Raw genomic sequence first — 144179 nt, forward strand, 5'->3', positions numbered from 1 at the left:
TTTTCGTGTTAAAACTGTTAGGTCCGTGTTTGTGTTGCAATTACTTAGTACGTTTTCTTTATTTTTTTCACTTCAGCTGGCACTTAAGTCTTCAATCTGCCTCAAGAATGATTTAAGATATGAAGAGGTAGGGGAAGTGACGGCGAAGGTGGTAGGGATGAGAATGGCGCCCGTACGCATGCATCGCACGGCCACCCTCGAGAGTTGATCCTACAATAAAATAAAATAAAAAGAGGAGTAACCTTGGATGTCAATCATCACCCCAAAAGCGGGTAGTAGACATCACGTAGTATATGTGTACCAAATTTCAGGTCTTCTAAATTGGCCCTAGTGTGTGCTTGGTGTGTTTGTGTGTGTCCTGCGGTGGGCTGACACAATGCCCAGGATTGGTTCCTGCCCTGTGCCCTGTGTTGGCTGGAATTGGCTCCAGCAGACCCCCGTGACCCTATGTTTGGATTCAGTGGGTGGAAAATGGATGGATGGATGGATAGTTCAGGTCAACGGGGAAATGAAGCTGCTTTGGTAATGGCATTATACAAAGTCTGTATTCTGCTCAGTTTCTATTTAATAAAACCTACCTAAGTAAATCTGATACTACGTTATTTTATTAAGTCTGCACCTACTAGTTTTTCCATCTATGATTAATGAAGATATATCTGTCGAGGAGATATTCTTGGAATAGTTTTATGTAATGAACTGCGCAAAACTTGGTTTGTAAATGGTTGTGCATAGCTGGAGATGCTTGTATTAAATGTTAAAACAGAATCTGACAAAATCATAAAACCCATTTATACACTGGACTATTTCAATTGTTTGTAACTGAATTTGGAAGTTTTTCATTTGACATAGCAATAAATTATTATTTTAATATCTACACAAATATGGAAACTGACACCATTAGTAGATGCTTTGCATACCTGTAATACCTGGTAGGATATTGTTGGATTTTTAAATATCGTACTCAATATCACAATCATTTATTGGACGTATGTGATAACTGAGATCAGATTCAAAGTTTAAGTATTACTCTACTCAATAGAATTTTTTCTGATCACTATTTCATTTTTCCAGCCTTTGCCAGTATCATCATAGAACAAATCATGAACACGGGGACATCTTGATGTTTTTGGATATTGTGACAGACATGAACTTAATTTTGGGAAACAATCTATCCCAGTTGACATATAATTATAACACACCTTGGATATTGGTATCCCCATTATTAACAAACTATTAGAGCACAAAGAAAGCTCACATTGACTTAAAGAGATCAGTTTGCATCCTGTCAATGTATCAATGTACTGTATTCTGCAAAACAGATAGGATTTGAAATAAGGGCCAGGAGAAGAAATGAAGGCAAATTCATAACCAGACATTTTGTTTATGCTTTGCATCTTACCCCATCATAACCTATCGTCTATGGGAGAAGAGTGAAAGCTTTACATTTGTCAAAAAATTTCGATCTCCGGTTTTAGACAGATCTCGACATTTTAGGGTCTCCTGACAGAGAGAATGGGTTTGTGTCTGTGTGTTACAATTTCCTGAGGACGGTCTTGAGCTAAAACAGCTTGACGGAGAAACACCAAACTCGAATCTTGAGCCTGTTATGAACTAATGATTAGTTTTTGAGCCAAATCGTGCAAGAGAAAGAGTCACTCTAGAGGAATCCTCAAATACCGTAATTCTGCAATTAATTAAAAATTCTTCTTGTCGATTGTTATCATAATGACCTATTTAAGATCAGAAAGATCAGCATCAGAGCGGTAAATAATTACTATAAGTTTATAGAATAGTTCAGGTAACTTGGTTCCTAGGCTGCAGAGCCTACTGACGCTCACATCCAATTGTTTTTGTTCAACTTGCAAAAAAAGTAAATTGTAGTTGAAATTCAAAGCCAATGATTCTTTTTATATCAGGGAATCCAAAACAAAATACACAAGCATTTCCCACAGTGTTTTCCCAATTGTCAGATAACTCTGAATATGTAAGACTTACTTTTTAAACCACTGTGACGCTGACATAACATGTCGTACATATCCAGTTAAACAACAACATTTATTTATATAGCACATTTTCATACAAAAAGTGCTTTACAAAATGAAGAATAGAAAACTAGAAGAAAATAAGTCAACATTAATTAACATAGAATAAGTAAGGTCCGATGGCCAGGGTGGACAGAATAAACAAAAAAAAAAACTCCAGACGGCTGGAGAAAAAAATAAAATCTGCAGGGGTTTCCAGACCAAGAGACCGCCCAGTCCCCTCTGGGCAATCTACCTAACATAAATGAAACAGTCCTCTTTGTATTTAGGATTCTCATGGAAGGACTTGATGATGATGATGGTCACGTAGACTTCTGTCTTTCAGTCCATCAATGTTGGAGCATCATGATGCTTTGAAAAAGAAACAGAAGAGAGAGTTGGGGTCAGTACAGATTTTAGAGCCACCATGAATAGTTATTATGATGAATTGAACATACAGAGTATCAGTATTAAGTTAAAGTGAAGTTATAAAAAGGCCATATTAAAGTAATGTGTTTTCAGCAGTGTTTTAAAGTGCTCTACTGTATCAGCCTGGTGAATTCCTATTGGCAGGCTATTCCAGATTTTAGGTGCATAACAGCAGAAGGCCACCCGCCTCACCACTTCTTTTAAGTTTAGCTTTTGGAATTCTAAGGAGACACTCATTTGAAGATCTAAGGTTACGATTTGGAATATAAGGTGTCAGACATTCCGATATATACGATGGAGCGAGATTATTTAAGGCTTTATAAACCATAAGCAGAATTTTAAAGTCAATCCTGAATGACACAGGTAACCAGTGTAGTGACATCAAAACTGGAGAGATGTGTTTGGATTTTCTTTTCCTAGTTAGGATTCTAGCAGCTGTATTCTGCACTCGTTGCAAATGATTTATGTCTTTTTTGGGTAGTCCTGAGAGGAGTGCGTTACAGTAATCTAGTCGACTGAAAAGAAAAGCGTGAAATTAATTTCTCAGCATCTTTCAATGATATAAGAGGTCTAACTTTTGCTATGTTTCTTAAGTGAAAAAATGCTGTCCTAGTGGTCTGATGAATATGCGATTTAAAATTCAGATTACAGTAAACAGTTAAGTTTTTTACTTCCGTCTTAACTTTTAATCCTAATGCATCAAGTTTATTTCTGATAACCTCATTGAATCCATTATTGCCAATTACTAAAATTTCAGTTTTCTCTTTATTTAGTTTGAGAAAATTACTATTCATCCATTCAGAAATACCAGTAAGACATTGTGTTAGTGAATCGAGAGAGTCGGTGTCATCAGGTGCTATTGATAAGTACAGTTGTGTGTCATCAGCATAGCTGTGGTAGCTCACGTTGTGCCCTGAGATAATCTGACCTAACGGAAGCATGTAGATCGAAAAGAGCAGCGGACCCAGGATAGAGCCTTGTGGAACACCATATAGAATATCATGTGTCTTTGAGATGTGATTACCAGAACTCACAAAGAATTTTCTCCCTGCCAGGTAGGATTCAAACCAATTTAAGACACTGCCAGAGAGGCCCACACATTGACTAAGGCGATTTCTAAGAATATTATGATCAATGGTGTCAAATGCGGCACTCAGATCTAGGAGGATGAGAACAGATAAATGGCCTCTGTCTGCATTTACCCGCAAGTCATTTACTACTTTAACGAGTGCAGTTAAACTTGTTAGTAATGTGGTGGAAACCATACCACAAAATTTTGGCAGCCACAAAAACAACAAGGGTGTTGGAAAAAAATGTTTCACTATCTGAAAATAAAGCCAAAACAAATAAGTATTGCACGTATCATGGATTCAGTAGCCTAGAAATCCGTAATTGGCACAAATTCCAATGCAAGATTTTTTTTAGTAACAGTAAAAAAAATGAATTTTAATGCAATCACAAGAAAATTAGGTCATCTGAACAGTAAGCACAGACATAGTTTAAAGGTTTTAAAATGTCTTTTCTGGCCTACTCTGACTACAATTCCAAAGTATTACATCAAAACAAAAATCACTTTTGTGTTTTGTAGCTAATTTGACAAATGGGGAGTCTAAATAAAATTTCTACAAACATTAGCAGCATAGATTTTACATATGTATTCTGTTATAAAACTGATAAAATAAATAAAGAGCACAGACTTTATATTTATCTTGAAAATATTATATTGTGGTGTCAGACCCTATTCGTGTACACATTACCTTTTCTGACTTTAGAAATGAACATGAAATTATAACTTTAATATCTGCAATGAAACCTACCATCTTTCCCTTGGACGCAATCCCAAAAAAATACTAGTATAAAGGTCTATCATTGTTGTGGCTGCTCTCATTCTTAACATTATAAACAGGTCATTATTGACTGGCACAGTTCCTAATGCAGTGAAAGTACATTACTGTCAGACCATTATTAAATAAATCAGAGCTAGACCTAAATATGCAGTGCTCAATTGTAACTCTATTTCAAATTTGTCTTTTTTTTTTTTTTTAAAGTACTTAAAATAGTTATTAATGTTGTGACAGATAGGGGGCGCTATCGCTCCCTTGAACCCCTGTCCATGATTCCAGACACCAGGTAAAAGTCCAAATGATGACTTTATTAAATCGCCACAGTGCACAAAGCACCCTCTCCTCCTCAATACTCATAAAAAATCACAATTAACACAATAATCCAATCCTCCGACTCCCAGACGCATTGCCACCCTTCCACCCAGCTCAGCTTGCCGTCTGGGAGCTCCCACAATCCTTTTATATTCCCTGACCCGGAAGTGTTCCCAATCCCCAGTCCATGTGATCTTGTATCACTTCCGCGTCAGGTAAAAAGTCCGTTTCTTCACCCCGGAAGCACGTCATTCCCCTTGTCCACGTGACTTGGACGTACTTCCGGGGCGTAGGGTAAATAACCGTTGTTCCCCCTTGCAGCGTCTCCTAGTGACCCCCATGGCATCCAGCAGGGCTGCATATAAAAACTGCAATGTCCATGATGCCCTGCTGGTCTTCGGAGAACCTCCATACTGCAGAGAGGGCTCCACCTGGCGGCTTGGGGGTATTGGCCGAGATAAACAGCCGGCCATACACCACAATGTGCAACTTCAGTCTCACCTTACTCGTTACAATGAGACGTTTCTGTCTGGCTTCCTCATCTGTTGCCTCACAGAAACGGCTTTATTCCATGTGGTCAATGACAGTTTATTGCATTCTGATAAAGGAAACATTACAGTTTTAAGCACAATCTTTGACATCACAGACCTCTCTATTAATTTTAGATAGACGTGACAATCACGCTGGCATCTCCGGCACTATCCCTCAATGGTTCAGTTCATAATTATCTAGTCGATTGTGGTTCTGTCATTCGGTGCTGAAGTCAGATATGGTTTCCCTGAGGGATCAGTACTTGGACTGGTACAAAGCCTCCTTTACAGTATATGCTACCTCTGGGAGATATCGATAGAAAACATACCACTCATTTCACTTGTGTGAAGTTGATACCTAGCCATGTTTTTCCTTCAAATGATGTTTCTGCCATTGTGTTAGTTATTTAATTAATTAAGGTATTAGGATAAGTGAGGCGGCACGGTGGCGCAGTGGTAGCGCTGCTGCCTCGCAGTTAGGAGATCCGGGTTCGCTTCCTGGGTCCTCCCTGCGGGGAGTTTGCATGTTCTCCCCGTGTCTGCATGGGTTTCCTCCCACAATCCAAAGACATGCAGGTTAGGTGGATTGGCGATTCTAAATTGGCCCTAGTGTGTGCTTGGTGTGTATGTGTGTCCTGCGGTGGGTTGGCACCCTGCCCAGGATTGGTTCCTGCCTTGTGCCCTTTGTTGGCTGGGATTGGCTCCAGCAGACCCCCGTGACCCTGTATTCGGATTCAGCGGCTTAGAAAATGGATGGATAAGTGATGGCTGCTTTTTTTAAAATACAGCAAAAAAACAATAATAGCATTAGGAATGTTGCTTTAGATAGCAACAAGATAATAATATGAGGGATGTTCAAAAAGTTTCCACACTTTTTTAAAACTCTGTTCATTAAGAATTTCAAAAACAAGCTACATCACTTTTCTACATAGTCCCTTCATTTGCGATGCAATTTTCCCAGCACAGTACTAACTTTTTAATGCCCAATTGCTACTCCTCTCCACTCCGCTTTCCAATGAAAATATAAAGTGCGGAAACTTTTTGAATGTCCCTCGTAATACTAATACTAATAATAATATATTTTATTTATATAGCACCTTTCAAAGGTGATACCCTTGAACTAATAATAATAATAATAATAATTCTTTAGATTTATATAGCGTTTTCTCACTAGTCCAAGCTCTTTTACCTTAGTGAGTGGGGAGCCTCTTCAGCCATCACTAATGATCTTGTCACCTTTCAACTCAGTAAACCTAAACATTATGTTTTACTAAATTAGAGCACAATTTAGACATTCTCTTTGCCACCAGTCTTTTACCACACACTTCTTAAAACCTGTTTTTTGCCTTTTAAGATGATGCTAGGCGTTTTTTCCTGTAGCTGTGTCTTTTATAGGTTTCCAAATTCGAGCAGCTACTGAGTTGGCAAGGTGGGATCCAGAATGAGTCACAACGTGTAACAAAAGAACTTTCTCTGTCCAATAAAGTTCATTTTAAAAAGGGTTAAAATTTAGTTTTGTTATGTCTGACTGATTGTATGGAATTTTACAGTACTTGCTTTAAATACATTCAATAAAAGTAAAAACAATAAATAAATAAAAAGGTTTACTGTAGTGAAAATTTAAAAAAGAACAAATCACAGAAATTCAGAAAAAGGTTATAACACAGGCAGAATAAAAAGCAAAAATCAAAAGCATGTTTCTTCTCTCTTTTATTACAATCTGGCTTTGTCCTGTTAAGCTGCAGTTAGTTATTTTCTATACTTAAAAGTTGTTATTTTTCAATGGCAAACTTAAATAGGCTCCACTGTAGTACATCAGTACGTTTTTATTATATTCAGTACCTTCTGTACGTCTAGTTCAGTTTGAAACTGTTTGCCCTCCATGCCTTACAAACTGCAAGGCAGATCATAAACTGAACTCACTGGTAGTCACCATGATAAGAAATAATTAGAATATTCCATTTATAATTGAGCTTGTAGGTGTTATAATAGAACCTCCCATTGACTATGAATTAATACATAGTGTAAGCCACTAGGGGGCGTACCGCCACCCTAACCCCCGACACAGACAGACAGGACACAGGTTCACTCAACACTCGTGTTCTTTTACAGTTTGTGCACACATTCCCAACACCACAATACACCAATATACAGTTCATCCGCCTACACTCTTCCTCAGGCTTTGTCTACTCCTTCCTTCCAACTCTGGCCCCTCCATGAAGTGAGGTGACTCCTCTTATTGAGGTCCTGGGAGTGTTCCAGGTGGCTCGTCAGTATTACCTGGAATCACTTCCAGGTGCGCTGGAGGTCCTCTACAGGGCTCTGCAGGTCCCCCTGGCAGCCCCCATGGAACCCAACAGGGTTTCATCAAACTCCAGTTCCCGGTACGCTTTGTGGGAATCTGTGGTGCCACAGCCACTCAGAAGGGCTGTCCTCTTGTGAGGTATTACTTCATCAATGCCCTCTCACCTGGTCCTGCCACTCTGCTGGTGTCCCAGCCAGGTAGTGGCAGTGGCCGCCCATCGCAATAGGCAAACATTTTAACATAACTAAGGACATACTTTTATTGCTTAACATAACCTAACTAACAAATGGCTCTTATAATTCTGTTTTCCTACTTTTATAACAATTTGGGTATTTTTACGCTTGTTTTGAAGGTTTTTTTTTTTGACCACTGAAAATAATTCTATTGTTGTAAATTCTCTATTCCTCTTGAATTTAACTATAAAAGACTTTTTTAGACTGTTTCATCTGCCATTCTGTAAACTCGTGATTGCGGCTGTTTTGTTTTCCCATTGTTAGGGCCAGTGCACCGGTTGTTAGGGGTGTGTCCTCTGAGGCTGTGACTGAAAGAAAGGTCACCCGTCAAAATGTCATCTGAGCCGCAGGGTCAAAACCCAAATCTCTTATTGCTTTTGCTTACTTTTCCATTTTTGATTCCTAATTTTATTGACTTTAGCTTTTGTTTTGTTTTTTTTTTTTCCACACATTTTTATCTCATGTTTTGATGCTCTGTTATTATTATATGTTCTCCCCGTGTCTGCGTGGGTTTCCTCCTGGTACTCCGGTTTCCTTCCACAGTCCAAAGACATGCAGGTTAGGTGCATTGCCGATCCTAAATTGTCCCTAGTGTGTGCTTGGTGAGGGTGTGTGTGTGTGTGTGTGTGTGTGCGTGACCCTGTAGTTAGGATATAGAATGACTGACTGACTGACTGACCGCTCGTTATTATTGATCTCTCGGTTTTGTCCCTTTTTCTGGCTTTGTTCTTCTTTTGGCCCACTCTCAAGCCTTGCCTGTTCACAGACATAAGGTGTTTATTAACTATGCAGAACACAGAGAAGTTAATTCCTGCATTTATGTCTAGCAGAATTGGTGACCACAGTGCATTATCCATAGGCTGTTCAAACATTTCTATTGATAGCCATCAATTAATTTCAAAATGCTACTATGAGGATTATCGCTGGAAGTAAAAACTAATACCCTATAACTCCTGTTCAGCAGTTTTTATACTGGCTTCCAGTTACATTTAGACCTGATTTCAAAACTTTTATTCATTAATAAGTTTTAAATATCCTTGGTCTATTTTCTTACCTATTCATTCGTACCAAAGTTTATGTTAAAATTTCAAATTTTCAAAGTCTAGCATTAATAAAAAAAACAGTAGGGGTGGTCAAACTTTAAGCTGCTGGGCCCCATAGCTATAGAATGATCTGCCTACTTGTGTAAATGATACCCCAGTGGTCTCTGCATTTCATTTCAGTTCAGGCTGAAGAGCTGTGATTTGAGTCTGGGATACCTTGAGTAGAGCCGTTGATCAGCTGCTCATATTGCATTTCTGTTTGTTAAGGATTTGCACAAAAAAAAAAAACAAGCATGGCAATCTTTATGACGTGTTACTTACCCTTCTTTATTCTACTTTCCTTCTTAGTATCTTGCTGTGTCACTTGCTGTTTCTTCTGTTAATAGGAAATGACACCAGAGTTATTGGGAGCCTTAAAACGAAAGGATTTTGTTATCTTATCAGACTGCCTAATGTTAAAATAGCCTGGAGTGTGGGTAGCAGGCTGGCATTGAGTAGGTCATCAGAACTGTGACTTTGTCCAATTTTTTACTGTGACTTTGTTAAACCCCTTCTGGCATTTCTTCACACTTTCTGAGAAAAGTTGGGTGACATGCCACCCGTGCTCCTTAAATCATTGAATGGTTTTGCAGAAGCTTTCTAAGGCTGCATGGTCCTTGCTTTCCAGGGCCTGATAAAGTTCTTTCCACAAGTGGACTTTACTTAATCTTAGGAGCTGATACCTTTTTACACAGGGTCATTGTACATTGGAAGGCTTTATTTGTAATATAAAGATTAAAATCTGGTGCAATGTCGTCACTTATGACTGTTACATAGGACTTGGAAAAATATTTTCTCTTTTAAATGCTTGGTAAATACACATTAAAATGAATAAAATGTGAAAGAAACAGCGAATAGTAATTTACTGAGCTGTAATAAGCAACATCTCAAGATCTTTTCAAGCAGCCATCAAATTCCACTTTGACCTTGTGAATGTTTTTCAGTCTCTTTTGACATTTTCCATATAGTGTCAAAGACTGCAATGAGTAAAGCAATCCAGTCCCTACATAGTGCCAGACGCGTGACTGTGTAAGGCCTTGTATTTGGTAACGAGTTCTCCAAGCCTGTACACGGCAAAGAGTGACATTTAATAAAAACTGTATTCAATGCTGCACGTTAATCTTTCCATTTTGTCATTTTACATCTGCAGAGAAGTCCATTTTCAGGTTTTTCCCCATTTCCAGAATACTTGCTAAGGCATGACTAGTTTCTATGCCAATTCACATAGCATTTTAATTTCTGTTTTTTGTTTTTTTGTTATTTGCTCCTGGTGAAGGAAGAATAAGTTGGAGCATATCTGACATGTAATGCATTTTTGCAATATGTTCAAAGCCAGTAGGCCAGGGGAGTGTGAACTTGTGCCGCTTTGCTGATATGCAACTATTTATGGGGTACACACAGAGGGGTTATTTTAATGTTTCTACATTGTGAGTCCCGCTAGATGAAGTGACTCCCAGCTATAGATGAGTGGGAACAAACAGAGGAACTAACATTGTGAATTATAGCACTGCATTGTATGGCATGCCACACACATTCATCTATTTGTACTCACCAGTATATCCTTGGGTATACACATAAAACAACACACCTAAAACAGTGTGGAGTGTAGATGGGTGCAAAATTTACACAGACACAGAAAGCTGAGGGTTATGTTGCGAGGAACCTTATCAGATCTGGGTGAAGTTAAGAGTGGTGTTCAGCAGGGGTCAGTGCTAAGCTGCTGCTATTTTTGATATATAGAAATGATTTGGATAGCAATATACAGTAAGAAACAAGCTGGTTAAGTTTGCTGATGAAACAATACTAAGTGGATTGGCAGATAATTCAGAATCCGTTGAATCATCACAGAGGGACTTGGACAGCACACAGGCATGGACAAATTTGTAGAAGATTAAATTTAATGTCAGTAAATGTAAATTATTACATGTAGGTTTGAATATACAACGGGGGGTCTGAAAATCAAAAGTATACCTTATAGCAATATTTCCCAACCTTGGTCCTGGGGGTCCACTGTGGTTGCAGGTTTTTGTTCCATCCAGCTTCTGTTTTTAATTGGACTCCTGGGCTAATTAATTGATGTGTTATTTCCCAAGTTCTGTGTTTTGGGAACAATATAGAAATTAGAAAACTAAGTTTGGTAAAAAATATATATATATATATATATACTGTATAGTGAAAGATGGCCCGGACACAGACAGACGGACATCGTTTCTTCACCCAACACACTTTTATTTACACTACTTATATTTACAGTTTAGTTCAGTACACTTCCCAGTGCCTCCAGCACCGATCCCCCAATGTCCAGGCCTCACAGTCCAGATGCCTTTCTGGCCGCCTCCAGTCCTCTCTCCAGCTCCGTCCTTCTTCCACCCGACTTCCGCTACTGAATGAAGGGAGGCGCCCTTATATAGGAACCCGGATGGGCTCCAGCTGCTTCCCGGCATTCCTCCGCAGACACGCCCCTGTGTGGCGGTAGTACCGGCTGCACACCGGAAGCCATCCGGGTGTCCCCTGTCTTCTTTCCCCCAGCAATTCCTGGTGTGGCGGAAGTGCTGGGCTCCAGGGTTGTTCAGGCACCGAGGTGCCACCTGGCGGTGGCCACGGGCCCCTACAGGGTTGGGCTTCCAAGCCCTCTACCCGTGGCCCCCAATACAACCAGGGCGGTCGCCCCCTCGTGGTCTGGAGGAGGTACAAGCCCTCCTCCGGTCCTCCTGGGTGTCCCGGCTGGCTCCACCCCCAGCCGAATGCCACAATATATATATATATTGTGGGGTACAGTCTGGACACAGACAGGTAGACATGCTGGTTTCACCACACACATGTTTATTTGCACTCTTATTTACAGTAAAGTGCACAAACCCAGTGCCTCAGCACCAATCACCCCTTTAAGTCCTGGCCGCACAATGCCTTTTCAGTCTTCAGACTGCCTCCACTCCTCTCCTCCGAGCTCCGTCCACTTCCACCCGACTCTCACCATCGAATGGAGGGAGGCGGCCCCTTTTGTACACCCCCGGATGGGCACCAGGTGCTTCCTGAGGAGCCTCCGCCGACACACCCTGTGTGGCGGAAGTCTTAGCTGTGTTGCCGGAAGCCCTCCGGGTGTCCCTGATCCTATTTCCCCCAGCACTTCCTGGTGTGGCGGAAGTGATGAGGTCCAGGGCTCCAAAGGCATTGGGGCGTCCCCTGGCGGTGGCCATGGGCCCCTACAGGGTTGGGCTTCCAAGCCCTCTACACGTGGCCCCCAACACAATCAGGACAGTCGCCCCCTCGTGGTCTGGAGGAGGCACAAGCCCTCCTCTGGTCCTCCTGGACGTCCCGGCTGGGTACCACCCCCAGCCGCGTGCCACTATATATATATATATATATTGTGATGTATGGCCCATACCTCCACGCCGCCAGGTGGAGCCCTTCCTGCAGTATGGAGGTGCCCTGAAGATCAGCAGGGCATCATGGACATTGGAGTCTGTATGCACAGCCCTGCTGGATACCATGGGAGCCGCTAGGAGACGCTGCAGGGAGGAACAATGTTTATTTGCCTTACGCCCCGGAAGTACGTCCGAGTCACATGGACAAGGGGAATGTTCCTTCTGATCTCCTCAGACAACTCTCTCCTCTTCTTTCTCTGGTCCATGGCCAGTGTGGGACACACGATGATACCAAACAGCAGAGTGATGATGTTTCTCCATTTAAATTGGCTTAATGACTAATTGCATAATCGGAGACATGTGTGATACAAATTAAAGAAAAAAAGCTAGATTGAGAAATCACTCGAGTCCAATTATTTATCATCTTTGTAGAGTAAGCAACACTTGATCTCTTTCACACTTGCTTTGCTTTACTTGATGACTTATCAATGGCATGCAGGTACACAGGGGACAATGACTATTCAGTTAGCCACGTTTCAGGAAGGCAGTCAGCATGTCTTCATTGAGCTTAAGGCTACCAAAAAATCTGTCCACATCTGTGTGATGGGTACAGGAGCAAATCCTTCTAAATACTTGAAACAGTTCACTAAGATGTTTTCTAGGGTCTACAGGATAAAGAGAATGAACAAACCAAAAACATCACATGTTTGTTCGTGTTTTCATCAGTTTAAAAATAACTTTTAAATGGGTTAAGGAGTGCTGCATAGTTATGCGCAGTAATGGTCTAAAATGACACTACCTTATGAAGTAACATTTCACAAATGAGGTCCTTTAGGCTATTAAGTGCATGAGGAGGAGCAGTTACAGTACATGCAATTTACCACTCCTATGGACGTCTAAGTGCGGCACAGGAGCAAAACAGGTGTGGTATTAATTGTCAGGCGTGTTTAAAGAATACCAAAAAGGTAGCCATCCTACAGAATCAACTACGTTCTGCTGTCATTCAGGACACATTATGCATCTACATAAGATGGACTGGAAACTACATTTCTGGAAGTGCAATTTTATTTTGCTGCCTATTGTAATACTACTTTTTTATTTTCAAGGTACGTCTTTTTATATAATATAACAATTCCTTAGCTTATCAATACAAATTTGAAAATATTTACTAGAGTAAATATTTATAATGTGAATGTGAAGTAAAAAGATATCAGCTATACAGTTATTGTATTGCATGTAACTGACAATTTCATGCTTGAGAAAGTCAGGGTATGTTATAACAGCTGAAGCACAGCGTCAAGGAGTGGGTGGCATTGGTCAGGCAATAGTGGGTCCAATGGGTCCATCACACCACACCACTATTGTACTGGACAATGCAAAAAAAAAAAATATACAGTATATATACAGTATAGTACACATATATTTATCAGGCGTAAGATAATTATTATTGGACAATATTTTTATGTTTTAGAAGTTAAAACAATGTGTTTCCTAAAATGAATGAATATAACATTAAAGTGAACATGTGGATGTATTAGAATATATTATTGCTTTTATAATATGCCATATAATATAATATAATATAATAATAATAACTAATAAAAATCTGAATTATAATCATTATAAATAATATTTTTTTATAATATGCCACATGTTGGTTTTTATAATATGACACATGGAAAAAATAAAAGTGACCATCTTTAATATGCCATTTATTGACTGTGACTTAATTCTTTTCAAATGTAAGTACAATGATTTTTTTTATTGATGAGGAGAAACTGAAGAAATTAAAATATTCCATAGACAGCAAGGTAGTACCAATAACTTTAGCTTGTCTTGATCACCATGAAATTTGGGGCTTATCTTTAGCATTGATTAATTTTTTAGTATTTCCACGCTTCGCTGTGCTGCAGTGACTAAGGTAATGGAGTTTAACCCGAGGGTATTTGTTCAGTATCTGTGTCTGCCTCCCTATGTGACCCTAAACCAGCCTGTCGATCAGTTAAGTAAAATGGATGTGAGCAAGTGTACTGCATCTTGCAATAATCATAGAGGTACTGTAAAATTCAGGAGGTTCCTTAATATGCAGGCCATTAGAAAAAGTTAGTTTATTAATCTACGTATATCAGTGATAGATGAAGCTGGGATAGACTCTGGCTTTTTGCAGCCTTGTGGTTGGTAGAAAACATGTGGGTCGATAGACAAGTATGTAATGCTTTATTATAAGTCTGCGCAATTATTGTATTTTAGTTAACTAAAAACTGGGCAGTAAGGATCATAACTAAATCTTTGCAGTATAAGCAATACAGTATAACTTGAGCTCTTCAGTCACTTTATTGACTTTTAGTTACACTTAAGAGTTTATTAAAAAATGTATTGTTAGACATCTACTCTCTATATATAAAATCCTAAACCTAAAAGTGCAACGATTTTGTACAACGATTTTATGTCACGTTTTTTAAAAGCAGATTTTTTTGTCTATAGGAATGTCAGTTAAAATGAATGGATCATTTATTTAGTCTCTTATAAATACTCATTGAAATTAGTGGACCTCAGTTTAACAGGAATACTCCAATCGGTAAAAGAGTAAATATTTTATTCTCATTTCATAATTTTTACTCCGTCAAATAATAATTAGTTTTTCTTTTACATATTTATAGAATTTCATGATTTTGACTCCAATAAACAATAATTTTTCTTTTGTACATTTACAGATTTTACTAATATTCTGGCCCCCCTAGTAAAGCATATCATTTAAATGACCTGATTCCCAACACAGGACAAAGAGACTCACACAGGACCAAAGTAGTTTTGCTAGCGTCTTTGGAGTATAGCAAGAAACTAAAGTTTGTGAAATTACTTGCATGATCTTCTTAGAACTTGTGGATCCCACACAGTAGATACCCCAGCCAGGAATAAAATATGGGGCAGAAATGACGTGAAGCAGCAATGCTTTTCACTCCATCAAAATCCTGTGTTTATTAGAATTTGAAGGCAATTTAAATGTTGCCTTTAACCTGCATTTGCTCCGTCCTGGATATGACGTTAATCTGCACCCAGCCCTGCATGTAGACCATCCAACCTGTAGGGAACAATCTGGGGGCTCCAGCCACCATAAAAACCTCCCATTGTTCCATTCCATCTGAAGTAGTGTGGTGCTGAGGTGTCACCCATTGCATGGCTGCACTTGGGTCCTATTAGGGGATCCTGAGTTGGTTTGTCATGTAGTGAGTGCAGCAATGCGCCGTATCAGTGTGTCCTCCTAACCTTCCTGAAAGCTCTAGAATCCTCAGTCTGAATTCTGTCCTGGAATCTGTGTAGAGTAGGGATGATCTCTGGCTAAATGATACACCGTTTTTTTTTTTACACTGTATCACAAAGATGTGACAATCTTAATTTGCTGTATGTGTGTGTGTGTTTTCTTGCCCAGGATTTGTAACTACTGAGTTACGGAATAAAGCCAGGGACATTGTGAGTCTGTAATGGAAAATTTAGGTGCAGAAAATACAGGGATTGTGTTTTCTTCAGGTTTAGATTTGAACGTTGTGTCATCCAGTCTATAATTAAAATACATACACATTTAGTTTATAATATAATTGATTTAGCTGATGGCATTTAGACATCAAAATTAACTCGGTGAGTACATGGAGAGGAATGTGCAGACAGCCTTGTGCTTTAGTCTCCAACATCTTAGCCACTAGGCCAGGCTGGTGGCACAGTGTTCTGTTTTGACAAAGCCTTTTCAAGATGAACACAATTAAAGGGCACTTTTGGTCCACTCCATCTGAACTAGTGTGGTGCTGAGGTATCGCCCATTGCATGGCTGCACTCGGGTCCTAATCTGGGATCCTAAGTTGGTTTTTCGTGTGGTGGGTGCGACAATGCACTGTGTCAGTGCGTGTTCCTAACCTAACCTTACTCAAAGAATACAGCAGGAGGAATTCAGTATTTCTCCGGGTAAAGCACTCTCAAGGTTAAAAGGACATGACCAGGATTAAGTACGGAATGAGGCAGTGGTGGGGACTGAACAGACAACTTTGTGCTTCATACTTCAATTCCTTAGCTTGTTGGCCACTGGGCATGTAAGCTGCTCAGTTAAATCACACACAGAATATCTGAGCTGTCATATATGCATTCCCTTATGACTGTGAATCTTTGTGTCTAACTTCAGGCTTCTTAATGCTAGCAACAATCATAAATTATGCAAAGTGACGTAAATCCACATCAGATGTAACATTTGCTCTCAGTTGCGCTAGTGGGGGAGTGTTCATCCAGCAAGCACTCTCATCAGCACGACATTCTCTACCTCAATAAGAGGATTATCAAAATTGCTTGAGCGGTTAATGATTCATCACTCGATTAAAAATTATTCAGACTAACTTAATGCTATAATTTGAGAGACGAAGGCTGGGCGGTTTTGGCTGATTTCTAATTTGAGTGTAGATGTTTTATTATGCTGGGTGCTTTCATCTCAAAGGAAAATTACAGGTAGTTTGATTTAGGAAGATTGTCATCCCTAGTAACATTTCTGTCAATGAAGGTTGTTTCATTTGTGTTGTGGAACAGCCCTGGTTGTAATTCAGCCCACAATAAAGCAGGGATCTTGGAGGGCCGCAGTGGTTGCAGGTTTTCATTCTAACACTTTTCTTCATTAGTAACCAGTTTTTGCTGCTAATTAGCGTCTTTTGAATTAATTTTAATTGACTTGTTCTTGAAGACTCCAACCCCTTAATTGTTTCTTTTTTCCTTCATTAGCAGTCAAACAATAATGAGATACAAAACATGACCAGCAAAGTGTAACCATCACACAATATCTGAAAGTAAAAAGGCTGGAGGTCTCAGGAATGTGGATTTGCTCAGGTCCCTAACACATTTTACCAGTGCTCTTAGAAAAGTAAAGAAAAAAATTAACAATTTTAAAAATGTCTCCTATTGCACAATGAAAGCAGCAACAAGCCATGGAATTAAAGAATGGGTTTAGTTAACAACAAGACTCGGTGCCTAATTAAGCAACTGGTTGGAGTGAAAATGATTGGAGTTTGAGGCCCTGACTTAGTTGGTCTTCTGTTGGCTCACTCACTTCACATTTCACTTCTGTTTGGGTGCCATTTAAGGAGAGAAATGAAGCAATTCAGAGGAATGAAGAAGAAATTCAGGGTAACAAATCTCAAAAAACAAGTGAATTAAAATGAAAGGAAAAGGAGATAATTAGCAGGAAAACCTGGTCACCAGTTAAGAAAATGATTAGAATGAAAACCTGCAGCCACTGCAGCCCTCCAGGAATGGAGTTTGAGGTCCCTGCTATAAAGCAAACAGAGGACAGAAAGACAAAAACTCTGATATAACCAGGAGAATGTTTCTCGCCCTGTTTGATACTCAGTGACAACTAAAAGACAAAGTGATGGAATCAATTAGGAATTCTAAAATGCTAGAATGTGGTATGTCCGTGATGCCGGACCAAGTTCTGGCTTCCTGCAATTCTGAAATGGAAATACATACATAACATTTTCAAACCTGCTTTATCTAACTCAGTGTGGGAAGCAAAATGGAAATAGTAGGCCAGAAAGTGAACAGGTACATGTCACATTGTACTTAACCGATAAAGCTGAATAAATGGTGTGAGACTATTCAGTGAATTTCAGAGTAGCACTGACATACTTTTAGCCATTCAGTCCTATAAATGGTGTATGATTGTGAGGATGGTTTTAGCAGGATAACGTATGCTTTTAAAAATAATAACTTCTTTCCACCCATCCCCTACCTTTATAACACACTGGTGAGGCCTCATCTGGAGTCCTGTGTGCAGTTTGGGTCTCCAGGCTACAAAAAGGACATAGCAGCACTAGAGAAGGTCCAGAGAAGAGCAACAGGGCTGATTCAGGGGTACAGGAGATGAGTTGTGAGGAAAGATTGAAAGAGCGGAGCCTTTACAGTTTAAGAAAAGAAGATGAAGAGGAGACCTGACTGAAGTGTTTAAAATTAGGAGGGGAATTAGTCCAGTGGATCAAGACTGTGATTTTAAAACTAGACATTAAGCCCGTTACAATAATGGGCGCTAGAACAGTAGTGCATAAACATTATTAGGGACAGTCTGTATTAAATGGCAAGGGACCTTGACCTCATTCTGTTTGTTGTCTTAATTTTTTTGTTAAAAATATTTTTGCAAGAAGCCTAAAGTAAAATAATATTAAAAATAAAATAGAAACGTCTATGACAACGCGTAAGTATAATTAATATTGCATTAGTGTAAAACTTTATAATCTGTAATACACAAGATCTGAAGAAGATATTTAGGAAAATGTTTTTATTTTTTTACCTCAGGAAATTTTTCAATAAAATTTCATTATAGATAACATTTTTTGTAAACACTCTTGTTCAGGACCATCTACAACGTTGACAACAACATCTGTAAAACTTCTAACTCTTTATAATGCAACATATAACTGACTGTGGCTGAATACTGGTTCTGGCAAGTAAATGGCAACTTTTTCTAAGGTTTGCCCTTGAGCTTTATTAATTGTTATGGCAAAGGCTAATGTAACTGGAAATTGTCGCCTTCTTATGGTAAAGGGTAAATTAGTAGAGGATAGAGCCAAATCAATACGGAGAATATTCTGATGCTCATTTTCTTTTTTACAATCGATCTATTTGCTTGTATTTTTCTTTTGTTGATGTTTATTTGCTGAGCCGACCGTTCTTCCAGGAGATGTTGCTTATATACGATTTGATTGTCTGTGTCTTTTGTCCTACTTAACGCGTCCTTTTTTTTGGGTGGCATGTTGTTAGTATATAGTTAGTTAGTAAACATGCACGGGGCAGTATGCGTGGCGTCTCCCCAGCAACGGATTTTATGTGCGTGGCCGCGACTACCCAATCAGCACTCTCCCCAGCAATGCTGTCCTTTATTTGCCTATCATGCGCGGCTACGCCATTCACTGTGTGCCCAGCTTCCATTGTGTGTGCGTTCACGATGCCGGTCGTACGGGTCGCACCGAGCCTCACGCATGCGTACTTCACCAAAAGACACACACACACGGACACCTGGACGCACACAGGGGTTTTATTAAAGAGGATGATGAGTTCATCAAGAGCACGGGGACACAGTTGGAAACTTGTTAAGGGTAAATTTCGCACAAACATTAGGAAATTTGTCTTTACACAAAGAACGATAGGCACTTGGAATAAACTACCAAGTAGTGTGGTAGACAGTAAGACTTTAAGGACTTTCAAAACTCGACTTGATGTTTTTTTTGAAGAAATAAGTGGATAGGACTGGCAAGCTTTGTTGGGCTGAATGGCCTGTTCTCGTCTAGAGTGTTCTAATGTTCTAATGAACACTTAATAAGAGGAATAAATAACTGAAAAACACGCAATCCAAATCAAAGTTCTCCTCAAGCCTGCTATTTCTCATAAAAATTTGACGAGAGAGAAGCTATCTTTATTCCCTTAATGAGAAAGATAGGATAATTCTGCCTCTGTGACAATGTGTCTTTATCCAGGCAATATAATTTGGAGTGTATCAAATCAAAGCTATGGCAATAGCACTGATCTGCAACATGACTAACCAGTTTTGCAGTTGTGTATCTGGTGACGCAGCACCAAGGATGCCATATCTGACCGTGATGGTTAGTGACGTGCAGTTTTGTCAGAATGCATTTAGCACATAGTCGTTTAGTGATCATTATATTTTTACTTAGCAGTTTTCTCAAACTGTATTTTGGTGTTCTAAATAACAGATAGTGTTACGTTGTTCAAACACCTCAGCCTATTCTGAGAATCAAGATTTAGGTAGAATAAGGGTAGCATAACGCATATAAAACAAATGTTTGAAATGTGTTTAATTTAAGCAACTCTGACTCTGGGGATAAACGCAGCAAAGGGGAGAAAAACGTTGCATTGATAATTAGTTTTGCAATAGTTGCACCTTAATTTTAAAAAAACAAGAAATGCCATTATAAATTCAAAATTAGATCAATAAAGCTTCCTTTCAAAACATCATAAGTCAGGGGGTTCTCAAACTCGGTCCTGGGGACATTCAGAAAAGTACAGCAGCATGATTTTTACATGTATAAGACATTTAGGAATATTTCCATTTTTACTATAGATTTAAATGCGTGATTCTCTTTTGTCGCTTTCATTATATTTTGCCCTTTCTCTGTGCAGTTTGCTGTCTTCTTTGTATCTTAATGATGACAATTAAAAACGATCAGAGTAGAAACCCTGGCAAACAACACTGAATCGTGAAAGGCTTTCACGACTGGAGCGTCAGACCCACTAATTAGAAAATAATGGATTAATTAAACAAGCAGAACATCCAGAAAAATACAATGAAAATCAAGATGAAAATATACATTATTCCCATATAACTGCTTTTTTTAACCAAAATTAGTTTTCTAATTTCTATACTGTTCCCAAAACACAGAACTTGGTATATAACAGTTCACTTAATTATCCCAGGAGTCCAATTAAAAACAGAAGCTGCTCGGAACAAAAACCTGCAGCCACAGGGGCTCCCCAGGACTGAGCTTGGGAAGCACTGCACTGGAGTAACCTCATCATCACTTTCTTTCTGCATATCCTGGTGATAGTCAGAGTAGCAACATGCCAGCTATGGTATGTGTGTATTCCAAATAGTGAAAAGGTGTTAGGTGTCAAAACTGACCCGCAAACCAGGCTAGAGCCTTCCCTAGACTATCTAGAATAGGCCTCACCCCAGACAGCCTGACCCCAATACCTTACCCTGGCTTCAGCCTACACAGGGATTTTTCACTTCAAAAGTTCATAATATACTTTAATATCCCAAAACATATCAAAAATGCCCTTCAAGCTAGAATAACCACAAAAAACCTTTGGATTGGAAAGCTAAATCCTTTCAAATAAACATATTTGAAAATCGCAAAAAGAGCACAAAAAGGAAAAACAGGAACAGAAATGATTTGCTTAAAACGTCAATCCAAAGTAAGCAAGTTCATTCTGCAATTCAATAAGTGAGTAATACAGGCTCAAATATATAGGGTGAGGGTGGTCCTTCAGCCCTGACATCAGAGTGGTCCTGCCTCTTGGAGTTTGACCCTCAAAGCACAAGAAACATAGGAAATTAACACAAAATACTAAGAAATTAAAACAAATAATCAGGGCAATATTAACAAAATGTATGTAATTGACGAAAACACATAAAAATGCATCAGAAATATATAAAAAAAAACAAAATATATGAAAATAAACATATGTTAGGCTGAAATAAAGCAGTGCTAAAATGGAATGGCCAGTTCTCCCTATTCCCAGACCATCATGGGGAATACCCAGACATTTTCAGAACAATTCAGAGCTATAATCCAGCTAACATGTTCTGTGTCTTCCCCTTGGACTTGTCCCAGTTGGGTATATATCCTTCATGAGAGGCGTCCAACGGGCATCCCAACTCCATGCTCAAACCACCTCAATTGTCTTTCTCGATCAAGTGACGCAGCTGTTCTACCCCCGGGCTCTCCCCATATTACCGCTCTTCACTGTTACCAAGGGTGAGCCCGGCAACTTTGTACAGGAATCTCATTTTGCCGACTTGCACATGCCATCTCATTTGTTGAGCTTCTCAGCAATGCAAGACTTTGGGTAATCTTTTATGATTGGACACATGTCAAATAGAAAATACATTTTCTGTAATAAATTCTTCACTTTACCTGTTTAGTGACGTCAAATTCTGTTTTGCCCTAGACACTTCCTTGTAGCCCTCTAATTTAGTGCTTTAGCCAGTTCGACTACTTATTTGGAATTGCTCTTGAAATGCTTTCTGAAAGTTTTTGGTCTTTATTGCAAGGGAAAATACTTCAGGCCTGTTAATGATTCTGTCTAATTAGTTTTCTGACTGCAGTTTTAGAATGATGAGCAAGTTCAGAGGTTATCCCTTACAGCTTTGGGAGAAAGGCAGGGTTAGCCTTTAGACCTGACAGTGGCCTGCCATAGGGCGCACTTGTAATCATCCCTCAGTCATAAAAAGGCCATTTTAGAGTTACCAGTTCACCTAACCTGCGCACCTTTGGGAGGTGACAAAGAAAAATGAAGTATCATGAGACAAGTTCTAAGCACTCATGAAAATGCGGAAACTCTGCATAATTATTAACTATTAATAATCGCTGCATGCAATACATGTGCTTGTTGAAATATTCTATTTTCTGATGATTGGTTGTAACACTCCCTGATCAATCTTGAATATGTTAAAGCATCACAACAAAAGAGTAATGAAAAGAAAAACAACATCCATCCATCCGTCATCCAACCCGCTATATCCAAACTACAGGGTCGCGGGGGTCTGCTGGAGCCAATCCCAGCCAACACAGGGTGCAAGGCAGGAAATAAACCCCGGGGCAGGGCGCCAGCCCACTGCAGAAGAAAAAGAACACATCTACCTAATTATGTAAAAAGCGTTACGCTGTCATCAACTCCTTAAACTTATATTCAGTACCTGTTCCACTCTTACACTTCAATACTTGATATCTGAAATTCACAATTTGCTGTGATAGTCGAATAAATTCTAGAAACATCCCTTTAGATGTTGCCACCAGGATCAGCGCTGGCTTCTGTAGTATTTTTGCTAAGATTAAGTGGGCATAAATTATGGGTGGACAGATAGATATGCTAATTCCTAATTAGAGAGACATGCTGACTTGCTGATTCACCTTATGGGAGTCTTAATTATGTAAGTTCAGACAGATTACTGAAACCTCATTACATGAGACGCAAAGGGATACTCATCAACAAATACGGGAAAGAAAGAAAAATAAGAACAAGCAGAGATCCACATAACATCCCAGAGGTGCAATAAAAATCAAAAGAAAAAATGTGACTTTTGAAGGTTCACCGCCATTCAGTCGCTTTAATTTGTTTATAATCAAGGTTCACCGATGCTTTGCTCATTTTTTGTCCCACTGCCACATTACCTCATGTTCATTTGAAATATTTCTTATCAGTTTTAACTTTACATTGTGTTTCCAGAAGGCACCCTGCCCAAAAGAAGAAATAATGTTCTTTTATTTACCAAATCTGTCTTGCAACCATTCATCATTGGGCGTACATATAATGAATGGAAGGGCTGTCTTGACACTTGTTACAGTAGGCGATGAGGCCCACTTTACTGAATGTTCTCAAACTGAGCTCCATATCTAGATTAAATCTCCAATTAGGTTTCACTTACTGAAAAACTGTATGTTGCGAGTTTAAAGCAGGGGAATGAAATATGACAGCATGGCACATCCTGCCAGGTTCTGCCATGTTTTGTCGTATGTGTTAATAAACATTCAAACCACATGCAGAATAGCATTTTGTATTTTTGTATTATTTCATGCATTTCTTTAGTGAATTGTACAGAGATAGGAATTAACCCATTGTGGTCACCATATGAGAGAATAGTGTATGGAGGGAAAAGAAGGAAGAAGTGACTGAGAAGTGAGCAGTTTGTCCCCCAATGCGAGAGGGGGCAGTGCCTCTCTGATAAGGATCCAGCTTGGACTCCCAAAGGTTTGCTTGGGACTTGCAGTGTAGAAGGGAAACCCTATAGGGGTGTCTGGGAGCTACAGGGGGGACACCCTTAGGACTGGATATCCCAATTATGGGGAACTCCTGTATGATCCGGAAGTGTTTCCTTTAGGCAATGTCATAGCACCAGAAGAACTCCCGGCTCCAGCTTAAAAGAGGGCACCTCAGCTACTTCACGTTCAGAATCGGGAGGTGGTGGAAGAGATTCACAGTGGTTGCAGTGGAAGGAGATAGAAATGCTTGTTCTTTCAATTATATTGTGTTGGACTGCCTTTTACTGTGTTAAGGTACAATTATGGAATAACCGTTGTTTTACTTTGCTGTTGAAAATTGTGTTTGGCTGAGTTATGTCTCGTGGCTGGGGCTCTGTGCCACCACCTACAGTCCACTATATATGTGTATATATTGTTGTGGATGGTATCCATGCACTGGTAGACGTATAAGGATGGGTTCCAGTCCCTTACCTGGCCAAGAGGCCATGGCAGTGAGGGAGCACAAATAAGGGTAACGTTCTCCCTGCCCATCCCCATCCTTCTATATAAAAGCGGGTGGGATTGTTCTTCCGTCCCATGAGTGCTACGCAGGCGCGGAGTTTCACACATGCCCCGTCCATTTTGCAATGCACGATGGGATTTGTAGTTTCATTTTTCCAGGTAACAGATGATTTTCTACTCCAGACTGTGCGAGATCTTCTTCTTCTTTCTTACTACAGTATATAAAAGCGGTCGGGATTGTCCTTCCGTCCCGTGAGTGGAAAGCGTAGCGGTATTCCGCTTATCACAGACTTACTACTTGCAGCTTGCGGTACGAAGCGACATGATGTGAGCAGAGTTCTGGTGTTCCCATCGTTCCCTTGCTTTTGTGTGCGATGAGCTGGAAAAATAGACAAAATTATGTCTCTGGAAATAATTAATGTTGATGGAGTACAAATGCCTCACCGCGTAGTAAATATCAGGGGGGTTCAAAAGGGCGACCTCAATATAGAAAAAAAGTTTAAATTTCATCACAAAAATAATAGAAACTACGAGTATTAAAGTAATACCGCTCAAATGCAATATAACCAAATTAATGAGTTTGTATAAAATATCAAATTGATCTACATATTGAATTGCCTTAAGAAGTGGTCAACTTAAAAGTCGGTCGCCTTAAAAGGCGGGTCAGCCTAGTATACTGATAAAGAATGCCAAAATACAGGTGGGCACATCGGTTTCTCAGCAGGGATGGACCGAAGAACCTTACCCAGCTGGGAGGCCAGTGTGATACATGGACAAGGGGAGACAACCTATCAGGACTGCATGCTCCCCCGATATTCTAGATGGCAGCGTCACTGGGCTGGGAATCCCACATAGATACCCACAGGGCATGCTGGGATCTGTAGTGCTGTGGGGCAGCTCGGTTGGGTCCACCAGGGGGAGTGTTCAGGTTTAGTCATCCTGACTCCAGGAATAAAGAAGCCAGTTGACCTCATCTTGGGAGTTGTAGTCTGGTATGGAAGATAGTCAAAGCTTGCCTGGGAGAAGTGGAGGAAAAGCAAGAAAGACTTAGAGAAAGAAAAGAATTGGATTTGTGATCGTGTTTATTAAAGAAACCTTTTGTAGCATAATTTGTTATAATAAACCTTGCATTTGCTCCTGGGGTTTCTGTTAGTGTGGTTGTGCTGTATACAGTATATAAAATCCTAAACGATTTTGTGCAACAATTTTACAGTATGTGATGTTTTTATGTCATGTTTATTGTCACGCTTTAAATCTGGCTTATTTTAAAACCTACATATATATGTTTAGTATCATTCTTTTCAGAATTTATTGAAATATATTGTGATGTTTGTTAGATTTTCAGATTCTTATTCCATTTTTAAATTATAAACTAAGAAATATCAAGAACTCTCATCCCGTGAGACGAGACTTAACCAAGAGTGCCAAGAGATTTAACGACACCCAGGGCCGGAAATAAAAGACAAAGAGTAAGACAGCTGCTGTACAGGCTTTTAAATGTTCGAAGCACCATGCGAGATGCAGATCATGCGGCATGGCAACAGCAGCAAGCTAGCAGCTGATCGAGCAAAGAGGAAATAAATAAAAAAAACTGTATTCGTTTCCCATTGTATCACCGTTTAAGAGGGGATTTCGGAGGAGTGACCGCATCTCCTTGGGGTACGTTCAGCCTCTTCACAACACGAACCAGGTCGGGTTGCCCCCAGAATATATATATTCTGCCATTTCCAGCCCTGTGAAGAGATCTTGTGAAATAAGCTGAGCAAGTGAGGATATTGTCATGTGCAGTTGAAGAGGACAAGGCACAAAATAGGCCAAAAGTTAAATTAGCTCCTCTGATAATTGTTGGAAAGGCCAGACATTGCTATTTTGACTTTCCAAAGTCTGTTTTATTGTTTCATTTTGCTTCTTTTATGATCACTCCTTTTTGTCAGCATTATGCTTCCTTCTGCTTATTAGTAGCTTGGTGATTTAAGCAGGTACCAATTGTTATATGTTCTTATTTTCTGTAAACACAACCAAATTCCACAGGGTGATGAACAACAAGAACACTTTATTTTACAAAACTGAACCAACCGCAAACGCTATTATCCTTCTCACACACGTGTCTCTCTTTCGCTTCTTCCACATACACTGCTCTGAACTCCACACCCCCTTATTTATATTACACATGCGCACACAACCATGCCCTTTACCATATAACAACATTTACAAATGACGATGTATACATAACACTAACGCCAGCATTTGTCAGGCCCATTAAGCTTGCCCATAACACCTCCATTCCAACTTTCACTTGTGAAAAGATCAGACTCGATACACTTAAAAAGGTTTGGGGCAGGCACCTGTATCCCTGGCCACAATTGGTTTTGTATGTAAGACAGTAGAGTCTTTGAGGGAGTCCAAACAAGAACTGATGATTAGTGGTTAAGAACGGAAGTGAAGTAAGGGAACCAGAAGTGATCTCCTTCTGACATCAAAACCAGAAGTGACATCCTTCTAGGTGCCAGAGCCGGAAGCGGCGTTCTTCTAGGTGTCGGAACTGGAAGTAATGTCTTTAGGGATGAGTCAGACAGGTTTTCCCGTATTTTGTCTGTAGAGGTAATGGAAGAAGGTTTAGTGAACCTCCTCACCCCCTGGCCTGGCGTGGAATTACCCTCACTTGGTCCATACAGCTTCCTTCTACTCACATACTCTAGACTGGCCTTGTGGCCTGGTGGGTGTTTGGCATATTTTCCTTCTCTGGAGTCTGCCCATCATTGCTAAGAAAGATGAGTCAGTAACACACTCTTGTGCTTCTAGTTTGTTCACATAATTTACTTCAAATTAATACTGAAAGTCCTTAGGTAATACTGGATAGCACACAATGACACTCGATGGCTGGTAGGAGGCTTTGGAGAGGGTAAGGCTGAGTCTAAGTCATAACTTTTACCACCACATACCACTCCCCAGTGTATTGACGGAGAATCAAATGAAGTATAGTAATTTGGAAACATGCTGTGGTATGAAATTAATTAATAAAAACACATTTGTCCAGCAGATACAACTTTATAGACCACCATGAATGTCAACTGCATCCTGGCTTCTTGCACTACATGCTAACATCTTCAGTGTTGTATGTCTGCAAATTCATCAGCTCATGATTGCAAGGAACAGAAAAAGAAAATAAAAAACGGTAGCTGCTGCTTTGTGAGCAGTTATGACTGTTTTATCTGAATGAGAACATGAGTGTGGAGCCAAGACTTATGGCAGTGAGATGTGGACAGTTTTGATGCAAAATATGTTTAGCTGCCCTCTGTTTCTCACAATCTTTAGCCTTATTACTCTGTTTCTGAGTTAAGAGACTTACTATGCTCTTGTTCATGTGCTGTTCCTTTACAGATTTAGGTGAAAAATCATTGATTGCCACATCCCTTTTATGACAGAACTTTACTCTTCTAGACTGAAGGCACAGCAGTTAAACTTTCATGCCCCGCACATTCTCTGTTCTTTCTCCTTCCAACTATTGAAAATAAAAACATAAGAAAATTGACAAACAAGAGGAAACCATTCATCAGACTGTCAAGCTCAGTTTTTTAGCTAATACTGTAGCTAAGCTGTTTCAATATTTCACCCAAAGTCCTTTTAAAGATTGTCAAGGTTTCGTCTTCAGGAATATACCTCGGTAATTTTCTCTTGAATCCCACAACTCTTTGACTAAGAAATGTTTGCTGGCTTCAGTCGTAAATGCATTTGCCTTTAATTTCCACCGGTGTTCTCACATACGTGATTTGTCATTTAGTGGAAAGAATTTTGCTGGATCTACTTGATTGATGCATACAGTATAAAAACTTTGAAGATCTGCATTAGATCTCCACACAGTTCCTCTGCATGAGAATAAACAGGTTTAATTCCATGAGCCTAGCTGGGTATAATGTGTCCTTAAGTTCTGGGGTGCACTTGGTTGCCCTCCTCTGCACGACTAGATGTGCTGCTCTGTCTTTCCTGTGGCGTTGTGACCAGAACTGCCCTCACTACTCCAGATGCAGTCTCACTAGTGCATGAGAAAGTCTGAGCATAACATCCCTTGATTTACACTCACCTAAAGGATTATTAGGAACACCATACTAATACGGTGTTTGACCCCCTTTCGCCTTCAGAACTGCCTTAATTATACGTGGCATTGATTCAACAAGGTGCTGAAAGCATTCTTTAGAAATGTTGGCCCATATTGATAGGATAGCATCTTGCAGTTGATGGAGATTTGTGGGATGCACATCCAGGGCACGAAGCTCCCGTTCCACCACATCCCAAAGATGCTCTATTGGGTTGAGATCTGGTGACTGTGGGGGCCATTTTAGTACAGTGAACTCATTGTCATGTTCAAGAAACCAATTTGAAATGATTCAAGCTTTGTGACATGGTGCATTATCCTGCTGGAAGTAGCCATCAGAGGATGGGTACATGGTGGTCATGAAGGGAATGGACATGGTCAGAAACAATGCTCAGGTAGCCCGTAGCATTTAAACGATGCCCAATTGGCACTAAGGGGCCTAAAGTGTGCCAAGAAAACATCCCCCACACCATTACACCACCACCACCAGCCTGCACAGTGGTAACAAGGCATGATGGATCCATGTTCTCATTCTGTCTACGCCAAATTCTGACTCTACCATTTGAATGTCTAAACAGAAATCGAGACTCATCAGACCAGGCAACATCTTCAACTGTCCAATTTTGGTGAGCTTGTGCAAATTGTAGCCTCTTTTTCCTATTTGTAGTGGAGATGAGTGGTACCCGGTGGGGTCTTCTGCTGTTGTAGCCCATCCGCCTCAAGGTTGTGCGTGTTGTGGCTTCACAAATGCTTTGCTGCATACCTCGGTTGTAACGAGTGGTTATTTCAGTCAAAGTTGCTCTTCTATCAGCTTGAATCAGTCGGCCCATTCTCCTCTGACCTCTAGCATCAACAAGGCATTTTCGCCCACAGGACTGCCGCATACTGGATGTTTTTCTCTTTTCACACCATTCTTTGTAAACCCTAGAAATGGTTGTGCGTGAAAATCCCAGTAACTGAGCAGATTGTGAAATACTCAGACCGCCCGTCTGGCACCAACAACCATGCCACGCTCAAAATTGCTTATATCACCTTTCTTTCCCATTCTGACATTCAGTTTGGAGTTCAGGAGATTGTCTTGACCAGGACCACACCCCTAAATGCATTGAAGCAACTGCCATGTGATTGGTTGAGTAGATAATTGCATTAATGAGTAATTGAACAGGTGTTCCTAATAATCCTTTAGGTGAGTGTATATTCAACAGCAATATAACCTAAAATTTTTTCAATGGCTTCTGTATATTGCTTTAATGGTCTATCATCATAAACCCCCTAAGTCCTTTTCAGAGGTTGCTTTCTGTAGGACAGTGTCTCCCCATCTTGAAAGACTTAGGTGTATTAAGACAATGCCTCCAGATTTCATATCAGTGTGTATCCTCCGACTGTAAAATACATGAACATAACTCCTTGTAAGTTGTTTTACGAGGGGGAGTCAAGCTAACATTAGAAAATGGGATTTATCAGAAAATGGGACGAACGTTCACATAACTGATCATGTCATTTCTCAGTGTAGTCTCCACCTTTCTCAATGCACTTGTGCCACCTGACTAGAAGTGCCTGGAATCCAACAAAATAAAGGGTTTTGTCTCGTCCCAGCAACCACTTGTGCACTGCTTTCTTCACATCCTCATCATCTGCCTTGAATCAATGACCACCCAGATGTTTTTTTAGCGGTCCAAAAAGGTGGAGCTCACATGGTGCCAAATCTGGTGAGTAAGGAGGATGTGGCAATACCTCAAACTTCAGTTTCTCCAGAAGAGCCTTGGTGTTCTTAGCCATGTGTGGGCGGGTGGGCATCATCTTGCAGCAAAAGGACACCTTGAGACAGCAGTCCCCGCCACACATTGGTCTCCAGCAAGTCACAGTAACCTGCACTAGTGACTGTAGTACCCCTTGGCACGTAGTGTTCGACTCGGGAGGACAAATGGTGAAGAGGTCAAGACAAAACCTTTTATTCTGCTGGCATCCAGGCAGGTGGCGCAAGCCATTGAGAAGGGTGGAGACTACATTGAGAAATGACAGCATCAGTTTTATGAAGGTTCGTTCGATTTTCCGATAAATCCCTTTTTCTAACGTTAGTTTGACTCCCCCTTGTACGTTCTTTGTTAAATGAGTTGCTTGTGTACTGTTGGGGAACGATGATTACTTTTATCCTTACGTTGCATATTTTACTGTAAGAGCTTTGACAGGTCATTTTATGCAACTGGCATCTTTATGGACATCAGATTATAAACCGCAAACTAAACTGCCAACAGCAATAAAAATGAATTAATAATACACCATCATATTATGTATCTGGATCGTCCCATGCCACAATCTCAAGGCACTACAATGTTTTACTTTGACGTTTTTCTCCATTTTTAATTCTCATAGTTACCTTCATGATGTGTTTATGTTAGAACATGTTTGTATATCCATCCAATAAACGTCATTGTGGAACTTTACCCACAGGCTCAGTATAGAAAATGACTCCATCTTTAGATGGGATACAGCAGACACAGGCAGAAAGAAAGACTTACAAGTTATAAGTACTCATCACTACTCTTTTCCTTTTTAGTTGCAGAATGTAACGAAGGCATGAATGAAATATCATTGAAGAAACAAGATTTGCCAGATATGGAGTTGATTGGTAAGTTTATTTGGAAGTGAACGTACCTGGAATGGCTGTCTGCAACAGCATGCGTCATCACCTTCTGAAGCATGAGCTATGCATGTTGCTCTACTGGCTTTTCATAAACTTAATTAGCATCACATTTTTTGATAATTTGTTAGAACATTTTTGGCATAATGTACTTTTCTGTAATAATACTCATGTCATAAAAGATTTAGGGAAGGGGCACGTCAATGAGTATCTACTAAAAAATGTGCAAAAGTTAATTTCATGTTGAAAAACAAATAAGGAATTAGAGATTGTTGAGCCATCATCAGAGTTGTGCCTTGAGTAGAGTATGTCTAAGGGAGATGTTGAGGGTCTCTCATCTGTAGAATTGTTGTATATGGAGAGGTCCATTAACTCTCTTATATATGTCCAGTTTATCTTGTTTCTGGATTCTCTGTTTCTATGCTAGAAGCCCACTATTTCTGAAGAGGTCCTTAGAATCTCCACTAGAGGTCCTCTACTTCTACCAGAGGGGTCTTCAGTATGTTCTCTAGTATTCTTCTATAACTTTTACAGTCATGTGTTTCTGTGAAGCTACTTTTTATTCTTCTAGAGGTTTCCTATATTTTGAGCAAACCTCTTTATCTTTTTGAAGTTTTCCATATTTCATCCAGAAGTCGTTTACATCTGTAGTGTTTTTTGGAATCTCCACTAGATATAACTCCAGAACTCTTTTGTATCTCATCTTTTGATTTTCTTCCTATGATGCTCTATGTGTCTTTTGTACTTCTGTAGCTCATCTAGAATCTTTTATATCTCCTATAAAGGAAGTTCTTTGTTTAATGTTAACCTCTTAAATGGTTTTCAAAATCCCCTCTAAAGTTCTACTGATTGGTGCCAAAGGTTCTCTGCAGCACTTTATTCTGGGTACACATCTGATGAAGGCTGAGCAACAGAAATATTGTGTTTTTAGTATGTCATGTCATTTTGGTACAAGTGAAAGCTGCAGTTTTCTCCTCCTTTGGCACACAATGGTGTCTTTTAAATGGACTGTTGTTCCATTGATTTTTATTTTGTGTATTACTTTTCACAGTAGAGCACAACCAAAAAAGAAAATAAAAAATTCAATCCAAAATGATGGCTGACTCACATTGAATAAAAGCTATGTAAAGATGACAAATCCGCCTTTATGTCTATTGGCATTTTCTGTTGTGTTTCGTCCAACACTTCACTGTCTCCCCACGAGGAGTCCGAGACCCTTGATCTTTGGCTCTGTCATATCTTTGACTTAAGGGAGATTTATTTTAAAGAAAATAAAATGGCAGACCATTCTATCATCTCTTGTTAACAATAATCAGGGTTCTCTGAACCTAGTGTTATATTTACCGGAGAGGTATAATAATTCCCAGGTTTGCCCTATTACTTGAACACTTTTTTGTTCTAATCCCCTGTATGTATTCCCCCATTTTTGGATTCTGGTCCCTACAGGCTATTATGCCAACAAACAATTCCACTCAAACTGTCTGCTATGCTGATCTTGAGGGCTTTGTCCTTGCATTTGGATGAGGAATGCATAAAGACAAAGTGATTGGATGGCTTCAGCTGTGAGCGAGGAAGTGATTCATAGGCTTGGCGTTCTGCTTTTTGTTTTTATTATTTTAAGATACACCTTAGCTTATAAATAGTTTAATTATATCAGGCAATTATATTCATGAAGCAAATTTCAGCCAGCCAATGATTTTGGCTTGTGCAACTGTTTATTTGACAATTTCTTTTCACAAAATGTCTGGCTTTATGAGCAGCCTGTAAGAACTGAATGCAGGTCCTTGGAAGTGTTAGGCAGCAACATTAAAACTGTACAAGCACTCCAACCATCCATCCATTATCCAACCCACTATATAACGGGGGTTTGCTGGAGCCAATACTAGCCAACACAGGGCACAAGGCAAGGCAGGAAATAAACCCCGGGCAGGGTGCCAGCCCACCACAGGGCACACACACACACACACACTAGGGACAATTTAGGATCGCCATTGCACCTAACCTGCATGTCTTTGGACTGTGGGAGGAAACCCAGGCAGACATGGGGAGAACATGCAAACTCCATGCAGGGAGAACCAGGGAAGCAAACCCGGGTCTCCTAACTGCGAGGCAGTAGCGCTACCCACTGCGTCACCGTGCCGCCCTACACTCCAACCATCAGTCTGTTATTCAATCAATTTTTTTAGGGTTTCAGTGTTTGATATATTTGTAAATCTGAGACCTGTTGTATCATTCAGTCAGCATAAATAAAGAAATTTACTAACAATTCCAGTAAGCCTCTCATGGGTCCTGCACCATGGAGACTCTCTTCTACTTAACCAGGCACTTCTGCTCTGTTTTTTGTGTTGCATTTTCCTCATTTTCTGACACCCATTGCATGCCCATCCTACCTGGTCACCGTCTGGATTGCTTTTCGCAAGATTTCTTCTGTTTTTTTTCCCTGCCAGATTTTTTTGGAAGTTTTTTCTTCTCTTCTAAGAGGGTCAAGGCTGTCTGGGGGACTGTTAAAAAAGAGGGCTTGTTAAAAAGCCCATTGAGGCATGCCTACAATTTCAGGGTATACAAGAAATAAATTGTTGTTGGTGTTATTTGAGCTGGCATAAGCTGGACACACAGTGCTCGCCCACCCAACAACCCTCACCCCCCGCGGGTGGGTTTCACACTAGCCACTTCGTGTCTCTGCTGCTCACATTGTGAAGGGGGGGCTGAACGCATGCTAAGGACGAATCAGCTGCTGGCTTGCTGCTAGCTGCTAGCTGTTACCGAGCTGCATGTTCTGCATGTTGTGCTGCGTGATGATCATTTAAAAGCCTGTACAGTAGCTGTTCTTTTGTCTTACTTTCTGTCCCTTAGAAATTCTTTGTAAGTAGGGCTGATCAAGTCTCGACCCATGATTTTTTTATACAATAGATATATCTATTGTGGTGGATGGCTAGGGACCTTACCCAGCCGGGACACCTAGAAGGACCAGGAGAGAGACAATACTTACCCTGGGCCACAAGAGGGCAGCTGCCCTGGCTCTCATGGGGAGCCACGGGATCATAGCTTAGAAGCTTGACCCTGTTGGGACCCATCGCTACCATCCAGGGGTTCCCGCAGGATTATAAAGCCTTGGATTGAGTGTCCGGGTGTAGCGAAAGTGCTGCTGGAAGAGATTCCAGGTACACCCGGAGTGCTTCCAGGTGCCAATGCGGCCGGAAGATCATCACAAAGCACGTAGAGCACATCTGGGGTATTATAAGGGGAGCCGGAGTCAGGTGGAAGAGGATGGAGTTTGTGTGTGGAGGAGTGAGGGTGGTAGAAGGAGCAGAAAAGAGAAAGAAGGGGCTGAGTATTTGCCTGATTTGAGCATTGTGAGGTGCTGTACATTGCAGAAAATTATTAAACGTGTGTGTTTTTGGACATTTGGCGTCTGTCTTTCTTGTCTGCCTGTGTACGGGGGCTGAATTACCACTATATATATATATATATATATATAGTGACAGATTAGGGTTTTCTTGACCCCTTGAACCCTCAGACCACTCGTCAGACACCAGGTAAAAGTCCAAATACTTGATTTATTAGGACAATAAAGTGCACAAAGCACCCTCTCCTCCACAATACTCATAAACCAATACAATACTCAATAATAATACAATCCTCCACTCCCAGACGCTTTGCTCTCCTACCACCCAGCTTAGCTCAACGCTCTGGTGTTTCATTGTCCTTTTTATAGTCCATGACCCGGAAGTGCTCCTTGACCTGCAGTCCATGTGACTTCCTAGCACTTCCGGGTCAAATCAAAACTCTTCTTTCTTTGTCGGGCTGTAGGAAAAGCCAATGTCTCTGTGTCTCCCTGCAGCGTCCCATGGTGGCCCAGACATTATCCAGCAGGGCTGAGCACTACAACTCCAAAGTCCTTGATGCCCTGCTGTAATTCGGGGCATCTCCACATTGCAGGGAGGGCTCCATCTGGAGGCTTGGGGGACTTGGCCGGGATAAACTGCCGGGCATAGTCCACAATATATATATATATATATATATATATACATATATATACATATACTATATATATATACATATACTATATATATATATATATTTTTTTTTTCTTCTTAATGACTTAGCTCATTGCAGTCCTGTGAAAATGTAATAGATCAAGCAGAAAATTAGATAATGGAAATTTAACATTGATGAAGCCTGAGATCATTGATCCTGCCATAATGATATAAAATATTGCAAACTCATTAAATCTGCAGGGCCAAATAAAGTAACAAAGGAAACTGATGATCATGAAATGCACTACACCCTGCCAGGCCTTTTTGTGGGGCGGCTGATACTTCCACTCACCCTAAAAAGAACTGCACACAACACTCTCCATATCACTCTGTATTTTGCTCACTGGTGACTCTTCATTGAAAGGTGCAGCCTTTAATCCTCATCTTTAGGTTACAATTCATGAAAGGACTTCACTGTACTCCTGGGCCCTCACCTTAGTGTTGACAGACCATCTTAGAGCTCCCTCAGGTGACCAAAAGGGTCACTGCACCCTTTGTCTTTCTTGATGACCAGTGCCATTTGTTGATTTTGAGCTCCATGCTCTCATTTACCATAACCAGGCTTGTAATCTTTCTCCTTCCCTACATGATGAACTCTTTTCAGTGCCACTTTTTACCACTTATGCTCATGGTGTTCACTTACCAAGTGTCTGTACAAAAAGAAAGAAAAACTCAGTCCTGTATGGGGAATTATTTGTATTTTATGTGCCTAAAACAAGAAAAGTGTGTTGTGTGTGCTTCTGATAATCAATAGTCACCCATTACAATGAAATTGAACTCAGAGTTTCCCCTCTGTTAAGATTTGTAAGAGACAAATTATGTCGAAAAAGTATTACTTTTAATAAGGTAATACCATGTGAAGGAAAGTGCAGATAAGAAAGAGGCAAGGACATGACCAGGAAGTAATACCATAACAAATTGAAGGGATGAATGGCCAAAACAAAATTATTAAGACACAAATGTACTCCTAAGCCAGAAATCCAGTATTTCCTTTTTTAGAGTTTAGCCAAACCTACTGGATACTAAATACTGCACACCACTGTCCTGTCCAGAACCAGAACAATGAGAAAAGATTAAATTCTCTGGACCAGGAAATGAAAAACCAAAAGAAACCAAACATCAAAACAAGAACAGGAATCAAACTGAAAATTAGTAGGGTAAAGTCAGAAATTTGAAACGACAGAAGTAAAAACAAATGTATGAAGCAAAGGTTTGTTTAGAGTTAGAGGTTATCCAAGTCATGGATGACGAATGTAGTGTTGTGCTGGTCATTAATATGTCAGATTGGTGATATCAAATGTTACTGGAATTCAGGAAATGCATCCTAATACAGACCCTATGAAGTGGCAGTGCCCATAAAATAAACACAATGAATAGTGGAATGATAACAGAATAATAATTATCAAAATAAACTGTTTCCTAGATGAAGAAAAAATAACTAAAGCCAACTAGAAATGTTGTACAAGACATTTAACTAATATTCCCACTTCCCCTAAAATCATTAAAACACCAAGAAAATACATTTCTAAGTTATGAATTCACAACCACTACCATCTTCAATAGATGGAGTGTGATGACAAAAAGGTGACACATAACTTGGCATAGGACTAGTAACGGATAACACAACAATAAAACAATATGGCTGCAGCCACTAAATCTAGGCAACCAAAAAAACCATGGATCCTAAGATGACATCAGCATCATAACAGTAAAAAATAAACAATAGAAAAAGGCAAAAACTAAAATTCTAGAAATAGAAGGAAAAAAATGAAGAGAAACCACAATGCAGATTAATGACACCGTCTAGGAATGGATTCTATTTTGCGCCAATTACTATTAAGGCCTTTAATGAGCTCTTTGGCACAGCCATCAGTTGTGTGTCTGTCTGTGGAGAGAGTGTTGACCTCGTCGAGAGGTTTACTTAACTCTGCAACGACATTCATGTCTCTGCTGACTCTTCCTATGAAGTCAGTAGACGGATTGGGAGAGCATGGGGGTCATGAGGTTGCTGGAAAGGGATGTGTATGCAAAAGGATGAAGGTCCAAGTCTTTAGAGTCCTGGTGTTTTCTGGTTTGCTATATGGTTGCGAGACATGGACGCTATCCAGTGACCTGAGATGAAGACTGGACTCCTTTGGTACTGTGTCTCATTGGAGAATCCTTGGGTACCGCTGGTTTGACTTTGTTTCGAATGAATGGTTGCTCATGGGGTCCCAATTGAGGCACATTACCTGCATTGTGAGGGAGTGTCAGTTACGGCATTACGGCCATGTTGTGCAATTCCCCGAGGGTGATCTGGCTTGCAGGATCCTCATTGTTGAGGACCTGAGTGACTGGACCAGGCCAAGGAGACACCCACATAACACCTGGCTGGGACTGGACCGAGTATCTGCTTGGGGGGTTTCCAACCAGGATCCCGAGCTGTTTTGTCGTGTGGTGGGTACAGCAGTGCGCTTTACCAGTGCATACTCCCCAACCTGACCTGACCTGACTATCAAGATGAGCTATCCTGTATTGAATAAGTAAATTCAGACAATGAACTTAGGAGTGGATAATGTATGCTATCTTCTGTAGCTGGTTTACATTTACATATTTGGCTGACGCTTTTATCCAAGGCAACATACATATGAGATATACAACTTGTTAGCAGCAGGATTTGAAGTCATTGGGGTCTCAAAGTCCAAAGCCTTAACCACTGTGCCATACTGCCAGCAAACTATTGCATAATAATAGTTGGCTGTGTCTAATTAAATGTCTATACTATGACAAACAACTCTCATTTTTGACTCTTTTTAAAGAATTTGCTGTTCTGTCTAAGGTTGGACAGTACCTTGTAAGCATCACTGCCGGAGTTTTCTGTGATTCCCAACTGGATTATCAGGTTAACAGAACAGATCTATGGATAACTCAAAGTGCAGGTTTATATGGAGCTTTTGAAGAACTGTGCTGAACGAAAGAGAAACATCAAGATAATTTAGAAAGGGAAAGTTTACAGTTTCTTTCATGACTGTGTTGCATATAGATTTGTTATCTGAATGTACACCCAAAATATGTCTTTTATAATCTTATTTTTTAAAAGATAAACAATAAAGAAACCTTGTGAAGCACAAGCCATCTTCAGACATGTTATGGGGTTCTGTAGGTATAAAATGTGTAACTTCACAAAACAGACTCCCTTTCATCTCACCCTTGTTTTCCTCCTCTCTAACAAAGATTTTAAAGTGAAAAGTAATTGTGAACTAACTACTGTAGGATTAACCTTCATTCACAACTCCACCTTCTATTCACCTGTTTTATGATAGAGATCAATAATGGGCTTGTCTTAAATGACTGCTCTCTTCCTTTTACCCTCCCAAATGAAATATGTGCAGCATGCATTGTAATGAAATTTACATTGTCACCCACGTGTTGTTTAAGGTCTCTTATTCTTTAACATGATGAAGGGAGTTGGAGCTAATTCCAAAAACCAGGTGATAAATAGTATGAATCACCGGTAAGGGTGAATTATTCCATCATGAGATGAAACCCTTCACATGCTGAAATACCCAGACTACACCAGTTGACAGATATCAAAAACCTTAATAGTCTCATCTTTGGAATGCGGGAGCAAACTGGGGGTCACTGGTGAAAGAAAAAAAAAACAACATATGGGGAATGGCAGTGCACTCACAGCGTAGATCAAACCATCTTTGGAATTAAACAAACATAAATCCATTTACTGAGCCTAGTTAATCTGAGGCTCACATTCCACTTGTTTGATCGTGTTATTATGAAATGCACCAATTAACCTCTTAGGTTCTTTTCTTAATAAGGAATAAGTAGAAACGTCAAAACCAGTTATACAACTGTTCTCTGTAACCTCTTACCTGTCTAAGGGTCATTGCCTTACTCCACATATCTCGCCCTAGGGTCCTCTAATGACAGTCTGATTGCTGGCTAGTTTCACCACCATTAGAGGACTTTCACAAAGACATCTCCTTGTACCCTTAAGGAACTGCAGTCAGACAAGCAATGAACAATCTAACTTCTCGGATATGCTAATAGCAATTAGGCAAAGACATCGATTTAAGCTTTCACTTAAGAATCATCGATTTGCAACAAAACCAATAGCAGCAAATATAAGCAATACAAAGAATTATAAAATCTTTGTGGGTTAATGCAGTCTTCATTTAGAGCCAGATACCATTTTTCCAAAGTCTTCTATAATTTAGGTGCTAAATATACTGAGAGATATTCTTTTTGAATAAAGTCTAATTAAAGACAACCACACTCTTATCCCCTTCTTGTCCAAAATGAGTTACTGGTTTATTTCTTTTTATCTTGTTAACAGAGCTTGCAGTTTTCTCAAAGTACACACAATATTATTAAATCATTATCACAAAGTCAAGGTTACTTTCCCAAGGGAATCAAAAGCTGCACTTTCACAAAGTATTTTAAATCCTGCTTTTGCCTTTCAGCTTTCCCAGTACACACTGCACTCAGCTTGACATATGTTTCAGGTCTATTATTTTAAAATCGGTCAATTGAAAAGGGGAATGTATCTCCTATACATCAATTAACCTTTCCTTCCTTAAATGTGTTGTCCCCTGCTTGCTTCCTCAGAATTATTACAAATTTGTACATTCTGTCCTGCCTCAAACATGGCACTGTCTCATTGTCTCCAATTTGTAAGTTTCTTTTTTTGAGGCCAAATTTTTTTGAGGCAAGAGGGCCTTTTGAACCAGAAGAAAAGGGCTTTTAAAGGCGGTGATCAGCATGAGCTCAAGCGCGTGCAGAAGGAACTCCGAGTCCAGTTCAGGGCGGCGAAGGAGCAGTACAGCAGAAAGCTGGAGCAGAAGTTTCAGAATAACAGCATGAAGGAAGTGTGGGATGGGATGAAGATCATCACTGGCTGCAGCTCGAAGTGGGGTGCCTCCATCGAGAGAGACGTGGAGAGAGCAAACCTGATGAACAACTTCTTTAAGAGGTTTGACCACCCTAACCCACTCTCACCTCGGAGAACTCACCCTCCACCCATCCTTCTGCTGATACCAACATAGGAGAGACATCCCCACCCACAATTACAGCAGCCCAGGTGAGCAGAGGGCTGAGGAGACTTTGTGCCAGCAAAGCAGTGGCTCCAGATGGAGTATTGCCACGACTGCTGAAGGCCTGTGCATTGGAGCTGGGGAGTCCTCTACTGCGCATCTTCAACCTGAGTTTGGAACAGAGGAGAGTCCCGAGGCTTTGGAAAACATCTTGTATCACCCCAGTCCCTAAGGTATCAAGTCCTGGTGAGCTGAATGACTTCAGGCCTGCCACTCTACTGTAATGTCACATGTGATGAATATCATGGAGCGGCTGCTGCTTCAACACCTGAGGCCACAGGTCTGCCACGCCCTCAACCCTCTGCAGTTCCCATACTAGGAGAAGGTGGGAGCAGAGGATGCCATCATCTATATGCTACACCGATCCCTCTCCCACTTGGACAGAGGCAGTGGTGCTGTGAGAATTATGTTTCTGGACTTCTCTAGCACCTTCAACACCATCCAACCTCTGCTCCTTAGGGACAAGCTGACAGAGATTGGAGTAGATTCATACCTGGTGGCATGGATCGTGGACTATCTTACAGACAAACCTCAGTATGTGCGTCTCAGGAACTGCAGGTCTGACATTGTGGTCAGCAACACAGGGTGCTGCAGTGGACTGTACTTTCTCCAGTCCTGTTCAGCTTATATACATCGGAGTTCCAATACAACTCGGAGTCCTGCCACATGCAAAAGTTCACTGACGACACTGCTATCGTGGGCTGCATCAGGAGTGGACAGGAGAAGGAGTATAGGAACCTAATCAAGGACTTTGTTAAATGGTGTGACTCAAACCACCTACACCTGAACACCTGCAAAACCAAGGAGCTGGTGGTAGATTTCAGGAGGACCAAGCCCTTCATGGACCCCGTGATCATCAGAGGTGACTGGGTGTAGAGAGTGCAGACCTATAAATACCTGGGAGTGCAGCTGGATGATAAATTGGACTGGACTGCCAATACTGATGCTCTGTGCAAGAAAGGGCAGAGCCGACTATACTTCCTTAGGAGACTGGCGTCCTTCAACATCTGCAATAAGATGCTGCAGATGTTGTATCAAACGGTTGTGCTGAGCGCCCTCTTCTACGTTGTGGTGTGCTGGGGAGGCAGCATAAAGAAGAGGGACACCTCACGCCTGGACAAACTGGTAAGGAAGGCAGGCTCTATTGTAGGCATGGAGCTGGACAGTTTGACATCCGTGGCAGAGCAACAGGCTCTGAGCAGACTCCTGTCAGTCATGGAGAATCCACTGCATCCACTGAACAGGATCACCTCCAGACAGAGGAGCAGCTTCAGTGACTGACTTATGTCACTGTCCTCCTCCATTAACATACTGAGGAGATCATTCCTCCGCCACACTATGTGACTCTTCAGTTCCACCTGGGGGGGGTAAACGTTAACACTACACAAGATTATAGATTGTTGTACCTGCCTCACACTCTCCACCTTGCAATTGTTAATTAATTAATATTGTTTTTATCAGTATGCTGCTGCTGGAGTATGTGAATTCCCCCTTGGGGATTAATAAAGTATCTATCTATCTATCTATCTATCTATCTATCTATCTATCTATCTATCTATCTATCTATCTATCTATCTATCTATCTATCTATCTATCTATCTATCTATCTATCTATCTATCTATCTATCTATCTATCTATCTATCTATCTATCTATCAGATGTCACAGTGTTTATGCTCTTATTTCCTGAATTGCACAACTCCAGCTCTGTCATGTGCCTGCGTAAAGCCACTGTGAAGTAATAGGAGTTGAAAGGGTGCAGGCTGTCACCTCTTAAATTAAAACACTTTTGCCTTCAGAGAAAATATTTCTGTTTGACCCAGCCTATATGGTTAAATATTTTCAGCAACACAGTCTTTTTATCCTATAGCAATAGATGGTTTTATAAGTCATACTTCTTAATGAGGAGTGGCTCTGAGAACTGCACAGAGCCCAAAAAATCAGTCAAAATGCAAATTTAACACTTGCCTAAAGGCAAAGATTGAGGGACAGCAAGAAAATATAATCTGACTCAGGGCTGAAGAAGGATAATCCACTGGGGGTCAATAGATCTGACAGAACTGAACTAGATGACGACTAAGCTATTCCCTGACCATCTCAATTATATACACGCTTGTTCAGAATTGTGGTAACAATGGGTGAAGGCCCATCTTTCCGGTTTGTTGTTAGCTATAGCTAAGACTACTTACTTATCTAAAATATGAAATGGAGAAACCATCAGACATGATAACCAAACCTCATGCAATGAACTAGATGGAACTGCAATGCAAAATAATGCACTAAGCAACGTAATGCTAGCAACCATGTGGCTTGGACTGGTTACGTGACTAAGAGTGAAATATTAGTTTTCATGTCTTAAGTTGCCTTCTTGGAAATAAAGCATTTGTCCCCCACATTGAAGAGCTAAGATGACAGCTCCATGCTTTTTTGCTTTTTTACTTTCTCGTATACAAAGTATAGGTAAAGTATTGTAATCATTCAAAGATTCGATGTCAAGATTTTGATGAATCTCAATGTTTTACGATTCCCTGACTTTCTCGTATACGAAGCTTAGGGAAAGTATCGGACGCATCCAAAAATTCCATTTCAAGATTTTGATGAATCTTGACTTTTTAAACCTCCCAGAGTTTTTGGAATTATTGCTGTGTGTCTCTGGTGTGTGTGTAAACATGTTAACTTGACGCTTTCACTTAGGTCAACCAAATTTTGCACACAACTATTGGGTAGATTTCTATCAACTTTTAGGCTTTTTCTGCTTAGCAGAAGTGGTACTTTACCTTTTATTCATGCAGCTGCAGAGTCTGATTTATTCAACTTTACTTTTATAACAATTGTTCAATATATTATTAATTTGATTTGATTTGATGGTTCTTTAATGTGCATATTTTAAAAATATAATCATTTTCTTGCGGTGTACTCCTCAAATATCCATCCCCATATCTGAGTAATAAGAAAGTCGAGGGGAGACCACTCCTGATTTGTTACCTTTTGAACAGACTGAGGTAGGTGACTGGCTACTATGTGATTGCTGGTGAACATTACTTCTTGACCTGGCTCAAGGAGTGGGTCCTAGTGTCACCATTCCAGGGTAAAATGATCTTTTTTTTACATGAACTGTGGTGGGAGTTATTTATGGACAACTGTTTGTACTATACAGTATTTATTGATGGATGTTTTTGTTGCCCTTGCCCTTAGACCAATTTTTCAAGATTATCTCTTACTGGAGATAGCACAGTTCTGGGAATCCCTGAATGGGCAGAAGCCCTTTCACCATTCCAAAATTATATGTTTTAGAAGATAAAATATGTTCACTGAATTCATTAATGTAACATGTTATGGTTTGGCTGTCAATTATTTTGGGGACTTGTAATGGTTGTCACTCCTGGTAGAGCAAATCAACAGAATGAAGCAGCTACCATCCTTGGGTAATTAAGGTAATTATTAAGCGAGGGGAAGATGCTTTTGAATTACTGTAAGATTTATAAAAGGATTATTAAATGTAGATATTCCCTCAGGTTAACTAACTTCTTTCTCTGTCTTTAACATTTTCTGGCATTTTACATGAATTCACCTGTTTTAAATCCCCCACATTAGTCTGGGCTCCATTCCTTTCTTCAAAGTTCTGAAATGTCTATGATCATTCCGGTTATGCCAGTTATTTATGATACTTTTTCTTTTCTTTTCTGTTTGCAAAGATCGAGATTGTAATTGCTCATTAAATGAGATTTATGACATGGAACTTGCAAATGAAATCCACCAACTAGGTCAAGGCATGACTCCGCCAGATGAAGGTATGTTTGGCTAGTTATTTAAATAGAAGAAGAATTAAACATAAAAGACTGAAAGAAGTCAATCAAACATTCAGGTGAATCAAATGACAAGCACTCAAATCTCATCCAGCAACTTTGCCCAAGTAAAATATCAAGCAGTAGGTAACGAGGACATGCACAATGCTTTAGGCTTTCTGAATCTAATGACTTTAAAGTAATCATATTCTAATAGTTAGTAAAATGATGAGGGGACAATCGATAGTATGAAATGGAGGCCTCATTTATTTATAGTTATCTAACATAACATACTCAAGTCCTTTGTTGAAAAAGTAATCACTCTCTTTATATTTAGATGATGACTTCATCATCTTTAGCTGCAATGACTACCTGACAATGACAGTCAATGAGACTTTTCAGCCTGCTTTAGGGAATTTTGTTTAGCAAGCAATGGTTTTTCACCTGCTTCTATCATACAGTATATATGTCAATTTCACAGATTATGAGCTATGAAACCTGAATACTGTCCACCTGAGAAAGTTTTGCAGATCTCTGGATGCTGTCATTGAACTCTCTGTGATTATTTGCCTATGAGTTGTTATGGATGGGATGTTCACCTTTGTGAAAATTTACTGGCATTCCAAACCAACCCCATTTTAGGACACAAATCAAGATAACTTGGGCTCACTTGAATCTTCCTTAGCTACTGGCTCAACTGAGGAATCTGTTTCACTGTGAGCTTTGAGTACCTTTCTGATGCAGCTATACACACACCAATATTTGTATCTTTATCTGTTGTAAAATAGGACACAAAGCATACTCTAACATCTTCTGTATGAATCCTCCTACATTCAGTTTAACAACAGATAATGCAAGGATATCACATCACGTCAGATATTAACCTGAGTGTTTTGATCTTTTACAGTAACACTCCAATTTTTTATCAACTTTACTGTCACCAGCCAGGTGTACAATCAAAGTCTTCCATCCACAAGGAATACCATCCTTAAAAATATTACTTCTATGGTAAGTCAGAGTGCCATGATTTTGCATAGAATAGTAATCATAGTAATCTTAAGCTACATAAGAGAAGTAAACACACTCCTCCATTTCATCTCCTGTAATGTTGCCTCTAGGTTTCCCAGGCCTTTATGACCAGCAGCATCTCTGAGACATTTTTAGGTTGTCCATATGGCAAATTGAGGTAACAATCTTGTCTAAAAATAAAGTTAACGGGAGTGCTGCTCCTTTAGTACATGACAATGAGCGTCGCACTCCTTGTGTAGGTGCATGTTTGACATCCTCAACAGCAGATTCTCTGTTGTGGCACCCTGACAAATGATTTGTCTTCTTCTCTATTTCAGCCCTGACCAGGGAAAGATAGACGTATACATAATCTGTGACTTCAGTAATAATACGCTGACATTGCTAGTCAACAGAGTGACCGTCTACAGGGTGCTGAAGCAGGTCACCAGCAATGTCACCTCCTTGGGACCCTACAGTATAGCCAGAGACAGCCTTTATGTCAATGGTGATTATCTGTCTTGGCTGGGATACAAATATTGCAGCCCGTATTAAACTGTAAAATGCATTTTGGCCATAAATATCCATGAGGTCAGATAGGACATCTGAAGTTTTTTGTTTTGTTTCTTTCAGGTTACCATGAGTTAGAGACTTCACCTGAAATACGTAAGTAATCAATCGGTGAAATGATTGGGGAATAGATCTGTATCTCAGTGTTTTTCTAGATTTATTTTAAAAGTCTTTCACGTGCTACATATAGTGTGTATTTGGCTCAGTAGGAACACAGAAACAACATCCATCCATCCATTTTCCGACCCGCTGAATCCGAACACAGGGTCACGGTGGTCTGCTGGAGCCAATCCCAGCCAACACAGGGCACAAGGCAGGAACCAATCCTGGGCAGGGCGCCAGCTCACCGCAGCAGAAACAAGATGTGTATCCTATACAGGCTTGATCAATTAAGTCCTATTATGTCAAATTCCTTTAATTGTGGTACAAGTCTTCTTTCGGCTGCTCCCGTTAGGGGTTGCCACAGCGGATCATCTTCTTCAATATCTTTCTGTCCTCTGCATCTTGTTAATGAATGTCCAAAAAGCTTTACTTGTTGGGAAAAAGACTGCTGGTCAGCTATGGCAGATTTTCCCATTTGGTGGCTCATGAGGAGATGATGACTATGTCTTCAGATTGGACGTGAAGTCATTATGTTTCCACAAAGTGAACCACCAACAACACTATGTGTAGAGGTGAACTGATACCAGCTACCCATGTAAGATGGCAGAAACCTTCTTCACAGGCTAGTCAGTCTTCCTTTTTGTAAATTAACTGTTTATCATCTTCATGTTATATCACTCAAATGACAAACTAAAAAGGAAACTAGAAAGACCCATTAGCAAACTCAGATCTCTGAATACAGAATATGAAGAACAATCCAATGTTTTCATATATTTAACCTTTCCCACCCAAGTTACCCTTAATGGTGCGCTCGTTCTCCATATTCTCAATGTTCCATGAATAAGAATAAAAGCAGCACTTTAAGAGTGATAATAATACACACAAATAAAGGAAACAAAGTAACAGTTTTAATTGAAAAGGAATGTAATCTCTCTGATCTGTTTTCCAGACAGAGAGCTTTAGTTGGTGTAGTTAAGTATCCTGGCCATAGAGAGCTCCAGACACATCCGCTGACAGAACAAGAACTGTCAGAGCTCATATATTCTCTTCATGAACTTAAATACTTCCATCACGTCTGGCTTAATCATCCTTGATGAGACACATCTATTTTCTACAGAGGTTCTTTGCAGTTCAGCCTTTAGTACACATCTCGGCTGTATCACTGTTTAAAATTGGCGTAGTTTCATCCTCGTAGTGTGGTAAACACAACATTTCCAGTATGGTCTCAGAATCGTATTGAACAACCTCATCATCACCTGCTTTGGTTCAGAGATATAATCCGGTGTCCTTTAAACCTATTAGCAGGCCTTCTGACAGAGCCCATGTGCATGCAGAGATCAGTTCACTGCTACTCTACCTACAGTAGCTTCTGTACTGGGCCTGTTATAGGCTGTGTCCATTTCACTTCTGAACCAAATGCAACCTTCACAATGCCAACAGACTGAAGTGGCAGATACAGAAACGCGCCTGTCGCTTCTTTTCTATCCACATATTTCATCCGCATCTGAAGAGAGGTCTCATAAGCGTCATAAAAATTGAATTAGCGAGGATCCAATGCTGACTTTTGAAGAAAATCACTATAGACGTTTGTCCTCTTTCAATGACTCCATACTTTGTGAATGTCAGACAAGTGCTGATCCATTCATTATTTTTTCCCTTTAAAATCATGTGCAAAGATTTTATCAGCAACAAGGAGATGATAAAGCAACTCTGATCTTAAAAATCCCTTACAGGCACAATTGGCAACCCTAAAAAAGGCCCTACATTGAACTCGGAAAAGCCTGCTTCACTGATCTGACCCTACACTAACAGCGTGGGCACTGCTGACATTAACGCTAATATTGATGCCAACAGTCAAATAAAAAAACAAAAAAACAAGCACAAAACAAACATGTCCACATGCAAAACCAGAACACACAGGCAAAAACTGATAGACATGGAAAAAAATAAGCCAAAACAACGTCAAACAACTGAGTCTATCAATTCAAAAGGAGGTCTGTTCAGGTTATTTTATTAATTTTGTAAAAATTCTTGTTATTATATTAGTTTGGCACTATTTTTGTGATGGAAATGTAGCACTGTTTAGTGATGTTTTTACTTATAGACACTGCTAGTTTGTTGTTTGTGGTAATGACAACCATTGCCTATGTGGCCAGACATCACCACTTATTTCCAGAATAAAATGTTAGTGTCCAGCTCCTGGTGTTCAAACCCTTGGGTATGTGATTAAATGAAACAAACCTTTGCAAGTGTTAGTGATAGTTAGGGAATGCTTCTTTATTAGGGGTTAGGGATTCTTCTTATTGTTTTTGAGCATGATTTTGATAAATGCTTTGATATTTGGAGCTTTCTGTCCCCTTTTTTGTTTCAGGCCACTTGCCTGCTTTTGAAATATTTTGTCTTTCTCCTTAAAAGACTCTCAACATCTCGTGGTTCATTCCTCTTCTAGAAAATGGTCCTTTGGACCAGTTCATTTTCATCTTGTCCGTTATATAGTAGTCCAAAAGAGCTGTCCGTACTAGCATTGGTCTAGGCCTCCTGTTACAGCAGGAAGATGACCACTGGGTTGTCACACGTCCATAATTGAAAAACAATAAAATATCACTGAGATGACGTAAATGACAGTTCCAACCCAGAAGAAATGTCACTAGAGTCCACAGTAGTCTATTTTTATTAATGACACACACAAAGGTGGATAATTAACACTATGACATGGCGTGTATGCAGCTTGTGCAAGATGTCACCAGCAGGGGGCGTTGGCTCACTGGGATTGTGTCCTTGATTGAAATGCAAGACATAATTGAACCTATAAATACACCTCTTTAGTAACCATGGGGGAAATAATCAGACGAGAGAAATTTGGTACAAAAAGAGATACGTATACTGTATTTAACTGAACTGAAGGGATGAGCTCATCTTTGATTATTTATATCACTAAGTAGTATTTATAATATTTCAAAAACTCAACAAATCACCTTTTCATTGTATTTTTTACATCAATTTACAGCAAGTAAAAGAAAAATTGTGTGATGTCCTTGGCAACTAAAGAATCTAGAGTATCACTGGAGTCAAGAGGTGACTTGTTGTTTAATTTATTACAGAAATGTTGCCTTTCACCATCAACTTTACCCTAAACAACCTGCAGTTTAATCAACGTCTTTCATCTACAGTCGATCCTATTAACCAGGATATCACATCTCTGGTAAGTTAGAAGATAAGAAGAAGGAGATGTAAATGTTTTTAAAAGAGCGGCGATTGTTAACAACCCACAACATCTGAAACAGTGAGATGATAAAAAGAAATCAGAAACCAGACACTGTGTAAAATATGAGATGATCCTTTTGGGTGTCTAAAAGTTTTGGGATCAAGCTAAACAAATAGTGTTTCGATTAGTTTAGATTAGTATAGAATAGATAAACTTTATTAATCCCATGGGAAAAATCAGATGCATACAGCAGCGGAAACATAAAAAACAAGGACACAGACTCACAGGACAGATAATACAGCCAATCAATCAATCAATCAATGAGTAAATTAATAAATAAAAATCTGTGCTTTGGGTGGCCGAGACTTGAATTCTCAGAAGGCACCAGAGAAGCACTAGAAGACTGGGAGGTGTGATGGTCAGTAGTGTCGCAGAGCTGTCTTCAGTAAAGTGCACAGTATGTCTGTGTAGGGATTTTAAAATCCACAGATTGTGAAAATAACATTTATTCTGACAAGACATTTTGAGAAAGCAAAAAATGTATAGTAAGCTGCAATGCCATCTTGCTTTCTATATGGACATCACCATTTTGTGAGTCTCGTTGCCAAGATTTGCCTCCCAGATTAGTTTAGATTAGTAGAGAATAGATAAACTTTATTAATCCCATGGGGAAATTCAGATGCATACAGCAGCGGAAACATAAAAAACAAGGATACAGACTCACAGGACAGAAAATACAGCCAAAAAATCAATCAATAAGTAAATGAATGAGTAAATTAATAAATAAAAATAAATGTGAGTACATTGGTAAATGCATTGAATTTTCTGATAGCAGTGGGCAGGAAAGACCCCTAGAGGTGCTTCTTAGTACACCTGTGGCTAAAAGGACACCAAGAGAGCGCCTCCTGGATTGAATTTTCCAAGATGGCATCCCATTCTAAAGGCTAGAAAAATTAACAATAAATTCAGAACAGTGACCAAAAGGCTCACCTTTCTACACTGTAAAAGACTTTTACAAAATGACTTGCAGAAGTTTTGTTTCCAGTGCATTTTCTCAGGTTTAGGGACTGACAACGATAGACTCATTTGTCTCTTTAAGAGTGTCAGTGCTTCATTTAAAGAGGAACTCAATTTTCTCAGCTTATTTCATTTTTCATAGTATGTTCTGACATCTGATTGCTTATTCTTAAATTTAGGTTTCTCAGGCACTCCTGACTGGCAGTTACGCTCCAGGATTCTCCAAATGTCAGCCTGCGTCCCTCAGGTAAGAATATTGTCTGTCTAAAGAAATGAATATAAATTTGTCTAATGAAGCGAAATAATTTAGATCAATATGGCTAAGTGTAAAATAAATAACTAATTGGTTTCTTGTATTAAAAAAATAAACAACATCTTTAGAATCAGGATATCTCTGGTGCTACCCTGATAAGCGATTCGTCTTTGTTTTCTATCTCAGTTCTGACCCAGCAGGGACAGCCGTGTACCTTACCTGTAACTTCGTGAATATGACATCAACACCACCCATTAACAGAGTGAAGATCTACAGGGAGCTAAAGCAAAATACCAACAGTGGCTCCTCCTTAGGATCTTACGTCATGGCCAAGGACAGCCTCTATGTCAATGGTGATTACCAGTCCTGTTTAGACTGTCACTGTTATATCTCTGGTAGACAAACATAGATTACTGTTTGGGTATGAGTTCTCCATTACTATAAGGTATCTGAAGGTTGATATTCTTTTTATTTCAGGGTATCGTGAGCTAGAAACTCCTCTCCCCCCTCGTAAGTAAGACACTCAGCAGTGAGTGGATTTCTCATCCTTGTGTAATTCTCTTAGTTGTATATTTCAAGTTGTCATGTTACAGTGAAATCACCCATAGCCTAAAATAACAGAATACAACACATTTTACTGATTCTTCTAGGGATGTATAAACTTAGAAAGCCTTAACTGACGAGAATGTCCTAGAAGTCAAGAGCTGACCTGTTTGTTTGATTTGTTACAGCAATGCTCAGCTTCTTCATCAACTTTACACTCACCAACCTGATGTTTAATCAGAGTCTTTCCTCTGAAAGCAGCCCTATCAACCTCGAGCTGGTGTCCCTGGTAAGTGAGCGGGTGAGCTCCTCGAGTCTGATTATGGTGTTGTGTGTGACTGGGTATGCCAGGTGGTATTGAACAGATTACGTGCTTTGGGTGGCCGAGACTTGAATTCTCAGAAGGCACCAGAGAGGCACCAGAAGACTGAGAGGTGTGATGGTCAGCAGTTTCGCTGAGCTGTCTTCAGTAAAGTGTACAGTATGTCTGTGTAGCGATATTTAAATCCAAACATTGTGAAAATAGCATTTATTCTTAAAAGACATTTTGAGAAAGTAAAAAATGTATAGTCATGGGCGGCAATGCCATCTTGCTGTCTATATTACATCACCATTTTGTGAGTCTCGTTGCCAAGATTTGCTACCCAGTTGCTGTGAGCATTGTCTTGGAGGTCATGATTTCTGGCATTGCTAATGCAATGGGTTTGAATGTTAGTACTGGCCATGTTGTCATTGGAGTTTGCAAATAATCTCACCATTAGTGTGCAATTCTCATGGCGAATATTAACATACTGGCTTTTGAACTCTACTGTTATTTTTCATACCTTGATTTTTGGTCAGCGATTTAAAGTTAACCACCGATAGCCTTGACATTAGTTCTGATTTTCGTTTGTTTCCTGACTATGTTTCATCTCCTGATCCGTATCTTTAAAAAGCCTGTCTTGCTTTTAGTCACTATCAACTTTATCCTTAACAACCAGCAGTTTAATAAAAGTCTCTCCCGTACAGTCAATCCTATTTACCAGAATATCACATCTCTAGTTAGTTAGAAGATAAGAAGAAGGAGATATTAGTGTTTGTAAGAGAGCAGCGATTGTTAATAACACAAAACATCTGAAACAGTGAAATGATAATCAGCAATCGGAAACCAAACAGTGTGTAAAATATGAGAAGATCTGCCCGAGATGTTCCTTATTGGTGTCTAAAACTTTTGGGATCCTTCTAAACAAATGGCATTTCAATTAGATTAGATTAGATTAAATTAGATTAGATTAGATTAGATTAGATTTGATTAGATTAGATTTGATTAGCATAGAATAGTTAAACTTTATTAATCCCATGAGGAAATTCAGATGCAAACAGCAGCAGAAACATAAAAAACAAGGATACAGACTCACAGGGCAGAAAATATAGCCAATAAATTAACCAATAAGTAAACGAATGAGTAAATTAATAAATAAAAGTAAGCTTAAATAGCACATTATGTACTGTGCATCCGGAAAGTATTCAAAGTGCATCACTTTTTCCACATTTTGTTATGTTACAGTCTTATTCCAAAATTGATTAAATTCATTTTTTTCCTCAGAATTCTATACACAACACCCCATAATGACAACGTGAAAAAAGTTTACTTGAGGTTTTTGCAAATTTATTAAAAATAAAACAATTGAGAAAGCACATGTACATAAGTATTCACAGCCTTTGCCATGAAGCTCATCCTGTTTCCCCTGATCATCCTTGAGATGTTTCTGCAGCTTAATTGGAGTCCACCTGTGGTAAATTCAGTTGATCAGACATGATTTGGAAAGGCACACACCTGTCTATAGAAGGTCCCACAGTTGACAGTTCATGTCAGAGCACAAACCAAGCATGAAGTCAAAGGAATTGTCTGTAGCCTTCTGAGAAAGGATTGTCTCGAGGCACAAATCTGGGGAAGGCTTCAGAAAAATTTCTGCTGCTTTGAAGGTCCCATTGAGCACAGTGGCCTCCATCATCCGTAAGTGGAAGAAGTTTGAAACCACCAGGACTCTTCCTAGAGCTAGCTGGCCATCTAAATTGAGCAACTGGGGGAAAAGGGCCATAGTCAGGGAGGAGACCAAAAACCCAATGGTCACTCTGTCAGAGCTCCAGAGGTACTCTGTGGAGAGAGGAGAACCTTCCAGAAGGACAACCATCTCTGCAGCAATCCACCAATCAGGCCTGTATGGTAGAGTGGCCAGATGGAAGCCACTCCTTAGTAAAAGGCACATGGCAGTCCGCCTGGAGTTTGCCAAAAGGCACCTGAAGGACTCTCAGACCATGAGAAACAAAATTCTCTGGTCTGATGAAACAAAGATTGAACTCTTTGGTGTGAATGCCAGGCGTCACGTTTGGATGAAACAAGGCACCGCTCATCACCAGGCCAATACCATCCCTTCAGTGAAGCATGGTGGTGGCAGCATCATGCTGTGGGGATGTTTTTCAGCGGCAGGAACTGGGAGACTAGGCAGGATGAAGGGAAAGATGACTGCAGCAATGTATAGAGACATCCTGGATGAAAACCTGCTCCAGAGTGCTCTTGACCTCAGACTGGGGCGGCGGTTCATCTTTCAGGATGACAACAACCCTAAGCACACAGCCAAGATATCAAAGGATTGGCTTCAGGACAACTCTGTGAATGTCCTTGAGTGGCCCAGACTTGAATCCGATTGAACATCTCTGGAGAGATCTAAAATGGCTGTGTACCGACGCTTCCCATCCAGCCTGATGGAGCTTGAGAGGTGCTGCAAAGAGGAATGGGGGGCGAAACTGGCCAAGGATAGGCGTGCCAAGCTTGTGGCATCACATTCAAAAAGACTTGAGGCTGTAAATGCTGCCAAAGGTGCATCGACAAAGTATTGAGCAAAGGCTGTGAATACTTATGTACATGTGATTTCTCAGATTTTTATTTTTAATAAATTTGCAAAAACCTCAAGTAAACTTTTTTCACGTTGTCATTATGGGGTGTTGTGTGTAGAATTCTAGGGAAAAAAGTGAATTTAATCCATTTTGGAATAAGGCTGTAACATAACAAAATGTGGAAAAAGTGATATGCTGTGAATACTTTCCGGATGCACTGTAGATTCATTGATTTGCTTGATAGTAGTTGGCAGGAAAAACCCCTAGAGGTGCTTCTTAGTACACCTGTGGCTAAAAGGACACAAAAAGAGCGCCTCCTGGAGGGGATTTTTCATGTTGGCATCCCATTCTAAAGGCTAGAATTAATTAATAATAAATTCAGAACAGTGACCAAAAGGCTTGCCTTTATATACTGTAAAAGACTTTTACAAAATGACTTGCAGAAGTTTTGTTTCCAGGGCATTTTCTCAGGTTTAGGGACTGACAACGATAGACTCATTTGTCTCTTTAAGAGTGTCAGTGCTTCATTTAAAGAGGAACTCAATTTTCTCAGCTTATTTCATTTTTCATAGTATGTTCTGACATCTGATTGCTTATTCTTAAATTTAGGTTTCTCAGGCACTCCTGACTAGCAGTTACGCTCCAGGATTCTCCAAATGTCAGCCTGCGTCCCTCAGGTAAGAATATTGTCTGTCTAAAGAAATGAATATAAATTTGTCTAATGAAGCGAAATAATTTAGATCAATATGGCTAAGTGTAAAATAAATAACTAATTGGTTTCTTGTATTAAAAAAATAAACAACATCTTTAGAATCAGGATATCTCTGGTGCTACCCTGATATGCAATTTGTCTTTGTTTTCTATCTCAGTTCTGACCCAGCAGGGACAGCCGTCTACCTTACCTGTAACTTCGTGAATATGACATCAACATCACCCATTAACAGAGTGACGATCTACAGGGAGCTAAAGCAAAATACCAACAATGGCTCCTCCTTAGGATCTTACGTCATGGCCAAGGACAGCCTCTATGTCAATGGTGATTACCAGTCCTGTCTGGACTGTCACTGTTATATCTCTGGCAGACAAACAAAGATTACTGTTTGGGTATGAGATGTCTATTAATATAAGGTATCTGAAGGTTGATATTCTTTTTATTTCAGGGTATCGTGAGCTAGAAACTCCTCTCCCCCCTCGTAAGTAAGACACTCAGCAATGAGTGGATTTCTCATCCTTGTGTAATTCTCTTAGTTGTATATTTCAAGTTATGTTACACTGAAATCACCCATAGCCTAAAATAACAGAATACAACACATTTCACTGATTCTTCTAGGAATGTATAAACTTAGAAAGCCTTAACTGACGAGAATGTCCTAGAAGTCAAGAGCTGACCTGTTTGTTTGATTTGTTACAGCAATGCTCAACTTCTTCATCAACTTTACACTCACCAACCTGATGTTTAATCAGAGTCTTTCCTCTGAAAGCAGCCCTATCAACCTCGAGCTGGGGTCCTTGGTAAGTGAGCGGGTGAGCTCCTCGAGTCTGATTATGGTGTTGTGTGTGACTGGGTATGCCAGGTGGTATTGAACAGTTTACGTGCTTTGGGTGGCCGAGACTTGAATTCTCAGAAGGCACCAGAGAGGCACCAGAAGACTAGGAGGTGTGATGGTCAGCAGTTTCGCTGAGCTGTCTTCATTAAAGTGTACAGTATGTCTGTGTAGCGATATTTAAATCTAAACATTGTAAAAATAGCATTTATTCTTAAAAGACATTTTGAGAAAGTAAAAAATGTATAGTCATGGACGCCAATGCCATCTTGCTGTCTATATTACATCACCATTTTGTGAGTTTCATGGCCAAGATTTGCCTCCCAGATGCCGTGAGCATTGTCTTGGAGGTAATGATTTCTGGCATTGCTAATGCAATGGGTTTGAATGTTAGTACTGGCCATGTTGTCATTGAAGTTTGCAAATAATCTCACCATTAGTGTGCAATTCTCATGGTGAACATTAACATACTGGCTTTTGAACTCTACTGTTATTTTTCATACCTTGATTTTTGGTCAGCGATTTAAAGTTAACCACCGATAGCCTTGACTTTAGTTCTGATTTTCGTTTGTTTCCTGACTATGTTTCATCTCCTGATCCGTATCTTTAAAAAGCCTGTCTTGCTTTTAGTCACTATCAACTTTATCCTTAACAACCAGCAGTTTAATAAAAGTCTCTCCCGTACAGTCAATCCTATTTACCAGAATATCACATCTCTAGTTAGTTAGAAGATAAGAAGAAGGAGATATTAGTGTTTGTAAGAGAGCAGCGATTGTTAATAACACAAAACATCTGAAATAGTGAAATGATAATCAGCAATCGGAAACCAAACAGTGTGTAAAATATGAGAAGATCTGCCCGAGATGTTCCTTTTTGGTGTCTAAAACTTTTGGGATCCTTCTAAACAAATGGCATTTCAATTAGTTTAGATTAGATTAGATTAGATTCGATTAGATTAGATTTGATTAGCATAGAATAGTTAAACTTTATTAATCCCATGAGGAAATTCAGATGCAAACAGCAGCAGAAACATAAAAAACAAGGATACAGACTCACAGGGCAGAAAATACAGCCAATAAATTAACCAATAAGTAAATGAATGAGTAAATTAATAAATAAAAATAAGCTTAAATAGCACATTAGGTACAGTGCATCCGGAAAGTATTCACAGTGCAGCACTTTTTCCACATTTTGTTATGTTACAGCCTTATTCCAAAATGGATGAAATTCATTTTTTTCCTCAGAATTCTACACACAACACCCCATAATGACAATGTTAAAAAAGTTTACTTGAGATTTTTGCAAATTTATTAAAAATAAAACAATTGAGAAAGCACACGCACATAAGTATTCACAGCCTTAGCCATGAAGCTCATCCTGTTTCCCCTGATCATCCTTGAGATGTTTCTGCAGCTTAATTGGAGTCCACCTGTGGTAAATTCAGTTGATCAGACATGATTTGGAAAGGCACACACCTGTCTATAGAAGGTCCCACAGTTGACAGTTCATGTCAGAGCACAAACCAAGCATGAAGTCAAAGGAATTGTCTGTAGCCTTCTGAGAAAGGATTGTCTCGAGGCACAAATCTGGGGAAGGCTACAGAAAAATTTCTGCTGCTTTGAAGGTCCCATTGAGCACAGTGGCCTCCATCATCCGTAAGTGGAAGAAGTTTGAAACCACCAGGACTCTTCCTAGAGCTAGCTGGCCATCTAAATTGAGCAACTGGGGGAAAAGGGCCATAGTCAGGGAGGAGACCAAAAACCCAATGGTCACTCTGTCAGAGCTCCAGAGGTACTCTGTGGAGAGAGGAGAACCTTCCAGAAGGACAACCATCTCTGCAGCAATCCACCAATCAGGCCTGTATGGTAGAGTGGCCAGATGGAAGCCACTCCTTAGTAAAAGGCACATGGCAGTCCGCCTGGAGTTTGCCAAAAGGCACCTGAAGGACTCTCAGACCATGAGAAACAAAATTCTCTGGTCTGATGAAACAAAGATTGAACTCTTTGGTGTGAATGCCAGGCGTCACGTTTGGATGAAACAAGGCACCGCTCATCACCAGGCCAATACCATCCCTTCAGTGAAGCATGGTGGTGGCAGCATCATGCTGTGGGGATGTTTTTCAGCGGCAGGAACTGGGAGACTAGTCAGGATGAAGGGAAAGATGACTGCAGCAATGTATAGAGACATCCTGGATGAAAACCTGCTCCAGAGTGCTCTTGACCTCAGACTGGGGCGGCGGTTCATCTTTCAGGATGACAACAATCCTAAGCACACAGCCAAGATATCAAAGGATTGGCTTCAGGACAACTCTGTGAATGTCCTTGAGTGGCCCAGCCAGAGCCCAGACTTGAATCCGATTGAACATCTCTGGAGAGATCTAAAATGGCTGTGTACCGACGCTTCCCATCCAGCCTGATGGAGCTTGAGAGGTGCTGCAAAGAGGAATGGGGGGCGAAACTGGCCAAGGATAGGTGTGCCAAGCTTGTGGCATCATATTCAAAAAGACTTGAGGCTGTAATTGCTGCCAAAGGTGCATCGACAAAGTTTTGAGCAAAGGCTGTGAATACTTATGTACATGTGATTTCTCAGTTTTTTTTATTTTTAATAAATTTGCAAAAACCTCAAGTAAACTTTTTTCACGTTGTCATTATGGGGTGTTGTGTGTAGAATTCTAAGGAAAAAAGTGAATTTAATCAATTTTGGAATAAGGCTGTAACATAAAATGTGGAAAAAGTGATATGCTGTGAATGCTTTCCGGATGCACTGTAGATTCATTGATTTGCTTGATAGTAGTTGGCAGGAAAGACCCCTAGAGGTGCTTCTTAGTACACCTGTGGCTAAAAGGACACAAAGAGAGCGTCTCCTGGAGGGGATTTTTCATGTTGGCATCTCATTCTAAAGGCTAGAATTAATTAATAATAAATTCAGAACAGTGACCAAAAGGCTTGCCTTTATATACTGTAAAAGACACTTTCAAAATGACTTGCAGAAGTTTTGTTTCCAGGGCATTTTCTCAGGTTTAGGGACTGACATGATAGACTAATTTGTCTCTTTAAGAGTGTCATTGCTTTATTTAAAGAGAAACTCAATTTTCTCAGATTATTTTATTATTCAAAGTATGTTCTGACATCTGATTGCTTATTCTTAAATTTAGGTTTCTCAGGCACTCCTGACTGGCAGTTACGCTCCAGCATTCTCCAAATGTCAGCCTGCGTCCCTCAGGTAAGAATATTGTCTAATGAAGCGTAATAATTTAGATCAATATGGCTAAGTGTAAAATAAATAACTAATAGTTTCTTGTATTAAAAAAATAAACAACATCTTTAGAATCAGGATATCTCTGGTGCTACCCTGATATGCGATTCGTCTTTGTTTTCTATCTCAGTTCTGACCCGGCAGGGACAGCCGTCTACCTTACCTGTAACTTCGTGAATATGACATCAACACCACCCATTAACAGAGTGACGATCTACAGGGAGCTAAAGCAAAATACCAACAGTGGCTCCTCCTTAGGATCTTACGTCATGGCCAAGGACAGCCTCTATGTCAATGGTGATTACCAGTCCTGTCTGGACTGTCACTGTTATGTCTCTGGTAGATAAACACAGATTACTGTTTGGGTATGAGATGTCTATTAATATAAGGTATCTGAAGGTTGATATTCTTTTTATTTCAGGGTATCGTGAGCTAGAAACTCCTCTCCCCCCTCGTAAGTAAGACACTCAGCAATGAGTGGATTTCTCATCCTTGTGTAATTCTCTTAGTTGTATATTTCAAGTTATGTTACACTGAAATCACCCATAGCCTAAAATAACAGAATACAACACATTTCACTGATTCTTCTAGGAATGTATAAACTTAGAAAGCCTTAACTGACGAGAATGTCCTAGAAGTCAAGAGCTGACCTGTTTGTTTGATTTGTTACAGCAATGCTCAACTTCTTCATCAACTTTACACTCACCAACCTGAGATTTAATCAGAGTCTTTCATCTGAAAGCAGCCCTATCAACCACGAGCTGGTGTCCTTGGTAAGTGAGCGGGTGGGCTCCGCGAGTTTGATTATGGTGTTGTGTGTGACTGGGTATGCCAGGTGGTATTAAACAGATTACGTGCTTTGGGTGGCCGAGACTTGAATTCTCAGAAGGCATCAGAGAGGCACCAGAAGACTGGGAGGTGTGATGGTCAGCAGTTTCGCTGAGCTGTCTTCATTAAAGTGTACAGTATGTCTGTGTAGGGATATTAAAATCCAAACATTGTGAAAATAACATTTATTCTTAAAAGACATTTTGAGAAAGTAAAAAATGTATAGTCATGGGCGGCAATGCCATCTTGCTGTCTATATTACATCACCATTTTGTGAGTCTCGTTGCCAAAATTTGCTACCCAGTTGCTGTGAGCATTGTCTCGGAAGTCATGATTTCTGGCATTGCTAATGCAATGGGTTTGAATGTTAGTACTGGCCATGTTGTCATTGGAGTTTGCAAATAATCTCTCCATTAGTGTGCAATTCTCATCGCGAATATTAACATATTGGCTTTAGAAATCTACTGTTGTTTTTTTACCTTGATTTTTGGTCAGTGATTTAAAGTTAACCACCGATAGCCTTGACTTTAGTTCTGATTTTCGTTTGTTTCCTGGCTATGTTTCATCTCCTGATCCTTATGTTTAAAAAGCCTGTCTTGCTCTGAGTCACCATCAGCTTTACCCTTAACAACCTGCAGTTTAATAAAAGTCTCTCCCGTACAGTCAATCCTATTTACCAGAATATCACATCTCTAGTTAGTTAGAAGATAAGAAGAAGGAGATATTAGTGTTTGTAAGAGAGCAGCGATTGTTAATAACACAAAACATCTGAAACAGTGAAATGATAATCAGCAATCAGAAACCAAACACTGTGTAAGATATGAGAAGATCTGCCCGAGATGTTCCTTTTTGTTGTCTAAAACTTTTGGTATCCCTCTAAAGAAATGATCTTTTAGATTAGATTAGATTAGATTTGATTAGATTAGATTAGTAGAGAATAGATACATTTTATTAATCCCATGAGGAAATTCAGATGCATACAGTAGTGGAAACATAAATACAAGGATACAGACCAACAGGACAGAAAATACAGCCAATAAATCAATAATAATTAAATGAATGAGTAAATTAATAAATAAGAATAAGCTTAAGGAGCAAATTAGGTAGATGCATTGAATTTTCTGATAGCAGTGGGCAGGAAAGACCCCTAGAGGTGCTTCTTAGTACACCTGTGGCTAAAAGGGCTCCAACAGAGCGCCTCCTGGAGGGGATTTTTCATGATGGCATCCCATTCTAAAGGCTAGAATTAATTAATAATAAATTCAGAACAGTGACCAAAAGGCTTGCCTTTATATACTGTAAAAGACACTTTCAAAATGACTTGCAGAAGTTTTGTTTCCAGGGCATTTTCTCATTTTTAGGGACTGACAACGATAGACTAATTTGTCTCTTTAAGAGTGTCAGTGCTTTATTTAAAGAGAAACTCAATTTTCTAAGTTTATTTCATTTTTCAAAGTATATTCCGACATCTGATTACTTATTCTTAAATTTAGGTTTCTCAGGCACTCCTGACTGGCAGTTACGCTCCAGCATTCTCCAAATGTCAGCCTGCGTCCCTCAGGTAAGAATATTGTCTACCTAAAGAAATGAATATAAATTTGTCTAATGAAGTGTAATTATTTAGATCAATATGGCTAAGTGTAAAATAAATAACTAATTGGTTTCTTGTATTAAAAAAATAAACAACATCTTTAGAATCAGGATATCTCTGGTGCTACCCTGATATGCGATTCGTCTTTGTTTTCTATCTCAGTTCTGACCCGGCAGGGACAGCCGTGTACCTTACCTGTAACTTCGTGAATATGACATCAACACCACCCATTAACAGAGTGACGATCTACAGGGAGCTAAAGCAAAATACCAACAGTGGCTCCTCCTTAGGATCTTACGTCATGGCCAAGGACAGCCTCTATGTCAATGGTGATTACCAGTCCTGTTTAGACTGTCACTGTTATATCTCTGGTAGACAAACATAGATTTCTGTTTGGGTATGAGATGTCTATTAATATAAGGTATCTGAAGGTTGATATTCTTTTTATTTCAGGGTATCGTGAGCTAGAAACTCCTCTCCCCCCTCGTAAGTAAGACACTCAGCAATGAGTGGATTTCTCATCCTTGTGTAATTCTCTTAGTTGTATATTTCAAGTTATGTTACAGTGAAATCACCCATAGCCTAAAATAACAGAATACAACACATTTTACTGATTCTTCTAGGAATGTATAAACTTAGACAGCCTTAACTGACGAGAATGTCCTAGAAGTCAAGTGCTGACCTGTTTGTTTGATTTGTTACAGCAATGCTCAACTTCTTCATCAACTTTACACTCACCAACCTGATGTTTAATCAGAGTCTTTCCTCTGAAAGCAGCCCTATCAACCACGAGCTGGGGTCCCTGGTAAGTGAGCGGGTGAGCTCCTCGAGTCTGATTATGGTGTTGTGTGTGACTGGGTATGCCAGGTGGTATTAAACAGTTTACGTGCTTTGGGTGGCCGAGACTTGAATTCTCAGAAGGCATCAGAGAGGCACCAGAAGACTGAGAGGTGTGATGGTCAGCAGTTTCGTTGAGCTGTCTTCAGTAAACTGCCCAGAATGTCTGTGTAGGGATTTTAAAACACAAAGATTGTGAAAATAGCATTTATTCTTACAAGACATTTTGAGAAAGTTAAAAAATTTATAGTAAGCTGCAATGCCATCTTGCTTTATATATGGACATCACCATTTTGTGAGTCTCGTTGCCAAGATTTGCTACCCAGTTTCTGTGAGCATTGTCTCGGAAGTCATGATATCTGATGTTGCTAATGCAATGGGTTTGAAGGTCAGCACTGGCCATGTTTTCAGTCAAATTTGCAGATAATCTCACTGTAAGTGTGCAGTTCTCATTGCGAATATTAACATACTGGGTTTTGAACTCTACTGTTATTTTTCATACCTTGATTTTTGGTCAGCAATTTAAAGTTAACCACCGATAGCCTTGACTTTAGTTCTGATTTTCGTTTGTTTCCTGACTATGTTTCATCTCCTGATCCGTATCTTTTTAAAAGCCTGTCTTGCTTTCAGTCACCATCAACTTTATTCTTAACAACCAGCAGTTTAATAAATGTCTCTCCCGTACAGTCAATCCTATTTACCAGAATATCACATCTCTAGTTAGTTAGAAGATAAGAAGAAGGAGATATTAGTGTTTGTAAGAGAGCAGCGATTGTTAATAACACAAAACATCTGAAACAGTGAAATGATAATCAGCAATCAGAAACCAAACAGTGTGTAAAATATGAGAAGATCTGCCTGAGATGTTCTTTATTGGTGTCTAAAACTTTTGGGATCCTTCTAAACAAATGGCATTTCAATTAGATTAGATTAGATTTGATTAGCATAGAATAGTTAAACTTTATTAATCCCAAGAGGAAATTCAGATGCAAACAGCAGCAGAAACATAAAAAACAAGGATACAGACTCACAGGGCAGAAAATACAGCCAATAAATTAACCAATAAGTAAATAAATGAGTAAATTAATAAATACAAATAAGCTTAAATAGCACATTAGGTATAATGCATCCGGAAAATATTCAAAGTGCATCACTTTTTCCACATTTTGTTATGTTACAGTCTTATTCCAAAATGGATTAAATTCATTTTTTTCCTCAGAATTCTACACACAACACCCCATAATGACAATCTGAAAAAAGTTTACTTGAGATTTTTGCAAATTTATTAAAAATAAAACAATTGAGAAAGCACATGTACATAAGTATTCACAGCCTTTGCCATGAAGCTCATCCTGTTTCCCCTGATCATCCTTGAGATGTTTCTGCAGCTTCATTGGAGTCCACCTGTGGTAAATTCAGTCGACTGGACATGATTTGGAAAGGCACACACCTGTCTATATAAGGGCCCACAGTTGACATTTTATGTCATAGCACAAACCAAGCATGAAGTCAAAGGAATTGTTTGTAGCCTTCTGAGAAAGGATTGTCTCGAGGCACAAATCTGGGGAAGGTTACAGAAATATTTCAGCTGCTTTGAAGGTCCCAATGAGCACAGTGGCCTCCATCATCTGTAAATGGAAGAAGTTTGAAACCACCAGGACTCTTCCTAGAGCTAGCTGGCCATCTAAACTGAGCAATTGGGGGAGAACGGCCATAGTCAGGGAGGTGACCAAAAACCCGATGGTCACTCTGTCAGAGCTCCAGAGGTACTCTGTGGAGAGAGGAGAACCTTCCAGAAGGACAACCATCTCTGCAGCAATCCACCAATAAGGCCTGTATGGTAGAGAGGCCAGACGGAAGCCACTCCTTAGTAAATGGCACATGGCAGCCCGCCTGGAGTTTGCCAAAAGGCACCTGAAGGACTCTCAGACCATGAGAAACAAAATTCTCTGGTCTGATGAGACAAAGATTGAACTCTTTGGTGTGAATGCCAGGTGTCACGCTTGGAGGAAACCAGGCACCGCTCATCACGAGGCCAATACCATCCCTTCAGTGAAGCATGGTGGTGGCAGCATCATGCTGTGGGGATGTTTTTCAGCGGAAGGAAATGGGAGACTAGTCAGGATAAAGGGAAAGATGACTGCAGCAATGTACAGAGACATCCTGGATGAAAACCTGCTCCAGAGCGCTCTTGACCTCAGGCTGGGGCGACGGTTCATCTTTCAGGACGACAACGACCCTAAGCACACAGCCAAGATATCAAAGGAGTGGCTTCAGGACAACTCTGTGAATGTCCTTGAGTGGCCCAGACTTGAATCCGATTGAACATCTCTGGAGAGATCTTAAATGGCTGTGTACCGACGCTTCCCATCCAACCTGATGGAGCTTGAGAGGTGCTGCAAAGAGGAATGGGCGAAACTGGCCAAGGATAGGTGTGCCAAGCTTGTGGCATCACATTCAAAAAGACTTGAGGCTGTAATTGCTGCCAAAGGTGCATCGACAAAGTATTGAGCAAAGGCTGTGAATACTTATGTACATGGGATTTCTCCGTTTTTTTTAATTTTTAATAAATTTGAAAAAAACCTCACGTAATCTTTTTTAATGTTGTCATTATGGGGTGTTGTGTGTAGAATTCTAAGGAAAAAAATTAATTTAATCCATTTTGGAATAAGGCTGTAACGTAACAAAATGTGGAAAAAGTGCTGCACTGTGAATACTTTCCGGATGCACTGTAGATTCATTGATTTGCTTGATAGTAGTTGGTAGGAAAGATCCCTAGAGGTGCTTCTTAGTACACCTGTGGCTAAAAGGACACCAAGAGAGCGCCTCCTGGAGGGGATTTTTCATGTTGGCATCTCATTCTAAAGGCTAGAATTAATTAATAATAAATTCAGAACAGTGACCAAAAGGCTTGCCTTTATATACTGTAAAAGACACTTTCAAAATGACTTGCAGAAGTTTTGTTTCCAGTGCATTTTCTCAGGTTTAGGGACTGACAACGATAGACTAATTTGTCTCTTTAAGAGTGTCAGTGCTTCATTTAAAGAGAAACTCAATTTTCTCAGCTTATTTCATTTTTCATAGTATGTTCTGACATCTGATTGCTTATTCTTAAATTTAGGTTTCTCAGGCACTCCTGACTGGCAGTTACGCTCCAGCATTCTCCAAATGTCAGCCTGCGTCCCTCAGGTAAGAATATTGTCTGTCTAAAGAAATGAATATAAATTTGTCTAATGAGTGTAATAATTTAGATCAATATGGCTAAGTGTAAAATAAATAACTAATTGGTTTCTTGTATTAAAAAAATAAACAACATCTTTAGAATCAGGATATCTCTGGTGCTACCCTGATATGCGATTCGTCTTTGTTTTCTATCTCAGTTCTGACCCGGCAGGGACAGCCGTGTACCTTACCTGTAACTTCGTGAATATGACATCAACACCACCCATTAACAGAGTGACGATCTACAGGGAGCTAAAGCAAAATACCAACAGTGGCTCCTCCTTAGGATCTTACGTCATGGCCAAGGACAGCCTCTATGTCAATGGTGATTACCAGTCCTGTTTAGACTGTCACTGTTATATCTCTGGTAGACAAACATAGATTACTGTTTGGGTATGAGATGTCTATTAATATAAGGTATCTGAAGGTTGATATTCATTTTATTTCAGGGTATCGTGAGCTAGAAACTCCTCTCCCCCCTCGTAAGTAAGACACTCAGCAGTGAGTGGATTTCTCATCCTTGTGTAATTCTCTTAGTTGTATATTTCAAGTTATGTTACAGTGAAATCACCAATAGCCTAAAATAACAGAATACAACACATTTTACTGATTCTTCTAGGAATGTATAAACTTAGAAAGCCTTAACTGACGAGAATGTCCTAGAAGTCAAGAGCTGACCTGTTTGTTTGATTTGTTACAGCAATGCTCAGCTTCTTCATCAACTTTACACTCACCAACCTGATATTTAATCAGAGTCTTTCCTCTGAAAGCAACCCTATCAACCACGAGCTGGGGTCCTTGGTAAGTGAGCGGGTGAGCTCCTCGAGTCTGATTATGGTGTTGTGTGTGACTGGGTATGCCAGGTGGTATTAAATAGTTTATGTGCTTTGGGTGGCCGAGACTTGAATTCTCAGAAGGCACCAGAAGACTGGGAGGTGTGATGGTCAGCAGTTTTGCTGAGCTGTCTTCAGTAAAGTGTACAGTATTTCTGTGTAGCGATATTTAAATCCAAACATTGTGAAAATAACATTTATTCTTAAAAGACATTTTGAGAAAGTAAAAAATGTATAGTCATGGGCTGCAATGCCATCTTGCTGTCTATATTACATCACCATTTTGTGAGTCTCATGGCCAAGATTTGCTACCCAGTTGCTGTGAGCATTGTCTTGGAGGTCATGATTTCTGGCATTGCTAATGCAATGGGTTTGAATGTTAGTACTGGCCATGTTGTCATTGGAGTTTGCAAATAATCTCACCATTAGTGTGCAGTTCTCATCGCGAATATTAACATACTGGCTTTAGAACTCTACTGTTGTTTTTTTACCTTGATTTTTGGTCAGTGATTTAAAGTTAACCACCGATAGCCTTAAGTTTAGTTCTGATTTTCATTTGTTTCCTGACTATGTTTCATCTCCTGATCCGTATCTTTAAAAAGCCTGTCTTGCTCTGAGTCACCATCAGCTTTACCCTTTACCACCTGCAGTTTAATAAAAGTCTCTCCCGTACAGTCAATCGTATTTACCAGAATATCACATCTCTAGTTAGAAGATAAGAAGAAGGAGATATTAGTGTTTGTAAGAGAGCAGCGATTGTTAATAACACAAAACATCTGAAACAGTGAAATGATAATCAGCAATCGGAAACCAAACAGTGTGTAAAATATGAGAAGATCTGCCCGAGATGTTCCTTTTTGTTGTCTAAAACTTTTGGGATCCTTCTAAACAAATGGCATTTCGATTAGATTAGATTAGATTAAATTAGATTAGATTAGATTAGATTAGATTTGATTAAATTAGATTAGATTAGCATAGAATAGTTAAACTTTATTAATCCCATGAGGAAATTCAGATGTATACAGTAGAGGAAACATAAACAACAAGGATACAGACTCGCAGGACAGAAAATACAGCCAATAAATCATCAATAAATAAATTAATGAGTAAATTAATAAACAAAAATAAGCTTAAGGAGCACATTGGGTAGATGCATTGAATTTTCTGATAGCAGTGGGTGGGAAAGACCCCAAGAGGTGCTTCTTAACATACCTGTGGCTAAAAGGACACCAAGAGAGCGGCTCCTGGAGGGGATTTTTCATGTTGGCATCCCATTCTAAATGCTAGAAAAATGAATAATAAATTCAGAACAGTGACCAAAAGGCTTGCCTTTATATACTGTAAAAGACACTTTTACAAAATGACTTGCAGAAGTTTTGTTTCCAGGGCATTTTCTCAGGTTTAGGGACTGACAACAGTAGACTAATTTGTCTCTTTAAGAGTGTCAGTGCTTCATTTAAAGAGGAACTCAATTTTCTCAGCTTATTTCATTTTTCATAGTATGTTCTGACATCTGATTGCTTATTCTTAAATTTAGGTTTCTCAGGCACTCCTGACAGGCAGTTACGCTCCAGCATTCTCCAAATGTCAGCCTGCGTCCCTCAGGTAAGAATATTGTCTGTCTGAAGAAAGGAAATTAAATTTGTCTAATGAAGCGTAATAATTTAGATCAATATGGCTAAGTGTAAAATAAATAACTAATTGGTTTCTTGTATTAAAAAAATAAACAACATCTTTAGAATCAGGATATCTCTGGTGCTACCCTGATATGCGATTCGTCTTTGTTTTCTATCTCAGTTCTGACCCGGCAGGGACAGCCGTGTACCTTACCTGTAACTTCGTGAATATGACATCAACATCACCCATTAACAGAGTGACGATCTACAGGGAGCTAAAGCAAAATACCAACAGTGGCTCCTCCTTAGGATCTTACGTCATGGCCAAGGACAGCCTCTATGTCAATGGTGATTACCAGTCCTGTCTGGACTGTCAATGTTATGTCTCTGGTAGACAAACATAGATTTCTGTTTGGGTATGAGATGTCTATTCATATAAGGTATCTGAAGGTTGATATTCATTTTATTTCAGGGTATCGTGAGCTAGAAACTCCTCTACCCCCTCGTAAGTAAGACACTCAGCAGTGAGTGGATTTCTCATCCTTGTGTAATTCTCTTAGTTGTATATTTCAAGTTATGTTACAGTGAAATCACCCATAGCCTAAAATAACAGAATACAACACATTTTACTGATTCTTCTAGGAATGTATAAACTTAGACAGCCTTAACTGACGAGAATGTCCTAGAAGTCAAGAGCTGACCTGTTTGTTTGATTTGTTACAGCAATGCTCAACTTCTTCATCAACTTTACACTCACCAACCTGAGATTTAATCAGAGTCTTTCCTCTGAAAGCAGCCCTATCAACCACGAGCTGGTGTCCCTGGTAAGTGAGCGGGTGAGCTCCTCGAGTCTGATTATGGTGTTGTGTGTGACTGGGTATGCCAGGTGGTATTAAACAGTTTACGTGCTTTGGGTCGCTGAGACTTGAATTCTCAGAAGGCATCAGAGAGGCACCAGAAGACTGAGAGGTGTGATGGTCAGCAGTTTCGTTGAGCTGTCTTCAGTAAAGTGCCCAGAATGTCTGTGTAGCGATATATAAATCCAAACATTGTGAAAATAACATTTATTCTTAAAAGACAGTTTGAGAAAGTAAAAAATGTATAGTAAGCTGCAATGCCATCTTACTTTATATATGGACATCACCATTTTGTGACTCTCGTTGCCAAGATTTGCCCCTCAGTTGCCGGGAGCATTGTCTCGGAGGTCATGATATCTGATGTTGCTAATGCAATGGGTTTGAAGGTCAGCACTGGCCATGTTTTCAGTCGAGTTTGCAGATAATCTCACCATTAGTGTGCAATTCTCATGGTGAACATTAACATACTGGGTTTAGAACTCTACTGTTATTTTTCATGCCTTAATTTTTAGTCAGCAATTTGAAGTTAACCACCGATAGCCTTGACTTTAGTTCTGATTTTCATTTGTTTCCTGACTATGTTTCATCTCCTGATCCTTATGTTTAAAAAGCCTGTCTTGCTTTGAGTCACCATCAGCTTTACCCTTAACAACCTGCAGTTTAATAAAAGTCTCTCCCGTACAGTCAAACCTATTAACCAGAATATCACATCTCTGGTAAGTTAGAAGATAAGAAGAAGGAGATATAAGTATTTGTAAGAGAGCAGCGATTGTTAATAACACAAAACATCTGAAACAGTGAAATGATAATCAGCAATCAGAAACCAGACACTGTGTAAAATATGAGATCTGCCCGAGATGTTCCTTTTTGGTGTCTAAAACTTTTGGGATCCTTCTAAACAAATGGCATTTCAATTAGATTAGATTAGATTAGCATAGAATAGTTAAACTTTATTAATCCCATGAGGAAATTCAGATGCAAACAGCAGTGGAAACATAAAAAACAAGGATACAGACTCACAGGGCAGAAAATACAACCAAAAAATGAATCAATAAGTAAATGAATGAGTAAATTAATAAATAACAATAATCTTAAGGAGCAAATTAGGTAGATGCATTGAAGTTTCTGATAGCAGTGGGCAGGAAAGACCCCTAGAGGTGCTTCTTAGTACACCTGTGGCTAAAAGGACACAAAGAGAGTGCCTCCTGGAGGGGATTTTTCATGTTGGCATCCAATTCTAAAGGCTAGAAATTTTAATAATAAATTCAGAACATTACCAAAAGGCTTGCCTTTATATACTGTAAAAGACACTTTCAAAATGACTTGCAGAAGTTTTGTTTCCAGGGCATTTTCTCAGGTTTAGGGACTGACAACCATAGACTAATTTGTCTCTTTAAGAGTGTCAGTGCTTCATTTAAAGAGAAACTCATTTTTCTCAGATTATGCCATTATTCAAAGTATGTTCTGACATCTGATTACTTATTCTTAAATTTAGGTTTGTCAGGCACTCCTGACTGGCAGTTACGCTCCAGCATTCTCCAAATGTCAGCCTGCGTCCCTCAGGTAAGAATATTGTCTGTCTAAAGAAATGAATATAAATTTGTCTAATGAGTGTAATAATTTAGATCAATATGGCTAAGTGTAAAATAAATAACTAATTGGTTTCTTGTATTAAAAAAATAAACAACATCTTTAGAATCAGGATATCTCTGGTGCTACCCTGATATGCGATTCGTCTTTGTTTTCTATCTCAGTTCTGACCCGGCAGGGACAGCCGTGTACCTTACCTGTAACTTCGTGAATATGACATCAACACCACCCATTAACAGAGTGACGATCTACAGGGAGCTAAAGCAAAATACCAACAGTGGCTCCTCCTTAGGATCTTACGTCATGGCCAAGGACAGCCTCTATGTCAATGGTGATTACCAGTCCTGTCTGGACTGTCAATGTTATGTCTCTGGTAGACAAACATAGATTTCTGTTTGGGTATGAGATGTCTATTAATATAAGGTATCTGAAGGTTGATATTCTTTTTATTTCAGGGTATCGTGAACTAGAAACTCCTCTCCCCCCTCGTAAGTAAGACACTCAGCAATGAGTGAATTTCTCATCCTTGTGTAATTCTCTTAGTTGTATATTTCAAGTTATGTTACAGTGAAATCACCAATAGCCTAAAATAACAGAATACAACACATTTTACTGATTCTTCTAGGAATGTATAAACTTAGAAAGCCTTAACTGACGAGAATGTCCTAGAAGTCAAGTGCTGACCTGTTTGTTTGATTTGTTACAGCAATGCTCAACTTCTTCATCAACTTTACACTCACCAACCTGATGTTTAATCAGAGTCTTTCCTCTGAAAGCAACCCTATCAACCACGAGGTGGTGTCCCTGGTAAGTGAGCGGGTGAGCTCCACGAGTCTGATTATGGTGTTGTGTGAGACTGGGTATGCCAGGTGGTATTAAACAGTTTACGTGCTTTGGGTGGCCGAGACTTGAATTCTCAGAAGGCATCAGAGAGGCACCAGAAGACTAGGAGGTGTTATGGTCAGCGGTTTTGCTGAGGTGTCGTCTTTAAAGTGTACAGTATGTCTGTGTAGGGATATTAAAATCCAAACATTGTGAAAATAACATTTATTCTTAAAAGACATTTTGAGAAAGTAAAAAATGTATAGTAAGCTGCAATGCCATCTTGCTTTCTATATGGACATCACCATTTTGTGAGGCTCATTGCCAAGATTTGCCTCCCAGTTGCCAGGAGCATTGTCTCAGAGGTAATGATATCTGATGTTGCTAATGCAATGGGTTTGAAGGTCAGCACTGGCCATGTTTTTAGTCGAGTTTGCAGATAATCTCTCCGTTAGTGTGCTATTCTCATGGCGAATATTAAGTTCCTGACTTTAGAACTCTACTGTTAATTTTCATACCTTGATTTTTGGTCAGTGATTTAACGTTGTTCACCGAAAGCCTTGACTTTGGTTCTGATTTTCATTTGTTCCCTGACTGTTTCATGTTTTGTTCCTTATCTTTAAAAACCTTTGCTGTCTTGTTCTGAGTCATTGCAGAAGCTGGACAATCCAGTTTCTTCATGCTGGTTGGTTCTGATAGAAACATGCAATATGTAGCAGTTTGGACCTCATTTCTCTGAAAAGAGAGCATGCAACTGGTGCAAACTGTTTTGTGGTCCTTGGTCTTTTAAATCTTGCCTAGAATGTTGTTTATGTACTACGTAAGCCGGCATGATAGTCATTGCCCATATGCCATAAATATGTTACTCGATTGGTACCAGACTTGATATTATTTTAGAAGAATTAAATGGATTGGACTGGTGAGCTTTGTTGGGCTGCATGGCCTGTTCTCATCCAGATTGTTCTAATGTTGTAATATTGAGGCGACCTGCAAAGATACCATCAATGAATCAGATGATGTGGAAAACATGATATCAGAATTCAAAGTATTTTGTACTTAGACGAATGGATATGAGCCTCTGAGCAAGACAGGTGTCACATTCATATTTAAATAATTCACGTACACTTAAATATACTTTCACAGTTTGAATATTCAGGATTGATTTGAATAAATTAAATGCCTGTAATCAAGGTTGTTTAACTGCTATTACATTATATTAAAGGATTTTTCAGATCGCTGTCTCAAGTTCACATATCACTTCTAGGACCAGCCTGCTCACATTTATGGTCAGATAGGTACTACTGTCATCATTTCAAATTTGAGACAACTATGTGGACCCCCAATTTACTTTATCTCCACTCTTCCTTTCAACAAAGTGAGTCAACTGGCCCATGTCAGTATAATTTTTGAAGTTTAAAGTACAGGGAATGCAGACATTTAAGTCTGATAAATACTTAATATAGAGGTGAATTTCAGATACTGTGTACATGCGGACTAATATATTAAAAAGGTGGGACAGTTTTTGCAACTTTGGATCTTATTTTACAGTAGCTGTCCCCCGTGGCTCCCCATGCCTTGTAGTGAAACAGGACAGTGAGGAGAGCCAGGCTCCCCACTTCTGACATCATGCTTCTGTCTTGGATTAGCGTGAATATATCGCTCCGGCAAGCGAACTATGATACTTAGTGTAATGAGAGAAGTCGCAAAATCAACCGGAATATTCAAGCAAATTATAGAAAAGCTAGCTAAGCAGATGTAAGATACGCCTTGAGGCTGGCGCGTGAGTGAGGAGGGCCTCGCCACCCTCCCCTTAGCCCGCTGTGTGTCTCTCCAATTCGTGCAAATAAATCAGTACCACAAGCAAACTGTGATATTTAGCACATTGAGACAAGTTACAAAATCAGCTGGAATGTTCAAGCAAATTCAATCCGTGAAGTAGTTCTGTCGTGAAAAACGGACAGACATACAGACAGACAGACGTTGCATTTCATATATTTAGAGATGTTGCGCTCTTGAATGGAAGGAAGTTTGCACAAAAGAAACCCAAGTGATCAGACTTATCACAGAGACTCTTTAAACCCATGTTCTGTTACTTAGAATTTGTTCTTTGTGTTGCCAAAATTGAGACCATTTAATGTCACCACCAGTTTCTGTCTTTTATATAAATCAGGGAACCTCGAGTCTTCAGAAAATTGACCAATTAAATGTAATGAACGTAGTGTAATGATCTTTGAGTGGTTCATCGTAAGAACAAGAACAGGCCACGCAGCTCAAGAAGAGGGCCAATCTTACTCACCTGGAATATTAACTGCTTTAGCAGATGTCATTTCCCAAAACAGCTTTAGAAATGAAACACAGAACAAAGAAATCGAACTGAATAGCATTTAAGTACAAAATTAGTAACAGAAATGGACCTGCATATAAAAGTGTAACAAAAGAAGCTTAGCACTACACATTGATCTGGATAAAAACTAACAGTCTAAGAAAGCCACAAGTGGTTGATGGTTTTTATGGTCAGCATCAGTGACATCCAGAAGGAGAACTAAGTGACAGAAGTCTGCAGCAGTCCCAAATACTTTGTGAAGTAGCCTCGATTATGTGTAACGACCACGCGGAGCCGTTTTCCACAAGCCAGCTCTGTCTGCTTTATTTAAAATGTCCGTGTCAAACAGTCAACTGCCAAAAGGACTCACTGTCTGTTTATATAGTGTCTGCCACAAGGTGCCAGCGCAGTCCCTTAACAAGCCTGTTTTGCCACATTTATCTGAGAGCTTCATTTTTCATCATTTTTGAAATGTGTTTTCAAATTGCGCAAACTTAAATCATTAAAAGTGTGTGTGCTGTGTTTGCCTCTGTCCTAAACAGCCACAGTCTGCGCCTTTGTGATCTGCAAAGAAATTAAATAAATACACTCATTGTGAGGTAAAATAAGTGAGAAGTCAAGTAAAATGACACCTTTTATTGGCTAACTAAAAAGATTACAATATGCAAACTTTCAAGGCAACTCAGGCCCCTTCTTCAGGCGAGATGTAATACAGAAACTGGAGTTCCCTGTTTTTATATAGACATTAGGACAGATACAACATTGGAAAACCTTCAAGTCTTAGATGTAAAAAATAATAGACCTCTTTAAAAATCTAACTGGGTGCATTGAATCACATTCTTTTTTTTTAATTCTTAAATAACAGGCATTTTAATGATACCGTGTTTCCCCGAAAATAAGACCTACTCCGAAAATAAGCCCTAGTATGATTTTCAGGCTGCTCTGTAATATAAACCCTACCCCAAAAATAGGCCCTTGTCAAGATCGTCAGCTGAAAAGTAAGGCGCCTAAGGCCAGGTTTATACTTCAAGCGATGTGCTGCGTGTGCCCGAAACGTCCATTAAATTCCAAGGACACCTTGCCACAATATCTCTAAAAAAGGGTGTTTAATGATTACATCCATCACTTTGGGGACCACCCATTCCAGCAGCTGCGGCGCAAGACAGAAACAAAATCTCTGGATGGGCATCAGCTCATCACAAGGTGTACACAAGCACACACACATACACTGGCGTCATCGTAGTTTGGCTCTGAGGCTAAGGATCAGTGCTGGTATCCTGAAGGTTGCCGGTTCGAGTCACTGTCAAAAGAGATCCTACTCTGCTGGGCCCTTGAGCAAGACCCTTAACCTGTAATTGCTCCAGGGGCGCTGTACAATGGCTGACCCTGCACTCTAACCCCACGGAGTATGAGAAAACTAACAAATACCTAATACAAGAAATTGCATAAGTCGAAATAAAGAAAAAAAAAAATATCCCCAAACCTTCATGTCTTTGGATGGAAAACTGAGCCCACTGTGGAAACCCATCAGGAAAAACATGAAAACTCCAGGCAGGGATCACAAGGGACGCGGCTCCCTGCGAGACAGCAGCACTAACGCTCTGCCACCGTGCCACCCCATATGTGTAACTTTTAGCAATGTTTATTATTTAAACAACGTTAACGATTTATCTATAAAATGTAACAAACATATTTTTAATGTATTTCATCATGAAAGTGATATCAAGTATAAATCTAAGAATTCTAAATGTGCAGAGAGCTGGAATATCAGAACTGTAACGTGTTCTGTGTGGCCATTGCTGTTTGCTGCTGCTGTCAGGTCAGGAGAAAGCCCCAGAAGCAGGTAACGATTAACAACTGGGTCGGTTTTAAGATGACGTTTACGACGGTCTGCTTTAAGGATAAAGTAAACTACGAGGTTAAAGTGGACATTTCGAGACTAAAGCCGAAATATCCACTTTAATCACAAAATACACGTTTTCACCGTGTCCTTACGGCACAGAAAATGGTATGTGAGACTTTTAGAATGTATCGTGTCATTATGATTATATATGCGGCGCTTGAATAGAAAAGCACCACAAATTCATTTGTATGTCGGGATTTTGCTTCATCACATCAAACCGTTCATCAAACATTAACATCGATCCTGGAGGATCCTAAAAGTGGCTTGGAATTCAGGTTTCGAACGTGGAGAGTTATGACGATATTCCAGAAGAAGATGACATGACTGTATTTAGATAAATGTATATTGTTGTACATGAATAAATATAAGATATCCCCTGAAAATAAGCCCTAGTGCATCTTTTGGAGCACAAATTAATATAAGACCCGGTCTTATTTTCGGGGAAACACGGTATTGATAAACATGATGTGTCCTTTTTGCTTTTTAAAGCTAGTGCTGTTATCTTAATAATGTATAGAAGTTTAATTAACAAGACATTAATGGCTCCACTGCAGGTTGCATTTCCTTCATATGTGAACATAAACAGTCCTGGAAATTTTAACCTACATTCAAACATTTTTAAAACAAGTAAATGTTTTAACATTAAATATATAAATCTCAATTATGACCACAGGTCACATCCCGAGTGAGCAATATACGCCTTCGACTGCTATCAGTTTGCTTCAATTTCTCTTATATAATTAGAAATAAATAAATATTTAAGCTTAGCACAACCTTATTATGTTTTCCTTCTTCTACTTTGAATATTATTCTTATTGTTATTTGTGGTGAAGCTTTAATTTTAGTATCAGAAAACTACAAAGTATCATCGCCATTCTGAGGAAACTATAAAATGTCATCCTGAGTACAACTTTGTGGATCGGGGTGCCATAAAATCGTGACATGACATGAACTCTAATTCCTAGTGTGTGTTGGATGTTTCATAATTGCTTCTCATGTCCTTCTCTCAGGTAGGACAAATTCTTACCCTAGTGAGACTTTGAGGGCGCCTGATAAATACGAGTGCTCGGCCATTTGGTGAATGGGGGTCTCATTTTGAGTTTCAGGGCGATGTCTTTTTAGATTTTTGATGTTGTTTTTGAATCTATGGGTTCAAATTTCATAATAACATCAGCCTTCATTAACCATAAGAAGATATTTTTCTCGTGACACACATTACTTCATCTTTTATTATCTTTAATTAACCCTAAGAATACATTTTCTGCTGACCAACCCTGCACATGTAATAAGTAAACAAGCCTCATGTCCCTTCATAAACTTTATACATTCTTTAACCAGAAACACCTACGGTTTGCTTTGTTAATACGTCATTTATTATTAACATTTTCTCTTTTATTGCCCTAAAGCCAAAAACACCCTTCTGCTTTTATTTTTAGTTAGCATGTTTTAATTTCAAGCTTATAGGCGTGCATACATAGCAGATAGCATATAAGTCACCTTTACGTCTTCTCAATGACAATGATAAAGTGCCAACAAAATGCACGCCCAAGCACAAAGCATTATGAAAATATATATTTAAAAGAATTTGTTATTCTCTCTCTCACATACACAATTAATACTCACTATCTGTGGTTTTGTTCTTGCTGATTCAATTATCCACAATTATAAAAGTGTAATCCATGGCCGTACATGGCAGAAAAAAAAAATGTTGAGAAACCTATTGCACAACAGAGAGTAATTAAACTGAGCAACAACAGGTCTGTGATACCCTTAGATGTTCGGCGCCGCGCACACACGTTACACTGATTGGATCAGCGTCTGACTACCTAACACCGAGAGGCACTGGTAAGCCATTAAACCCCATTCATGATGGGGACTTGGGCTTGCAAGTGTTCCTCATGACCGAAGAATTCCCAGTAAGTGTGGGTCATGAGCTCACACTGATTAAGACCCTGCCCTTTGTACGCACCACCCACCACTACTATTGATTAGATGGTTTAGTGTGGTCCTTGGATCAGCCCTGTTACAGTCGCTCACTGCCTGTGGTGGATCACCTAGAAGATAACTTGATTTGACTATAGAGTCAGTAAAAGTCGTAAAAAAGGGTTCCATCGAAGAACCCGAGAAAGTATCATTACTTGTGTATATTTTTAATATAATCAACATTTATTACAATATTTGCTGTTAGTATTGGATGGGAAGTGCCTCTGAATCTACTGGTGTAAGTGCCAATAGTCCTGTTCTGTTTTCCAAAGGGGACAAATGACCTTTCAGGATGGCTCAGCTCTGTTTGCCTTTCTAAGGTAGTGAGGTTTGTACTGTATATGATCTGAACAGAACACAGATGGGTATTAGAAACAGTCTGAACCACCATCATCACCCTATGCATGGATTTTGAGCCAAGTAGGTGCTTTACCAGAATGTCATACAGTTTGAGACAATGGACTTTACTTTGCAACTATAGAAGTTAGCTAGAAATAATGGAGAAATCTGCCATTTTCTCAAATGCCTGTAAAAACAGAGGTGCTGGTGAGCCTTCTTAACAATACCCAAAATATGTTATACCCACTTCGGTTGATTAATAACAGTCAGTTCAAGAAATTAAAAACTTCTCACCTTCTTGGGAACATCCTCTCCAATGTACACTGAAGTGGGGTTTGCCTTCTACTTTCTAAAATCTATGACCAGCTCCTTGGTTTATCTGGCACACCACTTTGTCCGAAGGTAAGGACACTAAAAATTAATATTAAATATTAAAACATCATTAAACAGTCCAATATGGATGGATAGATAGATAGATAGATAGATAGATAGATAGAAGGCACTATATAATAGATGATAGATAGATAGATAGATAGATAGATAGATAGATAGATAGATAGATAGATAGATAGATAGATGGCACTATAGAATAGATAGATAGATGTGAAAGGCACTATATGATAGATATAGATAGCTAGCTAGATAGAAGGCACTCTATAAAAGATAAAGATAGATAGATAGATAGATAGAAGGCACTATATAATAGATAGATAGATAGCTAGATAGACAGATAGATAGATCTTTATTTTTCCTCATGGGAAATATGCCTTTTATAGACACGTAATAAACAAATAACTATTATTATATTATAAAAACCATCAAACCCCTCCCAAAATTCCACTGGAATGACTCAAAACAAAGAAAACATCCGACTTGTCAGTAAGACCGGCCGTGAGGCACTGTAAGAGAGCAGTCACAGTGTCAAGTACATTCTTTCTGTCTTGCCCTTCCTTGTGCTAATTGTGGGGTTAGTTAGCATGCCTTTTTTAAATAATTACTGCTCTTCTTGGTATTGTTCTTAGTCTGAGTAAGCTATGAAAACGGCTCCATCTAGTGGTCATGCTTGGTAATGTTTTTAAATCTGTTCCAACATTGCAGAATCCATCTGCATTTATCACAAAGTATAACACAGCTAAAAAAATTGTTTTCTGAGCTTTATGTTTCCACTCTTTTTCAATGCATATTTGTGAAATTGTGCTGTCATTTTATTTCCACTTTGGACTGGAACACCGACATATTCTTTCTGGGTTTTGAATTACCATCATTTCACTTGTGGGTTTCAAAAGTCACTCCTTTAAACTGAGACATTAATTTAACTATAAAATGTGTACACTAATTACACCAGTTTGATACACTAGTTTTATATGATTCTCTCTGTCAAAAAATGTTTTGTTTTTGTGACATGAATGCACTAGAGTGGGCTGCCTGAAGGCAGGAAATGTGGCACAGGTACATGCATTGTATTTAAAGAAGGAGTTGTGCTGGTTTCTGTGTTGAATGACGTATCAGAAACACAAGAGGCAGGGGCACCGTTATAAAAAAGAGAAAGAGGACAAGATCTGGTAGAAAATACGATGTTAGAGAACAGATGACCCAGCAGGTGCAAGGAATTCTTGTGTTTAACTACAGAGAGAGTGAGATAATGAAGGACTGGCAGGAGTTCAGAAGATCTCTTGGCAGATAGAGGATGGCACTTGGTGCCAGCTCAGAAGTAGGACCATGCTGCCTTTTTACAAGTGGGGTCTGAAAGGAATGACTCAAGGCCAGTCTTTATTGCCGAGCCAATTAGCACCCAATCCCAGAGTAGAAAGAGCACAGCCTTGATCAGGGGTGCAGTGATTTTAAGATTACCAGGCTGGCACAAGAATTTGGAGGCTCGCTCCAGACATCACAGGTGGATTAAATCTCCATTAGCCCCTGGTATCCATGAGCTTTAGAGTATGGCAGTGAGTTGGAGTAAAGTCAGCTTGTGAGGGAGAGACAGAAAAAGAGGGAAAGGAGAAAACAGAGGAGATAAAGGATGGGAGTTATTTATGGTAATGAAGCCTCAGATAAGTTGGAGAACCCCGACTGTGCAGGAGTTCAACACCTGTAGAAGTTAGCACAGAGAACTGCTGACTTCTATTCATATTCCTTCTACTCTTCTGCTTTGTGTGCAATAAATATACCAATTTTGATAGAAATCTCCTTGTATTTTTGTATTGGAGGAGGATTCCTGCCCTCCAATCAGAGAACCTTTGTTAGTAGTTTAATTTATAAAGCACATTTGGTTCTTGACCGAAAGGTTTCTCAGTTACACTTCCAACATCCTCCTAGGGTGTTTCACTACCCCATTTTTTGATATTATGTTCTGTACTGTTGTTATTGTGCTGATCGTTTTTTTGATTGCACAATGTGCTTATTGTGTTAAAGATGAACAAACTACAAGTAATGGAGGTGATCAGAAGACGAAACGACATAAAACAAAAATAGAACTGATACTGAGGATCTGTCCTGTCTTTTTTGTAAACCGAAAATCAAAGTTGAAGCCAGAAAAGGGTTCTGTGACGCTAATGCTAAAATTCTATCAGCCACACGCAGAGATTTCTTTTGACACTTTCACAAAAGCAGATAACCAGGGAGGGTACAATGCCAACCTCTGCTCCCGTGATGGTGACAAGGTCAACGTGTAACATCGTAACAGTTAATGCTCAAAATGGCACAAAGATGGTGCCGGGATAAGACACAAAAAATACTAAACCATCTGGAAACAATGCCAAATCCAAGAATGAGTTTCAAAACCTATATGCAGATATACAGTTGAAGGAAGTCAGAAGTTTACGTACACTTATGGTGAATTCTTTAAATCTCACTTTATAAGCTCTCCATAGATTTTACACTAACAATTGGCATATTGTTTCTGGCATCTTCATAATTTCTTCCAAAAGTGTTCACAGACCTCAACGTCTTTCACGCTTCCTTGACTAGTTCACAGTTCCACTGGGTCACAGATCTCCATACACTTTGATCAAATTTGGCAGCATTGCCTTTAAATTGTTTTACTTGAGCCAAACATTTTGGGTCGCCTTCCACAAGTTTCTTACAATAAGTTGCTGGAATTTTGGCCCATTCCTCCAGAGAGAACTGGTTTTAACTGGGACAGGCCTGCCAAATGTATACTTTGTTAGTATAAAATCTGTGGAGGGGGAGGGGGAATACCCAGCTCTAAGAGATAATAATTAATTTAAAACAAACATAAATCATAACAGTGTGGAATAGATTAACTGTAAAGCTTCTTGTCAGAATGTAACATCTTTGAGGCAGTAAATACAATAGAGATCGATGAAATTATGCAGACAAAAAGTAAGGTGGATACCAGATGTTACTCTAAAAGTCTGGTTAGGCCACAAGGGCCAATGATGAAAGCAGGATGAAACTATATTGTTAAAAAAACTTTTTACATAACAATTTAATATCTAGTGCAGAAGAAAAATAAATAGCACCTTATGGACACTAAACAGGGTCAAAGGACCAAAGCACAGAGATATCCTTAATCATATCTCTGCTCAAAGTACTCTGGACCTCAGACTGGGTTAGCGTCACGTAGATTCATATTTTTATAAGTGTAAATTGTTATTTAATAACAAAACAGCTTTCTATCAACAAATTTTGTAAACTCACCAAAGTTTGAGGAATGCTCTCTTTGAGATCCCTTGTGACTGAATGAAAACAAACCAAGCATGCCAATGAAATGTTGGGGTGCTAACTAAGCAACTCTGTTTAATCAGAAACAGAAAACAACAAAAGAAAACTAGTGCCCTTGGCACTCGGGGGGTTAATGGCGTCAGTAGCCCAAGATTTTGACACTTCAGTTGGAGCTCACTCTCTGTAGAGATCCAGGTCCAAAGTGACAGCCTCTACCCGGGGACGGCCCACTTTTATGGTGTCTGGGGCTAAAGGGGGTGGAGCCTTTGTTGGTTGTTGTGGGAGGGGCTTGCTGCCATTCTTTAACGTCTTCCCAGAACGGTGATGTAGAGAGAAGAAACCGTTAGTGCCGGTGCCCCAGTCATCCCAAGGTGGTATTGGGTATTTTGACACAACCTACCTGGAAAGCGGTCTCTTTTTGAACTGCCTTCCCCGTTTCTTCCATTTTTTTCTCTATTGGGAGTCATTCCTTGTCTTCTTAGAGAGTCAAGGCTGGGGGGCTGTCAAGAGGCAGGGTCTGTTAAAGCCCATTACGGCACTCCTTGTGTGATTTTGGGCTATACAAAAATAAATTGTATTGTATTGTATTGTATGTTTTTGTAGCCTGGACGGTGGTTCCCTGTGGAGCATGTGTGACACCCTGCTTGACGTTATTATGGATGCAGTAAATGAATACAAATTGACAAGCTGAGTTGCTGGGCTGAATTATGTGTCCTCTTCGGAACTTTTTCATGTGTTTTTTTTAATATGAGATATTTTCATCTCTAGGTGTCGCATGCTTTTCTCTCAGGAAGTATAAGTTCGAAATTCTCTGGGTGTCAACCTGCCTCCTTCAGGTAAGAATTTTGTCCTCAAGTAAAGTTAATAAAATTTTCAAATACAAAAGAAAATCTTTGAGTAATGTCATAGGTATCAAATTCTTCCAAGTACATTCCTTATTCATTCTAATTCTTTCTTCTTCATCTTAGTTCTGACCCTAGAGGAACAGCAGTGTATCTTATGTGCAGCTTTAGGAACGACACCTCAATGCCACCTATTGACAGAGTGACCGTCTATAGAGAGCTGAAGCAAAGTGCCAATAACTACACCTCCTTGGGGCCTTACTCCATGGCAAGTGGCAGCCTCTATGTCAACGGTGATTACCAATCTGCCTTGGGGGCAAATATCACATCTCTGATGGAAATACATGTAAAGGGTACCAAAGATTTACTGGTGAAAAACGACAAGGTGCTATATTGTTCTTTCTGTTTTTTCAGGATACCATGTGGCAGAAACATCGCCAGACTCACGTAAGTAATGTGCACTTCTATACCCACGAGTGGGTTTGTCCTCTGTGACAGATAGGAGCACTGTCACTCCCTTGAACCCTTGTCCAAGATGCCAGACACCAGATAAAAGTCCAAACGTAGACTTTATTTATACACAATAGTGCACAAAGCACCCTCCTCTCCACTATACCCATCAAACAATACACAATAATTACTAATAAACTCTCCACCACTCCCAGATGTGTTAGCATCCTTCCACCCAGTTCAGCTTGCCGTCTGGGAGCTGTCACAGTCCTTTTGTAGTCCCTGACCCGGAAGTGTTCCAATCCCCAGTCCATGTGATTCCTTATCACTTCCAGGTCAGATAAAAAGTCCTTTTCTTCATCCGGGAAGTACGTCACTTCTGCTGTCGCTTTGTTGATGACGCACTTCCGGGTTATAGGGCACATATAACTCTCTGGGCCTCCTTTACTATGAAGGAACCTTGTAGACAGGCCAGGATAAAAACCATTGAAAGTTACAAGAGCATTAATTAAGAGTAGTTTAAGAAGATTTTGAAATACGAAAAAGCTGTTCATCAAAATTGTGCCAAAGACAGTCATCACCCTTTTTTAATATCCTGTTTAGGTTATCAAGATGCTACCCTGGCGCCTTCTCCAACCAACACATATACAGTCAACTTCACCATTACAAATGTGGCATTTGTAGATGCCCTGTTAAATCCTCAGGCCGAAGAGTATAAGTACTTGACTTCCTCACTCGAGATCCTGGTATGTATCTGCAATCATACTTAAATTCATGAGTGTAAATATGGATAATTCAAAAATTGCTTTAGTTAAAGTGATTTTTTTTGAATTTGTGAAATTTGCATTTGAGCATTGCCACCTCGCCACATTCGGAACCCATCTAAAACTCTCAATGGAGTCCCTCCAATTGGTGTCTGCATGTACTCCTCATCTTCAGATACTCTGATGAAATTCAGTTAAACTTATTTTTGGGTCTAAGTGGGCACAGTATGAGCGCATGTGGGCAGGATGAATAACTTCCATTAACAGACATGCATGACCTTTTGAAATAATTTAATTTGTGACACAACCTGCACTTAGCTGTTGCTTTGCCTTTCCAGGTAGCCAAAAAAAAAAACCTAATTGCCACTTTCAGATAAACTATGGCAGTGTGTCTCCATCCTGGCGCTGGTGTATCTCTGTGACGACAGGCCTTCAATTTTGAGCTTTTTGCTTAATTTGATATCTACAGTAGCTGGAAAGTTAGAAGGTAGAAATCAAATGCAGTGTTCAGCTTCATTTTTTCTCCGTTGTTACGTTTATTGAATTTTCTTGGGCATTAAGACCTCATGCCATTGTCATTGCTGTTAACATTTTGCAAGCAAACAGCATTGCTGCCACACAATCCCAAGAAAACCAGAATGGTCACTGATTGTGTAGATTGACCCTTTCTTCAGTGGCCTATGGCTATTCTAAATTGTCTATCACTTTGTTAGATTCTGATCCACTGTGGATGAGTGAGTGTCCCACAAACCTAAAATTGGATTAAGGGGCAATGAAATGATTTGGCTATCAGATTGCCTTCTATTGGAATTAATGAGTTCATTCAATTAACAGATTAATACAAAATCGAGGAAGCCAGGAGATATAGCTCAATTTTGATAAACAGTATAATATTATTATTATTATTATTATTATCAAGTTTTCAAAGTACACAATGTATTCACAGACACGTAGTATGCTGAGAATGCCATAACCACTCGGATTCATTATTCCACACCAATGGAATCCACCCTCCTGTATTCAAGGGTGGAATTATGGGTACATCACAAGTCAGTCCTCTTCTAACAAGTTATGACTGCATGGGGGGCATTACTCAGGAAACCAAGGCAGGAGTCCAGAACATAACGTGTTAGCCTCAATTTCAGGCAATGCACATGTTGCATTTGTGCCTTTAGCATTCAAACATTTAGCTTCGTCCTTAATTGATAAAAAGGATACATAAAATAAGATTTACAGGTGGAAACACAGTGATGGAGTATTTCCTAGGCCTTTCTCATAATGAAGAGCTGAATATGGACTAATTGGAGACGTGCAACCTCAAACAAAAATACTAAATGTTTTTCACAGAGACAATTGAATGAAACGAGCAAAATCAAAGATTCAAATTCTTTTTCGCTGCAGAGCTAGCTACTGACATGAATCTTTGTTATATTGAGTAAAAACGTTTTTACTAGTTTCAGTTCTATTCATCACCTACTGTATCTAAAAGAGGGCATCAGAGGACCAGACACACTCTGGCCGTCCTAAGCATGTAGTGGAATTTAATGCCATCAAGAAAGGATTTTCAAACTGACTGAGACAACTGCTTTCTGTGAGTACATTGCCAAATGAAGTGGAATCAAGACACACAGTTATGTGAAAAGTATGTGCACCCCATGGAAACTGCTAACTTTTTCAACATATATGAACTGGGAAACAATAGATCTTCATGTAAATCATGCCTACAGATAAAGGTGATATACGTAAATAAAAGCATGAAGAAAATGAGCATTTTCAATCATTTATTCAACAAAAATATCAATAGAAGTTGTGGCCACCCAGGGGCACACCAGCCGTCCAAACCTGACACAGACGGACTCTAGGCACAATACCAGTACACTGCACAAATGCACCAATAAACAATGTCCTTTCTTTCCTTCTTTCTCTTCCTCATTGCACCTCCACTCCTTCTCTGGCAAGCTTCATCTGTCTCTCCCTCCCGGCCCTTTTTATGCTGCACCTGGGAGCCCATCAGTGTTATTTGGAAGTACTCTCAGGTGTGGTGGAAACCCAAAGTAGGGCTCTGCAACTCCCCCTGGTGGCTATCACAGAGCCCAACAGGGCTGTGCCAAACTACAGCTCCTGTGGAGCCCTGTGGGAATCTGACGGTTCGCTGCAACGCAGGGGGGCTGCAATCTGGTGTAGGCAGCGTCCTGTGCACATCTGTTCCCCTGGTCGTTCCAGTATATTGACTGCCTGGCGGGGAAAGGGTCATGGCCGTCTGTAACAATGTAATAGGCTTCTGGGGAAAAAGAAAGTCCACCTTTGGCCTCAGAAGTTGGCATTGTTCCCTTTAGAAGAAGTTTTGCATAACTGCCCACCAGTCTCTGACATTGACTCAGTGAACATTTTGACCGGTCATCCATGCAAAATTCCTTTAGTTTCAAGATGTCTGTGGGTTTTCTGGCATATTTAAAATCCCTCCACAACATTTCAATGGGATTCAAATCAGGCCTTTGACTAGGCCATCAAAGGCGCAATAGACATATCAGCGCTGACAAACTCGTGACGGACAAATGAGCGCCAGCAAACTCGCTAACTGGTTTTCGACAAATGCGAGCCGGCAAAATCGCCATGACAAAATCGCGAGAGAGGCCAAGAGAGTGGGACGCGTACGTGCGCATTATGTACACATTATGTGCTAGGTTATAACTGTATTCAAAGATGCTAATTGCACTGAGTTTCGTTCCTCCGGAAGATGTTGGGTCCGCTTTCGATGAACTGAGCGAGAGTAGACCCGACAATCTCCAGAATGTTTATGATTACTGGGAGGACAATTACGTTGGTCGATTGAGACGTAATCGACGAGCCAACCCGTTGTTTCCTATATCACCATGTGGAACATGCGAGAACGTGTTGCTGATGGCATGCCGCGAACAAATAACTCAGTCGAGGGCTGGCATAACGCGTCGTATACAAAGCGGAATTACCAGCAGTCAGGCAGCCAGCAAGTCTAAATACGCTCAACTATCAAGACGTCTTGCTGCAATTCTTCCTACATATGCAGGGCGTGATCTTAAGGACTATCTGAGTGCCGTGTCTCATAATATTGACTTCTAAAATAAACATTATTATATATGCTTTAAACTAGTAATTCATATTTAATGAAACTTTTGAGATTTTGTTGGTGCAATTTTGACGCCGTGTTTTAATGGGCGCTATTTTGTCGGCGCTCATATGTCTATCAAGCAAATCACTGGCCATCCATATCCCTGCATTTCTGCATTCTGAGCCATTCCTTGGCAGATTTGCTGGTGTGCTTCAGATTACTATCGTGCTGGAAGGTCCATTTCCGAATCAACATTTACTTTCGGACAGATGGCCTCAAATTCACCTCAAGCATACTTCAATATGACACAAAATTCATAACTAACTGAGTGACTGAAAGCTTCTCAGGCCCTGAGGTAGCACAGCAACCCCAAACCAGAACATTTCTGCACATGCTTCACCGTTGGTATGAGGTTCTTCTCCTGAAATGCTGTCTTTGACTTGCACCAAACCTGTCTGTTCTACTTTTGATTCATTTGTCCAGAGCACTTTGTCCTAGGAAGTCTAATCTTTGGCTAGATGTTCAAGTGCAAACTGTAGCCTTGCTCAGGTGTTCTTTTAGAACGCCATTTTTTTTTCCCTGGCACACCTTGCAGAAAGAATCTTTCTGATTATAGATGCTACCAGCCTTTGCAGGAGTTACAGTACCTGCAGATCCCACAATGAGTTTCTGGGGTTCTTGGAGAATTCTTTCAGTATCAAATGGTCAGCTCTTTGACTGGATTTGATTGACCGGCCAATAAATCTGCATTTTTGTTACTGTATATACTCACGTATAAGTCTGGTCTTGAAACCTGAAAAATCAATCATAAAGACCCCAAAAAATTGATCATAAAATATGACCCCGACTTATACGCCTGTTCAAAAATACAACACTTATTATTTTCTTGCCTCCTCCAATCTTGCACCAGTTTCTCAGACAAATCGAATTTTGTTGCAGCAGTGCCGTTACCAATTTCTTTTTCCACTTCAACGATGTTTAATTTAAAACCAGCTTCATATTTTCTTCTGATCAACCGCTCCATCATAGATAAGGGATGCTATTACGTTAATGGTGTATAAGGGTGTGTGATACAAAAAACACAAATCAGTTCAAACATCACTTTGGAGTAGTTTGGGTATTCCCGTGTGGTCATGTAGGCACAATACATAGTAAAAAAAAGTCTGTGTGCTCCGTGGTTACTCTCCCAGGTGGGCTTTAGCATATCATAATCTCTTGGATCAATAGCGTGAGTTTTCCGCATTCGACTTATATGACTAAAATTATAAAATACGGGAAATTATACAGTAAAATCAAGCCCGTGGGAGAACTTAAACTCGAGTATATACGGTAATTGAGATTGTGAGAACGACTACACTGTCAGTCTGATGTGTCATTTGTTCAAGTTTATCAACCTTGCTATGTAAATAAAATGTATTATTATTATTAATATCATCATCATCATCATCATCTTTAGGCACAGTTTGCATGAAGATATACTGTTTGCTTCAAAAAGGTTTAAAAACTCAACAATTTTCAATGGGTGTACTTACTTTTTCACATGACTGCAATTGTGCAACTCTTGAACTGAGCTAAATATTCCTTCAACTCAAACGTCTAATGAGATCTTTGATCAAACACTTGTCTGGATTTCTGGATTTCCTCTCATAATCTCCAACCATCATGAAACTGAATGGAAATTTCAAACTACCTGGTTATAATTAATGATTGGTATGTACATTAATATGCCCAGTAGAGAATTGACTAACCAGTTGGGTTTGGCTCTACATCTGTCTTTGCTGTAACCCTCTACTGGGACCAGAAGCTCAGAAAATAGCTAAGGGATGTTATGACTGGGAGTCCCAAAACACATTAGTCCCAAAAGCACTTCCAGGAGGGGGAAATCCTGTCAAAAACCCCAGGTAAGTACAAAATGGGGCCAGGTAGAATCTTCAAAAAATGAAAGATTTATTATTCCAAAAATGTGTTTAAGTACATAAAGCTCAGTAAAGCACAGAAGGCAAAAAGGAGTTGCAAGCAAGGGTAATCAAAGTGAACAAGTCCTAACACACACTTTGAGCCTGGGAAAGGTGCTATATAAATAAATGCAAATAAAATATATTATTATTATTATTAATATACAAACCAAAGGCGAAGTCCAAAAACAGAGCAAATGGCCAAAATCCAAATCAAAATGACAAAAGCAGAGCAAAAAGCACACCTAACACTCAGCAGCTCCCTAGCACCTTTATAACGAACCACCAAGAACAGTGGAAGACCCTCTGGTTTTATAGGGCAGAAGGCGGTTCCTGGTGGTGATTGGCAGGTGGCCCCACCTCTTTGCGAACCACCCAAAAAACACATGGAACATGGCACAGGTACAGAAAACAAAGAAGACAATTAACAAATGCAACATTAACATACCTCAACGGCAGAAAACAAGACTTTGAACCCAATCAACATATAACAAGGGAGAAAAGAGATTTGATGGGAGAGCCCTCCAAGAGTGTGGTTACTCTGGTTTTCTGTAATCCCCCAGTGGGTCAATTGTCTTAAATTAATGTATTGAGTAAAATTCATAAAAGCATGTGCATAAAAATGATGAAAAGAAATCCTTGATGCAGCGGGGAGACAGATTAATTCACTATTTTTTTTGTTTCCTTTTTTTGTTTCAGACAGGGCAAATCTTCAACAGCAGTCAGTTACAAAATAACTATGAGGGTTGTCATATTGTGCTATACAGGTATGAAAAGCTGATGTTTACTTCTGGTCTCAAGATCAAAATGCAGAGAACACGTCACTTTTACTTGCTCTACATATAACACATCTAACACCATCCTGTAGACTCCCATGAAAGTTAAACGGAAAGAAGCCATCAGGCCTATCCTAACTAACTCAAGCAAACGCAGTGGGAACAAAGGCTCTGTAAGCTGTTGTGGAACTTGCATAAAAATCTTGATTTTCTTTAATCTGATTTAAAAAATGGGTGACTGCTGCCTTGGCCTCACTAAATCTAACTAAATCCACGCCAGTTCATTTTAATGGCCTGTTCCACTTTGCCACCCATCAATAAATATATTAATAAATAAAGTTATTGGATCTGGTCCCACAATCTGGTTAGCAAAAACCTTCTGTAACCATTCCTAATATTTATCAGGTTCTTCCTTTTGACTTTTGCATGCCCCCTTTTATCTTGTATCAGTCAATCTTACCTTCCTTAGTGGTTACATTTTTTCTCAAAAAATGAAAAATGACATTTTTATTAAAGAAAGTATAATAATGATGATGATGAATAATAATATGAACAATATAGTGCACCTGTGTCTGAAGCCAGATTCATTTCGTCATCACTGCTGATGAGAGGTGTTTCTTACAATACGCCATTATGAGGCTAGAAGAAGTCACGTGTACACCTTTGCCAGGGTAACGCTCAGGTCTGACGCTTACGCAAGAAACGCCTATACAGTTGCCTGAGTAATGCTCGACACTGGCACTTTTACAGCCCGAGTAATCCTTGGGTTTTACACGAGACGCATCTATACCACTACCCGAGTGAAACTCGGGACTAACGCTTTTAGCACTGTTTTTACAGCCCAAGTAATCCTCGAGTCTTACACTAAGGAGTTTAATCAGTTCAGTTTTTCTTCAACTTGTCCGATGATTCAATAAACCCTTCATTAGTAAATAACTCCCACAATTCTGAATGTGTTGGCCATTCCTCTAATTCCACACACCTCATTTAGGTGTCTGCCTATAACTTACTTCTGTTTCCTCTGACAATGCAGTTATATTGTTTCTTTATTATCTCCCGGAGGTCCGAAGGACTCCATGGGCTGTGCACTGCAATCACCATGTTCTCATCAGCATTAGCCACTCTCCCAATAGGAAATTCCTAGCCTCACCTCCAAATGACCGGCCCTTTGCCCTTTCCGAATGCCTAAGTGCTCTTTCTCTCCCCCTTCTGAATCTTGATCTTCCATCGTGGAAGTAAGTAACTTGACTATCTGCAACTGAATTATAGAAGGCTGTGCTGGAGCATGGATGGCAGTAACAGTCTGCTGACTTTGATTACAAGGAAGAGGTGCTAGACAAGGTGCTCATTCATCATCCTCCTGGTTACATTTTGAATTGCAATTGAATGTTGGGATTGCAGGAGCATTAGAGATTTGAGGGTAAAGGGACTGCCACAGAATTTGTACTGGGGAGCTACCTTCCCTGCTTGTGCTCCCGTTCCCATGTATTTTCTTTCATCCTTTCTATGTCTTTCTTTCGATTTTCCAATTTACTAGCCCGAAATGATTTTTCATGTCTGTCATCCAGTTCACATTTCTAAGTATTATATGCTCTTTTTTTAGTCCAATCCTTTTTATCTTTGGATAGTATATCTTGATACAGGAGAAAGTAGGGTGAAATGACACCTTTTATTGGCTAACTAAATAGATTACAAATGCAAGCGCTCAAGGCAGCTAAAGACCCTTCATCAGGCAAGGTCTCCTGATGAAGGGGTCTTAGCTGCCTCGAAAGTTTGCATTTGTAATCTATTTAGTTAGCCAATAAAAGGTGTCATTTCACCCTACTTTCTACTGTATCAATCTATGGCTAACACGGTACAACACTCTAATGATAGTATGTCTTGTAATTTAGTTCATCTGTCCCAATTAAAACTACCATTGGACACCTTATCAATCCTGCTGTCTTTTTGTGCCATTTCTTCTTAAATTTATCACCTTCCGGCCCATATTTATTAGCTATCTGTTCAAAATGACTAAGCTTACCAGTATGTAATACCCATTTTGACCTCCACTTTGTTCTTTGACCCATTGTCACTTATCTAAAGCTAATTTAATTACGAGAACCACTCCTCAATTTATCAAGGCCCCTGCTTGATTTTGTTGTTAATACTAGTATATGTGTAGGTGAACCACTCCTTACACCCTCAAGGACCCACCTTGAACCAAATACATATGCACAAAAACAGAAAAACTTCCAGTCCTCCTGCCAGTTTGGTTTCAGAACTTTTTGACAGTGTCCTACAAACAGAACTGAGCTCGGCCTGTGAGACTAGGCGTATTTGAAAAATCATGCTTACCTTATGGAGTGCTGACAATGCAGTCCCAGATCCAATGCTGCTGGAAAGAATCATCAGAGAAGTCTGTTCCCAATTCCGCCCATAAACTGTGGAAGAGAAATGAGTCACATTTATCAATTATCAAGTAGGAGGTCTTTATTACAATACATAATAAATCTTATCCTTCACAGGAGTTGAATCCATCCCTGCTCTGTAATAAAGACCTGCTGTTTGATAATTGATTATTTTGGTTCATTTTTCTTCCATGCTACATTTCAAAATTCTACCCATAAATGATATGTTCCTTCCATTATGTTAATTGTATCCCGCTTTGTAATTGTGTAATGTATTTGCACTCTGATGATTATAGCTGCTTTTAACACTTGTATTTTGTGTTAGTAGTGTGATGTAGTCTACTATCTAATCGTATGCTTTAGCTGTGCTTGACTTGTATACAATAGTAATCAATAATCAATGAGGCAGACTACTGACTAAAATGAAAACAGGTGAAGAACAGTTAGGTGACCTAGGGGAACACTGCAGCCCAGGGTACAGAGGAATGCAATGTCCGGCCTTCTCATGGTGTTTGCTAGTTTTTTAAAGTTAACTGGAACAGTGAAACTTGCTTCTCTGTGTCATTTTACCCACGTGATGCTATGCTTCAGGACTGAACAATACTTTAAAGATCTGAACCAAACATTATGAAAACTACACTGTGTTTCAGTCAAAGTCATGTCATTTTATTTTCCAGCCCACTTAATCCAGACCAGGCTCGTGGATGAAGGGTTGAAGGATCCTAACCAGCATAGGGCGAAGGTCAAGAACAAACCCTGGACAGGGCGCCAGTCCATTTCAGGGCACACACACACACACACACACGACAAAGAAACACTAGGGCCAACTTAATGCCTCCAATTTACCTAACCTGCATCTCTCTTTGGACAGAAGAAAGAAACCCACACAGACACAGGTAGACCATACAAACTTCAAGCAAGGATGACCAGAAGGATGTGAACCCAGGTCTTGCTTACTGCGAGGCAGCAGCACCACCACTGCACCACCTCACCACCCTCTATTCCAATGTCCACTTCTTCATTCTTAGACACATCGTAGTACTGTTTTGCTTAGAACTGAAGAACAATGAACACATTTATGATGATGATCATGATGATGATGATGGTGATACTTTGTTTGTCCCCAAGGGGAAATTAAAAATTGTCCTCATTTCAGGAATCATCTAACGGTGCAAAAGGCAGTTATTATAAATGCTTTTTTTTAATTCAGTCTTCTGTTCTCTAATCCGTATGCATTTTTTATGTCATTCTGCTCTTTCCCACAGTCCTACAGAATATCCGGATGAAACAAAAGTAAATATGGTATGTGACTTCAGGATTAGCACTTCAAGGGAACTTACACAGAAGGTTCTTGCATTTAAAATTTTCAGGGAAGCCACAAACAACATCACTACTCTGGGTCCCTACACCCTCGATCACAATAGCCTGTATGTTGATGGTAAGTATGCTCTACCACATGACCTTCTAAGGAAAGTTACCTACTAATGAACTTGTACTGAAAGCTCGTCCAGCACCTTCTCACAGAACTGCTTAGCTTTGTGGGGCTGAATGGCCTGTTCTCATCAAAGTTTTTCTATTGTTTGTCACAAACTTGATCACGAGCCATCCATGTATGTAGGGCAGCCACCCGTGTATTTTCCTGGCTGCAAAACTGCAAACAAAAAGATAACACTGGTGTGCACAAATCAGAGTCCAAGACAGAACTGAGGGAGTAGGGGAAAGGTGGAGGCTTTTAAAGGTCAGGATAGGAAGTGACATCAAAGGGGCCGGGATCGGAAGGGTCTTCAACCATAGCCTCGAGCCCAGACATGACATCAAGGGGGCCGGAACCGGAAAGGTCTTCATCTATAGCAGTGTGTCCCAAACTCGGTCATAGGGACCCTCTGTGGCTGCATGTTTTTGTTCCAACCAGCTTCTGTTTTTAAGTGGACTCCTCGGCTAATTAAGTGAACTGTTATTTTCCAGGTTCAGTGTTTTGGGAACAATATAGTGAAAGGTCAAGCAAAATTACACCCTTTAGTGGCTAACTAAAAAGATTACAAAATGCAAGCTTTCAAGGCAACTCAGGCCTCTTCTTCAGTCAAGATGTAAGAAAGAATATAGAAATTAGAAAACTAAGTTTGTTAAAAAAATACATATATATATATATATATATACACAGTGGAACCTCGGTTTGCGAGCATAATTCGTTCCGGAAACGTGCTTGCAATCCAAAGCACTCGTATATCAAAGCGAATTTCCCCATAAGAAATAATGGAAACTCAGATGATTCGTTCCACAACCCAAAACTATTCATATAAAAACGATTAATACAAAATATAAAATAAAAATACATAAAGCAAATTAACCTGCACTTTACCTTTAAAAAGAATCATGGCTGGTGTGAGTGAGTTTCTAAACTCTTGTGGGATTCCACCCAAGGGACGACACGCGGAAGAGCATCCCAAAGCAATCGCAGTCTCCCAGCGCTGTAGCAGCTCACCGTATAAGCGCATCCAAAAAAATCACAGACATGCTATAAGCGCCTGCCGTCAATGGGTGATACAAGGAACATTATAAACATCCCGCTACAATAAATAACCGCTCTTGTGCTGTTTTAAGCTGAATAAAGCTGGTGTTGTTAAAGTACTGAGACTCAGCTTCGTGTTTTGGGGCGCAAGATGGGGACTCACACTGCACAGCGCACACACACACAGTCACAATGCTGTAGTAAACAGTATACGCTCATACGGATGTTGACTATATGAGTGAGGCACACAGACTCAGACAGAGAATAGGAGACGATTGCCCTCAAGAGAAGAGAGAGAGAGAGACGCGTGCGCATGAGAAAGAAGAACCATCAGCTCAGTTGTGATCACATGACGCTCAGCAGACAAAGTGTATCCATACTGCTCGTATTGCAAGACATCGTTCGTTTATCAAGTCAAAATTTATTAAAAAATTTTGCTCATCTTGCAAAACACTCGTAAACCAAGTTACTCATAAACCGAGGTTCCACTGTATATATATATACTAGCAAAATACCCGCGCTTCGCAGCGGAGAAGTAGTGTGTTAAAAAAGTTATGAAAATGAAAAGCAAACATTTTAAAAATAACGTAAGATGATTGTTAATGTAATTGTTTTGTCATTGATATTGAGTGTTGTTGTCATATCTATCTATTTATATATATATATATATATATATTTATATATATCTGTATATATATATTTATATATATCTGTATATATATATATATATATATATATCTGTATATATATCTGTATATATATATATATATATATATATATATATATATATATATATATATATATATATATATATATAGCAAAATACCTGATTGGCAGGAGAAGTAAAAAGAAAAGGAAACATTTTAATAATAACGTAACATGATTGACAATGTAATTGTTTTGTCATTGTCATGAGTGTTGCTGGCATATATATATAAATATATATATATATATATATACATCTATACACATATATATACACAGTTATATATATATATATATACATATACACACATACATATATATACATACTGTATATACACATATACATATCTACATATATACTGTATATACACATTTATATATACAAATCTACATATATATATATATCTACATATATATATATATTAGGGGTGGGACTCGATTAAAAAATTAATCCAATTAATTAGAGGCTGTGTAAGAATTAATCTTGATTAATCGTATGTAATCGCACACGTAAATTTGCCCCAAATCGCAAATGGTTTTTTTTAATTTAAAAGTGTTTTAGTGGGCTTACAGAATCAAATAATAGACATGTACATGAATATTGTAAACTGAAGCTGTTTTAATTTCTGAAAAAAAAGCCTTTAAACTGCATTTGAATTCAAAACAGAAACAAAAATATCATCCCTGGTTAAAATTGGGCAGACTTAAAAATAAAGTGGTAGTTTAAGTACTTTAAGTAGATTTTCAGAATAGTATTGTCTTTAAATAATAATAACCAAAATTTCAACATAAAGTGCAGTTTTTCTTCTGAAAAAAATAAGTCAGAAACATAAAAGGTAATTTGACCAACTTAATCTTTAAACTCTGAGTAACCTTAGCCAAAATTATTTTGTACATTAGGCTAAAACAGTGTGATCATTGAACATTTTGTAATTAGATGTAATTAGAATTACTAACGGTCACGGAAGTCCAATGATCCCCAGTAAGAGCCACAAAGTCCGCTTTCTGTAATGCATCTAATTTTGCTTGCTTTTCAGTGTGCACAAAACCATGCTTTTATCAAGGCTTCTTCGGGTAGTCGAAATGATCAGTCGTAGGAACGCGCTTTATTCCGACTCTAACATTTTTGTAGCTGTGATGTGTGCATCAGTGTAATGGATGTACCAGGAAATGATGCATTGACAAAAGTTCCCGTTTGCTTGGAATTGAAAGTGTGATTAAATGCGTTATTTTTAACGCGTTATGGAGTACATGCATCGAAGCTTCTCAGCTGTGCTTGTGCTAATAAAGGGAAACATTTTAAAAATAACGTAACATGATTCTGCGTTAACCGAATATTTTTCATACGTCCCAAACCAAGGAGATGCGAAGGTAAAATGAATCAGTAGCGCGTACATAGTCAGTGCATCCCTCTCGGAATCGAACCTCGAATGTCGGCATTAGAGGCTAAGACTCTACAATTGAGCCACAGCATGTGGCTTGTCTATGAGAGTATGTACTGTAGATAGGGGTATATATATACATTTAAATATATACCCCATATCGCAGTGGAGAAGTAGAAGTTATGAAAAGAAAAGGGAACATTTTAAAAATAACGTAACATGATTGTCAATATACAGTAATTGTTTTGTGAGTGTTATTGAATGTTGCTGTCATCAAGGATTTGATTATCATTATTTCTTTCAATCAGGGTCGATTTGTACGATGTGTTGTGTTCAAGTTACATTCCGTGTTTGTCAATCGCTGTAAAGATGACAGGTTTCATTCATCGATTCGTTTCTTACTGCATCAATAAACAGCTCGTCTTCTTCTTTATCTGAGACCTGACACACTGCATGCACGGGTTTTTTTTACACTGTCTTCCTTTAGCGGGACATTGACTTTTTCCACCGTGTGCTTTGTTTCCACAGTAGCTGCATTTATGAATATGCTTATCAGACGCTTCATATTTTTGCTGCCTTTTCAACTGTGTAATTCGGTTTTGTTCAGCTCTTTGGAACTGTTGCTTTTATCTGTGCACTGCGCCAGTTCACGTGAGCCACTCGGTGTACTTGCATCGAAGGTTCCCAGCTGTGCTGGTGCCATCTCGTGCTATGTCCATAGCTTTATTTAATGTTACCTTAGTCCTGGCACTTAAAACTTTCTCTCGCAGTTTCGCTGAGTTTGTGTCAAACACCACCCTGACCATCTCATCTTCCTCTCCATAAGCACAGTCCTTCACCCGTGAATATTTACCCGTGGCAGTTTGCTATTGGATTGCCGCTGACGGACGGCCTTCTATGGGCAGGCACTAAATTACAAACGCCAGCGGCAGCCTGTCTATGAACTTAATTTAAAGTGTAGGTTTACATCGTGCTTTGTTTCCGAAGTAGCAGAATTCGCTTCTTATTGTTTCGCTGCCTTCTCAATTATATAATGCATGTTTTCTTGAGCGCTGTTTTGAGGTCTTCCCGGTGTTCTATGTACTGGGTGATTACGTGGGAGGCGTGATGATGTCACACGAAACTCCGCCCCCACGGCGTTGAAGCTCATCTCCATTACAGTAAATGGAGAAAACTGCTTCCAGTTATGACCATTACGCGTAGAATTTCGATATAAAACCTGCCCAACTTTTGTAAGGAAGCTGTAAGGAATCAACCTGCCAAATTTCAGCCTTCCACCCACACGGGAAGTTGGAGAATTAGTGATGAGTCAGTGAGTGAGTGAGTGAGTGAGTGAGTCAGTGAGTGAGTGAGTGAGTGAGGGCTTTGCCTTTTATTAGTATAGATATATATATACACAGTCCAAAGACATGCAGGTTAGGTGGATTGGCGATTCTAAATTGGCCCTAGTGTGTGCTTGGTGTGTGGGTGAGTTTGTGTGTGTCCTGCGGTGGGTTGGCACCCTGCCCAGGATTGTTTCCTGCCTTGTGCCCTGTGTTGGCTGGGATTGGCTCCAGCAGACCCCCGTGACCCTGTGTTCGGATTCAGCGGGTTAGACAATGGATGGATGGATGGATATATATATACAGAATATATATTAAAACATGCCAAGAAGTTATATAGGAATAATGTATTTTTCGTTCTTTTTAGCAATATTTCCATCTTGATTTTCATTCTACTTTTCTGGGGGTTCTAATTGTTTAATTAATTAATTATTTACTAATTAGTGGGTTTGACTCTAAAGTAGTTGCAGCCTTTGATTATTCAGTGCTGTTTGCCTGGGTGTCTGCTCTGCTCGTTTTTAATTGTCATTAATAAGATGCAACAAAGAGGGAAAACTGCACAAAGAAAGGATAAAATGTAATGAAATCAACAAAAGACAGTTAACCTTTTAAATTCATAGAAAAAGCAGAAATATTTCTAAATGTCTTATAAATGTAAAAATAATGCCAATGTGCTTTTATGAATGTACAGTAGAAAAAAATACCAGCTAATTAAATGAGATCAGTGTTGTCAGGTGCTGTCACTGATTAGGAATCTGGTTGGAACAAAAACCTGCAGCCACAGTGCCCCCCACCCCCCCAAAAACAGAGTTTGGGAAACACTGATCTATCGGTTTGTGCCCGGAAGTGATATCATCAAGGCCAGGTGGAAGTGAGAAAATGAATCAGTGCACTCTGCCACATCCTGGTCTGATTCACATGTGTGACATCTTCTTATTATGTAAAATGTAGTGAGAAACTGAACAGTATTTAGACTAGACTTTGGCAACTTTAGGCACGTGTGCCATGGTGGCACACTAGCAGTTGGATTGCAAATGACTGAATTTAGACTTCTGGCAAAGCTCGCACATGTATTACAAAAAGGCCTTAACCCTGTTTTACTCTACTAACTATGCACTGCCATCTAGTGGTTTCATATAGTTTTACACTATCATAATTATTACATGGCTTGCGCATTTACTCCTGCTAATCTTTTCTGAGGTGTCTTCACTGTCAATGACTATCCTGCTAACTAAGAAGTCTAAAGCTAAGGTTCTGGCTTTCCAACCCACATGAATAGAAAAATGGGGGTTTGTGTTTCAAACACTGTGCAGTGTTGATGTCTTAAAAATGCTGCCTGCTAAACGTCAAGATTTCAAATGACATTTTGAGATAAAACCTGAGAAAACTTTCAAGGGTGAAGCAGACAAGGTAGAATCTATCAAATGCTCCCCTTTCACGTTACACTCTGGAAGTATTTGCTTATCCCTATGCTAGGCAGAGTGGTGGCTCTGAGGCACTTGAGCAAGGCCCTTAACCTTCAATTGCTCCAGGGGCGCTGTACAATGGCTGACCCTGCACTCTGACCCTAAGGAGCATGCGAAAAGATGCATTTCACTGCGTGTTGTCCTGTATAACTATGCATGTAACAAATGAATAAAGAATTATTAAATGCCAAGCTACCGAAGCAAACCATCACATTGCTCATTGCATTGTGCACTGTGAATCATGGAAAGCCATTCACTGATGGGAAATTTATTAAGGAGGATTTTCTCTGTAGCTCAGTTATTTTGCTTGATGGCTTTTAAAATAAAGAGACAATTAAATCAAGGATAAAAAATATCACCATATTAGTCAGAAGTGGTGGAAAATGCTGGCACGCAACAGACAGCTGGGTTGAAAGATGCCGTGGTACTCAGAATCATACTTGATGAGAGTGTGGGTGGGAAGGACATACCCCGCTTGGCAGTCATGGCAAGATACTGTGATTTGACTTTAAGGGAACAGCTCTGCTGCTTAAAACCACACAAATCCAAGTGAGAGGGCATTGCCAAGGTTTTTGTGGAACATTTTGTGGAGAGAGGGATTGACATAAGCAAAAATTTTTTTGTGACAACTGATGGTTCTTTTGCTATGATTGGGAAAGTGAGTGGAGCAGTCACATTGACCGAGGAGCAAGTCAATCATGTCATTATGAAACTGCACCGCATAATACACCGAGAAAAGCTCTGTGCGAAGGTGCCAAATTCAGAACTTCATGCGGTTATGGCTACTGTGATGAAGGCTGTCCTTAATATTCCTCTCAGTGGAAAGATGTGGCACAAGCTAATAAAATACAAACAGCTCGATATTCTTAGTGCTCAAGAACTTGATTGCCTAAAATGTACCCAAGACAGCATCAAACCAACGAGAGCTGCCAACTAGGTCCAACATCATGGGACCATTTGTTTTGGGAATGCACTAAGTTAAGATGATTTTGGACAAAAATCTTTATGTACGCCTCAGATAGCCTTTGCTGTCACAATCACCCCTAATCCCTTAAAGATAAAATTTGCTGTACTCCCAGATGGAATTAAAGTGGATAGTGTGATAAGGCGCTATATAGGCACCCAACCCGACACAGACTGACAACAGAGGTAAACGTAAGAAGTTTTCAAACTTTTATTTTCTCTTCAGCTGGGGGCCACGTCTTCCCCGTGTCCCTCAGCCCTAACACAGTCCCACAAGCACAAAAAAACCAAAACAGAAACACAAATCCACGCTTCTCCTCCTACACTCCTCCTAGGCAGCTTTGTCCTCCTCCTCCTCTCGACTCTGGCGCACTGAGTGGTGGGTGTCGGCTTCTCTTGTAGCCCACCCAGAAGTGCTCCAGGTGATAATTGACCTAAATTAGGCAGCACTTCTGGTTGTGGCTGCATCACAGCCCAGATGGGTTCGTTAAGCCGTGTGGCTCCCCCTGGCGGTGGTCACGGAGCCCAACAGGGATAGAAGAATCCCAAACAGCCTTCTATAACTCAGTAGGAAGGAAAAATTTAATTTTAGCTTAAATTAGAAAAAAATCAAATTGTCTCTTACAGGATATGTCCAAGGGCGGCACGGTGGTCTGGTGGGTAGTGCTGCTGCCTCGCAGTTAGGAGACCTGGGTTCACTTCCCGGGTCCTCCCTGTGTGGAGTTTGGATGTTGTCTGCGTGGGTTTCCTCCCACAATCCAAAGACATGCAGGTTAGCTGTATCGGCGATCCTAAATTGTCCCGTGTGTCCTGCAGTGGGCTGGTGCCCTGCCTTGCACCCTGTGTTGGCTGGGATTGGCTCCAGCAGACCCCTGTAGTTAGGATATAGCGAGATGGATGAATGGATATGTCCAACAATTGTTTTAAAAGTTGAAAAAAATAATTGAATATTTTAGAACAAACATGCTGTTTCATGCCATTAATTGTTCTATTATATTTAAAAACATTACATTTTTTCCATGTTCATATATTTTCTTTTGTTTTATCTTCATTGAAATTGAAGTAAATGGCTGTATTTATTATGTTGTTATTATTTGTCAGATTTTATGTTTCATTATGCTCTGCATTACTAAAGAGCCCAGTCCCCACTTAATTGTATTCTTTGTTTCATACTTGACAGGCTATAATGAGGTCTATGATGATGTCAGCACTGCTTCTGTCTTTCTGCCTACAATACTTCCACAAATCAGCAACCCTGGTGACGCCGGCTACAGCCTTGATTTCACTATTTTCAATCGGAATTACACTGCTGATCTGGATAACCCAAAATCCCCTTACTACACTCAGCTTGTGTACAACATAACCTCCATGGTATGTAATACGGTATATGCAGAATCCTTCAATTTCTCCATTTCTTATTCTAGTCAAGGCACACCGACACATACACACGCCCGTACTTTGATGCATATCGAATTGAGCATGTTGTTTGGATTGTGGGATGAAAGGAGCATCATCAGGTAGGTCCATGCAAGATGACAGACTGGATGTAGGAAATGAGACGGGGTCCAAGAACTATGAGGCAGCATCAATACACTACAACATCACCCCTCATGTAGAGACTGTTACATTAATGTGAAATGAGACCACACAGTTATTTTTGTACAAATACAAATTTTCTTTGTGATGGCTGCAATCAGTGGGCCTACTGTTAGGTCATATTAAAGATATAATAATCTTTCATATGAATTGTTGCAAAAGGAAATAAAGCAATTATAAAAAGGCTGTCAAGCATAACAGCGGTACTGACTTGCTATTTTACATTTTGTACCAGTCTGCTTGGTAATTTTTAAAATTCATACTTAATGTCCACCTAGTGCTGGATTTAGTTTCAGAGATGTCAAAATTGAATATAAACATGATGTTACCTCCTTTTGACAGCTTGAGGCCTTATATGAGAAAAGTACTCTGGGTGGTAGTCTCCGTTACTGTTATGTGAGTTCCCTGAGGTAAGACTCTTTACAGCTGCTATATGTAGACTTTCGTGTGATGTTCCTCTACAGCACTCCCCTCTTTGTTTCCCCAGCCCTAACCCTGGACATGGCGTGCATGTGAGCAGTGTGTGTGTCTTCAGACCCACAACAGGCATCGACAGCGACACAGTAATGAACCAATTTGCAAAAGGGACAGGCGGTTTAGAAGAGCTGGGTGATCTTTACGAGCTACAGGATAGGAGATCAAATATGAAGGGTGAGATGTTTTGACCATATTGGGGTAGTGGGATGGGGTAGTGGGAACTGTAGTTTAATTTGCTGGCACCTCTTTTCTTTCCTTTCATTTTTTTCCTTTTCTTTCAAACATTTCACAAAGTTGGACCTGCTAAGCTATCATGGCAAAACCCACAGTTTCTGCAGGCGTTCACACTGTGCACAGTAGCCAGATAGTTTGGGTATTGCAAATCTCTAAGGTGGATAAAAATTTAATTGTAAATCCTTGAATATTGATAGCACTCAAATGCAGTCTAGCTGACATGATATTTCAGCATTAACAGGAATTTATTGATGTCATACTGAAAGCCCCAATGTTCAGATAAATAAATCATCATGAAACAGCAGAATCTGATGGTCATAACTCCATCTAAAGCCTGATTTATATTTAGTGTGTGAAGCCGGCACGCAGACCACGCCACAAAGCACACGTGGTGAGAGACCAAAACACATTTATACTTGTCGTGGCCCATTTGAATGGTGTGTTGATGTTCTCCTAATCAATAATAATAATAATATTATTATTATTAATAACAAAAACAGTTATATAGCGCATTTCTCACAACTTAAAGTGCTTTACATAGAGAGTGGAGAACCACTTCATCTACCACCAATGTGAGGCATCCACCAGGATGATGTGACGGTAGCCATTTTGTGCCACACATTAGTTATTAAATTGTGAAGCTGTGAGAGAGAGACAGTTAGAGATAAAGGATGATTAGGTGCCAGAATGGTCAGTCCTTGGGGGGCAGTTCAGCCAGCAGATTGGGAAACACCCCAATCTTTTGAAAACATGCCCAGGGATCTTTTATAACCACAGAGAGAATTACGACTTTGGTTTTACATCTCATCAGAAGGAAGGCGCCATTTTTACAGCACTGCAGCATTGAGATCTTCACACAGACCACAGGTCAAGCGCCCCCTGATTACTTCTGCAACTCCTCTTCCAGCAGGAATCCAAGCTTTTCCTAGATGGTCTTCCATCCAAGTACTGCCAGATAGACAGACAGAGAAAGGTCCTTCTGTTTTGTGATTTAGAAACCACTCATATCGGAGTTCATTTGCAGTTGGCATTAATGAAAGATTTGAGCTCTTTTCCAACCTCTTTTTTCCTTGCTTTTAATTTTTAAGAATCTCCATACATTTTAATTTCACTTTAGGGTTGAGTGTGGGAAAATACAAACAAAATAAACCATGGTTAACTTTGTTTTCTTTATAGGCAGCTAGAATACAAATGTAGACAAAAAATATGTACAGAGTTTCTCTTAGCTCTCTTTAATGTTTCTATATATATTTTTAAAAATTTGATTTGACATACTATATTAATTCCCAAGGGAAAATTGTCTTTTCTCATGACTTTTGGGGGTAAGAGGGTCAGGGTCAGCCATCCTACACCACAGTGGAGCAATTTTCAGGTTAAGGGTTTTACCAAAGAGCCCAATGGCATAGGATCCTTTCTGGCAGTAACAGGGTTTAAACTGGCAACCTCCCAGAAACCCGTGCGGATCCTTAGCCTCAGAGGCACCTCCGCCTTAAAAGCCTTTGATTTTATGATGTTGGAGCTCAGTGGCAAAAATACATATTTCTGAATCTTAAATATTTCATTATACATTAAACCTAGAAAACTTAATTTTCATTGAACCATTCAATCCTGCTATTAAATAACCCTCCTGTTTGTATGTGTTGTCATATGAATGAGCCAAAGACGTAAAAAAAGTTTGGGGCAGCCACCCGTATATTATGCCCTGGCTGCAAATGGGTAAATGGTTGAGTTGTTCACAGATCAGAGTCCAAAACAGAACTGATTTTAAGACGAGAATATGGTGGCTTTAAAGGCCGAGACAGGAAATGATGTCATCTGGACCGAAACCATAAGTGATGCCATCGTGACTGGAAGTGACACTTCAATGGCACCAGTACCGGAAGTGACGTCATCAATAGCCCCGGTACCGGAAAGTGACATCATCATAGGTACCGGAACCGAGTGGAATTTCCTGTAGATGGTCTGCAGAGGATTGAGAGAGAAAGTCAGTGTATCTCGCCACCCCCTGGTCTGGCGTGGTACTACTATTATTCAGGCCGTTTAGCTGCCTCCCAATCACACGTGTGTGACAATGTACTTAATCATATGGTAGGGTCTCTAGGTGCTGGAGCCTCTTCTGACAACTAACTATAGGTGAACACTTGTTTATTGTAAGACTGCCTCTAGCAGGGAGTGTCTGCTCCTCAGAAGGATGAGGTTCACTGCTGGGATCTGCCCTCTGGAAAGGTCATTCAACTTACACTGTTGCATCAAAGCCACAATGGTGATAAAATAACCACATCAACAGCACAAATCAATCAGGACACAACTAATAATTTTATACTTGACTTGTGTACAAAACGTTCCATATATACAGCTTACATATATGTGACAGGTGTCCTGGCCAATTCAGAGTCCTTGACAGTGGTGGCAGTGGCTCAAAGACCTTTGCTCTGTACTCCTCCCGTGTAACGTTGGCTGCTGCATGCTGATACTCTCTTAGCTGCGAACTGACTCCCTGTTATAAAGTAAACCGATGGCAAACAAACACACTCTAAACCATCCCTTTTGTGGGATCAGCTTCAGCTTTGCTCTCTTACTGCGTAAAATGCTTCTCACACAATGTTTAGAACATTTAAAATACCGAGTCCCATCCGGTACAATTCTAGCAATGGTGGGGTCTCAGCATATCAGAGTGTGGTAACACTTTTTGCTCAACTCTCCTTCCACTCTGACAGACACTAAGGACTCTTTCATACAATCCTTTCCATGCTCCAATCAACTTGCGTGGTACTGCCATATTTTATTGTGTGTGTTCATCATACAATGATGGATTGATGTCCAGATGTCATTCTTTCCTTTCTGCCAATGATTGCTGGATTATGGGTTAGGAAAATAGATGGATTGGATTGGATATGCTTTGCTTCTTGGTTTTGCTCTTTGCATTGTGCTTTTTGTATTTTTTTACCTCAGATTTTATTTTAGGCAAACCTTTTACCTTTTTTGTTCTTTTGAGCACGTTGTTTAATTTTTCTGTTTTTTTGTTAATAAACATCTTGTGGGACATTTTGACATACTTTGAAACTTTGTGTTTATTTATAAGCCAATTCTCCATTTTGGGGCCTGTATATGCTGCAGTCTGCTCTTTGCAGTTTGGTGTGGTGTGGGCCCTTTCTCAATGGGCCAGTGATGATTCTGGCCTGCTTCATGGGTCTTTTAGAGGTGCTGTTTTACCATGTTTGTGACTCCATGTTAAAACATAATGCTCCATTCACAGGAAAAAAAACCCGGCTGTAACATAACATTACCTGTCTCACTGGCTGTATTGTATCCTGCATACTTAATCCTAGGAGCCTTTAATGGCAGGCTGCTTTCTGTTGGGGACTGTCTTAACTTCCAAACTTTTCTTCAACCCAGTTTCATCATCAAAATAGGCCTTCACAAGAGAATTGTCTTATTTCCTTTTAAATACCGCAGTTAGACAAAGAATAGACAATCCTAACTTCTCAGCTATGCTAGTAACAATGACAGAGATGCTGACTTTAAGCTTTCACTTAAAAATTATACTTATTTGCATCATAAAATTTAAGCGATTCAAAGAATCCTATAACCTGGCTGAGTTGAGTCATCATTCAGTTCCATTCATTCCATTCAGATGACAATTCCCAGAAATGACAAATGAACTGAAAAATGAAATCAGAAACATTTATTGCCAGAGAGTGCTCTTTTCCAAGTGTCCAGTAGCTGATAAGTGTTTGTTTCAGGTTTTGTAAAACAGCAGCGATAGAGAGAATGGCTCTTTGCAAGCATTTATCTTTCTAACTGAGCCGAGCTGATTACAAAAATGTCAGAAGAGCAGCTGGTCAGCTGAGGAAACTCTATTTGAAAAAATATCTGATAAAAGGAGATATTTCTCACCTCCTTTCTTGAACAGACCAAACAACGAGCTTACTTGTTTCCATCTCTGTCATTGGAAATGCGGCATCACTTTGGCAGTTTAACCAAAACACAGAAAATGTTACTGAGTCATTATCATACAAGAAAATAAGCAAAGAACTTTTCCCACGTCCATTTCAAGAGGCAATTAGTTCCCTGGGAATGCAACTATAAGCAGACTGGCTATACACAGTATTCTATGGTCCTGATTCACTTTCTAACTTTCCCAGAGTACACTACACTCCTGACAAGGTTAACGTATCCCCTGTACACCACCTCAGAATGCCATTATGACAGATCTCTTTGTCTCTCACTCGTATGGCCACTGTGTTCCTGCCAAGAAACTATTGCTTCTTTTAACCACTTTGCCTGAGGGAGACCATTTAACTCCACTAACAGTTTCCATTTAGTTTCATTTCAGAATCTAAGCCACCCTATAAGCTCCTGGTGCCCACTATGCCCCACACCAGGAGCACATTTAAAAGGCTACGCATGCAAAAGGCATTATGAATATTGGCTTTGTGCTATATATCGACTTATGTATTCGTCACTTAGGAAAATTCAGTTGGTTTTTTGTTGACCCACACTTTGGTTTAGAGGGACTTTTCCACCTCTGTTTGGTTTTTTACTTTCACAGAATGCTATTGGTTTACTCTCACAATGTGCATAATTTTAAATATCTAGGAGTAAAGGTCATGATAATAATTAAAAAGCAAGGAATGGTGCTATAAGATGGTGGATCAATTGGTAAACATTGCATAATATATAATGCATGTTTCTATAGTAAATTCTATATTGTACATTGTGTTATATGTTGTATAGTATTGACTGTATGCACTTCTTGTAGACTAAGTAAGAATTTCACTTTCCTTGACTAGGAGGAGACAACAGAGACCTCATTCAGAAGAGATTTCCCTTTTGGGCCATCGGGCTCCTTTGCCTGGGAGCTTTACTAGTCATTGCCATGTGCTGGCTCTGTCTTCTCCTAGTAAGTGAGAGCAAAGTTAACAGTTTCACCGCAGTGTTTGCCTAATGCGTGTCACGTTTTCTCAACATCTCTTCTTTTTTTTTTCCTGTTTCACAGGTTAAACTGTGGAGACGGCGTCAGATATCGGGCCTCTATGATGTGTTAAATTTACCTTATGGAGAATACTACACTCACCTTAAATAATCTGGAGACCTCTCAGCAAGAGACACACACACCAGAGGAAGGAAAATAGCGTGGCTTCACCTGGAAAGCTGTCTCTTTGTTTTGTGACATTCATTGTAATTAATACTGCAACCTTTTTTTACAAACTTTTGTTTCACCAAGCCACGTGAAACACTTCACTTTAAAGCAACTATGACTGTTACTTTAAACAAATTCTGTAATGTAAATAAGATTATTTACTATTTAGCTGTTATAACTGGCAGTGCCATACTTTATTTAAATATCAAGTTATTATTGTAGCAAAATCCTTGCTTATAGATTTGTTTTTTAATCTCCCTTTTCAATTCTTCTTTCTGAGGAAAAGCTCCCAGTTATTGGTCAGCATGCCTATGATTCCAACTGGCAGTCTCAGATAGTTTTAGATGTGAATGGATGGTGGGGGCGTGGGGGCTGGATAGGATATTTACATGGAGAATGGAGAGAGAAATGGTTAGAATTACAAATAGCAAAGAATGTAGACATTTGTACTCTTTAAGATTTCTATTCTAGATTTCTATTCTACGAGGCTGGCCCTTAAGAGAACATGATTCCTGTGGTCACATCATTACAAATATTAGTCTGTTATTGAAGGTTGGGGGTGATTGTACTGTCAGTACGACCCTTGATTTATTCTAAATGATAGCCCTTTCTAATTCAGTAGCAGCTGGCCTCTGGACCTCTGATAAAAGCCCACCCCATTTTAAACAGTACTTCAGAGTTACAGTTATGATGCAAAAAAGAAAAACAACCAGCGTGCAGTAGGAGCTCCTGAGATATGAAATCCTGGAGTGCTATGGACTTGCAGAAAGCCTCCAGTGACTAGGAAGCCTTGTTCCCTCCAGAAGGTGGCTATGAAAATATTTTAATGGAAAAAGACTAACTCTGGAAGAGCTAAGGGGCAGAGGCAGACAACCAAAGGCTGGCGGACAAGATCAACAGCAGCGAAGGCCAAACAAGGAGAAAAAAAAAGTGTCTAAAGGAAAATTGTAACAGAGAAGATAGGAGGAGAAGACATGAAAATGAAAGACATGCTGAATCATGCTATCAGTGAATAAACCTGAACAATGTGTAGTTAACTTTTAACATTTTTAATCAATGTTTTATTTTGAGACTCTAAGTTTAAACTCTGCGTTGACTACATTTTTTGTTTCTTCACTCTTCTGCTAGGCTACAGCTCCTATGACCCCTGATTAGAACATTAGAGCATTAGGTATATTTTGACAAGAACAGGGCATTCTTCCCATCAAAGTTCACAAATCAAGTTGAGTTTTGAAGGGCTCTAAAGTCCTACCGTCCACCATGCTAGTTGGTAACATACTCCATGTGTCTGGGGTTCACTGTGAGAATAGCAGGCAGTGTACTGTAGTATAGTCAGTAAGGCTTTGGACTTAACTGAGGTTGTGGGTTCAAATCCTCCTACTGACACTGCGTGACCCTGCACAAGTCACTTGACCTGCCTGTGCTCTCCTTGGATAAAAGTGTCAGCCAAATAATTAAATGAAGATTTTTTTCTTTGTGAAATTCACCCTTAACAAGTTTCCAACTGTGTCCCCGAGTTTGTGATGAACTCATTTTAAAGTAACAGTCATGATCCAATGGACTAATTCCATTCAAAAGTATAAGTGCATATTATTTCCCCCCTTTAAACTCATTTTGTTTAAACTGAAAAAGCAGAGCTCCTTGAATCCTTTCTCATAACTCATACCTTGTGGTCTCTGGACATTTTCTAGCACTGCTATGTCTTTTTAGTTGCCTGGAGACCAAAACTGCACACAGATGAAGCCTCACCAGTGTGTTATAAAGCTTCAGCATAACCGTCTGAAATATAACCTACACTTCTGTTAGCCTTCTTTTTTCTTTTACGATACAATACAATTTATTTTTGTATAGCCCAAAATCACACAAAGACTGCTGCAATGGGCTTTAACAGGCCCTGCCTCTTGACAGCCCCCCTAGCTTTGACTCTCTAAGAAGACAAGGAACAACTCCCAAAAAAACCCCAGTAGGGAAAAATGGAAGAAACCTCGGGAAAGTCAGTTGAAAGAGAGACCCCTTTCCAGGTAGGTTGGTTGTGCAGTGGGTGTCAAAAAGAAGAGGGTCAATACAATAACAATACACAGAAAAGAACAAATCCTCAATACAGTATAAAAATAAAAATTTTAGAAGTATGTCGCAGAATTTAACAATGGATGACATCACATAATATGTGTTGGATTTGTTTATAGTCCTGGAGACCTCATCCATCAAGTTGCCTCCACCATTTGGCCATTCCACAGCTGAAACAGTGCTGGGCCAGCTAATCCGATGAAAGGACTTCTCTTTCCCATGATTCCAGGGATCATCCATCAGGGATGACTTTACCATAAGCAGGCACAACAACTTGGCAGGTGGGCATAATGGTTAAGGGTTTGGACTTCAAACCCCTGAGGTAGTATTTTCAAAGCCCGCTACTACTACATGACCTACCTATGCTCCAATTGGAAAACCAGAAGAAATATAACCAATTGTATCAAAAATGTGTTAAGTTGCCCAGGATGAAGGCACCAGTCAAATAATGAAATGTTAATGGATTCTTAACACTGCCTGGTGGCTGATAGTGACAAATCCACTATGACTCCTTAATCCTTCTCATAAGGAGCACTTTTGATTTTCAGAGACAGAATAACATTTCAACTGTCTATGTGTGACACTTTACAAAAAGCTCGTATGATGTCCAAATCCCACACCTTCTACCATTCAACCTGCACTACCTGCACTAAACTATCAGTAAAGAGGAAGTGTGCCAGCTCTTCAACAGACAATACACCAAGAAAGCAACAGGACCAGATGGTGTCTCACCCTACTGCGTGAAAATCTGTGCTGATCAACTGGCCCATGTCCATAAATGGACTTTCAACCAGTCATTAGTGCCATGTGGTCTCTTATGCTTTAAACAAGCCACAATGATACCAATCCCAAAAAAAACCAATAACAGGACTGAATGCCTTTAGGCCTGTTGCTTTGACATGTGTGGTGATGAAAATATTTGAGAAACTGTGTTAGCTCATCTGAAGGACTTCACAGTCACCCCTCTTGGATTCCCCTTCAGTTTGTCGCTGGATGATGCTGTTAATATGGGCTCACACTACATCCTGCCATATGTTGGCAAACCTGGGACTTAAAGATTTGGTTTGTGGACTTCAGTTCAGTGTTTAACGCAATCATTCATGAACTCCTCCACTCTAAACTCATCCAGTTTTACTGTCCCTGCCTCCATCTGTCAATGGGTTACCAGTTTCCTGACAAATAGGAAACAGCAGGTAAAATGAAGGAGACTCATCTCTAGCTCGCATATAATCAGCACTGGTGCCCCCACGGAAGAACTGCAATTCTACAGGCCTTTCAGTCAAACTCCTCAAAAACAAATGCAGATAACACAACCATCATTCACCTCATCAGAAATGGTGACAAGTCTGCAAACAGATGGGGGGGTTGAACAGCTGGCCCTTTATTGTGGTCAGAACAATGTTGATCTAAACAAGTTCAAAACTGTAAAGATAATAGTGGGCTTTAAGAGGTGCACTTCAACATTACCTCCCGTCGCCATACTTACCAATAATAATAATAATCTGTCAGTTGTGGAAACCTTGATGTTTCTAGGATCTATAGTCACTTGACAAGGAAGACCAACATAGATTCCATCATAAAAAAAAGACACAGCAGCAGATGTACATCCTGCGACAGCTGGGGGAGCTGCTGATTCAGTTCTATGCAGCAATTACAGAGTCTGCTCTTGGCTTATCCATTAAAGTTTGGTCTGGATCAGAAACTAAATATGACAAGAACATGCCACAATGAATAGTCAGGTCTGCCAAAAAGATCATTGGCATTAGACCTGTACTATTCCAGAGTCATGAAATGGGCAGGAAAATCACCAACCCATCTACACACAACACCCTGAACTTCCACTTCTTTTAGTTTAATGCACAACCTCTCATGTGGCATCTTATCAAATGTTTTCTGAAAGTCAAGATAAATTTTATCTTATGCTCCACTTTGATAATTTTCTTTTGTTGCCTTCTCATAGAATTCCAGCATGTTAGTAAAACATGACCTCCCTCTTCTGAACCCATGCTGACTGCTCAGTAAATCTTCTGTACTTGCCATGTGAAGCTTTTTCTTAATAATCCCTACCATTAATATACCTATGATGCACATTAGGCTTACTAGTCAGTAGTTACTTTAATCTGCCTGGTCACACTTTTCATAGAATTGAATATTATTTGCCATTTTCCAGTCCTGAGGAATTTCCCCAGTGACCAGTACATGCTCCCCAACCTGACCTGGCCTGACCTGACCTGCAGTGACATTATAAAACTATGCATCAAAGTTTTATACAGTATATGTACTCACTAACATTGTGAAACAAAAATATTATCTGTTCCTGGTGATTTGTTTGATTTTAGACTATTTAATCTAATTTAATCTAATTTAATTTAACTTAATGCAGCACTTGTCTCTTAACAATTTTCAAATCACTCAGTACCTCCTTAGTAGACCCTGTTACTGCTGGAGGTTATCGGCTTCTTCTTCACATAAATGCAGGATGCACAGAATTCTGAAACCCTGTGCCATAGCTGTCCTAAGGTAGGCTGTCTATTTCTTCTCCTTCTGTATATGTCCTACAGTAAGCCTGCTTTTCCAAAAAAACTCCTCTCTTTTGTTTTCCTACCATCAGTGTAATTATCACTGCCATGTGGACTCCTCCCTTTAGTGGCAAAGCATTTTCCAGCTGGTCCTTTCCCCATCATAATTCCCACTGCTGACATTGTAAGACTCACTCTGTCTCTGAGATTCAATCAGATGATCAGAGTCCTGTATTCAACAAAAGAAAACAAAAGGTGCAGATAAACAAGGCAACTAATCCACCTCATGACTATTGCTATAAACTGGCTGAAAGACGAGGTCAAAGGCAAGACAAGGCGGAAAGACATTCAGTACCAAATCAGTGAAATCAAAGGGCAAAAAAGAAACACCAAAGAAACACTGTCAGTACTCCCAGTTCTATATTGACATTCTGATAGTGGGGAACTGTTTTCTCTGATTAGGTCTGCAGATGTTTTGGTCTCCCTTAGAAGTATGAACGTATGCTGATCTATTGAAACTATACCAGCGAGTTAGAGAGGATGTTCTCCTTGGAAGTGCGAAAGCTCGTTGAAAGGTAGTTGGGTGAAGTGCCGGTACTCATATATTAACTGTTGGTACTCATAAGTGCAAAATGAGGATAAGTCAGCACAGACTATGGCCAAAGACAAAATCAGAGGTCAGAAACCAAAAACCTCAGACTAAGGCTTACTTGGTGAAGAAGATACGTAAAGTTTCCAGTTGTATGGAGTATCCACTGCGCTACCATGCCGCCCAACTTGAAATATATAATCTCAAATATATTGTATAGTTTTTCATAACTAGTCTTTACAGTATGTTTAAAAATATATTAGAATAGTTTTCTAAAATACAGCATATCATTAAAAGGTTAGTCATAGCCCACTGTCTGAGTGTCATAGGAAAACTTATTAGGGAACAGAGGAAAAAAAAGAAAAATAGGGGCAAAGTGGGAAAAAAGCTTGAAATGTCAACTTTAATCTTGAAATTTTCACTTTAATCGCATAGTTTATTTTGTCATTAAAGTAGAACATCATAAACTTCATCTTAAAATTGTTTAATTTACTAGTTTCTCAAATCCCATCGTAACTAAAGTAGCACAGTAAATGCTTTGTTTTGTATTTGATCTTCTATGTGTTCTACGTGTGTGAATCACTACGTGCTTCTTAAACGGGTATCTCTTCCTCTGACAGGACACAGAATCCATTACATTTGTGAAATTACAGCTCTCTGAATAATTAAAATACTGAGATGTATACTTGATATCATTTCAGTATTCATATCATATCAATTAAAGCATGTATTAAACATGGGAACACGGTGGTGTTGTGGTAGTGATGAGTTTGCCCCCTGTCCAGTGATTGTTCCTGCCTCACACAAGATGCTTGCTGCGCCATGCAGTACTGTCTCTTTTAAACATACTAACACCCAATTCCAGTCCTTCCTTTTCTTTGCTACATTGATGGATTAAATGCCAGAATTCCACGTGACTATCATCTTTAAGTCCTTCCATGAGAACCCTGAATACAATCAGGACTGATCATTTATGTTAGGTAGAATGCCTAGAGGGGGCAGGGTGGTCTCATGGCCTGGAACCCCTGCAGATTTTATTTTTTTTCTCTAGCCGTCTGGAGGTTTTTTTGTTTTTTCTGTCCTCCCTGGCCATTGGACCTTACTTTTATTCTATGTTAATTAGTGTTCTCTGATTTCAACTCTTACTTTGTCTTTTTTTCTCTTTCTTCATCATGTAAAGCACTTTGAGCTACATTATTTGTATGAAAATGTGCTATATAAATAAATGTTGTTGTTGTTGTTCTCCAAGTACTCAGTCGCCACACAATCAGCTCTGTAATAGACGTCAAGCCATCTGCAAGCTTAGAACTCCAATCCTTCAAAACGTTTAAGGAACATTGAAATATCTTTTTAGTACATGTTTAATTATTCTACCCATCTATCCTTCCAGTGTCGCACCAGCCCCAGCAAGAATACAGTACGAGGCAGGAACAATCCGTGAATGGGGCGCCAGCTCCTTGCTAGTGCTGCGACACCGCGTTCTCACATGTTTAATTATTAGAAATATGGATTATTTAAATTATATTAACATTTTATCTGTATAAAGTAATTAACATATTTTGCTGCATTTCATTTTAAAAATGATATTGTCATCTTATGTAATTATGCGCTTTATAAGGTGGCTTAGGTTGTGCAATATTACAACTGATCACAAGTTTACAGTGAGGTGATTGTACTAATAACTACAAACAGTTCTACCAGGAGCACTTGATGGACTGATTGATTGTGTTTATAGTTCTTGGGATAAAACTGTTTCTGAACCGTGAGGTCCATACAGGAAAGCCTCTGAAGCGTTTGCAGTTGAGAGTAGTTCAAATAGACAGCGTGTGCTTGATGTTGTATACCGATGATTCTCCTTCCGATCAGCTGCTGTAGAGCTGTGATTCTACACTCAGATTGTGAGAGCATATGTGCCACTGCATAAACTGTTCATACTTTTGTGGCCCCTCTTCACGCATTTGGGGTTGACTTAGTTGCCTCTTGTGCTTTTTTACCCATAGTGTAACCTTTGACTGCCATCAGCCTTTACCAGGCTGGCATCACCACCATGAGATATCATAGCTATGCAACTCATCATTTCCCCTGTAGGCCACCTCTAGAGTTGTTGCTCACCATATGCATACTTGATGTGCTAAACACCTCGGTTCAGAATTGGCCCACTGATCCTCTGTTTGTGCCACAGCTGACAACCTCAGCAGGGCTTCCGTATGTTCCCAGATATCAAACAACATTTATTTATATAGCACATATTCATACAAAAAAATGTAGCTCAAAGTGCTTTACAAAATGAATAGAAAAATAGAAGACACAATAAAAAATAAACATAAGTCAACATTAATTAACATAAAATAAGTAAGGTCCGATGGCCAGGGTGGACAGAAAAAACAAAAAAAAAACTCCAAAAGCTGGAGAAAAAAAAAAAAATCTGTAGAGGTTCCAGACCACGAGACCGCCCAGTCCCCTCTGGGCAATCTACCTAACATAACATTAGACAGTTAGACTATACCTAAACATCAGATCCCATATGACTTGCAAATGTACCAGCTGCACCTGCTTTCCTGAAAAGTTCACCAATTTGCTCAGTATACCGCTCTTTAATAATAGCATTAATTATATTAATTATCTCACTTAATTAATTAATACCCAGAATGTATACTTAATGAACACAAAATTGATCCCCTTATTTTGGAATTCCTAACTGGTTTGTTCAGTTTCCACCCTTGGAATATAAATTTGCTGCAGTAATGAACAAACCTTTCCTTATAAACTATAGCTATTCTGACTAGACTTATTATTGCATAACTTGTGGACTTGTTACTCATTTAAACCCCAGTGTCTTTTTCTTGCTGTCCCTTCAGTTCTTCTTCTTGTCTTTGTCTTAAGAATTTGCCTTTGGTCTTTTCTTTATTCTTTTTTCATTCTGATATGTAGACAGGTCTGCAAAATGGAAGCAGTTTCTGTCCATCTCATCTTCTTCGTTGTTAACCTGGTGCCAACACTCAAACTTTGCTTCCAGGCATTCATTGGAACAGCTTGGCCAATGTGCTAGTTGTAACCCGGTCTCCTGCATGGATTTTACTCTGCTAATTGCCTTCACTATTTATTACCTGCACCAACCCAAAGTCCATAAAACCTTACAATAGAAGTTGCACTATTGCAAAAGGCCAGAAAATTGAAACAGAAATAACTGTTTTCCCTTTCCTGTCTTCCTGCACTACCCTTCTATTTTTTTCATTGCCTGTGTATCCTTTTTTATTGTATGGTAACTGCTACCTGAAAGTGTAGGCTAAAACCTCTCCAGAATCCAAGTGCTAAATCCAGCATCTCTCCTAAAACTGGCCTTGTTTGTTTACTCAAGACCAGCTCACTTTTCTCCATTTTATTGCAGGGAGATTCATAGGCTGTCTTTTTAAACAACAGGTCAGTCAGGTTTCGAATTACTGAGCCTAAGTGTGTGTGCTTTTTAATCACTGCTGGCCCCAGCACAACTGTTAGGACCCTCACACCCCTGTGCATTCTTGACTTGCTGCCTGAGTTTGTAAACCTTCCTGCTGCACCATCCCCCATCCTTTGTTCTTTGGCTTGTCCTGGTCCATTCAAACCAAATCCTAAACTGGTGTACTTTCTTTCCAACTGAGCCATTCTTGCACTAGCATATTCAGACCTTTCACACACAAGCACTCAAATTTATTTTATTTCCATTGTTCTTTGTTTTAATTCCACACTTTCTTCACTCAGTACCAATATGCCATTATCCATTTCATGCCCTCTAGTCGACAATTGCATTCACACTCACCAGCTTCTCTACCTTCTGTCTGATTTCTTTGTCCTAAATCAAATTTCAGTGCAGCACTGGTTACCTTTCCTAACAGTGGTGAGATATCTATCGGTGTAGCATGTTCTTTAAATGCTGGACAGACCTCAGAATTACTTGGAGATTGTGGTGCAGTGGACAATAATGGAAGGTAACACTCTTTCTGTTTTCCCTTCCTTTCATCCCTCTCCTTTTCCTCACACTCACATTCCCACTCTTTTTCTGAGCACTCATTTGTCTCATGTAAGTCACCCACCCATGTTTTAGGGTTCCAGTCTGATCCGGTTACTATTGCCCTAACTTTCACCATGGGTGGTTTTCTGTCCTTTTTACCCCTGCTTTCTACTTTAGCAGTGGGTGTTCTACATGCTAACACTTCACATTTTTCACACCAACTGTTACATCTTTCAAAACTTTTACACAACATTCCACAACTTTCAATTTTAGTCACTTTGCTATTTTCTTCATCATCATGATCTTCCTTATTACCAATAATGCAAGACAGTAAACCTCTTATAACAGCAGCTGTCTTCTTTAAACCTGATCTCTGTTTTCCTGATTTTAATCCTTATAGCCCCCTTCCATTTTGTGGCATGTTCAGCTCAGCTTCTGCTTTCTCTACCTGCACTACAGGTTTGCATTTCCTAGCTTTAGCCTGCTTGCTTCTGCCACTCCACTGGAAGATGGCTGACTTTAATATCAATTTAGGCATTTCTGAGTCTACAATTTTACTCTAATACAATTTGCCAAGTTCGTTATGGGTTGGCCTACTTTTGCACCTGTAAGCAAACATTCATGTACATACACAAAGATTCTAAACGAATAAGTGCCGTATGAATGATGCATGCATGTCCCATCACTCCCTAGCACTTTAACCACTTAAATGGCGTATGAATGACGCATGCATCTTTCACCAGTCTCTAGCACTTTAATTAGGGACTTACTACCACCAGCACTAACAAACATGCGGGTGTCCTCATGACACACATGAAGTCTCTACACTTTGTTGGTTATATTCAATTCAGCAACCAAAAAATGTTTTACTTCCACCGCATTTGTTCACTGGGTGCCCTAAAATTCACATAAATAAACACACACATATACATCAACAGTATTTGCAAACAGGGTGCAAAACATGGTTATCCCAAAATCCTGCCGACTACGCCAACTGTTTTGTCTTGGAAGAGGATTATATTTTTCTACTTTCCCATATTGTATTATTAATATGTAGCCTTTGTCAGAATGCCTAATCTCACAGACTTACCACTGTTTATAAGGTATCTATACTAATAAAAGGCAAAGCCCTCACTCACTCACTCACTGACTCACTCACTCACTGACTCATCACTAATTCTCCAACTTCCCGTGTGGGTGGAAGGCTGAAATTTGGCAGGTTCATTCCTTACAGCTTCCTTACAAAAGTTGGGCAGGTTTTATATCGAAATTCTACGCGTAATGGTCATAACTGGAAGCAGTTTTTCTCCATTTACTGTAATGGAGATGAGCTTCAACGCCGTGGGGGCGGAGTTTCGTGTGACATCATCACGCCTCCCACGTAATCACGCAGTACATAGAAAACCAGGAAGACCTAAAAAAGCGCTGAAGAAAACATGCATTATATAATTGAGAAGGCAGCTAAACAATAAGAAGCGAAGAAAGTGACATATACAACCATATTCATGAGTTCTGCTACTTGAAACAAAGCACGATGTAAACCTACACTTTAAATTAAGTTCATAGACAGGCTGCCGCTGGCGCTTGTAATTTAGTGCCTGCCCATATAAGGCCGTCCGTCAGCGGCAATCCAATAGCAAACTCCCACTAAATATTCACAGGTTAAGGACTGTGCTTATGCAGAGGAAGATGAGATGGTCAGGGTGGTGTTTGGTACAAACTCAGCGAAACTGCGAGAGAAAGTTTTAAGTGCCAGGACTAAGGTAACATTAAATACAGCCATGGACATAGCACGAGATGGCACCAGCACAGCTGGGAAACTTCGATGCATGTACACCGAGCGGCTCACGGGAACTGACGAGTGCACAGATAAAAGCAACAGTTCCAAAGAGCGCTGAACAAAACCGAATTACACAATTGAAAAGGCAGCAAAAATATGAAGCGTTGATACATACAAGCATATTCATAAATCCAAAACAAAGCACACGTTGGAAAAAGTCAATGTCCCGCTAAAGGAAGACAGTGTAAAAAAACCGTGCATGCAGTGTGTCAGGTCTCAGATAAAGAAGAAGACGAGCTGTTTATTGATGCAGTAAGAAACGAATCGATGAATGAAACCTGTCATCTTTACAACGATTGACAAACACGGAATGTAACTTGAACACAACACATCCTACAAATACGAACCTGATTGAAAGAAATAATGATAATCAAATCCTTGATGACAGCAACACTCAGTAACACTCACAAAACAAATACTGTATATTGACAGTCATGTTACGCTATTTTTAAAATGTTCCCTTTTCTTTTCTAGCTTTTTAACACACTACTTCTCTATGATACGCTGGTATATATATATATATGTATATATATAACCCGATCTACATACTCGAATAATGGATACTTTATTCGCCATCAATGATTGTTTTGGTAAAGCCATACTCAGTGTATTCATTAGATGAACGGTAAAAAAGTAAGAGCGAGGTGAGGATGACTTATTGAGGCATGCAGGCTGTAGTGCGCCAACTCTATCTGAATTGCGATCACATTTGAAAAATATATCTTTTCAAGTTCTATTTAGTCCATATGTGTCAAACTCAAGGGTCGGGCCACATCCGCCCGGCGTAATTATATCCGCCCCGAGATCATTTTATATACTGTATTATTGTTATTAAAGCCCGGTATATGAAGCGCTGGTAACACAATAAACTACAGATCCCATAATGCAGCGCTTCAGCTGCCTTCCAACACTTACCGAAGTTAATCAAGTTATTGCAAGCTAGCTCACACGATGCTGAAGAGAAAAGTTGATTCTGAAAATAGAGCCTTTAAAACCGATGGGAGGCTGAGTATATGTTTACTGAACCCGTGTGTCTCATTTGTGGAGCTAATGTGGCTGTAATTACAGAATTTAATCTAAGACGGCACTATGAGACAAAACATCAGGTTAACCTGAATGCAATGCAGAAGATACAGAAAGCAGCATAATTAAATAAGAATCTGACACTTCAGCGGACGTTTTAACCGTGCACAATCACAAAGTGATTTCAAGTGAAGCTGCTTTTATGGGAGACACAAATGCACCAGTGCACTTGCCCCACTTTCCCTGTTGCCAAGTAATGTTAAACCAAGTCGTCACTACGGTGTTCCCAAATACGCACTTTGCTGATAAACTGAGCGCACTGAGTTTGCACGGCGCTTTGGTGACTTTGAAGAACAAAAAGTCTCTACATGCGGCTCGAACCTTGTGCATGTTTGGTAGCACATATCTGTGTGAGAAGCTCTTCTCAGTGATAAAGACTAACAAAACAGCACACAGGAGTCGCCTCACTGATGAGCACCTGCAATCCATCCTGAGAATCTCCACAACACAGAACCTCACACCAAACAGAAACGAACCTGTGGCCAAAAAGATGCCAGGCGTCCAGCTCTAAAATGACATATGAGCAAAGACAACTGAATGATTTGATTTGTTATTGCTGAAAAAACACATTTTATTTATATTTCTAGGTTTTGTTATGCAGCATGTTCATATTTGAATTTGTATCATTTTGACAGGATATATTTTTATGGAGAGCAAAATCTTTTGGGATATTTAAAATCTAAGTTTATTTTTATATAAAATTACATAAGAGTAAAGAAATGTGAATGTTTGTTCTTTTAACGTTTACTTTATTTCTAACTTGTATAATTTAGACAGGATAAATTTTTATGGAGAGCAAAATATTATAAGTTGTTTAAGGTTTGAGTTGATTTATTCACGAATAATATTCCTGTCTGTTTTACCATTCCTACCAAAGATATTTCTGTCGACTAAATAAAAATTCCTTCTATTTAAAATTTAAATAGAACTTGAACAAATACGATAGTTCATAATATCCACGCAGACTTGCACGTAAGAGCGGGAGTTATCCGTTTTAACAAGCAGCGTATTGCACTGATACGAAATAGCTGTGTGTGTATATATGTAGATATGTATGTATATGTATATATATGTTTATATATGTGTGTGTGTATATATATATATGTATTTGTGTGTATATATGTGTGTGTATGTATGTATGTGTGTATGTTTATGTGTGTGTGTGTAAATATATATATATATATATATGACAACAACACTCATCACTCACAACAGTGACAAAACAATTACATTGACAATCATGTTACGTTATTTTCAAAATGTTTCCTTTTCTTTTTCATTGCTTCTTTAACACACTACTTCTCCGCTGCGAAGCGCGGGTATTTTGCTAGTTATTCTATATAACTTATCCCCAACTTCCATTCTATATTTATAACCTCAGGCAATTAGGTGTAGTAAAAAGACAAGCAGGAGTTAAGTTACACATAAATTAATGTATTAATGATAATATTCATAAATAATAACAAAATGCAAAGTACATTTGAATATTGGCAACCATACAACCTGATAAAATGGTGATGTGTAGTTTCAGGCGGCACACAGACTAGTTAGTTACTTAAAAATGTCTCTAGTCTCTGTCGTAAAATTCAAAGAGACTCAGTCATATGGGGGGTAAACATGAATGCTTCTCACTAATGTAACACTAAATTACATTGCTTTGCCTAAATTACAAATAAAGACATACAAAATATTTATCAAGTTATATGCAAAATCTTAAATCACAACAGAGGGGAACTGTGGAGTAATGTACTGTTTTATGTGCCTTATAAAGTGTAAGCTTCTGAATAAAAGCAAGTGGAAGGTCTGGCAGTAATGTCAGGAGAGATGCATTAGAACCATTGCATTATGGTGTAGTTTTCATGTTCAGTTTTCATGTTCATTGATAAATTCTGCTTTCTGTTCATCTACAAGATTGGTTTGCACTTGATTTCCAGACTTATATACCAGACAAGATTGTTTATTTGCATTTTAACTTTTATTATACTGTATGTACTTGTATTTAAAGTTAGAATAGACTTTTTATCATAGAGACCACCTTGCACACCTGCCTTCATCTTTTGCAAAAATGATGTAATATTTTGTGAGAACTGCTTTCATCAGAGTACACATTTGTCTTTAGGTGCTCTCCATATGTGTTTTAAATGTTTATATTCTGCTTAATAAACTGTGCATTAGTCTGGTGGCCATCTCATATTTACTGCACAATAATCAATAGAAACAAAACAACAACAACATTTATTTATATAGCACATTTTCATGCAAATAATGTAGCTCAAAGTGCTTTACATGATGAAGAAAAGATAAATAAAAGACAAAGTAAGAATTAGAATAAGACAACACTAATTAACATAGAATAAGAGTAAGGTCCGATGGCCAGGGTGGACAGAAAAAGCAAAAAAAAACTCCAGACGGCTGGAGAGAAAAAGTAAAATCTGCAGGGGTTCCAGGCCACGAGACCGCCCGGCCCCCTCTGGGCACTCTACCTAACATAAATGAAACAGTCCTCTTTGTATTTACGGTTCTCTTGGAAGGACTTGATGATGATGGTCATGCAGACTTCTGGCTTTTAATCCATCAATGTAGGACATCACAGTGCTTTGATTAGGTGGTGATGGGGCAGGTTGCTACCACAGAAAACCGGGAAGAGAAACAGAAGAGAGAGTAGGAGTCAGTACGGATTTTAGAGCCACCATGAATAGTTATTATAATGAATTGAATATACAGAGTGTCAGGATTAAATGAAGGTGAAGTTATCAGAAAGCCATGTTAAAGTAATGTGTTTTTAGCAGTTTTTTAAAGTGCTCCACCGTATCAGCCTGGTGAATTCCTATTCATATCCTAAAAGACACTATATGAAATGGATAAGTATAAAAGGAGCTATGTAGTATGAAAGGCATTAGATGAGCAGATTGACTTTGTCTGCCTGCCCTTTACAGAGGTCATCAGGTCTGTCAATTTCATATGCTGATGATGACAAATCTTTGCTGCCTGCCCCACTGATGTGTGTGTGTGTCTGTCACTGAGTTTGCTCATGCTGATGTCACAAAGGTCAAGAGTTACAGCGTGTATTTGGTGACACAGACCTGAATGTAAACCTGAAAATCAGGCTTGTAAACAACCATAAAAACATCAGCACTGAGTGTGCCAACACCTAAAGGGAAGGCCGGGGCACTTGATTCACTGGTTAACCTTGAAAAGTTTCTCAATTTAGAAATGCAGAAATAAACTATTGCTTTTATTGAAGGACGATGAATCTCAGAAAATGATCAGAAGTCCTCACACCTGTCAACTAATTCCGTCGGTTAGTAATAAAACAAATGTAAGAAAGGCGCTATATTGCACCTGACCCGGCACAGACTTGACACAGTAGGCACATATAAAATAAAGACTTTTATTTTTCTTCAGCTGGAGGGCACGTCTTCCCCGTGAACCCCCCAGCCACAACACAGTCCCAAGCACTAAACACTAAATCACCACACTCCTCTTCGCTTCAACACCACTCCTCCACAGCTTTGTCCTCCTTCCACCCGACTCTGGCCGTTGAGTGATGGTTGCTGGCTCCGTTTATGGCCCACCCGAAAGATCTCCAGGTGCTTGATCATCTGTTTCCAGTTGCACTCCTGGGTGGGGCTGAAGAATAGTCCAGCTGGGCTCAGGGACCCATGTCGCACCCCCTGGCGGCCACCCCAGACCCCAACAGGACCGTGGAGAACTCCATCTCCCATGAAGCCCTGCGAGAGACTGAGGCACTTCTCCAACCCAGGGGGGCAGCCATCCAGCATCCAGGGGCAGGTACTACACCGTCCAGGGGTGCTCCCCCTGAATACACATCGAAGGGGTGTCCCGGCTGGGCATGGGACCCAGCCGTCCGCCACATGAGCAAAATCTTTATCAATGATTCCCCTCCAATGAGTCACTGATCTTTGGGCAGTTGCCACCTCAATTTGATATTCTCCACTGGGGTCTTCTGCCTTTGTTTTGATGCACCTTGTCAGTGTAGGGCAGCATCATAGTTTTGCTACTACTGAACTGAAGGAATCACATTTTTAAGACAAAAACAAGGAAGAGGGGCGTGGAGGAGGGAATAACTGGGAAGACAAGCTGTACTTTCACCAAAACCAAAGATAAGCATGAGAATTGTAGTCAGACAACGTAGCCAACATGTCACTGCCGGAATAAATGTAAATCAAAAGAAAATTTGTTAGTGAATGATTGCCGCAGATGTCCTTTTAACTCTTTTTCATAAATGATCCAGAAGCCGCATGCTTACAGCCATGGCCAAAAGTTTTGAGAATGACACAAGTATTAGTTTTCACAAAGTCTCCTGCTTCAGTGTTTTTAGATCTTTTTGTCAAATGTTTCTATGGTATAGTGAAGTATAATTACAAGCATTTCAGAAGTTTCAAAGTCTTTTATTGACAATTACATTAAGTTTATACAAAGAGTAAATATTTGCAGTGTTGGCCCTTCTTTCTTTTTCAAGACCTCTGCAATTTGCCCTGGCATGCTGTCCATCAACTTCTGAGCCAAATCCTGACTAAAAGCAGCCCATTCTTGAATAATCAATGGTTGGAGTTTGTTAGAATTTGTGTGTTTTTGTTTGTCCACCCGCCTCTTGAGGATTGACCACAAGCTACATAGTACTTCTGATACATCCCATTAACTAATGGCTCTATAATGCAACTGAAGCCCATTAACTTCCCTGGAAGAGCCAGGTAACATAGCTAGTATTGCATATTTAAGTACACTGCTGGTGAATGCTGTGGGGAACAGCCTGGACACAGACAGGTAGACATCGTTCAAAGCACCACAACACATTTATTTACACGTTACTATATACACAAGTGAAGCACACAACCCACTTTCACCCCTAAGTCCAGGCCTTCTTCCTCAATGCCTTTCCTCAGGTCTGCCTTTACTCCTCTCCTCTCCACCGAACTCTGTTCTTCTACTCTCCCAACTCCTGCCATCGAATGGAGGGAGGCGGCCCCTTCTATATCCACCCGGATGTGTTCCAGGTGCATCCCAATGAGTGACTGCTGGCACTCCCCGGTGTGGCGGAAGTGCCAGGTGTGCACCCAGAAGCACTAAGGGTGTCCCTGGTCGTCTTCTCCCAAGCACTTCCAGGTGTGGTGGAAGTGTTGAGGACCCGGGCTCTTCAGGCATCTGAATAGGGCACCTATAGGGTTGAGCTTCTAAGCTCTGTTCCCGTGGTCCACAAAGCCACCAGGGCGGTCGCCCCCTCATGGTCTGGAGGAGGCGTAAGCCCTCCTCCGGTCCTTCCGGGCATCCCGGCTGGGTGCCACCCCCAGCCGCTTGCCACAAGTCTTAATTCATTCATAAGAAGCCCTCAGATTCACAAGTTGCTTTAATAACATATTATGAGTTCTTAGTATGCTACACTACAGTGATAAATAATCACTTTACTTTTACTAAAGCACTTTGTCATTATGACCAAAAGAAGCCTTTGCTAATGTCTTAATATATTAGTCTAACCTACAGTACATATATGCGTGTGTAAGCTGAGCATAGGTGTAAGCAGCCACGTTCAAATGGCTGTTCATCAAGTATTCACGTTGTGAAATGAATGCAGATAACACTATAAAAAGGTTTGGGGCAGCTATCCTGTACACTTGAAAAGTTGGCTGAAAAAAGACAGAGGTTGAAGCAATGGTTCAAAACAGAACTGGCGTGACAGACAAAACATGGCAGTTTTAAAGCCGGACAGGGGAAATTGTATCATCCGGGCAGGAATCGGAAATCATGTCAGTGGGCCCAGGCGGATTTTTCCGTGGTCGTTCTGCAGAGGACAACAAGAAAGGATCAGCGCACTCTGCCACTCCCTGGTTTGCCATGGAATTATCCTCTTTTGGGCCCTTTAGTTGTCTCCCACACACAAGCATCTTAAGCGAAACATCAAAGGCATCATTAAATGATTGGGCATTTTAATGTGTAGCTTCTATAAAATGGCACTTTGACAAAGGAAAGCAGCTTTCATTGCAAAACACTATTAGTGAAACAAAGACAGAAGCAGAATGCCAACCAAGAGGAAACAATGGCTTAGAGCTGACATGTAACTGATATTTTGTGTTAAAAAAAACCCAAACAATAACAACCAGTAGTCATTGTTACTTTAAGTAAAAATCGTTTCCTAAGATTAGTTTGTTTTTGTAACTTTTGTTGGTTGTCGTGTCAGTTGTGAGGACACAGATACAGATCTTTGCGGTACTGTGGCCTTTGTGAGTGCATATCACTCACACAAAGATTAGCTTTCCAATGAGGAAGTGCTTTTGGGCATCCTCCATATGCTTACAGAAAAAGCTTGGTATGCCCTGTCATGATGAACGCCAGGAGAACAAAAACAGCATGGATGACTTAGAACACCAACATCTTCAACAATAACGTAAATCACAAATGCACTGCCATAAATACCGATTCGGATTAGAAAATGGGCATTCATATGTAAGAGGACCATTTCTACGTAATGGAAAATTGCATAAGAACAGAACTTGTTTATCTTCCCTTACAGCCATGTGTGTCCCTCCCTTATTGTTTTCTTCCTTTTCTTTTTATATTCATCATTTCTCACAGAGCTGGTGTGAGGTGCTGGGGAAGGGGGTGTTGTTTAACTTTTAAAAGAGTTTTTTACATTTTGTTGGATTCAATTCTAATTTGGTCACAAAGTTTAACAAAAAAGTTTAGACCTTCCAGTCCATCAAGCTCATTTGGTTAGCTAATACCTCTGTTGTCCCAATATGGCCACCTAAGTACATTTTAATAGTTTTTCCAGATTCTAACAATTATTTCTATGAAGAAGTGCATGTGTCGTGGCGAAAAATTGTAACCAAGAGGCTTTTTACCTGAAAATGAAGGCTATTAGGACTCAGGATAGGCAAACAGAGTTTAAAGCTTTATTGCAATAAAATAACAACACGGACTCAACCCAATTCGGCCAAAATGAGATTGAGCCCCAAGCAGTTCAGAATTCGAAACTTATATAGTAATTTCTTATCACTCCGACCTCGCTCAATTTTTTCTCTGACTCCCTTCTGCACCTGTGAGGCCAATACCTCGAGTTCTCATGGGAACCAACATTATCTCCTGACTTTCCCTGCAGCTGGCTTCCGGTATTTTTATTGTCTATTGTCCATCTTAATTTCTGTTTTGCTTTATTTTTTATTGACCAAGGCCGGTACAGACGTTCTCTCTCTTCCATTTATGGGCTTTCCTCTCATCACTTCCTCCTTCTCTGACTTTTAAGCTGGTTTATTTGATGCCCAAAGCTAAGCTTTAATTAAAAAGAAATATGTCATATGCCCTTTATTTAATCATTTGCTTGGCATGCTTGACTTGCCTTAATTTCTGCGCTGAAGTTAATTCTAATATATTTTTCTGTATTTATTTATGCTAGTGCCTGAATACACTCATTTTATTTTAATGCATTACATCATGTTGACCTCGTTTGTAGCAATACCTTTTGCTGTTTTTCTGCTGATTCACTATTTCATTTTTTCACTGATATCGTTTCTTAGCTTCCTAACTTATTGAACACAGGTTCACACACACCCCTTCTCCTGTCCTCGACAGTTTCTGTGCGTTATTGTCTTTTTCTATCCTGTCCTTCCTTTCTCTTATTTAGTAATTCTGCTTCAAGCTTTAAAAAATAATGCAATATGACTGATTTTTTATTTAACTATTTGCTTGACATATCTTATTTGCTTGACATTCTATTTTATGTTAAATCTAATGCTTCAGAAGCTGTTAATTACTTTTATGGCTATTTATGCTAATATATACATTTTTTCTCTTCCATACTTCCTGGCTTCACTTCCACTTAATTTCCACTGGAGTCATCGGCCATGCGATTCATCATGTAATTGAAAGAGTTCAATAGGATAAAACTTTATGCCTTTGAGAATTTTGAAGTCCTGAATTAGGTCCCCACCCAGAGACTAAGCAGTTTAATTTCCCAAGCCTGAATTATAACTGCATTAGTATACAATCAGTCACCTTGGAAGTGGCTTTCATAGCCAACATCACCTTAGGCATTGAAAGAGAAGCCTCCATTACCCTTTAAGAGCTAAGAGGCTGTAACTATTCAATAAAAGAGTAACTAAATAATGAGTCTGCATGATTTACAGTGCTACAAATATAAAAAGTCTTTAGTAACTTGAAATTATCACATTTTGTTGTTATACAAAAATGTAACCAGAGTGGATTTAGTTTGGATTTTTGACAATGGTCACCAGAAGACTCTTTAATGTCAAAGAGAAAGCAGATCTCTGTAAGGTGGTCTAAATTAACTACAAATATAACACACAAAATATTGTTTCACAATGAAGGGGTGAATAAGGTTAATTATTTTGTGTCTTATATTTGTAATTAATTTACAAGTCAAATTCAATCCACTGTTATTCAATGTTATATATATAACAATAAAACTTCCCAAGGGGGTAAATGTTTTTTTTATAGGCGTCCTACATCAGGTCCCAGATCAGGTGAAATCTGAGCCTAGGACTGTTAGCAGCGTAAAACTCTCATTGCCTGCTGACCTACGAACTCATCTTGTGTTTGTTGGTTCTTCATGTCCAGGCTTTGTCTCCCATATGTTAAAGGCAGCTTTTTTTTCTTCATAATCACACAGTATATGAAGGTTGCTGGAATGTTCTATCTTGTGGCTTGCCTAGTGGGGGCTTGGGCTGCCTTTTGGCCTTGGAACCACATGCAGATGTAGTGCTTTTTTTTCTCCAGCTTCTCAGCTCTGGACTATAAAATTCTTTTTTCTGTTCTCCCCAGCTATCTGACCTTATTATTGGACTCACCTTTAAAGGCTTAAAAAACAAATCTGTATATAAGGACTCTGCTTTTCTATTAAATATATCTTGTAACTTGACCGAAGAGGAACCAGTGTACTCCAAAAAACGGTTGAGGTACCAACCGGGTTATCCCATTTACTAATTTCACTCTCTCTCTCTCTCTCTCTCTTTCTCTCTCTCTCTCTCTCTCTCTCTCTCTCTATATATATATATATATATATATATATATATATATATATTGTTACACACGTGTGTTTAGGAGACAACTTAAGGACATGGACCAAGGGGTGGTGAAGTGCACTAATTTTCCCTCTCAATTTTTTGCAGACCATTCTAGGGAAATCCCGCCTAGCTCTGGGGCAGCCAATGACATCACTTCCGGTAATGATGACATCACTTCCTCCACTGGCCTTTAAAACTGCCATCTTGTGTCAAGAGAATCAGTTCTGTTTTGGACTCTGTGATGTAAACATGACAACTCTTTTAAATTAAATTTGTAGCCGGGAACAATTGTATTCTCAATGTCTTATTGTCATTTTATGACTATATATATATATATATATATATATATATATATATATATATATATATATATATATATACTAGGGAGCTCCACACCCTGCTCATTTTGCTTGACCACCCCTGGGTTTAGTTTACCGGATATACAATTTAAAGAGATTGTTATTTTCATGGGAATTGTTACATATGCATTATTTTCACTTTTACTTTTGTAAAAACAGCACTTGTCCTTTATTTCTGGCCCTGGGCGTGGTTAAATCTCCACGGGGGGGATGGCTGAACACACGTCGGATCATTTTGTCTTGCTGCTGCTGCTGTTGAGCTGCCTGTTATGTTTGTCATGCTGCATATCGATCATTTAAAATCCTGTACAGCAGCTGTCCTTTTGCCACTTCGTGTCTCTGCTGCTCTCGTTGTAAAAGGGGGTTAGGGCTGAATCCACACTAAGGAGAAGCGTTCGGATCATCTGCTGGCTTGCTGCTGCTGCTGGTGAGCTGCATGTTCTGCTTGATGCTTCTTGTTGTTTTAAGAGCAAGTGTCTCTGCCAAAAGCATTCCAACAACTGCTAGTTTAGATGTCCGTGAACTTGTTTTAAATGTTGTCTCACTGCCTTGTCTCACGGGACGTTAAAGTGTCTCTCGTGGGACGTCAAATTGTCTTCAAAGGAGATCACGTCTCGTCTCCCTAGTATCCCTCCCAAGATATTTTATAATAGAGATATTATATACACATACACTTACCTAAAGGATTATTAGGAACACCTGTTCAATTTCTCATTAATGCAATTATCTAATCAACCAATCACATGGCAGTTGCTTCAATGCATTTAGGGGTGTGGTCCTGGTCAAGACAATCTCATGAACTCCAAACTGAATGTCAGAATGGGAAAGAAAGGTGATTTAAGTAATTTTGAGCGTGGCATGGTTGTTGGTGCCAGACGGGCCGGTCTGAGTATTTCACAATCTGCTCAGTTACTGGGATCTTCACGCACAACCATTTCTAGGGTTTACAAAGAATGGTGTGAAAAGGGATAAACATCCAGTATGCGGCAGTCCTGTGGGCGAAAATGCCTTGTTGATGCTAGAGGTCAGAGGAGAATGGGGCGACTGATTCAAGCTGATAGAAGAGCAACTTTGACTGAAATAACTACTCGTTACAACTGAGGTATGCAGCAAAGCATTTGTGAAGCCACAACACGCACAACAGCAGAAGACCCCACCGGGTACCACTCATCTCCATTACAAATAGGAAAAAGAGGCTACAATTTGCACGAGCTCACCAAAATTGGACAGTTGAAGACTGGAAAAATGTTGCCTGGTCTGATGAGTCTCGATTTCTGTTGAGACATTCAAATGGCAGAGTCAGAATTTGGCGTAAACAGAATGAGAACATGGATCCATCATGCCTTGTTACCACTGTGCAGGGTGGTGGTGGTGGTGTAATGGTGTGGGGGATGTTTTCTTGGCACACTTTAGGCCCCTTAGTGCCAATTGGGCATCGTTTAAATGCCACAGGCTACCTGGGCATTGTTTCTGACCATGTACATCCATTCATGAACACCATGTACCCATCCTCTGATGGCTACTTCCAGCAGGATAATGCACCATGTCACAAAGCTCGAATCATTTCAAATTGGTTTCTTGAACATGACAATGAGTTCACTGTACTAAAATGGCCCCCACAGTCACCAGATCTCAACCCAATAGAGCATCTTTGGAGCTTCGTGCCCTGGATGTGCATCCCACAAATCTCCATCAACTGCAAGATGCTATCCTATCAATATGGGCCAACATTTCTAAAGAATGCTTTCAGCACCTTGTTGAATCAATGCCACGTAGAATTAAGGCAGTTCTGAAGGCGAAAGGGGGTCAAACACCATATTAGTATGGTGTTCCTAATAATCCTTTAGGTGAGTATATATATATATATATATATATATATATATATATATATATATATACATATATATATAGATATAAATACAGGTAGTCCCCGAGTTACGGACATTCGACACCCGACTTACGAATGGGGCTGCAGCTGCTCCTTCATCTGTCTGGAGAATGCAACGCCGGCTCCTCAGTAACTGCCGTTCTGTCATCTCTGGCCTGGGGATGCTGCAAGCGGTGGCTGGATGGAGGCTGGAGGGGGGCAGTTATGCTGCTTGCGCAGTGTAGTGTTCCTCGGGCGGCTGTGGTTGATTCATTCTCAGTGGTCGGCTGGGTGCGCAGCAAGTGCTTGTGTGCAGGACAGAGACTGGATGGGGCAGAGGTAAACAGGTAAATAACATTCGAAAAGCAATGCTCTGATCTAGAATGCAAGTGACTCTACACGCTAGTGTTTAGATCTGAACGGTGTATGTGCCCCAAAAAAAAGTCTAACTACATTCTCGTACCATTGCTTGTGTACTAAAGTGTCAGCAGGCACTTTCGTGGCATTACACGTATTTTTTGAGCATGCCCTCTGCAAACTACTTGTGACTTTAGGCTGTAGGAAGTAAGCAAATAAATAAAGGTAATAAAAAAGGTAATACTTTGGGGGTGTAAGGGTGTTTGGGATTGTGAACGCAGCTGTGATAATAAAACAGAATAATAAAAAAAAAAAACAAAGCTAACCTTTTCAAGTATCATAAATTACACCGGCTGTTACAGACTGAAATCAAATGTATTTTTTTATTCTAAAATAGTAAGAATAAGAGCAGTTCACTTCTCAAAATGGAGTCGTGCAGGATCAAACTCATGACCTTTTGATTCCCAGTCAGCAGCTGATACTGTTGCGCCACAGAGGAAGTCATACAGGCGGCTTTTTTTTCTGCAGTTATATTTTTAAATAAAAGTGCACTTGTTCTGTTATATTTGTACCTTTTGTGAAAGTGTTTCTTTGATATTTGGACTTCAGGCTTCATACATTATATAGTTTATGCCTACATTTTGTCATTTACTACTAGAATATGAAAAACATTTCTGTTTTAAAAATGTCTTTACACAGATTACTGTAGAAATGGAACACACATGAAATGCGTGTGTTCCAAATAACGATCTATTATTTCCACTCTAAAACTCCACTTCACTCCCAGATAATCAACCAAGGCATGAGCTGGGAGAAGTTCATGCACATTCTAAGTCAGTGGGGGGATGGAATAGCCGGCTGCTTGCAGCTTGTCTTTATCTGCACATTTAGAGGACAAAAGACGCTGGCAGTGAGGTGTGAATGGATTTAAGAAGCGATTTAAGGTGGGATGGATCTACGAGTTTTTTCATAGGCTCTGGTAATTCTAGTGTTGAAAATCAAGACAGAGGTAAAGAATTAAGGGGTAACTACAGGGTGGTCCAGATCTAATTATGCAGATCCAGATTGTCTGGAAGACTTTGATTTATGCGGGAATGCTTCCAGTTCAGCACAAACAAGATTCTTCATGTCGTCAGTTTGCACACTTCTAAACGGTCCAGGTTTTTTTGGGTGATTTTCTATGTAATAAACTTAATAAGTCATAGAGTAATGAAAATTGCATAATTAGATCTGTACCACCTTATATTGACTCTGACCTGAATTTTAAATCACCCATTAATCAGATTACTAGGACAGCATTCAGAATGTCTTACACCTTACACTTCAAATTGTAACCTTAGATCTTCAACTGAGGGTCTGCTTAGAATTCCAAGAGCTAAACTTAAAAGAAGTGGTGAGACGGCCTTCTGCTGTTATGCATCTAACATCTGGTATAGCTGACCGATAGAAATTTACCAGGGTAATACAGTGAAGAACTTTAAAAAAACTTCTAAAAACACATTATTTTAACATGGCTTTCTCATAGCTTCTTTTTAGTGTAACTCTGATATTCTGTTGTGGCGAGTACCCAGCCGGGAGGCCTGGAAGGACCGGGAGAGGGACTACGTCTCCTGAGTATCACGAGAGGGCAGCCGCCCCGGTTGATATGGGGGCCACAGGAACGGAACATGGAAGCTCAACCCTATAGGGGCCTGTGTCCACCACCAGGGGGTGCCTGGGCGCCTGTGAAGCAATGGGATGTCAGCACTTCCACCACACCCGGAGGTGCTGGCGGAAGGAAAACCAGGGACACACTGAGTGCTTCCGGGTGCTTGTGCGGCACTTCCGCCACACCAGAAAATGCTGCAAGAAGCTCGTCAGGGAAGCTCGCCTGGAGCACGTCCGGGTGGACTTAAAAGGTGCCGCCTCCCTCCATTTGTCAGCTGCAGTCGGGAGGAAGAAGATGGAGCTTGGCAAAGAGGAGTGGAGGCAGTGAAGACTTGAGGAAGTGGGCGATTGGTGTAAAGACACTGTGTGCTGTGGATTTTATTTCTAAATAAATGTGTGCTTTGTGTAAACATTATTGTGTGCCTGTCTGTGTCCGGGGCTAGACTTCCACACTGTATATACATTTGTTTTTTATTTTTTTCATGGCTCCACAATCTGTACTAACCCCTACTCTCACTTCTGTTCTCTTTCCTGTTTTCTAGTGTGGTGATCTGCACCATCACCACCTGATCAGGGGACCATTCAGTCCTTACATTGATGGATTAAAGGCCAGAGGTCCACATGATCATCATCATCAAGTTCTTCTATGTGAAGCCTGAAAACCACAAGGACTGAGTGAGGTCATTTATGTTAGGTAGAATGCAAAGTGGGAGTTGGGTGGTCTCGTGGCCTCAGAACCCCTGCAGAGTTTGGTTTTTTTTTCTTCTCTCCAGCCTTCTGGAGCTTTTTTTTTTTCTGTTCACCCTGGCCGCGGGACCTAACTTTAATCTTTGTTCATTAGTATTGCAAAATTTTCATATAGTTTTCTTTTTTCATCTTGTAAAGCAATTTGAGCTACATCATTTTTATGAAAATGTGCTGTATAAATAAATGTTGTTGTAATTTAGTTGTACATTTTATTAAAATATGAACACACACAAATGTAACTAAAGCAAACAAAAAATATATATATATAAAAAATGCAAGTTGGGTTTCCATCTCAAGGTCTAGGACAGGGGTGCCCGCACTTATTTGGCTTGCGAGCTACTTTTAAAATGACCAGGTCGAAATGATCTACCTACATTAAAAATGCTATATACTATATCTATACTAATAAAAGGCAAAGCCCTCACTCACTCACTGACTGACTCATCACTAATTCTCCAACTTCCCGTGTAGGTAGAAGGCTGAAATTTGGCAGGCTTATTCCTTACAGCTTACTTACAAAAGTTGGGCAGGTTTCATTTCGAAATTCTACGCATAAGGGTCATAACTGGAAGCTATTTTTCCCCATATAATGTAATGGAGTCTTGAGTTGGAGATGGCCGCGGGGGGCGGAGTTTCGTGTGACATCATCACGCCTCCTACGTAAGTACGTAGAGCACAAGGAAGAACTCCAAACAGCAATCAGCACAAAACGCCATTTCACAATTGAGAAGGCAGAAAAACATTATGAAGCAAATGATGCATACAAGCATATTCAAGTACTGCGGAAACAAAGCACGGCGTGAACCGTAAGTTTATATTAAATTAAGTTCATAGGCTACCACTAGCGTTTGTAATTTAGTGCCTGCCCATATAAGGCCGTCCATCAGCGGCAATCCAATACAAACACTGCCGGTAAATATTCACGTGTGAAGGACTGTGCTTATGCAGAGGAAGATGAGATGGTCAGGGTGGTGTTTGGCACAAACTCATTGAAACTGCGAGAGAAACTTTTAAGTGCCGGGTCTTAGCTGACATTACACGAGATGGCACCAGTACAGCTGGGAACCTTCGATGCAAGAACACCAAGCGGCTCGCGTGAACTGACGCAGTGCGCAGACAAAAAGCAACAGTTCCAAAGAGTGCTGAACAAAACCGAATTACACAATTGAGAAGGCAGCAAAAAAATATGAAGCGTCTTATACATACAATCATATTCATAAGTGCAGCTACTGCGGAAACAAAGCACACGGTGGAAAAAGTGAATGTCCTGCTAAAGGAAGACAGTGTAAAAAAAAAAAACCCGTGCATGCAGTTTGTCACATCACAGATAAAAAGGAAGACGAGCTGTTTATTGATGCAGTAAGGAACTAATCGATGAATGAAACCTCTTATCTTTACAACGATTGACAAACACGGAATGTAACTTGAACACATCCTACAAATACGAGCCTGATTGAAAGAAATAATGATAATCAAATCCTTGATGACAGCAACATTCAATAACACTCACAAAACAATTACTGTATATTGACAATCATGTTACGTTATTTTTAAAATGTTCCCTTTTCTTTTTCATAACTTCTACTTCTCCACTGCAGTACACGGGTATATATATATAAATGTATATATATATACCCCGATCTACAATACATACTTTAGCATAGACAAGCCACACGCTGTGGCGCAATTGTAGAGTCTTAAGCCTCTAACGCCGACATTCAGGTTCGATTCCCTAGAGGGGTGTACTGACTATGTATGCGCTACCGATTCATTTTACCTTCGCATCTCCTTGGTTTGGGACGTATGAAAAATATTAGGTTAACGAGAATCATGTTACGTTATTTTTAAAATTTTCCTTTCTTAGCACAAGCACAGCTGAGAAGCTTCGATGCATGTACTCCATAACGCGTTAAAAAATAACGCATTTAATCACACTTTCAATTCCAAGCAAACGGGAACTTTTGTCAATGCATGATTTCCTGGTACATCCATTACACTGATGCACACATCACAGCTACAAAAATGTTAGAGTCGGAATAAAGCGCGTTCCTACGACTGATCATTTCGACTACCCGAGCGAAGCCTTGATAAAAGCATGGTTTTGTGCACACTGAAAAGCAAGCAAAATTAGATGCATTACAGAAAGCTGACTTTGTGGCTCTTACTAGGGATCATTGGACTTCCGTGACCGTTAGTAATTCTAAATTACATCTAATTACAAAATGTTCAATGATCACACTGTTTTAGCCTAATGTACAAAATAATTTTGGCTAATGTTACTCAGAGTTTAAAGATTAAGTTGGTCAAATTACCTTTTATGTTTCTGACTTATTTTTTTAAGAAGAAAACTGCACTTTATGTTGAAATTTTGGTTATTATTTAAAGACAATACTATTCTGAAAATGTACTTAAAGTACTTAAACTACCACTTTATTTTTAAGTCTGCCCAATTTTAACCAGGGATGATATTTTTGTTTCTGTTTTGAATTCAAATGCAGTTTAAAAGCTTTTTTTCAGAAATTAAAACAGCTTCAGTTTACAATATTCATGTCCATGTCTATTATTTGATTCTGTCGCCCACTAAAACCGTTTTAAATTTAAAAAAAAACATTTGCGATTTGGGGCAAATTTACGTGTGCGATTACATACGATTAATCAAGATTAATTCTTACACAGCCTCTAATTAATTGGATTAATTTTTTTAATCGAGTCCCACCCCTAATATATATATATATGTAGATATATATATGTAGATTTGTATATGTTGTATATACAGTATGTATATATGTGTGTGTGTGTATATATACAGTATGTGTATATATGTATATGTATATATGTATGTGTGTATATGTATATATATAACTGTATATATATATATAGATGTGTATATATATATATATATATTTATATATATGTTTATATATGTGTCTGTGTGTGTGTGTATATATATATATATATATATATATATATATATATATATATATGCCAGCAACACTCATGACAATGACAAAACAATTACATTGTCAATCATGTTACGTTATTATTAAAATGTTTCCTTTTCTTTTTACTTCTCGCTGCCAATCGCAGGTATTTTGCTATATATATATATATATATATATATATATATATATATATATATATATATATATATATATATAATATAAATAGATAGATATGACAACAACACTCATATCAATGACAAAACAATTACATTGACAATCATCTTACGTTATTTTTAAAATGTTTGCTTTTCTTTTCATAACTTCTTTAACACACTACTTCTCGCTGAAGCTGGTATTCTGCTAGTATATATATATATATATATATATATATATATATATACTGAGTATACTTTATACATAAAATGTATGTTGCCTTACCTTGTATAACTGAATAACCTTTATGGCACAATAACAATTCAATACATTTATGGTCACTACACAATTTGGATTAAATAATCGTCATGTGGGAAAAGGCTGACTCGCATAAATAAGTAATGCAGTCAAGGAGCTTTTGAATTCAGGCAAGTGAAAAATGACGGCTGTCCGATTAACTGCGATTTTAGTTCCCTTTCTTTTCTTTCTCAGATCGCTTTTTGGAAGGACGTCAGTTTCGTAGTTTTTATGAACAGTTCGAAAATGCATTTCCACATTTTCCTTCTTTGGAATAGATTGACAGATCAGCCAAACGCACTTCGATTGTGACATTGTGAGAAAAAAATCCTCTTCCAATTCCACATCCAGCCCATACCGTCCCTAACATTTTTTTTAATTCTCTTCTTTAGTCGATATAAATTATGAAGCTAACTAGATCACAGCCGGAGTTTTGCAGTAGCTCACGCGTTTGATCGTGCGTGCGGGATGACCAGTGTGTTAGAAGAGAAGAGATCTCAGATTGGCCGCCTGTATGTCAATCAAGTGGCAAATGCCATAGGGAGGATATATGATAGAATAACGTTTAAAGAAGTTTTTTTTAATGCAACGCGATCTACCTGCACTACCTTTGCGATCTACCGGTCGATCGCGATCGACGCATTGCGCACCCCGATCTAGAGCCAGTCTGATGTAGTAAGTACCGTACTTACAACACAAGTACTAAACAGACAGGAATCGGCTTATATATTCAGTTGGTGCAACGAAAGAGCAGCAGTTAGAAGCACATTAACCCACATGTAACAGGGCAAGTGCAGGGCCAGGCATGTCTACAAAACAAAGACTGGTTTATCTGGTCTGCAATTATTACTACAAATTTGTTAAAACCTGTAATTTATGAGGCTTAGCTGAAGACAAAGAATATCCCCAGGCGTAAAGTGTTCCCTTTTCTTGTATGAAAACTGTTTTTTCTTTAATCACAGTACAATTATGAATCAGTGACATTTATATTCATCATGATGAAAGTTTTGTTTTAACATGTAGTAACAGTAGGCATACTTTAACTGGTAGGTAGGGGAGCTTATTCAGTTTATCATTGTGAAGGAGCAAGTGGAATGGAGATTAGCACTGGACAATGCACCAGTCTATCACTGGGGACATTCAGATTTAGAGTTGCCAACCAGCTTAACCTACAAAGCAAGGGACGCAATTCATATGGACATGGGAAAGGCATGTGTACTCAGATGTGCCTAAAATAACCTGGCGATGTACTGTGATAAATGAGCTGAAGGAGATGGACCTAACATTGGGTGTGGCAGAACACGTAACTCAAGACAGGACCAGATACGATACAATACAATACAGTTTATTTTTGTATAGCCCAAAATCACACAGGAAGTGCCGCAATGGGCTTTAACAGGCCGTGCCTTTTGACAGCCCCCCAGCCTTGACTCTCTGAGAAGACAAGGAAAAACTCCCAATAAAAACCTTGTAGGGAAAAAGGCAGTTCAAAGAGAGACCCCTTTCCAGGTAGGTTGGGCGTGCAGTGGGTGTCAAAAGTAGGGGGTCGATACAATACAATATACAGAACAGAACAATTCCTTAAGACAGCATAATAATAAAAATTTTATAAGTACGGTTTAACAGTAGATGATATGACATAATTAGGTTTGGATATTTTTAGAGTCCTGGAGACCTCATCCATCTAGCTGCCTCCCCATATGGCCATGCCACGGCTAAAAGGTTGCTCCGATGAAAGGACCCCTTTTTCCCATGATTCCTGTGATCCTCCATCAGGGATGACTTTATCATAGGCAGGCAAACAACTTGGCAGGTGGGCCGTGGCACCAATTGTCACATTTGGGTACCGAGAAAAGAAACAGAATAGGTGAGGGTTAGTATCCAGTTATAACTATCATGGAAGCAAGTCATCGACAACTTATGTGCCTTTTGGCACAAAAAAGAATTAATAAATAATAATTCAGATGTGTGATTTACAGTCTGTTTGGTCCCTCATTCGGATGGCATTGGTACCAGGATTTGAACACAAATCTTTAGAGCTTTGAGGCAGCAACATGCTGTTTTACAAGTTCTAACTGCTTGGAGACTTTCACATTTGATCAATCTAGCATATAGAGACTAGAAGCACAAGTTTATTTTTGTGCAGTTTTTTAGTATTAATCAGCATCAATATGTATGAAAGCAAAACTACTACTGTTTTACATCCATCCATCCATCCATTATCCAACCCGCTATATCCTAACTAAAGGGTCATGGGGGTCTGCTGGAGCCAATTCCAGCCAACACAGGGGACAAGGCAGGAAACAAACCCCGGGCAGGGCGCACTGTTTTACATGATTATTGTAAATTAAAGTAATGATCTGTGAGTGTGAAGGAACAGCAATAACTCTAAAACCACTGAAGACATTGATAGACAATGTTGTGAACCTAATAAAGAATTGCGTCCTAACATTGAGGGGGAGTCTGCACATTCTCTCTGTGCCTGTGGGAGTTTTAAGTCCAAACACCCCAGTTTTCTCCCACATCTCAAAGTCATGCGTGTGAGCTGAAGTTGTTCATTTCCTCCACTCTTTTGACATCAAGACGCAGGGCCTGTTAAAGCCCATTGCGGCACTTCTTGTGTTATTTTGGGCTTTACAAAAAATAAATTGTATTGTATTCTATTGTAATGAGTTTTGCATTTCAGTACTGCATGCAAAAAAAGTTTTAAGGCAATTTTGCAAAACTGTACGTGTAATGAAACTCTGATGTTTTGTGCCTCAGTGGCTCTAACCTTATGTTGCAATGTCCTGGTCTTAATGTTGGTCTCTGTATGTTTCTTTCATATTGTCACCTCTGGATTGTTATGTTCTACAAATTATATTATTGTTTTAGGGCTTCAAGTCCTGGCAAACAACTCTTCTCTATGGCTAAGCAGCGTAAAGTCAAGGTGAAGACCAATGTCTCATCTGAATGTACTGCACAATGGAGCTCCACCACATAAGCAGAACAAGCTCCTAAAATCAGAAGCAAAAGAACAAAAGCACTAAACATGGTTTGTACAGTTCAATGACTGTGGAAGAAAAATATAAGATAAAAACAAAAAATGACTACCCTTGCATAACAGCCAGAGCCATTGTTTAAGCATTTTATTGATTTTATTAAAATAAAATAACATTCCACACAAGCAAGTCAAGTTTAACAAAACTCGATTCGAAACAAATCAACCTCCACCCATTAGAAAGAGAGCTAGGCCAGCAGAGTAAAACTTTAAACTAGTAAAAAATAAGTAAATAGATAGTAAGTAAATAGCCACTCCAGAGACTTAACAGTGAATGCCCATCCTCCCCTAGATGTTAATCTTGACCTATGGATAATCAGCAAGGCCTGATCTGACTTTGAGCTTCATAATGGCTTGACATCTCATAAACATACTCTTTAGTTACACCATGTGAAGTCTCATACATAAGTATTAACATTTTAAAATCAGTCCTAAAACTCTGGCAACCAATGCAGGGAAGCAAGCGTAGGTGTATTTTGAACTAAAATTTTACTTTAGTAAGAAATCTGGCAGCAGAAATCAGTCTAATGTTTTTAACATGTAGTGGGGATGTAGCCTCACACTGGAGCTTGGCCTCATAGGAGCCTTGAGGCCTACTTCTAGAGGAAGAGCCTGGGTTTTGAGTTGTATAGATCCTGACAGATCACAACTACAAAGTTGAGTTTGATGTAAATTATTTAACAAGCAGTAACGGCGCACTGCACGATAACATGCAGTGAATACACTTGTCTTGAGCATTCATAGTTTTCCTCCTCTTTCTCTGTACGTTTAGCATTCGTTTGCTCAGAGGTTGATGTGCTTGCTGCTTCCTGAGCAGCTCTTCTTTTCTCCAACCTAACGGCCTGCTGCTTTTCTTCTTTCGTCTGCATCTTTTTGCGTTAAAACTGATTAAGTTAGTTTTTGTGTTGCAATTACTTAGGACGTTTTCTTTAATTTTTCACTTAAGCTGGTTCTTAAATCTTCGATCTGTATAAAGAATGATAAGCGAAGATGGTAAAGAATGAGAACTGCGCCCATACGCATGCGCCGCACAGCTGCCCTGCAGCGTGCTGCCGAGAGTTAATTTGACAATAAAATAAAATAAAAATAAAAAGAGGGATAAAAATCATCACGCGAAAGCGGGTAGTAGACGCCACGTAGTTTATGTGTACCAAATTTCAAATCAATAGGTGAAACGGTTTACGAGCTTCAGGTGATTTAAATCCTGGACAGACAAACGAACAGACATGGTAGTGTATTATATAAGAAGATGTGTAAAATTATTGAGGTGAGTTTACTACTTATTATTAATTTTTGAACAACAGCATCATCTGTGCTGTGGTATTGGTGGTGGTGATGGTGGTGGGTGGCAGTGTTTCGGCAAAGGTTCTAAAAAAGATAATGAAATATCAAATTAAAAATAGACAGACTGAATTTATAATACCAGATTTTAGTATTGTGTATTTTATTGTTACTTCATGGTTTTTTGGGGCTGAAAGTAAAAGTAACAATTTACTTAGGTAGTTGCAGCAGCTGAGTTTCAAATGAAACATCATTTCACCCCTTAGAATTTCAGACCCCCACGCCATAGACTTTTACCTTATATTGGCCCTGGTCTAAACATTCAGTCAATATAAGAAACATCTTGGTGTGCCAGGTGTTTTTATGCATGACCTGAAGCATGAAGGAATGTGAACTGTTCATTTAAGTAAATGACCACACCTCTGGGACTCACCTGCTTCCAGAGAAGTGGAGACTCAATATACATAGGTGTTGTTTTCCAATTCAATAAAAATGAAATTTCGCCCTGAAAGAAATGAGCTGACTTTTGACCTTCACCCATAGCCTTTTGTACTTACAAATTTTTCTTTTTGTTTAGAACAGGCCTTTCAACATGACAAAGCTTACTGACCGAATCCATTTAATTGTTTAAAAAAATTCAAGTCATGATTGAAATGTCCCTAAAGTCCTAATGTCTAGCACACCATTTGGTAGCTTATTTCCTATCTCTATGAATCTTGGTATGAAGAAAAAAAAAACCCTTTCCTCTAAATGTCCCTGTGGTCTTGTTGAAATCATTTTAAAGTAACCATTTCAAGCCTCTGTCCTAATTTCCTTCATAATTTTAAACACTTCAGTCATTTCTCCTCCTAATCTTCTTTTTCTTAAACTGAAAAGGTTAAACTCCTTTAATCTTTCCTCATAATTCATCTCCTATAGCCCTGGAATCAGCCCTGTTGCTCTTCTCTGGACTCTTTCTAGTGCTGCTATGCCCTTTTTATAGCCTGGAGACCGAAACTGCATTCAGTATTGCAGGTGAGGCCTCATCAGCACATTACAAAGCCTGAGCAGAACCTCCTGTGACTTGTACTCCACACATCAAGGCACTATATAACATAACATTCTGTTAGCCTTCTTAATGGCTTCTCAAAACTATCTGTCAGTTGATAGTGTTGAATCCACTATGAGTCCTAAATCCTTCACATAAGGTGTACTTTCATGTTTCAGACCTCCATTGTGCATTCATATATAACACTTTTACTTCCTAAACGTAGTACTTTACCTTTACTTACATTAATATCTGTCACAAATCTGCCAAAGAGTGTACAGTATGCTGCCCAAGTCCATTTGTAATCCTTTAGCTGATTCTAAATTATCTTCCCTTCCTCCTAGTTTGCAAACACAACCAGCTTATGATTATATTGTTGTCAAGTGCATATAATGAAAGTAAAGTGAGTAGTTGCCCCCATCACCACTTTTAACATTACTTCATTCTGAAAAAAAATCCCCTCATTCTAACCCTTTGCATCCTGTATTTGAGTCAATTTTCATGTCCACCTACACACCATACCTTGAACCCCCTCTTCTTTTGATGTTCAACCTCTAATGTGGAACCTTATGAAATCCTTTCTAAAAAAGAAGATAAATAATATCATGTGCACCTCGCTTATCATATCCTTTTGTTGCTTCCAAAGTATATGATAACAATTCTAGCACATTAGTGAAACACAGCCTTCCTTGTCTAAGCCCATGTTCTCGAGTTGTCCTGATCGACCTTTCCGTTAATAATTGCTTCCATTAATTTACAAGTGCAAGTTATGCTTACTGTCCTATAGCTACATGGATCAGTAAAGTCACCCTTTTTATAAAATAGAATAATATTTGTTCGCCTCCAGTAATTAGGAATTTCACCAGCACACAGATTTTCAAAAGGTATATGACAAGGGTTTACATACTGTATGTAGCTGTAAGCCTTAAGCACTTGAGGATAAATGTTACCTGATCCTGTGATTTATTGGAGTTCAGCCTATTTAATCTACCGCTACAATTTCCAAGTGATTAAGTACTTTGTTAGTCATACCTGATACTTTTTGAAAATTATCAAGTTCATCAAAAATATAAACTTCAGCAAAATGGAAATTCAACGCATTTGCTATTTTACAGTCTGTATATTCTAGATTACCTTTACTTTTCCTAATACTCTTCATTTACTACTGAAATATCGAAATAATCTTATTGGGCCAACAGATTCTAGATTATCGACCAGTCTACCTAGCTTGGTATCATCTGCAAACTTAACCAGCTAGATGTTTATATTCCCCAGATTGTTTACATATATTAAAAATAGCAGCGGCCCCAACACTTACCCCTGAACGACACCACTTTTAACAATACCTGATAAGGTTCCCTTCTATAATCTTTTGCTTCCTGTGCATGAATCACTTTTGTACCCATCTACATACCACACGGTGAACTCCACTTCTTTTAGTTTGATGCCCAACCTCTCTCATCAGGTCAGGCCAGGTTGGGGAGCATGCACTGGTGCAGTGCATTGCCACACCCACTACAAGACAAAACAACTCGGGATCCCGTTTGGCAACCCCCCAGGCAGACACGTGGTCCAGTCCCACCCTCCAGAAATGACCCTTTATCTGCCGCAGCCAGGTGTTACGTGGGCGACCCCTTGGCCTGGTCCACCCACTCGGGTCCCCAACAATGAGGATCTTATGAGCTGGATCACCTTTGGGGAAACGTGCCACATGGCCGTAGTGCTATAACTGATGCTCCCTCACAATGCAGGTAATGTGCCTCATTTGGGACTCCATGAGCAACACAAAGTCAAACCAGCAGTACCCAAGGATTTTCCGGAGAGACATAGTACCAAAGGAGTCCAGTCTTTGTCTCAGGTCACTGGATAGCGTCCATGTCTCGCAACCATATAGCAAGGCAGAAAGCACCAGGACTCTAAAGACTTGACCCGTCGTCCTTTTGCAGAGATATTGGGAGTGCCATACACCCCTTTCCAGCGAGCTCATGAACCCCCCCATGCTCTCCTAGTCTACTGACTTCATAAGAAGAGTCACCAGAGACATGAATGTCACTGCCAAGGTAAGTAAACCATTCGACAAGGTCGACACTCTCTGCACAAACTGACACACTGCTGATGGCTTTGCCCATGAGGTCATTAAAGGCCTGGCTCTTGTTTTTTGTCCAGGACACATGCAAGCCCAGACACTCAGACTCCTCGCTCAGTCTCTAAAGTGCCCCGATCAGGGACTCCATTGACTCGGCGAAGATCACAGCATCGTCAGCAAAGTCAAGATCTGTGAATGTTTCTTCACCAACAGATGTTCCACAGCCGCTGGACCCCACGACCTTGCCCAACACCCAGTCCATACAAGCAGAACACACCCCTGATGAACAGTAGAATCAACTGAGAAAAACACAGAGGTTCTGGCTTCACAGTACCAGTGTACTCCTGCTCGATATGTGCCAGATTTTATGCATTGCGTAGCTGCCACATGATTAGCTGATTACATGATTACATGCCATTTCACTATAACTACAACTACATGTTGACTGACAACTCAAAATTGACCAGGTTTAAGTTTGGTTTTCAAAGACTGAAATCCTATCCTGGGGTCTTTCCTGCCTTGTACCCAGTGATATAGACAGACTCTGGAACTCCTAGACCCTAAAATTAGATTATGTAGAGAGAGAAAGTTGATAAATTGAT

General features: G+C 39.6%; 1 protein-coding gene across 5 annotated transcripts; it reads left to right on the forward strand.

The window, feature by feature from the left end:
- Positions 1 to 13039: 13039 nt before the first annotated feature.
- Positions 13040 to 107343, forward strand: LOC120537745 (mucin-16-like). Of its 5 annotated transcripts, XM_039766909.1 has the most exons (47): positions 13049 to 13227; positions 30798 to 30869; positions 43700 to 43795; positions 44697 to 44797; positions 44908 to 44975; positions 45136 to 45302; positions 45428 to 45460; positions 48568 to 48668; positions 49868 to 49935; positions 50128 to 50294; positions 50419 to 50451; positions 50673 to 50773; positions 53971 to 54038; positions 54231 to 54397; positions 54522 to 54554; positions 54773 to 54873; positions 58060 to 58127; positions 58291 to 58457; positions 58582 to 58614; positions 58833 to 58933; positions 60482 to 60549; positions 60742 to 60908; positions 61033 to 61065; positions 61284 to 61384; positions 64538 to 64605; positions 64797 to 64963; positions 65088 to 65120; positions 65339 to 65439; positions 67009 to 67076; positions 67269 to 67435; positions 67560 to 67592; positions 67811 to 67911; positions 69440 to 69507; positions 69699 to 69865; positions 69990 to 70022; positions 70241 to 70341; positions 81357 to 81424; positions 81557 to 81723; positions 81845 to 81877; positions 82484 to 82626; positions 88387 to 88454; positions 92119 to 92291; positions 100381 to 100571; positions 101139 to 101206; positions 101284 to 101447; positions 106301 to 106410; positions 106507 to 106877. In XM_039766909.1, exons 1-47 carry the CDS (start codon positions 13137 to 13139, stop codon positions 106591 to 106593), a joined length of 4584 nt encoding a protein of 1527 aa, XP_039622843.1. In that variant the 5' UTR covers positions 13049 to 13136; the 3' UTR covers positions 106594 to 106877. The 5 variants fall into 5 exon arrangements, with proteins under 5 accessions (XP_039622846.1, XP_039622847.1, XP_039622845.1 ...); XM_039766912.1 differs by lacking the exons at positions 58833 to 58933; positions 60482 to 60549; positions 60742 to 60908; positions 61033 to 61065 and having other exon boundaries at positions 13040 to 13227; positions 106507 to 107343; XM_039766911.1 differs by lacking the exons at positions 65339 to 65439; positions 67009 to 67076; positions 67269 to 67435; positions 67560 to 67592 and having other exon boundaries at positions 13047 to 13227.
- The last annotated feature ends 36836 nt before the right edge of the window (positions 107344 to 144179 follow it).

Source organism: Polypterus senegalus, chromosome 10, assembly GCF_016835505.1.
Source record: "Polypterus senegalus isolate Bchr_013 chromosome 10, ASM1683550v1, whole genome shotgun sequence".
Classification (NCBI taxonomy): Eukaryota; Metazoa; Chordata; class Cladistia; order Polypteriformes; family Polypteridae; genus Polypterus; species Polypterus senegalus.

Coding starts and splice junctions, on each gene's coding strand:
- LOC120537745 (XM_039766909.1), top strand. CDS start 13,137: ATGCATCTACATAAGATGGACTGGAAACTACATTTCTGGAAGTGCAAT. Junction 67,912..69,439: donor ACCACGAGCTGGTGTCCCTG/GTAAGTGAGCGG, acceptor TCTTAAATTTAG/GTTTGTCAGGCACTCCTGAC. Junction 100,572..101,138: donor TGTACAACATAACCTCCATG/GTATGTAATACG, acceptor TCCTTTTGACAG/CTTGAGGCCTTATATGAGAA.